The 144,179-nt window shown below is 39.9% G+C and overlaps 2 protein-coding genes, 1 long non-coding RNA gene and 1 other non-coding gene across 6 annotated transcripts; 3 read left to right on the top strand and 1 right to left on the bottom strand.

Moving 5' to 3' along the window:
• Positions 1 to 46,188: 46,188 nt before the first annotated feature.
• Positions 46,189 to 66,543, top strand: ATIC (5-aminoimidazole-4-carboxamide ribonucleotide formyltransferase/IMP cyclohydrolase). The gene is made up of 16 exons (XM_087819604.1): positions 46,189 to 46,287; positions 46,560 to 46,686; positions 49,472 to 49,548; positions 50,498 to 50,564; positions 53,395 to 53,483; positions 53,767 to 53,918; positions 54,253 to 54,409; positions 54,568 to 54,693; positions 55,533 to 55,640; positions 56,478 to 56,563; positions 57,671 to 57,760; positions 59,950 to 60,078; positions 63,939 to 64,031; positions 65,183 to 65,365; positions 65,647 to 65,802; positions 66,121 to 66,543. The coding sequence occupies exons 1-16, from the start codon at positions 46,269 to 46,271 to the stop codon at positions 66,238 to 66,240; spliced, it is 1,779 nt and encodes a 592-aa protein (XP_087675730.1). The 5' UTR covers positions 46,189 to 46,268; the 3' UTR covers positions 66,241 to 66,543.
• Positions 66,544 to 72,737: 6,194 nt separating this feature from the next.
• LOC148092559 (small nucleolar RNA SNORD36) lies at positions 72,738 to 72,808 on the top strand. The gene has a single exon (XR_015714927.1). It is a non-coding gene; the product is annotated as a small nucleolar RNA SNORD36 (small nucleolar RNA).
• Positions 72,809 to 72,890: 82 nt separating this feature from the next.
• FN1 (fibronectin 1) lies at positions 72,891 to 136,855 on the bottom strand. Of its 3 annotated transcripts, XM_016196757.2 has the most exons (47): positions 136,459 to 136,855; positions 135,404 to 135,532; positions 134,347 to 134,484; positions 132,779 to 132,910; positions 131,690 to 131,827; positions 129,364 to 129,522; positions 127,402 to 127,593; positions 126,452 to 126,631; positions 125,656 to 125,832; positions 124,453 to 124,605; positions 123,049 to 123,177; positions 121,621 to 121,764; positions 117,456 to 117,577; positions 115,253 to 115,433; positions 114,903 to 115,079; positions 113,962 to 114,090; positions 113,766 to 113,855; positions 112,870 to 113,064; positions 111,613 to 111,885; positions 109,727 to 109,993; positions 105,770 to 105,864; positions 104,208 to 104,376; positions 103,651 to 103,737; positions 101,156 to 101,347; positions 99,585 to 99,857; positions 97,976 to 98,158; positions 95,885 to 95,974; positions 94,402 to 94,671; positions 93,549 to 93,665; positions 92,725 to 92,889; positions 92,037 to 92,192; positions 91,119 to 91,232; positions 90,056 to 90,325; positions 88,709 to 88,896; positions 87,681 to 87,768; positions 86,650 to 86,826; positions 85,776 to 85,865; positions 85,363 to 85,542; positions 84,125 to 84,214; positions 83,063 to 83,164; positions 82,719 to 82,825; positions 81,642 to 81,780; positions 79,060 to 79,224; positions 77,090 to 77,215; positions 76,486 to 76,592; positions 73,984 to 74,091; positions 72,891 to 73,654 (listed from the first exon to the last, which is right to left on the bottom strand). In XM_016196757.2, the coding sequence occupies exons 1-47, from the start codon at positions 136,607 to 136,609 to the stop codon at positions 73,583 to 73,585; spliced, it is 7,176 nt and encodes a 2,391-aa protein (XP_016052243.1). In that variant the 5' UTR covers positions 136,610 to 136,855; the 3' UTR covers positions 72,891 to 73,582. The 3 variants fall into 3 exon arrangements, with proteins under 3 accessions (XP_016052243.1, XP_016052242.1, XP_016052244.1); XM_016196756.2 differs by having other exon boundaries at positions 82,719 to 83,164; XM_016196758.2 differs by lacking the exon at positions 83,063 to 83,164.
• LOC148092558 (uncharacterized) lies at positions 74,008 to 74,995 on the top strand. Its single transcript, XR_015714911.1, has 3 exons — positions 74,008 to 74,180; positions 74,378 to 74,449; positions 74,740 to 74,995. It is a non-coding gene; the product is annotated as an uncharacterized LOC148092558 (long non-coding RNA).
• Positions 136,856 to 144,179: the final 7,324 nt, after the last annotated feature.

Genomic DNA, 144,179 nt, shown 5'->3' with positions numbered 1-144,179 from the left:
TGTTTCTGTTTTAGACACGTATTTGCTGTGTGATGTTGGATCCTTTGGGCCTCAGCACCTCTGTTGTAAAAGGAAGAAGGATGGTGGCTCTTCAGCTTCTGAAATTCTGTGATTCTCAAGTTCTTAGTAGGGGAAGAGCAAGGCTCCTCCCCTGACTCCAAGGCTCTCTTCAGTTACAATAAGGAAAGTTGAGCCTCCAAGTGGGTGATGGAAAGTGACAAGCCCTGTGCTAAGGACACTTGACTTCTTGATGATTTTTTGAAAGTGCTCTCAAGTGGGAAAAATACAGAAAAAATAGCTTCTGGATATTGGTAGCTAGATATTGTTAACAAGTTACTGCTTATTGTATCTCACAGGATCTAATATAATTGATGCTTGTGAAGTAGTGCCAGGATGAAAGTCTCCCTCATAATCCTGTACTAAAAAGCCAAGACATCAGGAAGTGCAATCTAGAACTGAAAGCCTCTTGTGATACTCGTATGTGTCACCTTAACTAGGCTATAGTAACCACTTATTCCATCAAACGCTAATCTAGGTGCTGCTGTGAAGGTATGCTGCGAATGTGATTAACATCTGTAGTCAGTTGACTTTAAGGAAAGGAGGTTCTTCTTGATAATATGGGTGGGCCTCATCTAATCAGTTGCAAGGCCTGAAGAGTCAAATTGAGTTTTCCCTGAGGAAGAAGAAATCCCACCTGTGGACTGCAGTGTTAGTAGCTGCCCAAGTGTTTCCAGCTTGCTGTCCTGCCTTGTGGACATTGGGCTTGCCTAGCCAGACCCCACAATTGCATAAGCCAATTCCTTGAAATTAATGACTCTCTCTCTCTCTCTTTTTATATGTATGTGCATATGTATATACACACACATAGTATATGTATATGTTACATAATATAGTATGTGTTATATATATATATAGTATGTATGTATGTATCCTATTGGTTCTATTTCTCTGGTAGAATTCTGATTCATATACCAGACACCTCTGCTAAATTATATATATCATATATATGTGTGTGTGTTTGAACATATCAAGAAGTCTATTACTCATGAAAAAAATTTTATCAACCTTGATCCTGTGAGTTAAAACTCTCAATTTAGAACAAAAGTAAACATATATATATATAGTACTTAATATGTGTCAGGCTTATTTTATACAAATTGATTTATTTAATGCTCACTTCAATTCTATGAGGACAGTACACCTGTCATCCTGTTTTATAATTAGGGAACCTTTGGCAGAGAGAAGTCGGGTGACTTGCTCAGGGCTATGTGACTGGTACAGGGTAGAATCATAATTCAAACCTAGGGTGTATGGCTATAGAGCCAGAATTCTTAACCACTTTGCGATGCTGCCTCTTGGAACCAGCCCCGAATGTCTCCCAAAGATTGCAAAATTGCACTATAGCATTAAAACATCTAGAATAGCCACATTCATGTTGTGATGTGGTTGTTAGAACCCAGTTCCAATTAGAATCTGATCTCTCTAGCTGACTCCAAACTCAAACTCATCAAACAGTGATCCACAATCTCTGATAGGAACAGGGATGGGCAGGGCAGATGAGACGACTCCTCGGCCACTATGAGCGGGTTCACTTCAAAAGCCATTGCTGATAAAAGCACATCTCTGTTCATCTACTCATGGTTTTCCTTAATATTAGCTGCTAAACCAGAGGCAGCCAAAGCGCTCACTGGCCTTTGGAAAAATAATAAAATCACTACTATGTTTGAAGATGGTACCATTACTGAATAGGTTTGAAACTTTTTATTTTCCAAAACTTCCTCCATGGAAGTTGAGAGAAGTGGAACTCTTACCTCTCACAATTGAATACCATTTTATGAAAAGTGTAGCCAAGATATCAGCTGTGGTTGTGGTCACCTTGTCAATTAAAATCCAGAGGAGTTGGACTGAGCCCCTGTTTACCTCTCTTGTCCTCTCCCAAGACTTACCAGTCAGTTTTTATCCTTATGACCCCCTTTTTCACTAGTGATTTCCACTATCACACTATTCTGCCCATGCTATTTTTTTTTCCTTCAACACATCAACTCAAACAGGTATTTCAATCTTCTTCCATAATTTTCATACAATTTAGTGGATATCTACTTGTCTTTCTGCCAAGAAAAAAATGTCCATGACTTGGAAATGAGCAAAAGAGATTACTGGGATTACTGTGTGTCCTTTCAGTGAAGGCCTAGGCATGGTCCAGAGGACCCTGTGGGGATTATCTGATTTTATACAGGTGTGTACTTTACTAGTCTCTCAGGGTTGTCAAAAACTGATAGTAACACAAATGATTCTTGTCCAAAGCAAAGGAAATAAAGTTGGCCCAGTAAAGATACAATTCAATTCTGCCTTACAGAAAACATTGGCCCCCAAGCATAAAATGTTACTGCTTTATAAGACATCAACCGCTTTGCATCTATTAGCAAATTCATTTAAGCATTCTTGATTTCATGTTTATTCTCATTTGAACTAGCCTTAATATCATAGTTTCCTGCATTAATTAATGAACTGAATAAAACTTTTCATTTTATATTTGCATGAGAGTCATATTATTAACTTTTGAAAATTACACTGTAACATTCTGACCATTTGGGAAATAGAGGATATTTACATTGAAGAAACACAAAAGATTTTAAATTGAATATTAAGCATCCTCCTTAAAAACCCTTTTAGCAGCCCGGCTGGCGTGGCTCAGTGGTTGAGCATCAACCTATAACCCAGAAGATCTCTGTTCAGTTCCCAGTCAGGGCACATGCCCGGGTTTTGGGCTCTCAGAGATCCCTGCAGGAGGCAGCCAATCAATGGCTCTCTCATCATTGATGCTTCTCTCTCTCTATCTCTCTCTTTCTCTCTCTGAAATCAATAAAGACATATTTAAAAACAAACAAACAAACACAAAAACCCTATTAGCTATTTTAATCAACTCAAGTGCCAGCCTCTACCATGCTGTTAGACCCAGACGCTTTTGTTGTTTTTTGTTCCCCCCATCCCTATGGAAGGCACTTTCCTACGTGTAAGCTGCTCCTCATTAGCAAAGAGGCTTAAAGAATCATTCTCCAAAACAGGTATCGATCCTTCCTAAGAAGCAGCCTAGTGCCAATTTTATTTTGGAAGAGATCTTGGTACGGATTACTGGAGAGTATTGAAAAGGAAAATAAACCAGCACACCGACTGGTTTTTCATAGATGAAAAATCTGAGGCACAGAATTAATTCGCTCACATATATCCAACTATTTAGTTAATTTATTATTAGAGAAATATCCCTTTTTATGCAATATATAATATTATTTTAGACTGAACTAGAAAATTCAAATTAAGTATTAAAATGGAGTTATTTTGGTCTCATTAAAACTTTTATAATAAGAAGGAGGGGAGTTTTAATCAAGTAAAGAATAAATTAAACTTGATCCAATTGTAAGTTGGTTTTTCAGAACTGGAAATCTTCCTAGGGAAGAAATGTAATAGATGTTCACATTAATGAGATGTAAAATTTAAACACTGTGAATTTACCATAAACCACTGTGTAAAACACTACTGTTGCCATTTATTTGGTGAGAAAAATATCTAAACTGGGAGAAAGTTGTCTTGAATGTAGTTTCTTTAAAAAAAATGAATAGGCTTATTTTCAGGTTGATGGAGAAAACAGAAACAGTTATTGTGATTTTGAAAGAACCTTCTAGAAATTCTCAAAGGATGTTCAAAATAAATAAAATAAATATTTAGAATATGTATCTCATAAAAATAATTAGAATAAAATGCAAATATGACAGCTAATTTATTCATTCAGTTTCACAAATAGTTGTACAGCTTTCTCTCTTCAGAAACTGAACCCAAAATGAAAAAGTTGGACATATGGTATGTGTAATAATGATAACTGCTAAGGGGAAAAATAAAGCAGGGAAAGGGTAAGAAGTGCTAGAAGCAAATGTTGATAGTTTGGGTTAAAGGTGGCTTCACTACAACCAAACTTAAACAAGCATGCATTGTACTTAGTGACGAATAGTTATAAAGATTTCCTTTAAGATCAGGAACAAAACAAAGTGCCTGCTGTCATCACTTCTAATCAAAATTGTCCTTGAGTGATATCTACAGGATACTACAACAAAGAAGTGGAGAAAAAAAGACAGAAAAAAAAGAAAGGAAGAAAAGAATGTCATTATTTATAAATGATATGATAGTCTCAGTATAAAACTCAAATAATTTATAAATAGAATATTAGACTGTAAAGAGAAGCTGTATAGCTGTATAGACAAAATAAATATTTAAAAATATGTCAAAGATTTTACACAATAAATGTATAATAGCAGCAAAACATATGACATACTCATAAATAAATTCAACAGGTGGAAAATCTCTATAGAGAAAATTATAAAACATACTAAGAGGCATTAAAGTAAACCTAAATAAAATGGGGAGTTAAGCCATTTTCCTGGGTAGGAAAACTTTCTATTCTAAGGAAGTAATTTCTTCCCAAATTGATCTAGAGATTCAATGCAATTCTGGTCAAAATCTCCAAAGGTTATTTTGGGGCAATTGTCAACCTCATTCTAAAAATGTGTAAAGAAGAGTTAAGACCAAGGTCAAAACATAACTGAAGGAGAAAAGCAAGTTGAAGCAACTTGCCCTACCAGATATGAGGCCTTATTATAAAGCTATAATTAAGACAGTGTGCTATTGGTATCAAGAATCCAGAAACAGACCCACACAGATAATAGAATAAAGTTGGTACTGCAGAAGTGGAGAAAAGGTACTGCAGGAAATAGTTCTGAAATAATTTAGTATATCCATATGGAAGAAATGAAATTTGGCTCCTACTTCATGCCATATAAAAATTCAATTTCAGATTGATTAAAGATTTATAAGGCATACTATACAACTTTTGAAAGATTATATAAAAGAATATCTTCATGACCTTGGGGTAAAAAAGTGATTTCTTAAGCAAGGCCTAAAAATCAATAACCTTAAGGAAGATTAAAAAATTAAGAACTTTTGTTCATCAAATGGCACCATTAAAAGGGTAAAAAAACAGCCTGATCAGCGTGGCTCAGTGGTTGAGTGTTGACCCATGAATCAGGAGGTCATGGTTCGATTCCTGGTCAGGGCACATGCCCGAGTTGTGGGGTCATCCCCAAGAGGGGGTGTGCAAGAGGCAGCCGATCAATGACTCTCTCATCATTGATGTTTCTCTCTCTCTCTCCCTCTCCCTTCCTCTCTCTGAATAAAAATTATATATATTTTTTAAAAGGGTGAACAAATAAGCTACAAATTGAATAAGGTGTTTGCAATATATTTAACTGATGATGGGTGGCATTCAGAATATATACAGTATGAGTCAATAAGAAAAAGACAAACAGACCAACTGAAAAAAAGCCAGAGGAATAAAAGGATGAATGAAGAAAAAGCACAAGAGGCCGCTGGAAAAGAGTTTGGCCTTAGCTAATAAGTTGGGACACGTGCATACACAGTGGCATAATACTTCCACTCTAGGGACACACTACACTCTAACACAGTATGTTTCAAACTGTGGGTTGTAAGCCCCTCATTTAAAATAAAATGGAATTGCATAGAAAAATCAGAACATACTGCAATTAGTAAGGGTAAGCATTGTTTTGTGAAACCATTTTTTCACACATTTTGTATGTGTATGTTAACTGAATTGTGAAGAAAAATATATCTTTTACTGTGTATCTTGGGCAAAAATGTTTGAATACCACTGTTTACAGAAAATCTTACATATGTGCACCAGGAGACAAGTAGAAAATGTTTATTACAGCACTATTATGTTGGTTTATGAAAGCAAAAAGCTGGGAGCAACACAAATATTCATTTCCAGTAACATGGATGGATAAAGGTGGTATGTTTATGTAATGCAATATAGTGCATTAGTGAAAATGAATTATCTGCTACAAATATCAACATGCATGAATCTCAGAAACAGAACAATCAATAACAGCAAGCCCCAAAAGCATGCTGTATGGTAGCACCCATATGTGATTCGAAAGTATGGAAAAGTGGGTGCGGCGTTTAGGAGCACATACCCGGGTGCTACTGTAGCAACGCCGCGTGGTGAACTATAAAGAAAACCACGGGAATTATTCAGACAAAATCCAGATGGTGGTGACCTGGGGTCGGGGCAGGGACAGAGGAGACGCAATCAAAGCGGGGCGCTGGAGGTCTTCCAAGGCGCTTATCAAGTTTATTTCCTAACATGAGTGGTGGGCACATAGGTATTCACTTTATTATGATTCTTAACTTTATAAATATATGATATACACAACTATACATACCAACAACGATGCATACCATACACATATGTGTGATGTATAATATATCACAATTAAAATTTGAAAATTTAGAATTAAGGTTAGCAATTGTTATTTATTTAATTCTATACCTCATCCAATAAAAGTTTAATATTAGAAGAAAACCTAGCACCATGGCCAATGCATATAATGTTGAAATGAGCATATAATTTATTTTCAAACTTAACGAAAAGTTGGAGATGACGGGTAGTGCTAAACTATGAAGCCTCTGTCAGGTCTACCAATGTCTCTCAGAACTCAGCAACAAGATCATGCCAAATTTACTTCAGTCTTTAATTAAGGCCAACCCATTGGTATCCAGGCCCACCACCACTCTAAAATATGCTCTCTAGAGAGATACTTGGAAACTTTAAAATATTTAATTGAATGAATCATTTTAAGAATTAGAAAATAATGGAGCTGGGGAGCAACCTTAATCCCAGGATTGCCTATGTGAATAATTATACCCAGAATATGGAATATTCTGAAACCACCAAAAGGACTAGGTAATGTGGGCTGACATGAGAAGATGTGCCTGATATTTTATTAAAGTCAGATAAGTTGCAGAGCAGTTTATGTGTTATAATACCATTTATATATGTATATCACATATATACATATGTATGTATATACAAGGTGTCCCAAAAGAATGTATACAGTTTAATAGCTGATAGTTCAATTGATGTTTCTTTCTTTTCAGACTTAACCCACTGGAATTAATAATGGCAGCCAAAGTGTGTATACATTTTTTGGGACACAGTGTGTGTGTGTGTGTGTGTGTCTAATACCAACTGTTAAATAAGAATAATAATATGGAGTAATCCATTTTCTAGTATGAAATAAAAAAAAAATCACATGGTGGCAGAGACTTCAGTTTAGTAATAATCATGATCAACTAGCAAATTACTTTCTGATCAATAAAGAGCCGGTTCCAGTCTATGAAGAAATAGTTGCTTGTTTTGCCAGGCCTGTTAACACTGACCCACATATTTTTCAAAAATAACAATAGGGATGCTACTGACCATCCTGGCATTCTTTATCAGTGGGTAATGAAGTGTCCATCCCTCTCGCCCTCACACAGAGTGGATGCTCCTCTTACATTATTATGTTGACACTTGAATGAACTCTGATTTAATGTGTCTGCCCTAATGTACCCCTGGGTAAGTTTACAGTCCTGAAGATATCAATGAAAAAAAGTTTTAACAGCACCCTACTCCATTTGTATTTTCAATTTAGCTCACATATGTTATAATAATTTACTTGAATATAAAATGCAACAAAGTGAAATTGTTAGGACTTGTTCTCACCTTCCTTTATGCATTTAGCTTTAGAAATCAAAGACAACATTTCAGTTAGAGTCAATTCTATGGATTTGCCATAAAGTTGCAGCATTAAAAAAATAAAAAATTAAATTCTTTTAAGATATTTGATGACTAGTTTCAATAAACCATATATAAGCCAAGATTAGATTTGAGAAGGCTGTCTGTCCCAAATTGTCCCCCAAATTTATAGGCCTATGCTTTTTACATTGAGACTATCACCAAGGTTTCCTCCACCCCCTTGCAACTGAGGACAAAAAGTTAAACATTAATCCTAAAGTCTAGTGGCTTGCTTCTAAATCCAAAAACGTCACATCCCAAGGACTCTTATTGAAAAATGTCACCCTGAAAAGTCGCTCTGCTGTAGCTCAAGGAAGGCATGGGCATGAGCTACGGCTGTCCTTAACAGCAGCACTGAGCCTCTCCTACTGTTTTCCTGCTTCACCCTCCACTTTCCAATCGTATTTCTTCTCTAAGGTGCATAAATAAGCGAAGCTCAGAAAATACCTTTGTAATGGATCTAATCTACTCAAATATTTTTTTCTGTTTTTTGTGTGCTATTGATCTTTCCACCACAGCTTTGAGTAACAGCCTTACCAGCCCCTCAAATGTCCCTGCATTCTATTCACACCTTGCGACCCACGTGAGCTGGTTTTTTAGATCAGACATACCATCGAGGAAGGTACTAATTTAGTGCATAACATCTGTGGTGCAACTAGCTCACACCCTGTGTGTGTGTGTGTGTGTGTGTGTGTGTTGGTGGGGAGGGAAATGATCCCAATGAGATGAAGGAACTGAGGCCGAGTACTGATGACTTATCAAGATTGTAAGGTAACAACATGGAGGCATCACTCTTTCACAGTCCCTTCTCCTCTGCCAAGCATCGATAATCGCCAGATCTCGGTAACAATGGCTGGAAACTGTAGTAATACATGCATTCAAGACAGACCGTATTCAATCAGTAAACAAGTCTCTTACTCAATCCCACAGATTGGACTAGACAAGTGGTGCCAAGTCAAAATGTTCTGAGAGTGTTAAGCAATATTTATTTCTGTCTACAAATCCAGTAATAAAATACATTTCTGATTCTAATGGCATCATGATAGAACCGCATTTCAATGATTTGTGACAAGGATATAGTAAGGAAATCTCAGATTGTTCCAGTTTTATATTCCTGTTTATTTTGTCAATTGCGTTCATCTTTATCGGCATTTTTTTAATATATAATAAAGAGAGCAGGGAGCTGGTTTGATTGACAGCCATTCTTGGTGCAGGATTTTCTGTGTCTATTAAACATGCACCTTGCTCTTTACAATGCATCTCAAGGACAAGGCAGTCAGAAAGCAAGAAGACAACTTTCATCATTAGTGACTTGCTGGAAGCTCTAGCAGGATGTTAGAGTGAAAAGGGCATTAATATTGAGCCTAACATCTTAACTGGGAAAGTTTGAAATGTACTTTACTACAGAGGTTACATTAAGTAATTGGCAGGAAGTAAATTAAAAATACAATTCAAAATGTATACGTATTCAAGGTCTGCAAATTTGTTTTAACCATATGTAAATTAATTGCTTTCAAACATGGTATTAATGGAAAAAGGCACAAAGCTACTTTTTTCCTGTTTTACAACAAATTTACTTTACTATCATGCAGCTTTCTTTTTTTTATTAAATGGTAAGTTCACTGAATTCTCCAAAAGATTGAGTTTCACTGTCATATTGAGTGGAAAGCCTGATTTTAAATTTGTCCATTGGAAACATTTACCAATAGTCCAAAATGTTTTTAGTAATCATACAAAAGGTGATTCTGTGAATTGTATTGAATAGGTGTCATATCTATTTCTTTAGCTAAAACTAGGGAGATCTGGAGAGATTAAGTCAAGAGCAGTATTCATAAAGTAACTCAGTATTTCAATCAATTATAAGCATTATTTTTTTTAATTTAGGAGTGTGTATGTATATATAAATATATAAACACATACGTTTTTTCTTAAGTAAGCAACTTTCTTAATAAGCAACTTTAGTTAGCCTCAAACAGGCAAATTTCTTAAATAAGCAATTTTCTTAAATGCTTTTGAAGTTAGCTTTAAGCTTGCAAAACACTATTTAATTGCTTAATTTAATATTTACTGTACTTACCCCAATCATGCATCTGTAGCTCACTGAAGGCCTATAATGTGCTACAGAAAATAACACAGGACTTTTTCCTGTATGTGGGTTACTCACATGCTCTCTTCTTGGCCTACTCAATTCCTATCCATGAAACAGAACTTAGCTTAAATCTCACTTCTTCTCTGAAGCCTCCTTGACCCATGAGACTACATCATATGTTCTCACTACACCAGGTATCTTTATTTATGTGATATTTGAGTATCTAATTTTTACTTTATTTTTTATATTTATTAATTTTAGAGAGGGGGGAAGAGAAACATTGATTTGCTGTTCCACTTATTTATACACTCATTGGTTGATTCTTGTATGTGCCCTGAGTATTTGAGTATCTAATTTTTACTTTATTTTTTATATTTATTAATTTTAGAGAGGGGGGAAGAGAAACATTGATTTGCTGTTCCACTTATTTATACACTCATTGGTTGATTCTTGTATGTGCCCTGACCAGGGATCAAACCCACAAACTTGGCATAGTGGGACAACGCTCTAACCAACTGAGATACCCAGTCAGGGCAAGTGTCTGACTTTTAAACCCTAAGTTCAATGAAGACAAGGATCTTCTCTTTTTGGTTCATCATTCAACCCCGACATTTTGCTCAGTGCCTGCATATGGTAGATGTTCAATAATAAATGTATGCATTTTATTGAATTTATTTTTTATCAAAAACTTATATAATGTTTACTAATAATGCCAGGCACCGTTCTAAGTATTTTTAGAATGTTACTTTATATAATCCATGTGTCCTATTAGCCTCCTTTTCAAGCACTTTTACCTATGTATTTTGGACTGCATTTTAATCAATACTACATCAAATTTTTGACATAAACCACACCTTTTAAATGAACAGCGTATGTTCCTGGGCCCTTATAAAGTTGAACCTTTAGGGGGTTCTCTTGTGAACTCTACATATTATCCTAAAATGTGTCGCTTAATATCCAAATTGTAATGTAGAGGGAGATGACATAATTCTGCAAAGTTAATGGCAATGCATTCACCTTGATGTGGACCTGTTTGTGAAATATCCCTTTTTAAATAATATCTGATAATGCTGAGAGAAGTATGCCTTCAATTACTTTAAACATTCATTAAATGAATAATTCTTAGGTAATTGAGCAGTAAACAAAAAGACCTTTAGTAATTGTTATTAACCCAGAGACCCATGTGGATCATCTTAGAGTATTGAGTTCAACAAAACATAATCTAGCCACCAAAAGGAACTTGGGAAATGTACTAAAATCATTAACTTGAGTGTCTTGAAGAATGCTAAAGTGAATTCAATATCCTTATCTCTCCCTTCTCCATTAAATAAAAATCTCAAGACTGGGACAATTTCCTGAAGAGTCTCACTCCTTAAACCCCATAACATACCCATCCTTTCCTATTCTCAACTCTCTGGTCCATGTCATCTTGTGTCCTGGGATGTGCACTATGCTGGGCACTGTAATTTGCCTCAACTCTCAATGTCTGTGTTTGTTTGTTTGTTTCTTTGTTTTCCAAAAGATTCAGAGATCTTTTCCATAATTCTCCTACTCTCCAATTACTTTTATGGTGGAATGAGGAGGAATTTGAATATTCACATGTTACTATGTTTTTACATTTATTATGATGTATCTCAAACTACAGTGTGCAAAGAATCATCTGGAGAGCTTGTTAGAACCCTGAGCTCCACCAATCAGAGGTTATAATTCAGTAGGTAGGGAGTCAGGTCTATGAAATTGTGTTTCTTTCATGGTTTGTGTGTCCTGTCCTCTTTAAGAACTCTTTGCACAATGATTATTACCCTACGTTTGTTTATCCTGTTTGATTCTAGAAGTCTGACAGTTTTAACTCTCAGTTTTTGGTCCATTTCAAATAAATTTTTGGTATAGTATCAAGTAAGGATAGAGGTTTATTTTTTTCCATACAAAATCCAATTTTTCAGCATCATTGAATTATTCTAGCACGTCTGTGACAATCAACTGGACCACGTATGTGTGGATATATATCTGGTTTCTCTATCTGTTCAAAACTGTGTTGAATATTGTAGCTTTACAGTAATCCTTGAAATCGGGTATTGTTAGTCCTCCAAACCTATTCTTTTTTAAAATTGTTTTGGCTATTTTGGGTTCTTTGAATTTCCATATAGGTTTTAGAATAAGCTTGTCAATTTCTTTTAAATTACCCTGCTAGGATTTTGATTGGTATTGCATTGATTCAATAAGGAAAGAATTGAGAATTGCCATCTTAATCCTGAGACTTGCAATTTATGCTTGAAAAAAATCTCCCTTTGTTTAAGTCTTTTTTAATTTCCTTCAGCAAATTTTATAGCTTTTACTACATAGTTTTACACATCTATTCTCTATTGTTATAGGGCTATTCAAGTTTTCTATCTCTTCTTGGATTCATCTGGAAATTGTTGTCTTTTCTTTTTTAATTGCCCATATGAAAGGGAATTTGCCTTTATAAAAGCTTCCAGATACTGAGACACTACCGTAAAAGGACCACACTGTGACAGCGTTGTGCTATAACACTACCAACTGTCAGGAGTATAGCAGATTTCTGCTAGGTACTTACTATTTTATTTGCTATAATTTACAGAGAAACCTCTCAGCAAATAAGTCTCAGGAAACAGACTGACATCAAGTTCTTAACTATTGCCCCAAATATACATTTTAAGTCACAATTTGTTCAAGTGTTAGAATGGAAGGCGTATTCAACTGTGAGTGACTTTGAACATCTATCCTTGTCCAGCTTACAAAATATATATAAGCAAGATCATATTCTTATCCTCGGAAAATGCTGCCTCAGAGTAGAAATAAAATGACAGGCTGCAACTGGAACTATTTTTGTACTAAATTGCGTAAATGTTGCCCTGTTTTTCCCTATCCCAGAATACTGCCAAGGCAGTGATTTCTAAGAAATGCCAAATTACCACAGACTGACATACATACCACTAAAGAACTTAAGGAATTAAGTCAAAGGTTAACAGGCAATTAATGGCTAAATATTTCTTGCAGGGAGAGATCTGTTCTGAGTCCTTGTTAGTTTACACTTCACAAAAGTCTGATTCTGCTACTATCTTAGCTATTTCCTAAGAGAAAATAAATGGATTTCTAATATCCCAGTATAAAGGCATTAGGTCTGTGGTTTGGACCAAGTAGCTGGATTAGTGACACTGTAAGAGCCATGGCTGGCTCAATGTGAACTTGAAATCCTTAAGGAAGATGTTTCTTCATGGGTACTTATCAAGAATAAGCAGCACCCCAGGCCAGCTGAGCGCATGCTGGTAACAGATGGCCTCTCAAATTCCTCTGTATTCCTCCTCCTGACTTCCTGACACTATGTCAAGGAGGAAGAAAGGACTGGGGAGGGGGGTGCAGTGCAGGGTTGAAGCCACGTTTACACTGCAGAAAGGATAGAACAATTGTTCAGGGAGAGAATGTTGACCTTTTACATTTAACATAGATAAGAAGTTCCTAGAGTTTAGGAATCGGCAGTGAGGCACTCTGTCAGGCCCTGGGCATCAGGACAGGCCACAAACAGTTGTGTGATGACTGAAATAAACTTGAGAGGCCTGTTTTGCTTTGTTCTGGTCAATTAAGGACATGAGGAAATTCAACTCAATTGCAGTAGCCAATGAATAATTAAAGGTGAGTATAAGGAGCTGAAGGGGCAGACTCGTAAACGATCCCTGAGGGAATAAGCTATAAGCCACCACCAGTACATTCAGAAGCAAATACTAAAAAGAAAAACATGGAGATAACAAGGTAAGGTGAATGAGCAGAAAGCGCTTTGTGCATACTTCTCTCAGGACACTTATCACTTTGTTTCACAGTCACTTGTTGACAGGTCAGTTTCCTAAGTAAACTATGAACTCCTTGGGGCTTAAAAATGAATGAGTGACCAAAGACAATACACATAAGACCAACAAGCCTACAAAAGGATGCTCAGAATCAGGAATCATTAGGGAAATGCAAGTGCAAACCACAGTAAAATATTACCTTATACCCAGTAGGATGGTTACTATCACAAAAATAGAAAACAAGAATTGACCAGAATGTAGGGAAATTGGAACTCTTATACATTGTTGGTTGGAATGCAAAATGGTGCAGCTACTATGAAAAATAGTATGGTGGTTCCTCAAAAAATTAAAAATACAATTACCATATGATCCAGCAATTTCACTTGTAGGTATGTGTCCAAAAGAATTGAAAGCAGAATCTTGAAGAGGTATTTGCATAACCATGTCCATAGCAGCATTATCCACAATAGCCAAGAGGTAGAAGCAACCCAAGTCTCCATTGTCAAAGGAATGGATAAACAAAATGTGGAATATGCACAGAGTGGAGTAACTATTCAGCCTTAAAAAGGGAGGAAATTCTGACACAAGCTATGACATGGATGGACCTTGAGGATATTATGCTCAGTGAAATAAGCCAGTCCCCAAAAGGCAAATTGTGTGATTCCACTTATATGAATTATCTATAGTTGAATTCATAGAAACAGAAAGTAGAATGGTGGTTGACAGAAGCTGGGGGAAGGAAAAATGGGGAGTTATTGTTTCATGAGTATAGTTTTAGCTTTGCAAGACAAAAAGGTTCTGGAGATGATTGCATGAGAATGGGAATACATTTAACAAATTTGATGTGTGTATTTTTACTACAATAAAAATATTTTTAGTGAATGAATGGTTTAATGAATAAACAACATAAACATATTTATAACAACAAATAGAAACTTTGGCAATTTCTGATGTATCATGTTTTAATTTAATGGTTTAAAAAAAAAAAAAGCCCAGGGTGCTATCCCATACAGCACTTGCAGATATGGATACGTTGAAATAACATGGATGCCATGTGCACTTGGTATTTGTTAGAATCAGAAGAATACAGCATTCTGTTTGGGACTCTGCAGTTTGAAGAACTGAAAAAAAATACAAAAATGTCCAGGAAAAGAAAAAAAAAAAACACTCAAAGATAAAAAGACAAAAAGTAACAGAAAACATGTAAAGAATTAATTATTTTTAAGAAGAGGAAGCCAGGAGTCTACTGAGTCTTCATACTCAGGCTGGATCATTGCAGGGGACAAGTTTGAACTTCACAGGTGAAATGGGTTTAAATTGCAGTGAGAGAGGTTTAAGAAGACCCACGAAAGACGCCAATGAAAAATTTAGATTTTTCTATTAAAATAGAAGAATAGAATGCAATTTTAAGAGAAACATAACTTTTAGGTGATAAGAAAAGTTATCCAAAATTTAGAAATAAGGCAAAGGATACGGTCTGTTCTAGTACTGTAATAGGAAGCACTGTGTAACAGATCCACCCAAGGATTATTTAAATTTCTAGAAGAATGTATTTTATATTGATAAGTGCCTATTCTCTGTGAAATTAGATGTTAATTTGCAGATTTCTGTTCATAGAAAAGATAATAAATACAAATAGTTACAGTTTTATTGCTATGTAGTGTTATTAACCAGTTGGATATCTAACTGCAATCTTATTTCAGCATTCTATGTTTCATTGACTATAAGTACTCAGACTCTCAAATTCCTCTTTTAATTAGATTTACCATCCTATTGGTCCCTTCACGAAAGAGTAAAATAATGAACAAACACTCACTATGGCTGTGTAGGAGTCATGTTTTTTAACTTTCTGAAAGTTATACTGTTATATAATATTACTATCTGATGATTTCATTAAGAAGGAACTTTTGTGAGATAGAAAGAAAATGAATATAAACAAATAAAACTCTTATGAATCTATGAAACACTGAACAAAAGAAAATGAGACTATAAAAACAAAGTCCCAAAGGCACTCCCAATGACCAATTCAGGGACAATTTGTGCCTCAATTCACATAATAAAGGTAATGGCATATAACCCAAACAATTAAAATAAGAACCTAAGAACACATGCCAATAGAAGTGAATGAATGAATGAGTGAATGAATGAGAGAGAAAGAAAAGCCCTTCACATTATAATGTAGAAGAAATAGAAGATATAGAAAATCACCTTTCAAACAACTGATTAATAATTGATTAATCAATGAATAATTGATTCAGCTAAGAATCATCAATGGATGCTAAGACTAGAGAATGAAGGTTTCATGAGGAACAGGATATTTGTATAATCTCAATTATCTCCCCATAAATTAGTTATAAATCACAGAGTAATACAAATTACAAAGGGACATCTTGATAGGAGAAGTTGTGTGTCCTGAGAAGGGCACAATTTCTCTTCGAAGGTATTCCTTCCCCAAAATGCAAAAGCTAAATTTAATCAGAAGGAAATCTCAAAGTAATACAAACAGGGACATTCTACAGAATAACTACCTGGTATTCTTCAAATATATTCATGGCATATTATGTGGAGAAAAGAGAATCCTTGTGTGCTGTTGGAGGGAATGTAAATTGGTGGAGTCACTGTGAAAAACAATACTATAGAGGTTCATCAAAAAATTAAAAATAGAACTACCATATGATGTAGTAATCCCACATCTGGGTGTAAATTCCAAGGAAATGAAAACAGGAAAGCAAAGAGATATCTAGCCCTGGCCAGTTTTGCTCAGTGGTTAGAGCATCGGCCCTCGGATTGAAGGGTCCCGGGTTCGATTCTGGCCAGGGCATGTACCTCAGTTGCAGGCTCGATCCTGGGCCTGGGCAGGAGGCAACCAATTGATGTGTCTCTTTCACATTGATGTTTCTCTTCCACTCTCTCTGCAAAACAATGGGGGGGGAGGGGGAACAGCAGGGGAAATATCCTCAGGTAAGGATTAAAAAACAAAAAAACCAAGAGATAACTGCACTCCTCTGTTCATTGCAGCTTACTGACAATAGCCAAGGTTTGGAAACAACCCAAGTGTCCATCAATGGCTGAGTAGATAAAGAGTGGTATGTATATACAGCGGAATATCATTCAGCCATAAGAAATAAGGAAATTCTACCGTGTGTAACAACATGGATGAACCTTGAAGCCATTCTGCTATGTGAACTAAGCCAGACAGGAAAAGAAATACTCTGCAATCTCATTTATATGTGGAATTTAGGAAAAACTGAATTCTTAGGAACAAAGAACAGGTTGGTGGTTGCCAGGGGCTAGGAGGTGAGGGAAATAGGGAGAGGGGTTTGTAAAAGGGTATAAACATTTAGCAATTAAGATGAATAAAGTCTGAGTACCTAAGGTATAACATGGTAACTACAGCCAGTAACACTGTATTATATACTTGAAATTTCCTAAGAGTGTAGAACTTAAATTTTCTCACATACACACACACACAAATACTTTAAAAACATTAATGTCATTTTAGACAAGGAAAGGCTAAGGAAGGTACTGTTCCTATCAGGGAATGACAACTGAACGTAATGTGGTTCCTGGGTGGCATCCTGGAGAGGGAGAAAAGTAAATAAAGAACATTAACACAAGTAGTAAAATTGTAACATTTGAAAATGTTTTCTAGATTAGATCTTTTTTTTTTCTTTCTTTTTTTTAAATTTTTTTTTTAAATGATATCTTTTTTTTTTTTAAATATATCTTTATTGATTTCAGAGAGAGGAAAGGAGAAGGAGAGAGAGAGGTAGAAACATCAATGATGAGAGAGTCATTGATTGAGCCCGCATCCCAGGCATGGGCCCTGACAGGGAATCGAACCCTGATCGCCTGGATCCTAGGTCGACGCTCAACCCTGAGCCATGTCCGGCCGGGCTAGATTAGATCTTAATATGGGATCCATGTCAAATATACCGAGTTTGGTCCCTGCACTGTGGTTCTGTAAGGGAAAGTCCTTATTCTCACAAAATGCACACTGAGGTATTTAGGGGTAAAGCATCATGATGTCTGCAACCCACTCTCAAATAGTTCATGAAAAACATTATATCCGTGTTTAAATATCTCTGTCTCTCTATCATCAAGATACATACATATATATATGCATTTATGTGTGTACACACACACAGAGGGAGAGAGGGAGAGAGAGAGAGTGCACTAGCAAATGATAAAGTAAATGCTGCAAAATGTTAAATAGTGAATCGAGGTAAAAGGTATGGAGACCTCATTGTAGCGTTCTTATAAATTTTTAGTGAGATTGAAATAATTTCAAAATCAAACAAAAAATAAAGTTGGCTATCAGTGAATAAGACATCTAAAGAAATAGAAATAATAACTTCCCATGGTGTATAATAAAAGGTAGAAATATACCTTTTAAACCTAGTGGATTAGATATTGAGCACTTACATTCATGGGTAGAAAGGGAGGTTTAAACATTTAAATGGTTGACATGACTGTTATATCCTGAGAATACAAACATAATGACCAACAAGTACTTCATGCAAGGAATCTAATTTCTGGGGGGAAATGAAAGCAAGGATGACCTCAGTGGGACATCTGAGTGTAAATTACCCTCACGTAGTAAATATTATCACCATTGACAATTAGAAAACATCAGAAAGCTAATGTCAGCTCGATAAATTTGGGGAAATAAATGAGCTTTCCAAATATTACATCTCTCTTAAAACACTGCCAGCCTATTGATATATGAAAATTCTCAAACAATTATGGTCTAAGATGAGTAAGAAAAAAACAAAGTGTTCTCATTCCAAAGAAAATAACAATGAACAATTTCAAGGTAAAATAAAAATATTAAAAGCATAGGAGTTTCTATTTGTTTTTGTTTTGTAAGCATGTTAGGGGAAATGCTCATTTTGAATATGTTCTGCCCACACTGGCAGGTCTGACAAGAATCTTAAATTATGAAGGGAATTCGTTAATTAATTCACAGTAGCCTAAATTATTTTCATAAGATCTTGAAGAACTAAAAAGTTGCTAGGGGATGAAAGAAAACAAACCTAATTGTACCTTTTAAAGAGTTGATTGAAGCAATTAACATCAAATAAGTCACAAAAATAGCTTACAAATAGCAGAAAACATTGGAAGAAAACCATATACAAATGGACAATAGATAACATGTCTCTACCAAGGAAAGTTCCTGAGTCATAAAATAGATTAGATTTTCAAGGGAAAGGTCATCAGCTGCCTCACTCAAGAGTGAGCTCCTTGGAGATAAGAGAATGTCTACTCCACTTTGAAAAAAACATTCTAGATGTTTAGCAAATATATGGGGTAAAGAGGAAGGGGGAAAAGGGAAAGCAAGGAGGGAGAATGGGTTAGTGGGGGGACTGGAATACACTAACTGAACATTAATGCACCACAGTTTGACTTACACAAAACACCAACTTAATGCCTGATGATTATCTACAAGCTTTATTTAAACTAAAAATGTAAATAAAGCATAATAGTGTCTAACAATGACTAAGGTATAATATTAAATAAATGCACTAGGTTATTCAATGTTCAATAAACAACCAGGAGAGTTCAGAGAAAAAATATATATGCTATTGTTTTGCTGTTCTCTTTCAAACAGAAAATTCTAACTACTGGAAAACAATCCAATTCATGAAAATGAGATGGCTTTGAAGGTGATAACAGAATGGGTTGCTTACCCTCTCTGATCAATATAAGATGTATATGTTTTTATTCAGTGTAAGAATTGACCCCTACTCAAGAAATACCAACAAGCTGTAGCAAATAGTCTCAATGACATGTTAAGGAATCAGGAATTTAAACATGGGACTTGGTACAAAAAGTGCAAGTCGTGAGAGTTTAATACTCAGACTTCCTGAAACAAGTTCCTTATAAAAAGGAAGGTAAGGATACAAATAGTTTGCCTTCACCCTTCCTCAGAAAAGAAACACATCAGGTCTAAAAGGATGAATGACAACATCTTGATTTAAGAGCTCATTTCTGGCATCATCTTCAAATTATTTTTATAAAGTCACCACATCTATAAGAGAGGTGGTATATTCTAAGCCCCTCCCTCATAGAGATTTACCTAAGATGCTGATAGCACATTTTACACTTCCTATGCAAATATCTGCAAAGAAATGTGTCTTTTTTTAAAAATAGATATATCTTTATTGATCTCAGAGAGTGGAAAGGAGAGGGAGAAAGGGAGAGAGAGAGTAGAAACATCAATGATGTGAGAGTTATTGATCGAGCCCGCAACCCGGGCGTGTGCCCTGACCAGGAATCGAACCCTGATCGCCTGGATCCTAGGTCGACGCTCAACCGCTGAGCCACGCCCAGCCGGGCAGAAATGTGTCTTTAAGTTGTTTGTAGAGTACCAGTTATACTTTGGGGAAAAAATAATAAAGCAAAAAGCAATCCTTAAATCTCAAGGGTAAATAATCAGGATGTCAACACATGCTGTGAGTAAAACAGCCTATAAATCTATTAATAGCCTGACTGAAGATTAATCACATAATCAGACCAACCCCTGTCACGGCCCAAGCAGAGTCATTTTGAATACAGACATAAAATAGGTATCACGAAAACTCACACAAACGTTTCTACTGTTGCCCACTAACCTTTCATAGCAAAACAGGTTTTTAATTCATTTGTTTTTAGAAATTAAAGAAGGGCATCTCTCGATTACAACTTTTAAGGACACAAGAATTTTGATGGGAGCCCTATTTCCACCTAGAGAAGATCCCCAAAACACCCTTCCAACTTAAAAAATTAACACTTTACAGTAATTTTTTCTTACTCGACATTTTTCCACCTAGATTTCTTAAATTTATTGACAAGTTCATGCTTCCTGAATAGTTTCTGCAATTGAAAACTTTGACCAGTGAATGGAGACAGCAGAGAGGAAACATGAGGCTAAGAAATGAGACAGGAAGTGAGTACAGTGCTTGTGTAATTTTACCTGTTCCATCACCGTCGAAGCTCCCACCCTAGATCTGAAACATTGTTCTCACCCTGACAAGGATGAGGGACTTCAGCATGCAAATGCCTGGCTGTGACTTACACCTGCATTTGGGTGTGGTTTGAAATTACTGAATAATTCAGCAATGACTCTCTGGAAGGCTTGGAACTCTTGGCTCTTCAACCTCAACTGACAAAGCAATGACTTTAAATCTATGGACAGTCAGTCCTCATAAAAGAAGAGAGGGATTGATTAGAATCAAAAGGAAAATTTTGCTGAGACACCAAAAAAAAAAAAAAAAAAAAGACAATTTCCCTTGTCAGTTTACTAATCAAACATGAAGGAACTCTCTCTGACCTGGAATTTCCCATCTTTTAGCATAAGCTTCTTTCTTCTAGTTTGAAAATACAATGTTCATTTGATTTTAAAGCATAATCACTATTTACATTAATTCTAAGAAGGGAATTGGCTGCCTAATTATACTATTGATGTTTTCTTTGTCTAATTGGGTAGGTCAAGGCACTAATTTGATTCACAGCTGTGGCATGTTTTTATAGACTTTGGTGAACTTTAATTGCTTATAAATATTGGATTATAAGACCATGAGCCTTCAGTAGAATCCTGTTCAGCCCCATATGCTTTCAAACTTGACAATATGTTGTCCATTTCCTGAGAATCCTTCATTCCGAATGGCCCCAAGGGTGAGAAAGAAAGAAATAACACATATGGCTCATATAGCTAAAGTCCATTAAGATTTTTTGCTGTTGACAGCACCTAATGAATTATTGTCAGGAAAAAGTATTGTCAATAAGCCCATTCTTCCATAATAATAAAATTGAAATACAAAGACACTAGAGCTCAATGCCCTGTAGTCTTATTGTGAAAGTTAGATTATTTTTAAATGATGCTCATGATTCCACAGCCAGCCCTACAGTAAGTGTAAATGGAAACTTTAGACAGGGCGGCAGCTTGGCATGGAGCACACTGCAGAGGATTAAGCTTCCTGAGTTATATGATAAAAGACCAAATTGGCCTCATGCTGAAGCTGGTCACAGCCTGGGACTAAACAACCCCTCCCAGAATCTGTCCTGCCTTCCCAGTGCAGATGGGGGACTGTCACTTGCTTCTTCACTCCTCCAGGGCCATTCCCGGGTTGCAGGGACTGGGTGTGTCAGCCCTTCATGGTCTACTTGAAACTATGAAGGGTAATCAGAGATGTCATTTCAAAGGGCATCATCTGTGATCTCCAGGGTATAGATATTAAATTTATTTTTCTATTAATCTGACCTTGTGTCAATTCTATTATTATTCAGCCATAAGAACTCAAGAAGGGGCAGGGGAAATTTCCTCTTCCCCAACAAAAGCCAAAAGAAGAAAATCAAACCTAGAATTATAGCTCCTAGAGAGAATCACTGTTTGAAATTACAGATCAGGAATCAGCCATAGCCCAGGAACTAAATCCAGCCGTGCCCATTCATTAAATGCTGTGGATGACTATTTTTGCACTACAGCCACTGAACTGAGCAGTTACCACAGAAACCACATGGCCCACAAAACCTAAAATATTTACTATCTGGCCCTTTACAAAAAAAGGTTGCTGACCTCCAGTTTTTTCTCAATATAGAGATAGAATCTGCAATAAAAAGAGAGTGATACCATACATACTCCCAGTACCCTGTTTTTCTCCCACTTACATTAATATAGTGGATGCCTTTCCAAGTCACTGAGTGATACATTGCATTATTTTTTACAGTTGTGTAGCATCCCATTGTCTTGATATAACAAAATTTGTCCTGGTTGTTTCCTATTATGTTTTAGGTAATAAATGTCCTTCAACTAACCCTTTCCTCTTACCTCTAATTATTTCCTTAGGGTAATTTTATAATTGTAGAACCCTTGAATTCAACCTAGACATTCTAAAGTTTTTAAGATTTGAAAAAGTGCCCTATGAAGAGGTTTTCTCTACGTATATCACAACCTTGCTCTGAATTTTAAATGTCAAAGGAATGCATGTATTCCGGGTAAAAATTCCCCAAATGTTCTTCTGGAATATTAAGAACAAAAATTATTTAATATATGTCTTTATAAAGTACCCTTGCGAAAGAAAAGCAGATAAAATTGATATTCTTCTTATAAATATCAAACTTTAGTCACAGATATACATCTTAAAAGTACTGGCTATGCCAGAAAGTAGTCATCTTACATACCAGCTATGTCAGAAAGTGGTTACAGTGAGTGATTTTTCTAAGCCTCCACTTTTGCACATAGAATATAGGATAATAAAATAGATCACTTGAGAGATTACTGTAATAATTGAAATAATCAAATAACATGCATAAGGTGGTATAAAATTCTATAAAGTTAAGTTATTATTTCAGAAGTAAGCCCTGATGGTTTAAATTATTTCAGCAATTTTTTATTCATTGCATTTCATTTTTAGATAGTAAAATTTAATTGATACTAAGATTTTTTTTAAATGAAGCAAATGAGTAACTGAACAGGATAAACTTCCCCTGCCTCTGTTTTCCCCCAGAGGCAAATTTCGATGCTGCAAGGCCACTTGATAATTTCTGTGGAAAATGTCTGAGAGTCACAGGGTTTAGGGGTGGGGTTCAAGGGCCACCACAACCTCTCTAAGTAGGCCCGCCTACTTAGAACTGCAACCCCTCTCCTGACTCCATATTCCTGTATCTTCTGTAAGTTTTCCATAGCACTCAGCATCTCCTAACGAATGATACAACTTATTTATTACGCACATTGCTTATTATGTGCCCCACCCCCACCCCATAGACCTTAAGTTCCATTTGGATGGGGATCTTTGTTTTGTTCAGATTAAATGAATTAGTAAATAGCTACATACTCACTAGATAATTCTGTGACTGTATCAAAATAGTTAAAAGAAAAATTAAAGATTTAGGGAGAAAATGTAGAGTATAATAAAGAAAATAAGTTAAATGACATTTTTTAAAGACTCCAAGCTATAGATTAATTAAATCTTAAAAATAAATTTATCCTAAACAAGTAAGTAAAGGAATGAATAAATAAGTAAAACAGACTCCTAGGTGACTGGAAATCAGGAACCCTTGGAATACAGTATTCCCAAAGAGTGACTATATACAAGGACTGCGTAAATGATGACAAAGCATTTTTAGTAAAGTCTCAGTGAAGAGACCGTTTTTGTCTATGTAAACTCCTAAATCATGCCACTTATTTTTATTAATAAAGATATCAATTAATTGGCCATCAGTTGGTGCCTTAAAAATGCACCAATGACTCGATAAGTAGCCAGAATCTAGCTGTAGTGTACTTCATTTATTTAAGGCCTCCCCTCAGGCCTGCTTTACGTTTTTTTATGAGACTGATAACATTGAACTAATTTGAACATGAAAGTTTTAGAACATATTAGAAGCTCGATGTAGAAATCTGTAAACAGAGATAAATAAATATGTGAAGATCTTGGAAGCAACTCCTCTGGCATTTGTTATTTCTTTACGCCAAGATACCTTCTCTGTTTTTAGTTGTGTTAGTGCCCTCTAGTGGTCAGAGTGGTATATGCCGTTTTATGAAGTCATTCCCTGTCTTCAAAATGTACATCACAGATGACATCCCAAAAGAAGAAATCAGCCTATCAATAGAATCATCAATTTTTTTAAGTGCTGCACTCAGAATAAAAGAATATATAGCAGGAAAAAAGAAAATTAATCATACATCACTATAACAAAAAAGCTTTGTACATTGATGGGATTTCAGAAAAACACACGTGCACATATAATTTCAGGAGTTCATGAAGCACCTGAAATTTGCATCCCAATCTAAAGGCTTGGGGTTTATCTAGCTCTATCCATGTCCCAAGTTTCTCAGGACAAAAATCCTATCTTAAATGTTGAGCTGGAATTTCAGGTTGGAGAAGGATATGTACAGTCAGACAATATGCAAAATAAGACTATATAGTTTCTGTGTGTACACAGTAAAAAATATGCAAACTATGAGAATGATGCACATTGATTTCATGGTAGTGGTTACTTCTCAGAGTAAGGGAGGGTAAAGGGATGGGGGGGAATAAAGATGGCCATTGTTAAATCTGCAATATAACATTTCTTCAGAAACTATTCAAGTGTACAAATGGCATGATATTATTTTAATAAAGCTTGGTAATAGACATTTAGATCATGGATTTCCATCATTTTATTTTCGATTCTTTTCTATATATTTGATGTATTTCCCAATTTTAAAAGCTAATTTAAAAAAGCAAAAATTATTGTATTTTAGTAATAAATTATCTAATTTCCCTGTCATGTAAAAAAGGGTAATTTTTTTAAAAACATGCAAAGTTCAAGTCCTGAGAAACAAATTTAATTCTGCATTGTATAAAATCACCTGCGCTTATTTTAAAATATAAGCTAAATATTAATATTAAAAAGAAGACCGCTGTTCTGTTCACAGAGCCCTTAAGCAGAAAAGCCTTTGTTTTTATGGTTATACTTTTATTTCTTGGTAGAGAAAGAGGGAAGATGGGGAAATTCTTCTGAAACATGTTATACTGGAACAAAACTTATTATCAATCCATATTCATTCTACTATAAAATATATAATGAGGGTTTAGATAAGGCAGCAGTCTCTTTGGGGATTTCATATAAAACAAAGTCAGCGTGGAGCCCACTGTGCCATGGCCCGAGAGCCCGAGCCCGAGCCCGAGCCCGATCGCCGCCTGGCTGACTCAGGCTGCGCGGCGCTGCGCACAGCATCCCAGCGCGTCGGGCGCTGCCACCAGAGGCCTGCCCCGGCTCAGTGCAGCGCAGCAGCCTCATGCCTCCGGGGTGTAAGTGGACAGTGAGGCCGCACAGGCAGCCGGCGGGGCTGGGAGGGGGGCCCCAGCTCGGGTGCACCTCCAAGGCCCGGCTGACAGGCCCGAGGCAGGCCCGGGAGGCAGGTCAGGACCGCGGCCTAACACCTGTGGGACAACACTCACGGTCGGCCCTGGGGCCAGCTCTAGGCTGCAATCCGCCTGCCCTGCGTCCTCAAGGAAAAGCAGCATTAATTTAAGAGGATCTTTCCTGGGCCTCGGTTCTGAGGGGGTTGGGGAGAACGTCCAGCGTAAGGTAAGGAAAGGGCACAAAGCCCGACTCCTCTTTGGCAACGCGTCCGGCTGGGTTTGGTTTCTTAGAGGCCCTGTCCTGTCTGGCTTATCTCATTACAATGACTCCCCACCAGCCGCTGCTCTAGAAAGAGCGCTGGGCCCTGCTTCCACCTCCCAGGGAATTCCTTGGACCCCCCCTTTTCGCCTCCCCCCCAAACCCCACTCCCTGTCGTGGGCAGAGACCTGACAGGGCAGAGATTAGACCACGTCAGTTTAGGTCTTAGGGAGGGACACTATCCCGCTCGCCCCCTTTTTCCTTTGGGTTTATCTTTTTCTTTTTCTTCTTTTTTTCCCACGAGAGTGAGAAGATCTAGAGAAACTTCTTTTAGTTAGGCCTGTGACAAAACACGCACAGGGATGTTTTCACCCCTGCAGTCCAGCACAACGGAATAAATCCAAAGAGCGATCGCCAGCATTCCCGGGCTGGGCCTCCCGCTCGGGATGTGTCCCCCGTGGGGAATGCAGCAGGGCTGGCTGTGATCACAACAGGGGGCTATTTGGACAGTGGGTGATCTGGAGTCTGGCCTAACAGCAGCTCGGGAATGGCTGACATGCACTCTGGGGGAAAAGGGGAATTAAGGAAAAATAAAGATGGGGACATCCTGTACGCTGCCACCAACTTATGGCGTGGACCCATCAATGGCTTCCCCAAATCAATGATATTTATGAAGCATATAAATATTCCTGAATATTTAGACATTTTGAGCTATTTTTTTCACCTTGTTTACATTTAAGCTACCTCCCAAAGCAAGCGCCATTTGTCCTAAATGATTTGTTTTTAAATCAATCCCATCTTTAAAATATTCCTACAGACAATCGGGTGGTGAATATCAATATAATAGGTAAATATTCAGCTTTCGACAAGAAGAATCAGCATATTTCATGGTGCAATTAAGAAAAAGACATGAATAATCGTATCTCACTCGTGGTGAACAAGATTCACTGTAGAATTTCCTTCTCATATGAGGCAAAGCTTGACATTCAACAATTCACACATTTCATTTCAGAGGTCAATGAACATGCTGCAGTTGAATTTGAGAGTTAATTCCTGGTTAGGAAAAAATGGAATAATCTGTGGGAAAATAACTCCTAATTGGAATACACTATCCAGTTACTCGTGGTGCTATACCTACCAAGTAGGTCTTTAGTAGCCAAGTGAGGATACAGGACCAATGTGGCATCAGGGCCTTGACCATATTAATGATCAGTGGCAACATGGATCATGCATTCACTGGATTTCTAGATTTGTCCTTTGATAAATGTATAAGTTTTCAGTGTGTAGCATTTTATTTTGGGTGGATAAAGCTAGGTTAGTGAGAAGAGCTTGGTCTCTTGAATGCAGACAAACCTGAATTTGAACCTTAGCTTTTCTAATCACTGACTATGTAATCTTGCTCCAGGCCTGGCACATAGTAGGTAGTCAACAAATTGTTTTTGCTTCCTCTGAAACAAGTCTGCATTGGTTTCCCATTGTGGCTGTAACAAATTACCGCAAGCTTGGTAGCTTAAAACCACAAAAATGTGTTATCATTCTGGAGTCATGAAATCGAGATGTTAGTGTCAGCAAGAAAGTTTTTTTCCTGGAGTCTCCAGAGGTAAATCTGTTTCATTGCTGGGTCATAACCTAACTACTGTGACATATTAGACACAGGTAATAGAAAGAAAAACCTCCTAAGGTTCTCATGGCCAAATTGTCTCGGCATTTCACTGTTAACACAAATAACCACATTATCCTTCTAATGTGTCCATTTCAAAGTTTTTGGTCTCAGAAACTCAATAAATATTGAAGACCTTGAATAACTGTAGTTTATGGAGGATATATCTATTGGTATTTGTCACATTCAAAATTAAAACTGGGATTACAAAAAATACACTGGAGAATATATAAGCACACACTCCATTAGCTGTCAGAACAACGATGTCATCTCCATGACGTGTGATGACAAAAAGGAAATAAGTCCTGGCCAGGTAGCTCAGTTGGTTAGAGCATCATCCTGATATGCCAAGGTTGTGGGTTCAATTCCCTGTCAAATACAAGAATCAACCAATGAATGCATAAATAAGTGGAATAACAAATTGATGTCTCCCACTCTCTCTTTCCCTCTCCCTCCCTTCTTCTCTCCCTCCCTCTCTTAAGTCAATAGATATGTCAATAAATAAATAAAATATGCAACTAATATCTTAGTGTCATTATGAAAAGAATTTTGACCTTGCGGGCCCCCTAAAAGAGTCTTAGGGAACTCCTGCTGTTCTAGAATATATCACTTGATGAATGCCAAGATCCAGGTTCTGAGAGAGCAAAATGCAGATTTCAGGAGGCATAAGCAGATACAGTCAAAAGTTTGTCCCTGTCACAGATGAAGCAGTGCAGCATACTAAATTCAAAAACGGTGAACCAAAATAGCTAGCAAACTGTAGACATTTCCAGACTGAGTTCAATAACAGTAAAGTAAATAAATGCTCAAAAAATGAACACAACTTTCCCAGAGTCATAGCTTTCTGCCATCTGGGGGATCTTCAGGCCAATGAATGATGGGAGAGAAGCAGCAACAGCTGCAGAAATGCCAGTTCCCCACCTTTTGAAGCAATCGCCATGCTTATCATGCCAAGAATAGAATGGCAGCTAATGTTGCCCGCTTCTGGTAGAAAAGACCAAGCAAGTGGACCCCACCCATCCCCTGCAGACTGTGGGCTGCATCCCTTCCCTGGGGTGCTAGCATCAACCAGTGAGGAAGCAAGCAGCAGCTCTGAAATGCTGAATAAATTCTAAATCCTGAGCTGACCTCAAGAATCACTGTTTTGTCTTTCTCTTCCAGGATTTTTATGTTTTCAAGACTGTGGAATCTAAAGAACATAATAAACTGATGAACAAAATAGATTCGGTGACATAGAAGCACAGAACTGATGATGAAATCTCAGAGGGAAGGTGGGGGTGGGTGGGTGGGGAGAGATTAACCAAAGAATTTATATGCATATGCAAATAACCCATAACCATGGACAGAGACAATAGTGTGGTGAAGGCCTGGGGTGGGGGGTGGGGGGTGGGTGCAGGGTAAAAGGGGTCAATGAGGAAAAAAAGGGTGCATCTGTAATACTTGCAACAATAAAGATAAATTTAAAATTAAAAAAAAAGAATCACTGTTTTGACCTGGGAAAAAAATCAAATGAGTTAGATTAAGTTGGTTGCACAAGCTAGAGCAAGGGACTCGGTGTCAACAATTACATTGGGTTCTAACATATTTTTTAAGCTTCATTGGTGTAACCATGACTGTCATAGACAATACAAGAACTATTAACTGTTTCATCCCCATAAAACACTCAGGAATATTTTATCCTGGCTGAGCAGGGCATGCTGTCCCTGGGATCCCCTGGCATTGGTTGCAGTGATCACGCGAAGCCACAGGCAGCTGAACCTTGGGAACACATGCCTCAGTGTCTGTAAACACAGGAATAACATCAGGACGCTACAGGTGACAGATCTGGGTGCCACACTGATATAATTACAGTCTGCAGCCCTTCTCAAGGGGAGGTGGATGGGAGGATAATGAAGTCAGCCTCATTCCACTTCCTAATCAGAATCCCAGCCCAAGCCAAACAGCAGTGTGGGGCTTGGAGGTAAGCAGAGGAACCCACAGTCGTGCTCAAGTGTGGTCTGTACACCACTGCAGGTCTGAGAATTGTTACCGGTCCACGGCAAGATAAGCACAGAAATTGAGAGTAAGGATTTAAAACTTTTAGAAAAATTAGACTATTGCATGTTGGTTGAAACTATTAAAAATCTGTGATTCTATTTTGTGCCTTTATTTTCACTTTTCCATTATTCTAGTACTTTAATTTTATTGTATTTTATAAAAGTATTGGTCTGCAACAAATTGGTGGCAGGAGTGGGATAGGGGTCTGGTCTATCATCAAATATAATTTGTAAAATGTGAATCCAGATGTTAAGTTCTGTTGATTGAAATCTAATAAGTAAACTCTTTATGCCAAAGTACTGATTCTATATAGATATGGTCATTTAAAATTTTTTCTCCAGTTTGATTAATCTCAGTAAAGCACTTAAGTTCAAATTTAATGTCATGATGTAGCTTTGACAGTTTCAGTGCTAAATAGTAAATTAATTAGAAATCATTACGCTCATCAGATACATCTATTTAATATCATTTCTTCCGCCTGGCTCCATGGTTTATAGGCTCCCATGAAGCAATACTATTTAATTAAATACCAACAACATACCTGTTTCATGTGAGGCTACATTCCATAAGCAATAACAAAATTGCTACCAAAAGTCAAGAGAAATGACTCATCTAGATGAATGAAACACGATTTAATTGAGAATACAGATCAGAAGACTTAATTTTTTAAAAAACACATTTTTCCTTTGAGCTTTTGCTATCATTATGGTCCTATGCAAATTTTTACCATCTAATACAGATCTCAGAGTGTTATTATTGAAGCTCACAGTTGAAAACGCTTGTTTACAAGTGTTTATCTTGCCAAACAGATAAACACTAAGGTGCCCTGTAATGGGCTTTTGTTTAGAGTTTATCCATTGATTTGTAAAACTCAGAGTGAGCAGGTCCCCTGTGTTAGGTTTTTAAATTTGCAAGCACTGGAGTTCAATCAATTCCAATTGTTGGAGTGGGACCAACATCCTTAGATGAAAGAAAACATTACTTGATAGCTCCTTTTATCTTTTTTAAGCTGAGAAAAGCAGCCATCTCATTCACATGCCAAGCTCCCAATGAGAAGCACACACTTCCTGCTTTATCTCCAACGCGAGGCAGAAAGAAAATGAGAGACTACAGCAGCAGGAGAATATTACACTGTGTCTGGACATCTGAGAGCCATGCACATCCGACACAGATCGCAAACTGAATGGTTTGCGCCTTTTAATGGGCTTATTCCTTTAATCAGAGAAACCAAGTCTTTATATTTCTTCTCCCATCTTGTAAGTATTAAAGATTTTATTACCTTTTTCCTGATTATAAAAGAAATACACATTCATTCTAGGAATATGTAATAAGAAAGCAAAAGCCATCCATAGTCTTACCACATGTACAGATAAACATCATTAATACTTGTTTATACTGCTTTTGTTTCTCTCCCTGTGGATAGTCACACATTTTCTATACAGCTGAGGTCATTATATGTGTATCATATCATATAGTGTGTATCTTATTTTTTTGTTTACTATTAAAACATTAACATTTTCCAAAGTCAATACAAATTATTTGGGTACGTGATTTCCAATGGCTGCATAATATTATGTTGTGTTGACTTTATAATGCATATGAGCATTCTCCTGTCATTGAACACTCAGTTTTTTACAGAGGTTAAGAAGATGGTTTCAAACTTGGTCAAATTCCTGGGTGGCTCAGCCATTTATTAGCTACGTGGCCTTAATCAAGTTACTTAATCTCTCTAAAGAGCAGTCTTCTCATCTACACAAATTAGGGTAATAATACAAGCTACTTTATAGGGTCGCAGTAGTAAACAAGACGATGTATGTGAAAGAGACAACCACAATGCTTGGCTTTTCTCAGTAAGTGTTCATTATTTTGATATTGTGATGAACATCTTATACAGCTTTGCTCTAATATTTTTTATTTAATTTAGACATATGCCAAGAATACTAAAGATAGAATAGAAGAATATATTTTAAAGAGTACTTTTCAGTTTTGAATGCAACCAAGAGAAACAATTGAACAGTGACTAGACTTTATCATAGTATGTTAGATAACTGTAAGCAGCCTGGTGAGACAACATGGTAAAGTTAATGGATTTAAGTGCTGCAGGAATGAGAATGTTTTGTGGATGCCTACTTCACTTGTCATTACTCACATGTTCCTCAGGTAAGAGTTAAAAATGGAAAGATGACTATTTGGTTCACTCAGTAAAAGATATTAAAGATATATAGATAACAGATATATAATAGATAGATAGATGATAGATAGATGATAGATAGATAGATAGATAGATAGATAGATAGATAGATAGATAGATAGATAGATAGATGATAGATAGATAGATAGATGATAGATAGATAGATAGATAGATAGATAGATAGATAGATAGATAGATAGATAGATGATAGATGATAGATAGATGATAGATAGATAGATAGATAGATAGATAGATAGATAGATAGATAGATAGATAGATAGATAGATAGATGATAGATGATAGATAGATGATAGATGATGATAGATAGATAGATAGATAGATAGATAGATAGAGATAGATAGATAGATAGATAGATAGATAGATAGATAGATAGATAGATAGATAGATATAGATAGATAGATGATTGATAGAGCAGGCATACAACACTTTTACCATATATTCCAAGGAATATAACTTTTAACATGTAATAGCTCTGACCTGCCCAGACTTGCTATCTGCCTTAACCATTCCTCTTCTCCTTGGTTCATCCCTTATCTCACAACTAACATACAGAAGTAGCGGCTGACTGCTGATCTGTAGAGATGTGGACTTTATAGCAAAAAAAAAAAAGGTCTGTAAGTATATGAAGAGGTAGTCAACCTCAGTAAGTTACCAGGGTAATTGAAATTAAAACCACAGTGAAATACAGCTATATAGCACTAAGAGTTAAGTGAAGCAACGGGAACTCCCATACACTGATTAAGAGTGGCAACCACTTTAATGAACTATTTGGCAGTACAGTATATACCAAAACTGAACTTAAGCATACTCCATGCGCTAACTATTCCACTCCCAATAGTAAACCCAATAGAAATGTAAACATATGTGCACCAAAATATAGATATGGATATAGATGTCTATCTATGTATCTATATCCATCTATCCAAAGAGAAAGCCAACGTGAGGCAAATATGGTTTAAAAAAGTTAACTGAGGAGTCGGGGTGAGGGGTATGTGAAATCATTCGTGTGATTCTTGTAATTCTTTTTATGAATTTAAAATTACTTCAAAATAAAAAGTTAAAAAACATATTTAAAACATATCCAACAGTTCCACTTACTAACTGCATTTCCATGGGTAAATGATGAATTTTTCTATGCCTCAGAAGGCTCTTCTTTCATATAGGAATTAATATCTATTTTTCAAGACTATTATAATGATTTGAGAAGATAACAGAAATAATAGGTAATAGTTATATAATTTGCCTTAGGTAACAAACCTAAGTGAGTCAGAATTCGACTCCAGAACTTACATTCTATCTAGCACACTAATCAATCAAGCAAACAACACAGCAACTGTCACATAGCAGATGATGATGACAATGATGTTTGCATTAGTTTGCAGGGGCTACAGTAACAAAGTACCACAAATTGAGAGGCTTTACCCAACATGAATTTATTCTCCCATAGATCTGGAGACTAGAAGTCCGAAACTAAGGTGTTGGCAGGGCCATGCTCCCTCAGATACAGGGAAGAATCCTTTTTTGGTTCTTCCACCTTATGGCTGCCCTAGGTGTTGCTTGGCTTGTGATATCAAACTCCATTCTCTGTTTCCATCTCCTTATGGCCATCTCTCCACTGTGTGTGTGTGTGTCTGTCTCTTCTCTTCTCTTCTTATTATAAGGACAATATTCATATTGGATGAAGGCCCTCCCTAATTTAGTATGATCTCATCTTAACTTGATTACATCTGCAAAGACCTGATTTCAGAACAAGGTCACATTCACAGGTACTGGGGGTTAGGACCTCAACATGTATTTTGAGGGGACACAATCTGGCCCATAACAATGCTTAAGAACTTTCTGCATATTCTTACCAAACAGAGTAAGTTAACTGGAAGAAATCTCCTGCTGATTCCTGGGAAGACAGTAGATGCTACTTGGGTTTGAGGAAGAGCCTCTTCTGACTCTTCCTTCTGCTTAAAAAAAATGAAATGGACCAACTCCATTTTACTCTCAGAAATGTAGGTGTTTCAAAGTTTATCCAGGTCCTTCTGTATTAAAGGGTGCGGAACAAGGGCAGATGGTTCAAGAATACTTGATACCAATTACCACTCAGGGTAATAAATGTAAAGTCTTATGCCTATGTTAGCAGGGACCCTGGCAAACTATTATATTTAGCTGAAGGTTTTTCTGCTTCTTTTAAAAGTACTGTTGTCTTTGGGAAATATGTGTGTATGTGCATGTATTAAATTTGATAATTAGAGTCTTCCAACAGGAGAGTATATCTCTAATTAACATTGGAGGAAGGGTGGGAAAGAGGAAAGGGTGAAGGAGGTTTGACTTGGGGTACAGTGCCCACCTTAGATTTTCATGGTGAAACCCCCAGGAATGATATTCCAGCTTAAATAACTGATATTCAGAAATAGAAAGCTATGGATTATGATGTCTAGAGACCACATGGGAGAGGAAGCTCAGACACACCCCAGTGAATAGAAAAGGGGTTTCCCAGAAGAGAATTAGAGGTTCAGACAGTGCAAGCATGAGTAAGAAACAACTGCTGAGAAATGTGGGATTAAGGGCAGGAGACTGAGGACAGAACCTGAGTTGTACACACAAAGGAAATCCTTTACCAAGGTTCTAGCCTTGGGGAACTTTTCTCTTGGGCAATAGGAATAATGACATCTAGCATACAGTTTAAGATTTTTCTCTCTGTCGCCATTCTCTTTACTTCCAACACAACAGGTGAGTTAGATACATCTGTACAGCCTAGTGTGGCAAGGTAAGGAACTGAGGGATGGAGTAATAGAGGGAAGTACAGCAAGTTCTCGTCTATCCTTCTGCACCCAATCACGGGAGGCCTATTTTCCCAAATATGTAACCACTGTTAGTATCAAAAAGGCTAGTGGTCAGTCCCGAAGCAGAACAACACAACATGAGGAAGAACAGAAAGCCAAGAAAAGCAAGAGTCACGAAAATTACCCAAGAGTTGGAGTAAGATAAACAAAATGTCCTAAATAATCTAAGGAGTAGTGATTTGGGGAGATCCACGGAAAGGAAAAGGTAGTGTGACGTCACATAATCATTGTAAAAGCTTGCCCCAAACTACTCTCCACTTCATCATTTATTATTTGTATCACATGCTCACATTTTTATAAGTTGTATTAAGAAAAATTATTAGAAATTTGGAGAAAAAAATGATTGTTACCTTTTTGTATCACTACTGATTAGGGGCTAAGGTCTGTGAAGTTAAATGTTTAACTTGGAGAAACTTGATCACCTACAAATGATTTCTGTCCTAACAGGAAGCTAACCCTGAAGGTTATGGTTTATTGGCATGTAGCACATGGGCCAGATTTACTTATAATCTAGCAATCTAATTTCAGGATTCCTTTTTCTCTTTTTCACTTGTCCTATATATCAGTCTCATATTCTTGTTTGCCCTGCTTTTTGTTAACCTACTGGTTAAATAAAAGTTTAATCCATGTTATCTACTTGTATACAAATTATATTAATATTGTAAGCTATACCTGCATACGTTTATAGAAAATCATATCCAAGGACATATGCTTTCAATTTTGAGCCTGGTTGGTCAGAGAAAAAATGGGCAGAAGGTGGAAGAACAAGAAAGGACACATCAAACATTTCAGGAAGTACATTTGTGGTTTGTAAAAGCAAACAACATTATAATATTTTACATTTGACTGTGCTGAGTAAAGCTTCATAACATTACTTTGGCTGGTGAGACTATGTAGACTATGGCAATGATTTTTAATCAAAGCATGAGAATGTTAAGTCCATGAAAAAGGGGGTTATGGGTTCAAAAAGACTGTAAAACATTCCTTCAAGAAAGTGTTCAGTACCGTAAGCCTCATGTCTGGAAGTATGCTATACTATTCTTTTTATTATTTCTCTTACTTTAAAATTTTGTAAACAAACCAAATGTTGTGCATGTCACACACATGTTTTAAGACTTTGTATCTAGTGTGCCACATTGTAAGTTTACTTTGATTTGTGACCAATTAGCTACGCTTGTTAGTTACCATACCAGTGAGGCCAAGGCCTCAGATCCAGTCCCCAAATGGTGCCGCTAGACTCACAAACTGATGTTGTATCATTCGTCACAAGAGATATCTACTGATTAGTAAGAATCTGGATGAATCAGCATAAATCCATCAGTCTCAAAATAATTCCAGTGGTACACCCCCCAGATTTCATAGGCGGATAGCATACTTTATCATGGTGTGGGGACTACAGAAACATGTCAGATCTGGAACTAACTATAGCCAATGACTTTTTTTTGTAACTAATGAAAGATAAAAAGAATGTTGATCATAAAATTTCACAGAATGCTTTAGTTTTAATAAACCATTCACCAAAATATGAATAGGTAGGGCTTCTCCTGCATAGAAAAATTAACTTTGTTCTAACAATTGTTATAAATTGGAGTTCTATCTGATGCTAAGCTACCCAGGGCTTATTTTTAACTCACTCTGACTTATTTGGCTTACCCAGGGACTGTCAATTCTCTTTCACCAAAAGAGTTCTAAGAGTGTTAACACCCTTGCAGCCCTTCTTCTTTGCCATGGGCTTTCAATGGCTTTAAGAAAACATACTCCCTTTTTTAATTCTTTTGAGATAATTCCATACTGCTTTCCAGACCCAGGGATTCCACTTCCAGGGATTTACCCAAAGAAACCCGAAATGCTAATTCAAAAGAATATATGTGCCCCTATGTCACTGCAGCCTTATTTATAGTAGCCAAGATTTGGAAGCAGCCCAAGTGTCCATCAGGAGATGAGTGGATAAAAAAGCTGTGGGACATTTACACCATGGAATACTACGCAGCTACAAAAAGGAAGAAACTCTTACCCTTTGCAACAGCATAGACGGACCTGGAGAACATTATGCTAAGTGAAATAAGCCAGTCAGAGAAAGACAAGTTCCATTTTTACTCATATGTGGAATCTAATGAACAAACTGAACTACCAAGCAAAATAGAGACAGACTCATAGAAAGCAGGCTGACAGCTCTGGTGGGGGAAGGGGTATTGGGCGGAAGCGGGGAGGGATTGAGAAAAAAAAGAGAGAGAGAAAACTCATGGACATGGACAACAGTGTGGTGATGGGGGGGGTGGAGGAGGAAGGGGGCATAGGGGGGATAAATGGTGATGGGGGGAAAATTAAAAGAAACATATTCCCCTCTCAGTATTTAAGGAGTCAGGCTTCCTGCTTCATTTGACCAAGGCAGAGAGGGACAGGGAGACAGACAGACAGACAGAGAAAAAGTGAGAGGGAGAGAGAGAAATCATTTGTTGAATGTCACAAAATATTATTACCTCCTATCAGGTATTTTTATTGATTGATTTCCTATACCAAATCCAACAGTATTCCATATCAAAAGCAGCCGGTTCTCTAAAGTCTATTCGGTACTTAATTTTTGCCAAAGTCTAGAGATTTTTTTTTTCTTTCAAGCAATATTTTTTAAAGAGATTTTGTTTTTTCTTTCAAGAAATATTTTACATGCATTCAAATAAGAAAGGCTTCTCTCAGAGGCTTCAAGGCTATTTATCCCACTACTTCATTATGGGAGATAAAGTAAACTAATAAAATCATTCATTTATAAATAAAATTTACAGTACATTAGATAGCAATAAGGCTATATAGAAAGGCAATTGTGAAAAAAAAGGGGGGGACAGAAAGTATGAGAGGATGCGAAGGGGATCTGTAAACAGCTGGCTCCCTCTCCCTCAAGTCTTCCCTTAAATGTCATCCTCTAAGTGAGGCTGCCCTGATCACTGAAATGATCCTCTCTCTCGTGATCTATTTTTTCCATAAGATTTAAGGTCACATGTATGTCTTTATTGTATGTATTGCTTATTATCTGCCTCCCCTTACTCCACGAGGTAGAGATTTTTGCCTGTTTAATCCATGATTATCCCCCAAGGTTCTAAAGTAGAGTGTGGCACAGGGCGAGTGCTGAATGAACGGAGAGTGCAGTCACGGAGGGCCCCTCTGAAAGCTACTGCGAGATGTGAGGCAGGAGGGGGTAGGGCTGGAGGGGGCTAAGGCTGGAAGGTGGATGTGCCTGGGGCGCAGTGAAACGAGCAGGGGGTAGTGGAAGAGGGCAGGGAAGAAGGGGTGCAGGGCCTGTGGGTCATCCTAAGTACTTGGCTTTCATGCAGAGTGAGAGGGGATGCCCCTGGAGGCCTTAGAGCACAGTCGAGTCACAGTCCTATATGCTTTTAAAAGGCTTTTCTGTCTGGCTACTCTGTTGAGAATAGATTGCAGGGGGCAAGTGCCAGGACAAGAAAAAGCAGTCAGAGAGCTGTTATAATAACCAAGGAGGGGGTGGCATCTACTTGGCCAGGGTGGTGGTCATGAAATGTGGTTAGATTCTTGGGGGGATGGAAAAATGTGTTGATTCCCACTTTGATTTTCATGGTCAAAACAATTCAAATTTCTTGTCTTCATTTATTTTCCCAAATTCCCAGTAGTTTATGCTGCAGACTTTGTGAATCTCCTAACAGCTGCCACCCATTACACACTCCCAATATAACTACCCTGGAACCTTTCTAGGGCCCCAGAACCTTTCTCAAAACTATACACACACACACATATATATCCTATTATCCTGGCAGCTCAGGGTTCAATATATGTGTGATATATACACTATTATACATACATCATATATACATATTATATATTACATATGTAATTTTTTTTAGATAAAGTTCGTTTGTCTCAGAGAGCTACATGTATGGGAGCAGAGCTCAAATCCGAGAGTGACTTACCCGGTAACCATGACTGGAAGACGGGGACTCCAAGGGCTCAGCTGGAGCCTCACGTCGGCCTAGTTTGTCCACTCTTAGCAGTCAGCTTCAAGTTCTATTCCTCGTCCGCAGAAGCTGTTAAAAAACTATTTAAAAAGATAAGGTAGATGATACATACCGACTTCAACACTTCATGAAGCTGACAGTCTCCTTTTAGAGAAATGCAAAGCAGGGAGGAAGGCAGGGCGCTTTTATAAATAAAGGGGGGGAAAAAACAAGGAAAAGACAAATAGAAACTACGCGATTGGCCGAGGCCTCAGAGTCAAGTGTTTGGAGCGGAGAAAGAACGAGAAGTCCTCGCTTAACGTGGTCCGTTGGTTTCTGGAAACGGGGACATCAAGAGGACTGATGTATAAGGAAACCAGTTTGACCACAGGCTAACTGATGTGAGCTACAGTTAAGGTCCCAGGTGTATTTCTGGCCACAGGAACATCAGCAAGTTTGTAAGTAAAGACCCTAAACACTTCGAATATTAAACATTTAGGTAAATGTGAGTTCTACGTACATTTAAGAAAGATTAATTAAAGCAAATCAGATCATTCTATTCCAGCACATTTATTCCAATTCAGGGTTTCGGTGGCGGCCACTCAGGGTGCAGGGGACACCCCACCCACCTCACAGGACTCCTATTGTCATAGGCTGCACACACATTCTCAAACACACTCTCACACAATCACACATACTCACACAGCACAATCACACACACACACACACACACACACACCCTCTCAGACCAGGACAATGCAGACACGCCATCACCTCACAGGATGCCGGATCATCCCTCAGAGGTCATTCTCTCTCTCTCTCTCTCTCTCTCTCTCTCTCTGCCCCGCCCCCCCCCCCCCCCCCCCCCCCGGAACAATGCAGACACGCCACTCACCTCACAGGCGCGTCTCTGGGCCCTGGAGGAGCCCGGAGGCTGGGGAGAGAGCCCGCGCCCACGCGAGGAGAGCATGCAGACTCCACGGACGGTGACCCCACCGGAAAGCGATTTGCTCTTCTCATCAGTGCTGTAAAGCATAACAGGATGCCAGGTGCCCAGCATCGACAGCGCTGGGGGACTGGCTGGCTGGAAGCGCTGCATTTCTGGCAGAGTGGAGCCTTTACGGGGACACATCATGAGTGGCAGTGTCCCGGCCCGGCATAGGGCCAGGAGCGGCCCACCTCGGGCCTAGAAGCTGTTTTCACACAGTGTAACACGCTAGTCCCCGAGCCGCAGCTCAGAACAAGCACGGGTTACCTCGTCCTTTCTCCGCAGCAGGGCACCTGGGGGCTGGCTCAGGGTCCCTGTGCAGCTGTAGTCAGGCTGGCAGCTGAGGCTGCTGCCCGCGGCTGGAGGAGGAGACCCTGCTTCGGTTCCCGGCACTGAGGCCTCGCCCTAGGATTGTGCCTGTGTGGGCAGTTAGACAGACGCGAGCAGAGCAAGGACGATGGGCCAGGCACAGGTCACCAGGGTGGGAAGTCCTGGATGCCTAGCCAAGGACGACTGTAGGGGGGACCTGGCCCCCACGGTGACCTTTCCTTCCCTAGCATCTCACTGGGCATGTGGTTTGGACCCCCTGACCTTTCCTCCCTAGAGAGGCCGCAGTTGTATTTCAGCTCCAGGCCCAGAAGAGCAGCAAAACCAGACAAGTGATCCCACAGCCGACCTCAGGACCAGCTGCACTAGATAATGACCCCTGTCCTGGCACCAACCAATCAATCAGTAGAGACCTAGACCCTGAAAGGACACACCTGAAAGGCTGCTGAATATTCTATTAAGGTCTTCCCCTGGGACTGCCCCTAAAATCTCCACCCTTAAAACCCTTAGGATGGAGGGCCCAGTGGCTCTTCCTCCCGGGAGCACACCTGAGCCTTTCCCAACCTCCAAGGGCACTTCCTTTGCCTATATAACTTATTTCCTAAGCCCATTTCTTCTACCAACTATTTCTTTTATCTCTGTAATTTCCTAAATAAATATTCTCTTATAATTGGAGTCTTGGTTCTAAATTCTTTCCTAGCTAGAACTCAAGTACCGAGGTTACTGAACCCAGGTCCTGTCTGACCCCACCAGTCTCACACCTGGTGCCATTCCTGCCACCCACAACACTCCCAGCATGGCTGCTGACCTCCAGAGCTAGCGACCAGGAGAAAGGAAAAGCAAGAGTCCGAGGCGGAAGCTGTCCCGTCACTTCTGTAGTGTGTGTATGTCACAGAAACCAACCCAGTGTGAGATGGGACCACTAAAAGGCGAGAAGAACAGAAGGGAGGCATCATTGGGGACTATTTTGGAGGCTGACTACCACAAACCTGTTTGTCAATTTCCATGACTTTCTGCACAATAACTTCCTGTGTACCATTAAGAGAATCAATTTTTGAAACGGTATTTCACTCCTATTTCCTTACATAAGGAAGCCAGGAGGAAGGGTTTTCTGCCAAGTTAGTGACACATTTTGCATTTAATGTTGGCACTGTCTCGATTTTACCATGTGTCGTTGAAAAGTTATTTTTGTCTGAAAACTATTTCCTTATCTTAATGTTCCCAGTGCCAATCCAGTGCAAGTTACACAGCAGGTATTCTATAAAAGTTGAATGAGGAAATCTTTCCAATGATCTACTCCAGTTCCTCCATTCTGATATTAGCTCATGGTTTCTCAGCCATGGGCCAATATCAAAATCCCTACAAAATTCCTGGTGCCAAAGCAATTGCATTTCCTGCGTGTGGAACATGATCTGGTCATCACTGGCAGGTGGAAAAACATTAAGACAGGAAAGAGGTGGTCCTTCTTAAGGATGCAGCATAAGGGTGGAGAGTGCATGCACTTTCAGTGTTACTGCGCAATGCTGCAAAGTCCATCTCCAGCAAAATATCTTCTCCTTTGACACCAAACACCATTACTACCTGACCTGAAATTGGGTATTGGTTTTTTTTAAAGAAAAACAAATGGTTTTGAGGAGAGAAGGACACCATAGGATCCTTCCTTAATTTTGGTAATGAATCAGGAATCATCTAGTAAACATCACTTTGACAAGATAAATGCACATTAATATGAAACAGGAGGAGGGAGAATTAGGAAGACAAGACCAAGAGTAAGAAGACTACAAACCATTGCACCACTTTTTTTTTTTTATCTTCACCCCAGAAGTGAGGATATTATATTTTTTCCATTGATTTGAGAGAGAGTGAAAGGGAAGGGGGAGGGAGAGAGAAACATCAGTGAGAGAGAGACACATCAATTGGTTGTCTCCTGCAGGCACCCCTACTGGGAGGGGGGATAGAGCCTATTACATCGCCTTGACAGGGAATCAAACCTGCGACTCTGTGGTACACAGGCCAATGCTCTAACCACTGAGCAACGACAGCCAGGTCTGTACCGCTTTCTTTAAAAGATTATCAACACACACATAAATATGAACACATGCCCATATATAAACTTGAATTATTTATATAATTTCCTGAAGTTTACAACACATTTTCTTTTCTTATATTTTCATTTCCTAAAATAGGAATGCAACTTAAAATTAATGTGGGGCATTATACCTCTCCTACTCAACAATAAAAAGCTTATTATAAAACCAATGGTACACCTTAGAATTGAAAAATTCAGTGATTGCTCCTTTTAGGCTGAAATTCATGCTTCCAGAAGAATGTTTTCTATTCTTAGCTTTCTCAATACCTATTAGGCTGAGCACAGACTTTAGAGTGGGGAAATGCAATTTCAACTCTACCACTTCCTACCACTGTGACCTTGAGCTTCGACAGGTCTTCACATTCTGCATCTGAAGAATGGGGGTAAGACTAGAATTTCCCTCATTGTATTATAATGGAAATAAGTGATAAGAGCAATTCATTAACTGGAAAGCATAGTAGTTGGTTATCTACAAATGTAGGTGGTTATCCAACCGAAATTCTGAGTTGATGCTTAATGACCCACGGATCAACCTTTGCTGCTCCCTAGTGGTGGTATCTTCTCCTGGGAGCACTGTCTAGAAATAAATATGTGCTTTCCTTACACCTTGAGGAGATCATTTTCCTTTGATCGGCTTAATGTTTTGCATGGAACAACTGCATGAACTCATTGAATAAAGAATATTTATAGAGGATAATCTAAACAGAAAATGGTTTAAGTATTCTTTCTCTGCCATTATTAAGCTTGAATGTTACAAGTGCCTTCCCTTTATTCATTCCTGTCCCCTTGCCTTTCACACCCTAGCAAGCATGAATTTGGGGTGGGGAGATGCAAGCACATAAATGAATTTGTGCCATGAGCACTTTGTTCACTCACACTTATGTTCTGTGGCACGTAAACCCTCTAACCCTTTTCTAGTTTGCATTATCCTTAAAAATGAAAACTAATAATTTTATTTAAACATAGCTTTTCTAGATTCCTTTCACTTTTAGACAAGTTAAAAGTATTTCTTGAGAACAAAAATCATGCTTACCTTTTATGTTATTTCAAAGACCTATCCTTGCCCTATACTCTCTTGCTATTATGTCCATGTTGAATCAATGATATGTCCAAAAAAAAAAAACCAACAAACAAATAAAGGAGATGTTCTTAGATACTTATTGAAAATCCAGCATCAAAGAGCCCAAATAAATTATGGTTTGGGTTTCACAAAACTTAAACTTAAAAATTATATTTATTTATAGTTGACATCCCTTAACATTTAATGACAAAAAAGTGACAATAAATTATACTGATGCTTTTCGGAAATAATTCTGCTGCTTGGAAATCTTTTGTCATACAGATTCAATAATACATACATGAAGAGTAAGGTCTCTTGGGTCTGATATTTAATCTTAATCCTAAACTAGATTTTTTGGGGGGAAGGAGACATATGACAGATGACAATGGTGCTTCATCTTCTAACTGAGCATATGGAGTCTTTTCCTACTCTTTAAGGGCTACACGTTTTTTGCTCCAAGAAAAACTTTGAAGTATTTCATTACGCTCTTATTGTTCCAAGTGATCCAAAATATTTTTCTTTCGCTATTGATTTTTATATGGAACTCTTCCCAGTGTTACTGAAGATTTTAGTTTAACCTTGTACAATGACCTTTTTCTCTTCAAACACTTATTTGGTCTCAAGTTCTGAAAATACTGTTATATAGTATTAAAGTTTTGATTTTTTATGAATAATTTCTGAGAAAGTACACCTAATTAAATGAGTTAATGTTCATAAAGTGTAGAGAACAGTGTACAGCCTGTAGTGATATATAATTGTTAGCTATATATTTATAATTGCACATGGACATTGCTATAGCTCTACATTTGTAATGAGCATTACACATTGCTAGAAATCAATAAAATATATTTTGTTGAAAGAAGTTATAAAAGTAAATATAAATCCACACAAGTTATTTTCTTTAAAAATTAATTCAGATTAAGATTTTTGTGACAATCGTAATATATGAAATTTTACTTTTCCAGATATTAAGCCAAAATGTGCGCTTTAAAATCTATGCATATATTCAACTATTTTATTTCTAAATTTTAAAATGGACATATTGGCAAGCAACCCTGAAATAAAACAACACCTCCAGATAGCGGTCACTTTTCTGCTATTGAGCATGAGGGAAAGAGCAAAGTTCACCCACTTCCTCAGAGTCCTCTATAGGAACATAGGGAAAGTCTATATCAGCTGTGTTCCCTTTCTGTTTTTAAAAATGGTAATTTTATTTTAAAAATCAAGTTTTAATTTAGCCTTTCCTGCTTTTAGAAACATATATCATAGAACTCAAAATCAAGGATTTTAGAGTCTGAAGAATTTAGATTTCTTATCTAGGAAATTGAGATAACACAACATCTTTTGTCCCTGTATATTACTCAATATCTTAGAGACAGGGGGAAGATCTGAAGAATATATCTGTAGGGTCAGGTACCAAAATTGTGAATTTATGTAAACTACATTCTTTTTAAAAATATATCTTTATTGATTTCAGAGAGAGGAAGGGAGAGGGAGGGTGAGAGAGAAACGTCAATGATGAGTCACTGATCAGCTGCCTCCTGCACGCCCCCGACTGGGGATGGAGCCCGCAACCCGGGCATGTGCCCTGACGGGAATCTAACCTCGATCTCCTGGATCCTAGGTCCATGCTCGAACCCTGAGCCACCCCCGGCAGGGCTGTAAACTACATTCTTGTAATCAACCCTAAGTCTCTGGAACTTTTAAGAATCCTGGCAAAACCAAATATCCAAATTACTAATTTTAGATAATTCCTAAAATTTGCAATTTATACTTGAATCTTGTTCTATAAATAGCCTTTGAAAAGTGTAAAGTATAAAGCATTTTAAGGAATTCTGTACTGTACCTCAGTTGGCAAATGATATAACAACTCTTGGATTCTGTCTAGATCAGTGCTGTCAAGTAGAAATATAATGGGAACCACAGATGTAATTTTAAATTTTCTAATAGTCATTTTAAAAACGGTAAAAAAGTGAAATTAATAATATATTTTTATTTAAACCCATGTGTCCTAAATATTGTCATTTCAACATGTAAGTAATTAAGATTATTAGAAATATTTTGTTTACTTTTTGTTATTTTGGTTTCCCAGTTGCGCAGGCCAATAAATCTTGCAGCCATCCTTGCTTCCTTGCTTCCTCTCACATTTTGCATCTAATTGTCAGCAAATCTTGTTTGCTGTCCCTGCAAAATCTACCTGGAATTTGAGTAATTTTCACAATACCCACTGATGCCACCCTGGACTATGCCACTGTGAGGGAGGAAGAAACTTTCCTTTACGCTTCTAGGTTCTTCTGGCTGGGCTAATAATCAAATAGACATGAGACAAATTAATGAAAGAAAACAGCCACATTAAATTACATACATATGTATGAAAACCCCACATACATGAGAGAGTCGGAGAGAGACCCCCACATGCTTGAGAGGTTCAAAGGCAGGAAGGTGAAATTCGGTGTCAATGGCTTTCTGAGCTAAGGATGAGGTCAGGCTCCTTGGGGCTTCAGACAGGAGAAAGGTCATTCTCAGGACGATGCTCAGTAATGAGGCGTCTGCCCTTTCCTATGGATGGACATAAAAAGTCATCTCTGGTAATAACTCTTACGGAAAAGGCTCTAAATTAAAATTCTTTAAGGGAGAGGAAAAAGCCCCTCTTGAGCCCGAGGGTCTGGATTGCCAAGGTCTGCTCCGCCCCCGCCCAGGCCCTGGGCCTCGCGCCGGCCCCGCAGGGCGCTCCCCGCTTTCACATTTGCTCTCGCGCATCTGGAAGGAGCGCGTCACAGCCCCACGCGGCCGCCACCGCCGCGCCACACTCCCCTCGGGCTCCCTTTCCCGCGCGCGTGAGGGCCGACACCCTCGCCACGCCGGCTGCGGGCCGCCCGGGGCTCCGCGCCCTCAGCCTGGCCGCCGCATCGCAGCCACACCGCCCGCCGCGCTGTGCCTCCCAAAGGACAGGCCCGCGGCCCGCGCCGGCCCGCGCGAGCCCTTCCCGCCGCCTGGAGCGTCCCGTCCACACGCGCCGCGGGCCCCGCCCGGCCTCCTCCGCGGCTCCTCGCTCGGACGCGCCTTCTGGGCGCGAGGTTCTGGGACACGCCTACTCGACCTCCCGTTTCCCTCCGCCCGCCCTGCCCTCGGCTTTGTATTTTCCACAGGGAGAAAGGAGCTCCGGGCCCGGCGCACCGCAGACGTCACGCATTCCTGCGGTTTCCATTCTCCTCGGAGGGCGCCGCGCCCGCCGCAGCCGCGCCCGCCCCGCCCCCAGCCGGGGACTCCCAGTTCCCTCCGACGTCGGGCGGGGCGGGGCGGGGATCACGTGGCCCACCCGGTGCCCGCGGGGCCGCCCAGCTTCCGGATCGCGACCCTGCTGGCCGCTCCGCCCCCCGCCGCACGTGGCGTGTGCCCCGCTGTGCGGCGCGCCCCGGACCGGGACCCCCGGCGCGCAGCCATGGCCCCCGGCCAGCTCGGTGAGCTCCTCGCGCGTCCTCGGGCGCGGGCGCGGCGGAGCGGGTGCCCCGGGGGAGGGACCGGCCGCTCCGCAGGCCCGGAGGCCCCGGCCCGCCGTCGCGCGGCCTCCGGGGGTCGGAGTGAGGCCGGGCGTCCCGCCGGGGAAGTGTGGGCGGAGGCGGTGGTGGCCCGCGATCCGGGACTGTCCTTCCCAAAGCGCACCCCCTCCCGGGGCCTTGACCGACCACCTGTCACGCACAGCGACTGAGGAGGAAGATGTCTTCTCTTTCAGCCTTATTTAGTGTGTCGGACAAAACCGGCCTTGTGGAGTTTGCCAGGAACCTGACTTCTGTCGGTCTGAACCTGATCGCCTCTGGAGGGACTGCAAGAGCTCTCCGCGACGCGGGGCTGGCAGTCAGGTAAGGCGCAGCTGTTTTCAGGAAAAGTCCCGTCCGAAAGGAGCAGGATCGCGTTAACCCGAGAGGAGTGTGTGCCAGGCACTGGGGGTAAAACACCTGGTTTCCTCCTGCGGGCATCGCTGGGAGGCAGGTACACTGCTTACCCCCTTCTTAGAAGAGGAAGGTGAGGCTCAGAGATGTAGGAGCTTCTGCTCAGGCCTACGGAGTTCACTAAGCGAGGGAGCTAAGGGTTAGAACGAGCCCCCATCCTCAGTGACAGCCCCCCTTCCCAGCCACTTCTCACAACCCATTAATGCAGGCGGGCTATTTGTTTTGCAAGACACACTGAGTGTATAATTCCCACGATCTGTTTTGAATGGCTCTTTAGTAAACTGTTGACGTCATTAAGATTCAAGTCTGCCTCTCTTCCCCTTAGCATCTCTGGTAACCATAGGAAGTCACAAGTCTATCATTCGTTCATCATCCACCCCCATGCTATTCATTACCTGGCCTGAGTGATGGGCAGGGGGAGTAAGCAAAAGATAAATCAGCCTGCAGTTCTTGACATCAAGGAGCTGGCATTCTGGTGGGAGACGGAGTAACCACCGAAAATGTAGAAAGTGAAAAAAGCAGCCATAGGACGGCTGTAATAAACTGATGTGAGAATTCAGAGGAAGGACATCCCCACCCCTGAAGTATATCTTAGAAAGGAGTGAAAGATCCTTCTTTTTTTTTTTAAATAGTTTTATTATGCTAACTTTTTAAAAATATGTCTGTTGATTTCAGAGAGGAAGATGAGGGAGAGAGAGAAACATCAATGAGGAGAGAGTCATTGATGGGCTGCTTCCTGCACGCCCCCCACTGGGGGTCCAGCCTGGGCCTCAGGCATGTGCCCTGACCTGGAATCAAACCTCATCTCCTGGATCCTAGGTCGATGCTCAACCGCTGAGCCACGCAGGCCAGACTCCTTCTGCTTTTTTTGTCATGTGGAAAATTTTGCTACTTGCCCTCTAGATCCATGCAGAGATAGATTATTACCTTTTTCATCTTATAATCCTGCCCTATGTGCACAGTACACACCTTCCCTAAATTGGATAGGTTCACATGGCAAGAATGCCTTACTGTATTCCATAAAGGATGTGTATGTTCCAGAGTCTTTTTGCAGCACCTCTCTGATGTGGTTTGCACAACAACCCCTAAGAATCATATAAAGTGACGAGGGAGGGGAATCCAAAGTCTGAACTGTTCTTTCCATTGTCCCCATGTTGGGTTGTTTTGTAGTTGGGCCCTTCAAATTAATCGAGGTCCCCTCTGTAGCCTCTTTTTTCCCCTCCACCAAACTTTGTATTATGGAAACATTTCAGACATAAACACAGAGAGAAAAGTATAATGAGCCCTCATATTGCATATCTATTCTCCAGTTTAAATATTTATCAGCTCTTTAGTCTTGTTTGATCTGCACCTCTACCTACTCCTCACTTAGCCCCATTATGGTGATGCCTGTTTTAAATATTGGGAATGTAAATGTGTTTCCTATTAAAGTGAGATTATTCACACTTTTAAAAATGGATTAACTCATGTAATCCTTATACCAACTTTTTGGTGTAGGTAATATTATCCACATTTGATAAATAAGGAAACTGAGGCTCAAAGGTGTCAAGTAACCTGCCCAAGATCATACAACTAACAACTGTAAGAGGAGGAGCCAAGATTTTATGTGCTAGGAAGTTAAACTTGGGGTGTGAGGTAAACTCATGAGATTTTAATTGGTGGATATCAGTGGGCATTCTATTCCCAAGAGGGCAGCTCTTAAATAGAAATTCTTAAAGGAGCTTTTTAAGTACTCCAAATTATGGTTAATTCTAAGTATAGATCTGCCTTTGCCTTTTCTCTTTTTAGCAGTTATCCTCAGTAGGAGAAACTGGATTTTATTTTTTAAATTCCAGGAAAGGGAATTTTAAAAAAATTTTTTATTGATTTTTAGAGAGAGAGGGAAGAAAAGAGAGACCGCCTCCCTCATGGCCCCTACCAGGAATCAAGCCCACATCCCCGGCATGTGCCCTGACCAGGAGTCAAACTGGCAACCTTTCCGTGCACAGGACAATGCTCAGCCAACTGAGCCGCACCAGCTATGGCAGAAAGGGAATTATTTTATCTGTTGATTTGAGAGAGAGAGAGAAACATCAGTTTTTTGTTCTGCTTATTTATGCATTTATTGGTTGCTTCTTGCATGTGCCCTGACCGAGGATCAAACCCACAACCTTAGCTTATCAGGACAACCCTCTAACCAACAACTGAGCTAAATGTTCATTATTTTTTTACTATAAAGGCGATATATGTTCACTGTAGAAAATTTGAAAAATGTGGAGAGCTGTAGAGAAGGTAGTAAAATTTTTGCTTATAATTCTTTTAACATGTTGTGTTTCCTCCAGGATAAATCATATCCTTTATTTCATAGATCGTTTTGCTTCTTGCTTTTGTTCATTTAACATACAGGGTGAGGCAAAAGTATGGAAAATAATACAATAATAAATAATAATACAAGAATAAATTGTTTTGCATACTCAAAACTGTAAACCTACTTTTGCCCCACCCTGTATTGTGGACATAGGGGGTTCATGTCAGCTTGGTGATATAGATTGATATTTAATTTCTTTTTTTTCTAATTGACCCTTTGTCATATTTTGTGGTTATTTTTCCAGCTTACTTTTTGTTTTCTTGTAAAGTTTTTAACATTTATGTAGACAGATCTATTAATCTTTTTTTTAGTACTTTGAATGTATTCCTCATTTATATCTATTTTCAGAGATGTCTCTGAGCTGACAGGCTTTCCGGAAATGCTAGGGGGACGTGTGAAAACCTTGCATCCAGCAGTCCATGCCGGTACGTGGTGGATATTTTCAATTTAAAATCATCATTGGTTTTCAGGATTAATTTAGTTGGTTACTTTGTAGAATAAACAAAGAAAAAGGCAGGTCAATAAGCTCAAAAAGAAATCTGTGGGTTTATATCGATTTTTGTCAACATTTGCTGCTAAAGTTCATCATATGTTAGAACTTGCTTAAAATCTAGTTTGCTTTATATGTGATGAATTCAGATTGCTCTCCTCTGCTTGCTATTAGTACTGACCTGAGAATTAATTTAGTGACAGTTCCTGCTGGAGTTAATAAAAATATTTAGATTATATGTGTGAAAGAGTGTATCATGATTCAAACTTAGCATAAAGCTTGACCATATAACTGACTTACAAAAGAATTCTTTTTCAAAGTGCTCATTCATCTGAGATGAGTTTCATATCAATCAAAAATGGTGAGAAATAGTATATTGCTAACCTTACCAGTTACAGTAAAATTTGGCAGAATCAAAGGCTGTAAGGCCAAGAACTAGATAAGCCATTTACTTATGGGAGCACATAGATTAATAAGGTCACAACAGTTATGTGAAAATTCCTTTTATATTTTGTTGATTAAGAAAAGGGGAATCAAAGGGGGGGATAAATGGTGATAGAAGGAGACTTGACTTGGGGTGGTAAACACACAATACAATATATAGATAATGTATTGTAGAATTGTACACCTGAAACCTGTATAATTTTACTAACCAATGTCACTCCCATAAAGTCAGTAAAATTCAAAAGAAATAAAACAGAAAAGAGGAATCAGGAACTGATAAAAAAGGTTTTTAAATATATCCGCTAATCTTAATTTTAACTGTATGTTTGGTATTAATTAGCTACATTAGAGACTTCAGCTTTATTGATGGAACTGTATTGAAAGGAAGTACCTTATTTTGACTTGCATTTTGAGCTAATATTTTAACTTTGTTAAATTAGGGATCTTGGCTCGTAATATCCCAGAAGATAATGCTGACATGGCCAGACTCGATTTCAATCTTATAAGGTAAAAATTCAAAGTTGAATTTTTCACACAGGAACAAAGATGAAGAGTATGCCAAACCTGGTGCCCCTTTTTATCGAGGAGAACACTTAAAGTTTATGATTGTCTAATGACTAAGCTGTGTACCCTAAACCAATATAAAATAACATTTTTTTTAAAAAGTTACCATTAGGTTTAATTTTATGATTGTTGACTGTGAACATTTATTGAGTACCTTCTGTGTCACATTGTATATATGTTAGCATTTTGGTTTTGCCGAGTACATATTACCAAAATGTGCACTTAAACTAAAAACAACCTTTGCTTTTTTAGGAAATTATGATCTAAATTTTCATACAAGCAACTTAATTATTTGCATAAAGTTACTGTTTCTTTTGAATATACAGAACAGTGTTATTCAGGAACAATTCTCATACTATACTGTTTTCCAATTTAAAATATAAACTCAGTAGTAGTTAGTATATTCAGAGTTGTACAGCCATCATCATGGTTAATATTAGAACATTTATCACCTTCCTCAAAAAAAGACCAAAACAGCCATTAGCATTCATTCTTCATTTCCCCCAACATCTCTAGTCCTAGGCAACCGCCAGTATATTTCTGTCTGTATGGATTTACCTATACCAGGCATGTCATATCAGTGGAATCCTACAGTATGTGGTCCTTTGTGATTGACTTCTCACATGTTTTCAAGGTCCATCCGTGTTATAACATCAGTACTTCAGGTTTGTGTGTGTGTGTTTTTTAAGAGGCAACAAGCACTTATTTGAGATAAAAAAAAGAATAGCTATTCCAAAAGCACTGATTCAGGCAGAAACCTAAAAAGTGTTCTGATTAGGAGACAAAGACAAAGGCTATTTAGGAGAAAGAGAAGGGGAACAACTACATCAAGAGAAGGAAGGCATTTCGGTTGGTACAAATACGCTCACGTACTGACTAATTCTAAACAATGTTTTTAATTTTCAGGTGGAAGTTATCAGTCCAGTAGTCATAATATAAGGTGTCCCAAGAAAGTGTATACACATACATTTTTTTGATAGTTCAATTGATGTTTCTTTCTTTTCAGATTTTACCCATTTGAATTAATAATTATTGAAAGTGTGTATATATTTTTAAGGGGACACCCTGTATTTGCTTTCTTGTTTTCTTTGCAAACAGTTCTTTGAGACGCAATGTTGCTTTAGGCCCAGTCCTAAGTCCTAAGGTTATTTTCCCTGTTCTTACATTCCAAAGGTTTGAGGACTAAGCCATGAAAGGTGGCTCATGAAAGGTGGCTCCTGTGGTGCTGTATCATTGTACACACCCTGCAGCAATGTACAGGGGCCCTAATTTCCCCACATCCTTACCAGTATGTGTTATGTATTATTTTGAGCTGGCCATCCTAGTGGGTGTGATGTATTTAGTTATAAGAGTTTGTTTTATCCCATTCCATGGGCTGTTTTCACTTTGTGGTGTCCTTTGATCCTCATTAAAGTTTTACATTTTGATGATTCCAATTTATCTGTTTTTCTTCTTGTTGCTTGTGCTTTTGATGTTCTCTCTAAGTGGACATCCTCGTCTTGTTCCTGATCTTAGGGGAAAGCATTCTCTTTCACCTTTATGTATGATGTTAGCAATGGATGTCTCTTAAATGCCATTTATCATGTTGAGCAAGTTGTCTTCTTAATTTGTTGAGTGTTTTTATTGTGGATGAGTGTTCAGTTTTGACAAGTGCTCTTTGTGCATCTATTTAAATGATCAGGTGGTTTTTGTCCTTTACGTTATTAACATGGTCTGTTACATTAGCTGATTTTTAGATGTTAAACCAACCTTTCATTCCTGGGATAAACCATACTTGGCTATGGTATATACCTCTTTTTATATTTTGCTGGATTCAGTTTACTGGTATATTGAGGGTTTTTGTGTCAGTATTTGTAAGAGATACTGGTCTTTTTCTTGTGACGTTTTGTCTGGTTTTGGTATTAGTGTAATGGGCATTAGGAAGTGTTCCCCTCTTCTCTCTTTCTTATTAGTTTTTCCAGTTGAACTTATTTCACTGGGGAACCTGTCACAGAGCTCCTCACTTTGCAGTCCTAGGATTGACACTGCTTCACTGGCTGTTAATTTTAGATCAGTTCTGTATTTTAAATTGTTCTTTTGGCCTTCCATTTTTTTTTTTTTAATTTAAATTTAATACAATATTATATTAGTTTCAGGTGTACACCGCAGTGATTAGACATGATATAATTCACTAAATGATCATTCTGCTAATCTTGTATTCATCTGACACTATACACAGTTATTAGAATATCATCGATATATTCCCTTTTACATCCCCATGACGATTTTGTGACTCCCAGTTTGTACTTCTTAATCCTCTCACCTTTTACCACCATTGTATCTGACCTCTCTAAAGACAAAACAAACAAATATTTTACCCTTAGAATGATCCATCATTTTTCATCCTCGTACATAATTCATTGGAAATAGAACCTAAAATTGAATGGTTACCTTCCAAAATGAGGATATTCTCTGTGGCCTTGTATTTTACATTTCTGTTAAAAGTTTTTTGATGGCCTGATGGTGTAATGGGCAGCTAGGTTTACCCCAGCAGCCCCAATATGTATTGAGAGCACCTGCCCCCTTAAGCCTGAGCACGTTTACCTGTGCTTTGCCATATGGGAGGTTTTGACTTCTCAACATAACTTTGGAGAATTCTGAACTGTCAGGCTCACAGTTTACATTTTCAGTCTTTATGGGTTTCAGTCGTTATTAATAGCAACTGACTTACTTTTCCTACATAGCTGTAAACCACGTTAGCGGAGCTGTAATGACAGGTACATTCTTCTTTCAGAGTTGTGGTTTGTAATCTGTATCCTTTTGTGAAGACAGTGGCTTCTCCAGATGTAACTGTTGAAGAGGCTGTTGAGCAAATTGATATTGGTAAGTTGGAAAAACCATTTTTTGAAGACTGACAGAGAGGATTATTTAAAATTTAAATGAGATTTTGTTATTGAGGAAGTAGGAAATAATGACTACTCCCAGATTGTATTCTGGGATGACTAATTCATCTGCATTTTCGCAGCTACTTCTTTGGGTAGGGATTCATCTGGGTTGTTTTTTTCTTATTGTTTAAGTCAAGAATTAAAGAAGTATGTGTACAGTGACTGTATTTGAAAGAGGTTAAACTGATATGAAACTACAAATCATCTTTTGTTTTTCAAAGGTGGAGTAACCCTACTAAGAGCAGCAGCCAAAAACCACGCTCGAGTGACTGTGGTGTGTGAGCCCGAGGACTATGCCGCTGTGTCCACAGAGATGCAGAGCTCCAGCAGTAAAGACACCTCCTTGGAGACCAGACGCCAGTTGGCCTTGAAGGTGGGGGCGCACTTTTATCTACTGCCATGTTTGCAAAACCAAATGGTGCTCAGTACTCACTAGATTGTATCATCCACCAAGGCTCTGCTTGGAGTTGCTGTCCTTTTGTTATAAATGAGGAGACCAAATATTTAGAGAAGTATTCCCTTAAAAAGATCAAAACAGAATTGGAAAGGGAATAATTCACTGTGCTATTTAGCATTATTTGGTGTCTTTCCTGCATGGGCGTGTGTGCAGGGTGAGGGGGTGTAGTTGGGTATATGCTAAATAAAACCATTGTATTCCCACTTTGGGAAATTCTGCTTGTGGTTCACAGAAGTTCCACTTTTTGTAGGCTTTCACTCATACGGCACAATATGATGAAGCAATTTCAGATTACTTCAGGAAACAGTATAGTAAAGGAATATCTCAGATGCCCTTGAGATACGGAATGAACCCTCATCAAACTCCAGCCCAGTTATACACACTGAAGCCCAAGCTTCCCCTCACAGGTAAAGGCGGATGACTGTGGCACAGCTTGCTGTGTTTGGGTGCGTGTGGGTCTTGGTCTGTACTGTATCTGATGTGGTTCGTGTTTAGAAGATAAAGTAAATTACATTATACCTTACTGACCCTAGTTGGTAACGTTGGTTTGTTTTTCTATATGTAGTTCTAAATGGAGCCCCTGGGTTTATAAACTTGTGCGATGCTTTGAATGCCTGGCAGTTGGTGAAGGAACTCAAAGAAGCTTTAGGCATCCCCGCTGCTGCCTCTTTCAAGCATGTCAGCCCAGCAGGTAAAGCACTTGCACTCTGCAACTGTTTGAAATGCACTTCTTTCTGATATTAAAAAGGATCGATGAGTTCCTATGTGAATATAGACATTCTATGAAGTCTGAAACCATTATTTCTCAAGTCTGCTAACACTTTCAATATAGAAACATGATCAAATCTGACATTGAAATAACACGCACGTAAATATTATTGACATACATATATATCATTGTGTGTGACATGGTGAGATGGGAAGATTAGGAGATAGTCTTTTTGTAGTAGAAACATGAAGTTTTAGAAAATAAAAGAGCAAAATGGCATAATGCAGTTTGACTAAGTAGTTTTCCACATGTTTGAAGATGGAACAGAGTGGACCTAAAGAAGCTGTTCTTAGGACACTATCTGTAGCTTTTTATAGCCGTTGTATGAGATGCCTTTTTGTTTCTTACGTTCAAGTCACTATCACCAGATCTTTTGACAGTCCAACATATAATTCGTTCTCAGGTATATGATGCAGTGTTAAAACAGTGTGAGCAGGGAAGAAATAAGTGTCATGTGGTGTGAAGCAGCATCGAGGGTTAGTAAAGAAGTAAACTAGCTTCATTCATGTGCCTGGTGCCGGCCAACTTTAGACATATGGCTCTGTTTTCAGTGGCCAGAGAGGGGAGATAGCCCCTCCTCACCCTCTCCTACAACTTTATTCTATGTTTAATTATCTGGCCAAACAGATTTTTGTTTAATTTGGCACAGCTGCTTTAAATTATGCTGTATAGACAATGTTGAGGAAACTGTGGCCTTGATTTAAGAGTTGACACACAACAATGTGAGGGTTTTGGTTTGTTTTGTGATTTTTCTCTGTCAGGCGCTGCTGTTGGAATTCCGCTTAGTGAAGATGAGGCCAGAGTGTGCATGGTCCATGACATGTATAAAACCCTCACACCCCTGTCGACTGCATATGCACGAGCGAGAGGTCAGAAAAAGAACAGGGTTGTTTGCTTGTTTAACAGAAAAAGCAGTATTTTATCCTAAATAGAATAAAACAGTAAGAACTTTGTTTCATTTTAAGATTTCAAATCATCTTTGTTTTTGTTTATACTTCTGAACGATTGTGTGAGTGCCTTGGAATAAATTTGTTTGTAAAAGTGTGTGAGTATTTTAATGTAATAAATGGAAACATAATTGGAATCTGATGCATGTAATTTCAGATTAGGCTGTTGAATGCATTTGAATTGCTTAATATCTGACTGAAACTGCACGGTTATTCTGGCTATACTGAATTTGGTTAGAATTATATGTTTCACAGATATCTAATTTGTGAGTTTAATAGCCTGTGAATGTTATTATAACATTTATGGAAGATTGTTGAGAAACCTGATGTTATAGTTTACCTTCTGTAACAGGGGTTAGCAAACTATGGTTCATGGCCAGGATCCAGCCCGCCACCTTTTTTTTGTAAGTGGTGTGATTGGAACAGGGCCATGTACGTCCCTTTGTCAGTGTGGTGTCAGTGGCTGTTTCAGAACCACAGCCAGAGCTCAGTGGTCGCACCAGAGGCCATGGGCCACAAAGCTTTAAAAGTATGTACATCAGACTGGTCACAGAAAAAGTTTGCCAAGTACTGCTCAAGAAGGTAAAATTAAAGGATTTCTCTCTGATTATTTCAGTTAAATGACTTATTAATCTATTATTTAAATCTTATGTAAACAATAACAGATCTAGAAATTTTGGATTTTATATGACCATGGGGTTTTTAAACACTATCTTTTTCTAATTTGTGATTAGATACCTCTTTAATTTTTATTTTCAGGGGCTGATAGGATGTCTTCATTTGGTGACTTTGTTGCCTTATCTGATATATGTGATGTCCCCACTGCTAAAATCATCTCCAGAGAGGTTAGAGGGCATTTATGTATCCCGATCCATGCATTACTGAGTAGAGCTTCATTGGTTCAGAGTTTACTGAAACTGTAACCTATAATATTTATATTTATATTATGTGTGAATTAGTTTATCATTTAGAATGTTCATATTTTATGTAGAATGTGAATCCTTGACTGAATTGTAGTTTTTAGATTTAGTGAATTAATATTTCAAGTGCATATTTGGCTAAGATTAAAGTTTTAATTTATAGATTTAATTTTTTAAAATTTTCCAGTAGTTGCTATCTTAATGCCAGTTATTTTTTCTGAAGAACAGAAGATGCCATCTTGGATGGTGATATAATAATGAACTTTACTATAAACATTTATAAGTCTGTAATGAAAGAGATTTTATAATGGGGGAAATTATAAACTACTCTGAAAAACTAACCTCCATCAGCTGAGTACCAACAAGCATTCCAGAAAAGTGGGGGTGGTGCTGGGAATGGGGAGACAGAAAAAAAAAAAGGTAGCTCAAATAGCTTAAAGAGACTAAAAAAAAAAGGGGGGGGGGTAAAAAAAACAGGTAGAAGTAAAGGCTAAAGGGGCGTATGGCTTGACAATACTTAGTTGCTTTAGAGATTCTTCCCATGACCACTATCATCCCTAGCCAGAACATGCTCTTTTTAGTGCAAAACACCACCCGTGAACAGAGTAATAAGAAATCCTTTTTCTTCCTAAGGGTATTAGAGCACATCATTCATATATTAGTTAAAGTGGACATGAACAACCAAAAGCTTTGAAAGAACAGCACATGAAATGATCTCAGCTCTAGAAGTTCGTATTCTAACAGGCTTGTCTTTCCCAATATAGTACAGCAAGTCCTCACTTAAGATCGTAGATAGGTTCTGTTACATTAAGCAAAACGATGCATACCGAAACCAATTAATTGATATAAACAAGATGAGTTCCTCTGACATCTCATCAACAAAAATGATGTCATTTGAGGACCTGCTATATTAGCATTATATGTTGGAGGTGGAAACCAGAAAAGACGGCTGCATTACTTGAGATAAATAATCGTTTCTAGATTTTTAAAGGGGTATTCTGTGATTTCTTAAGACAAAATATTTATTTATAGGTATCTGATGGTATTGTTGCCCCAGGATATGAAGAAGAAGCTTTGAAAATACTTTCTAAAAAGAAAAATGGGAACTACTGTGTTCTTCAGGTTCGTGAATTTCATGCCTGAAGCAGTAACTTGCTCTTTTATTTTGTGTCTCTTTCCCCCCCACATTTAATATTTTCTGTATGCTGACACACTTTACTGCAGTTTCTTAATCCTACAATTTTAGTTATTTATTTACTATTGTTGGATTTACGATGAGAGTACCTTCTTTACTCTTAATAATAAATTTCTAAGGTTTTTAAATAATTAATGTATTGACATGGTTTTCTATTCAAAAGGTATTAGAGGCCATTTGAAGAAAAGTCTTTCCATCCTTCCCTTCTGCCATGGTTACCTTTTTTAGAAGTACCTAGCATTTAAAATGTCTTGCTTATTTTTCCTGAAATACATGTTTAGCAAATATGTGCATTTTTTCCTTTTTTTTTTTTTTCTCACTGACACAAATACACAGTGCTTCACCATCTTGGAATTCTGCCCCATGTCTGTGTGTCTTATCTAGACAGTCATCAATCTTTAGCTAGTACACAATCTCTGCAGTTAATAACGCAGGGGAAAGAGCCCTCGGAGAGAAATTACGACAGGGTTGTCATTTGGATACTTCTCCTCTTAGTAATTGTACAACAAATTTTGTCTTAATGAGCATGTGTAAGGTTCCCCATTTCTTAATGCCATGCCCAGCATTGTGTTCTTAAACTTTTTCTTCTCAGCAGTGAGATAGATGAAAATGGCATCTCATTGCAGTTTTAATTTCTCGCTGTGTGTGGGGTAAACATCTTGTTCACATTTAAGAGTACTTTTACTTTCTTATTATGAACTGGCTGCCCATACTCTGTTTATGGTTGAGGTGTTTTTTTTTCTTACTGATTTTTGCAAGCTCTTAGGGATTAGGGAAACTAGCCCATAGTCTAAGATTTTACAATGATAAAGCAAAGAGTTAATTAAATTGAAAGCAACAATTCATAATGCTGTTTTTCAGAAAGTATTGATGTCAGAAAATCTGTTGAATCCCAACTCCATATAGTGGAAGTTGTTAAGTACTTATCCTTCATTGTAACGTACCAGTAATTGGTTCACCATAGATTCCATGTCAGTTTTCTAAGGAAAAAAGAAAAAATACCACTAAGTACACATTTTTTTCTAAGCTACTTGACAGTAAATTCAACCATTTAGCTAGCTGCCACTGTATTCTTCAGTTTCTTAATCCTGTCTTCTGTTAAGTACATGTGGCTATTAGCAGTTATATGTAGCAACATGGAGAATGTTTTCCAACCCTGAGCTCATCAGCATGACCTCTTCAACACCTGACAGTTTCATATTCAAAGGTGTGAAAAGGCTACTGGAGCTTTCTCAGTACTTTGAGAACTCACCAAGTTTGCACGTGGACACATAATAACAACTATGGAACAAGGTAATTCCTCTACCTGACTAATGACAAGTTTCTTTTGACATCAGCTAATAGGAGGGCACATCCCAATGTTGGAAATTGTATAATACAAAGGAAAAAGGAACGTTTTAGAAGCCTGGAAAATGTAAATTGCCCAAAATTAACATGAGGATTTGCTTGTAAGTTATAGATATTAGTGCTTTTTAAGTTAAAGATCATCCAAAGAATAAATGAAGAAATACTGTCAAGTTTAGAAAAATATCTAGGGAGAGACTGGCCTTACTCAGATTATTCCCATGTCTTAATATCTTTTCAGTTCAATAGTTAGGAGAGAAAGAGCAGTAAATGACATATGCCCTTTCAGGAAGCAAAGACAACAGACCCTATTTTCCCCTTTTAACTTCTTTTTAACTTGTAATTCAAGTGTTAGTTATTTTATAGTAGATTTTCGGGGGAAAAAGGAAAATTAGAATTTAATTTTCATGTCACTGCCTGTTTATTAGCAATTTTTGTTTTATTTGCTAATCTTTCAAAAGGAATATATGCATAGTGCTTTTAATTCATGCAACTAAAAATGCACTCATTGGAATCATTGGTTTTAATGTTATATAAAAAATATAAAACCCATAATTCCCTATAGAGTGGTAAACCTATAAAATTTTTTGGTGCAAATTATTGGTGCCCAGACTTTCTTTCATACCTATACTGAAATGATGTTATGTAAGCTTAAATTAGAAAAAAAGGGCATATAACCTTGCTTACAAACACATCCTTTGGATATAAATTAAATGAAAATTTTGGGGGGGTGTAGGTATATTACTTTTAACTCTTTATATTTGTATTTTAGATGGACCAGTCTTACAATGCAGATGAAAATGAAGTTCGAACTCTTTTCGGTCTTCATTTAAGCCAGAAGAGAAATAATGGTGTCATCGACAGGTCATTATTTAGCAATATTGTTACCAAGAATAAAGATGTAAGTTTGAAAATATCTGAACTGAATGTTAGTAATTCTGTAGGTCAGTATTTAATACTTATAAACTTATGCATTCTTTAAGGCCCATATTTAAAACTAGTTGGTTGATATGCAGATGGCTAGTGCATCTTTGAGTCATCAAGTACACTTGAGAGCTTACAAAATGAGTAAAAGACCGTGTTAGAAGTTTCTGTGAATATGAATAGACATAGATTTATCTTCGTTCATACATAAATGGGATCATGTCTTTTATAATTCTGTTCTCTAACTTGCCTTTTTTAATGCACTAAGCTACAAATGTGTTTCTGTGTGAATGAACACATATCCACATCTTCATCTGAAAGTCCACAGAGCAGTTCGTACATAGATGTGCTATGGTGGATATGCAGGTGGTTTTCATTGTCAGCGCTGTGATCACTGTTTTTGTGTAGACGAGTTTTTGCTCTTGTGCTTTTTGTCATCTTTTAGGAAGGACATATTCCTAGGATAAAAATGGTGGTTTGTTTTTTGTTTTGTTCTTTAATTACGTATTACATCATATAATATGATAGCACTCCATGGAGGGGAGAGGGGACTACTATCATCTCTGTTGTAAAGGTCACAAAATTGTGACATAGGAGACAGTTAAGAAGTTTGCCCAAGGTTACACAATAAGCAAACAGATGAACTGGTAAATGTTTCCTGAAGTCTCTTAATTGGGCCTCCAGTTTTCAAGGATATTTTTGCTGGGTCTAATGTTGGCTGTACTTTTTTTCAGCACTTCAGATGTGTCACTCTTGTTTTCTGGTCTTGTCTGCCCATGTGTCTGATATTTTTGGTTGACTGCTGGTCATTGCTTGTGATAAAACTGTAGAGATATTTTGAGGTTCTAGGTGGCATTTTTTTTCTTCAGAGAAAGTAGACTTATTCTTCTGGCAGGCCAATCTCATGGAGACAGATAATCTTTATTCAGGCAGGAATGGAGCTGATTTGAATTTGATTCAGTCTTTGTAAGGATTGGTTTGTTGCTGGTTCACGCCTGTTCTGCTGAAAGCCATGGGTGTCTGCTAGTAACCCTCTTCTCTGGTGTACACTGAACTCCATTTTTGCCTATTAGTCCTACAAGACTCCAAAGCTTGCTCGGCTCATTCCTCTCTGAGTTTGTTGCCTGCATCTTGGAAAATGCCTGGAGGGGAAGAGCATAGATGGTCACACTCTTGTCTCTCTGTCTCTGAGATCTTGCCTGTCAGTACTTGCTATTTTATTAGCTTTGTGTTTAGCTTTTCTCTTTGTTCTTAGAAGGGGATTAGTCTCTGAACAAGTCATTCACTATAACAGGAATGCAGGGCTACAATCTGTTCCCAGGTCTGACTCCCAAGACTTGAAGGAGAATTGCTGAAAATGAACTGTGAAATCTGTATCAGGGTAGTTCTATTGGTATGTGGTGATTAAGACATGATCTTTGTTGGCTGACTTATTGGGTATTCTTCCCTTTTTAACTTTGAAAATCAGTGGTGTTCCGAAGTAAAGGAACTTGCAGGCATTATATGTAGAAATCTTTCTGCCCTTCGAATTCATTCCTTGGCCAAGGCTGTGAGGCACTGCGATTTCCACATAGAAGCAGCTTACAGTAAAGTGAAGCTCTTTTATTAGTTTAATAGCCTGTTTGGTTAATGTATCTTTAGAAATGCAGAAAGGGTATTGACCTAGATTCCATGGTACCCATGTTGACAATTGTGCCTAACTACTGAGACACTGACTTTGTAAAGTTTTCCTTGTAAGTTTATTGGACTGATTAATAATTTAACGGTATTTGATAGGTTTTGTGCTTCTGGTTATGCTAGGTTGGATTTTATTTTATTTATTTATTTTTTTACAAAGATTGAGGGTATGATTTTAATTACTCTTATCTAAATTGTTCTCTACTTGTGTCATATCTTTAGTAGAAATTTGGGAACTTAAGGATGAGAACAATAGTTTTATCCCCCTTTATATTTCCCTCCCTTCTTTTAAAGCAGGTTTTTGTTAACATTCCAGCCTCAAAATCATCAGATTGCACTGTTAGGTCTAGAACGGTTTCAGTCCCGAGAGAGCGGGAGAAGTGTAAGGAGTGGGTCTTAAGCATTAATGAACATGCCTGAATTATTTCCTCTTCCATTTCTTTAATGCTGCTTTAATTTGCCTTAACCATTCGAGCCATGTCTGTAAGCCTGGGTCCCCTCACTGTCACCTCCACCCCTTCATTGACCTCTCATGTTCCTTTGTCCTAACCCAGAGCACCAGGTTATACTTGAAGGTAGATACCCAGAAGGCCGGCATGGTTATGCATCTTTTTTAGAAGCAATAGAATAGATATATAGTCAGTGACTCAAACAGCAGGTACAGATAGGAAAGGATACATTAAATTTTTAAAAAATCCTAAAAGTGTTTTTTAATTAAGTAAAAAAAAACAAAAATTGTAGATTGTCATGCAGTTTTACAAGCGTCTTGCAAAACCATAGGACAGGGTCACAGCTGTGGTATTGACTTCGACACAGTCAAGGTGCTGTGTTTCCATCACAGAGCACCCCTCTAATTGCCCTTTTATAGCCACACTCACTCCCTCCTGACCCCACCCCCTCCTTGACCTTGTCAACAACTTATCCGTTCTCTTTTCTATCGTTTTTGTTCATTGTAGATTCATGAACAGGCTTTTGTGTTAACACAAGTTTTTATTTTTGTTATAAATGCCCTGGAGTGTAATTGCTGGGTGCTGGAAGGTATCATAGTTACATGTTTAGTCTTTTAAGAAGCTTCCACATTGTTTTCCTGGGGGTCTGTACCATTTTGCACTTTATGCCCACAGTGTGTAAGTGGTGCAGTTTCTCTGCATTCTTATCAACTCTTTTAGGTCGGTGTGCAGCAGTGTCTCATTTTAATCAGCATTTCCTAATAGCAGATGATGGACATTCATTCACGTGTTTATTTGCCATCTGTGTATCCTTTTCTGGTGAAAAATCTCTTCACATCTTCTGTCAACATTTCCTAATTAGATTGTTTTTGCGGGTGGGTTTTGAGAGTTGTTTGTATGTTTTAGATACTAGTTCTTTGTTGGTAGGCAGTTTGCAAATATTTTCTCCTAGTCTGTAGCTTGTCTTTTTATCTTCTCCATACAGGGCCTTTGCAGAGCAGGAGTTTTGAATTTTGAGGAAGTCTGGTTTATCAGTTTTCAGTTAGCCAATTTATCCATTAGCTGTTGCTAGGTCCTTTGTCCACTTAGCAGACCAACTTAGATCATTGGCCTTTTCAGTTTGTATTTCCCCTTTATATTAAAGATAGTGACTTTGAGACTATAATGTTTGTTGTTTTATATTGGAACTGGTGGTTCACAATGCATTTTTGAATAGTTTCTACTTAGAATATTCTTGATAAAGCAGAAAATGATCCTAATGACTTTCTCTGAACAGCCTTGGCGGTGTGTGGGCATCATAGTTGTTTGTAATACCTGTGAAAATTATTCCATGTTTTTCCTGAACATAAATGTTATCACTCCTCCAGGTATTTGTTGGTACTATGGTAGAAGAAATATTATTTGTTAGTGTTGGAGTGGATATGGTATTTCTTATCTTTTGTGATATGTAAACAGGTTTAAGCCAGAGGTGTCACAAAGTGGCATCGGTCTGAATCCGTGATGCAGGCCTTGTGCTAAGTTTCGTGACAAATATGTTCAATATTGATCCTCTCAGTAAAACAGCTAGTGCTTAGCATGAATAGTTAATTTCACGCCGTCGTCCGAGAGAGAACTACATTGTAAGTGTATTACAATAAATGCCATATAAGATGCTTAAAGATAAATGAAGTTTGAAGAGCCTGGTGCCATTTACCACCCTGTGTTTGTTCAGTTGCCAGAATGTGCTCTCAGAGACCTCATCGTGGCCACCATTGCTGTGAAGTACACCCAGTCCAACTCCGTGTGCTATGCCAAGAACGGTCAGGTAACCGGCCACTGAAACTCACCCGAGGGGGCTGGTGTTTCACAAAACGATGTTCAGAAATCCATCTGCCTCCGTACTAGACCACTTGAAGGGGAAAATTTGCCAATTTTTTCTCTCTTGAGTGTCTCAGTATTTCCTGAGTAGGTCGGTGGACTGTTCAAGCTGATACTATAAAGTATCTTTGGAGCTAAGCATTAAAACCAGTCATATTGCTTCTTGCTTAGGAGTTGGCACATTTCGGATTTTTGGAACTTGAGTGGCTGCTATAAAATTGGTTTATTCACCCCCTCCCACCACAGGTAGCAGAGGGAGTAAAGAATGACAGTGCCACCCACCAGCCCGTATATTTACTGCTTTTAGGGTATTTTTACATATATATTTTAGGTTATTTTAGCAAGAACTCATACACCAGGAGTTAACACGATACTTTAAAATCAGGTTTACTGAGGCATAATTTGTATTCAGAAAAATTCATCCTTTTTAGGTGTAGAGTTTGGCCAGTTTTCAGAAATTATATAGTTGTGTGACCACTGCAGCAATCAAGTCACAGAGCATTTCTTACTATTGGATGTTAAAAGCCAGCTATTTTACTTCTTTCCTGGTGCAGTAAGCCATAGTACACGGGACCAAGCTAGCTCATGCACCTCTGGGGCAAACCTGGTTCTATCATAGCGTCAGCAGCAGGGGACCCGTTCTTTTCAGTGTCTTCAGCTCTTCTCTTGCAAGGCATTTGTTTGTTTGGCCCATAAGTAGGAGGGGGAGGGTGGATGTTCATTAATGTGTATCCTGGAAGACCCTCTCAAATTCAGACTTTTAGTGATTGCCACTGTTAAATGATTGCTAGTCTCTGATAACAGAAACCTGGGAGATTGTGGCTACTGGTCTTTTCCAATTCTAGTAAGTTCCAGTAAGAGCATGCTTCACTACTGATGTCCAGAATATTAAGAGGTACAATGTATAGATAGTAGTCGTAAACCTCTAACTTATGCTCACCTTTTAATGACTTAAAAAGTATTTGCACTTCTCTTATTTTAGCCTGTGTTTTCTTCCACAAAATTAATAGGTGGGTTTGGGGGAATCTGCACAAAAGATCTTTTGAGACAGATGTGCGGTTGGAAGAGGTGGACATTGCAGTGTCCCATGTTCTTCAGGTTATTGGCATTGGAGCAGGACAGCAATCTCGGATCCACTGCACACGCCTTGCTGGGGACAAGGCGAACTTCTGGTGGCTCAGACATCACCCACGAGTGCTCTCCATGAAGTTCAAAACCGGAGTGAAGAGAGCAGAAATCTCCAATGCCATCGATCAGTATGTCACTGGCACCATTGGCGAGGTAAGTCTTGCTGGGCTACGAGTGGAGTGTATTTGTGTGCTCCTCCTTCTCTGTGTGACTTGTACCTCATCACTGCAAGGAAAAATGCGGTTTCTTAAAATTCTGTATTATCTAAATTTGTTCATCTAAACTTGTTACCAGTTCCTCATTGTCTCCTGTCACCTTTCTTCATCCCTTTCTGACATTACAAATTTTCTCTCTCTTTTTAAATTATAACCATTGGTTTAGTTTTGTCCTGAAGACGGTGTCAAAACCTTTCTCCCTCTTCCCCCCACTCACAGGATGAAGATTTGGTGAAGTGGAAGGCACTGTTTGAGGAAGTCCCTGAGTTATTGACTGAGGCAGAGAAGAAGGACTGGGTTGACAAACTTACTGAAGTTTCTGTCAGCTCGGATGCCTTCTTTCCTTTCCGGGACAATGTAGACAGAGCTAGGAGGGTAAGTGTGGAGTGGTGTGTGTATGCAGAGAATTGATCGCTGTAGAACTTTCAGAAGCCCTGCTTCTGACTTTAAGTTCTGTGAGTTATGTATCCAAGTTATCTATGGCAATGTGCTGATAGAGAACTGATAGAAAACTGTTTTGACTTCTCCATTTGATGTATGGATAACTCTGTTCCTGTTATTTTTGCCTTTTGCCTCAATGAATGAGTCTGCAATGTGAATCATTCTTAGCTATGCATTTGATAATGTGAATTTTTATTTTTGTGCATTTAACCTAAAATTGTGTTCTGAAATTCAGTTTCTGTTCTCCCCCAGAGTGGCGTGGCATACATTGCTGCTCCGTCCGGCTCTGCTGCTGATGGAGTTGTGATTGAGGCATGCGATGAACTGGGAATAGTCCTCGCTCACACCAGTCTCCGGCTCTTTCATCACTGACTTCATCCCACTTGCTTTAAGGTTTAACTTACAGCCCCACCGGGCGTGGCTCAGCGGTTGAGTATCGACCTAGGATCCAGGAGATCAGGATTTGATTCCCCGGTCAGGGCACATGCCCGGGTTGCGGGCTGCAGCCGATCAGTGACTCTCTCATTATTGATGTTTCTATCTCTCTCCCCCTCCTTTCCTCTCTCTGAAATCAATAAAGGTACGTTTAAAAAAAAAAAAAAAAAAGGTTTAACTTACATGTAGGTGAAAATCATGTGGGGAATTTTGAAAAAATAATAAAACATTAAATCTGAATATTTAGGTGCTCCTATATTGGGTGCATAAATGTTTATAAGGGTTATTTCCTTCTGCTGGATTGATCCCTTTAGTAATATGTAGTTACCATCTTTGCCTCTTGTTATGGTCTTTATTTTGAAGTCTGTTTTGTCAGAAATAAGAATTGCTACTCCAGCTTTCTTTTCCTTTCCATTTGCATGGAATATTTTACTCCATCCCTTCACTTTTAGCCTGTGTGAGTCTTTTGCTCTCAGGTGGGTCTCTTGTAGACAGCATATATTTGGATCCTGTTTTCTTATCCATTCAGCTACCCTATGTCTTTTGATTGGACCATTTATTCCGTTTACATTTAAGGTTACTATTGATATCAGCTTATTTAATGCCATTTTCCCCCTTTATGCTGATGTACCTTTCTCTCACTATTCTTTCTTTTTCTTAAAGCAGTCCTTTTAGCATTTCTTGCAGTGCTGGTTTGGTGGTACTGAACTCCTTTAGCCTTTTTTTGTCTGGGAAGCTCTTTATTTCACCATCAATTTTGAATGATAGCCTTGCTGGATAAAGCAATCTTGGTTGCATGTTCTTGCTTTTCATTACTTGGCGAACTTCATGCCACTCCCTTCTTGCCTAAAGAGTCTCTGTTGAGAAATCAGCTGTCAGCCTTATGGGTCATTGCTTGTCTCTCTCTTGCAGCCCTTAATATTTTCTCTTTGTCCTTGACATTTGCCATTTTAATTATGATGTGTCTTGGAGTGGGTCTTCTTTGGGTCCCTCTTGTTTGGAAACCCTCTGTGCTTCCTGAAATTGTGTGGCTTTCTCCTTTGCCAGCCTAGGGAAGTTTTCTATCATTATTTCTTCCACCAAGTTCTCTATTCCTTGCTCTCTTTCCTCCCCCACTGGTACTCCTGTAATGTGAATGTTGTTTCACATCCTGTTGTCCCAAAGCTCCCTTAGACTGTCCTCATGCTTTTTAAGTGTTTTTTCTTTTTTCTGCTCTGATTGTGTGATTTTTTTCTACCTTGTCTTCTAAGTCACTTATTCTATCCTCTGCTTCATTGAGCCTGCTTTTAATTCCTTCCAGTGCATTCTTGATTTCTGTCTGAGTTTTGTTTATGGTATGTATCTCTTTTTTCATATTTTCACTAAGGTCATCGATCTTATCATCTAGTGTCTTCTTAAGTTCCATGAACATCTTCATCATCAATACTCTGAACTCCGTTTCTAATAACTTGCTTAACTCTATCTCATCAAAGTCTTTTTCTGGCGATTTTTCTTTTTAATTTGGGGGTTGTTTCTTTGTCTCCCCATTTTGGTAGGTCTTAGTGTTTGTATCTATATATTAGATATATTTGCTGTCCCCCAGTCTTGTGGGATGGGATTTTGTCTTGTGGGTCCAGTGGAGCCCAGAGGTGTGTTTTCCTTATACTTCTGAGCTCTTTGCTCTAGGCGTTTCCCTCTTGTGGGTGTCCCTTTTGTGGTTTCTTTATGTTCTCCTGTTGTGGTTGGGTCTAGATTGTTGTTGATCAGTCCTTGGGAGGACCCTCCTCTCAGGTTGGCTAACTGTGTCTCAGTCCCAACCTCGTCATGTAAGCTGTTGTATGCGTGCTGGCAAGGCAGGACAATACACAACTAAACTTCCAGGAAACAAGAGGTATCTTACGAAATATCTTGACAGTCACAATGAAAACAACCCACATAAAAATAGAACTGGGAGAGTGAAGGGAGAACACACTCACACACAAAAATGCTTAAAAAAAAGAAAGAGAGAAAGAAAAGTAATGCTTAAAGAGAGAGAGATGTATATTGTTGTTAACACTGGTGAAAATTTAGAAAATAATAATAAACTAAAATGTAAAAAATAGAGAAGCTACTGGGAGATAACAGAAGCAGAGAAAAGATTCTGAAAGAAGGGCCAGCAAAAAATTGAGGGAGAGAATAGGAATAGGATAATAGTTGAAAATGAGAAAACAAAAATACAATAAAGAGAATAAGAGAAACTAACAAGCGAACAAAAAGGAAGACAGAAGGGAGGATAACAAAAGAATGAAAGAAAAGTAGAAGAAGAAAAAAAGTTATGCCAATGGATTGAGAGGAGAGAGAGAGATATAGCCCAGGCAGGGAGGGAGTCCGGTAAGAGATTTGGGGGAAACTAGAGGAAAGCTGTAAACTTGGTTATAATGAAAAAGTCCCAGTCGTTGAGCAGGGATATCAAGAAAGTCTTGATAGTAGAAGCAAGGATAAAACAACACAAAGCAAATAACCAAAACAAAATTAAAAACAAGCTAAGCAAGACAAAATTCTTTTATAAAAAGAGAAAAAAAATTAGGTAAAAAATGTTTTTTTAAAAAAATTTTTAAAAATTATAAAATTTAAAAAGAAGAAAAAACAAATTTTCTCTCCTTTCTCTTCTTCCTAAGGAAAAAAGAAAAAATAAGCACACAAAACACAAAACAAAAAAACAGAAGAAAAAAAGGTAGTCAATCAGGTGAGTCTCTTCTGGGCAGCCTATGTTGTCTGAGGGTCACTGTTTTGTGTGCTGATTTCAGTTCTCCTGGGAGGTGCTTGTGCATCAGCCAATGTGAGGAGCTGTCTAGGTTTGGCTCTGGTGTCCTTAGGTAGGTGGTTGATCTGAGGCTCTCCGTGGACCACCTCCTCTTGTCAACTATTTTGCAACCTTGTAGTTGCCTGGTCTTGCTCCAGAGTCTTCTGTAGAGTCTTTAGGGTGCAGGGTGGCTAGTGTAGCTCAGGGTATTACTCCCCTTACTTAGAGGCTTTGCTGTCAGGCACTCACTCTGCGGGAGTTAGTCTTTGATCCACCGCCAGCTCCCCAGTCCCTACCTTGTCCTCTGATTCTAGTTCCTCAGGCTCTGACCTGCTGCAGCTTCAGATTGATTTCAGCCTGTTGCCTTTTCTGTATGGGCCGTTTCAGCAGCCTGGGCTCAGTGGGTTCGGTTAAAGAACATTCCAGTGAGCCCTTTGCCTGCCCAGCCCCCAGTCGGGGTTTTCAGCATTTCCTCCAGCTCCCAAACAACAGTCCCTGAGAGTCTTATTCTTATAATGTCCTCCTGTGAGCTGCTCTCCCTTCCCCCTCAGGACTGTGCCCTGTGGGGTGTCTGGGGCCTCAGTGAGCGGGACCTGCCCCTTTCCTGTTGGGGACGGTGGTCCCGGCTGCAGGAGAGGCCGGCGGACTCCGCCCCTCCCTGCTCAGCTCTGGTTGGCTGGTCGAACCAGGCCTGCCCCTCAGACCGTCCGCTGTGCAGACCCCAATCCCAGCCTCTGCTGGTCTGTCCGCGCAGTGCACCCCGGGAAGGTGGGGGCCAGTTCCGCGATCAGACTCACAAACACACAAAGTAACACACAGGCAGAGAGTCAGCCCTGCAAGGGCCCGCTGCCCTTTCGCCAAGGCACCCAGCGGGAGGGGACCCAAAGTGAGCTCCCCACAGCTCCCCACATCACTGGTCTCAGCAAAGCTGGGGCAGCTTCTGGCGCCACCACGGGGCCCCTCAGGGCTGGTCACAGATCCCAGCCTCCAGGCACCGGGAGCTCAGGGCGGGAGGACACCCTCAGGGCTGGTCACAGATCCCAGCCTCCAGGCACCGGGAGCTCAGGGCAGGAGGGCTCCTCCCCTCCCCCACGCCACACAGATTCAGCGCTTTCTGGGGTTCAACACAGTACCCCACAGGGAGGAAGAGGGTCCCCGTGTGCAGCCGCTCAGCGCAGTCCTCTGGACCCTTACCACTTGGGTGCCACAGACCTTAGGACAGCCTTCCCTATGGTCGGCACCCTGAGCACTAGACGCCGGTTGCAGCCGCCATCAGAGGCCCTGTTTCCTAGGAGGGCGCCGGCCGCCATCAGAGGCTCTGTTTCCTAGGAGGGCGCCGGCCGCCATCAGAGGCTCTGTTTCCTAGGAGGGCGCCGGCCGCCATCAGAGGCTCTGTTTCCTAGGAGGGCGCCGGCCGCCATCAGAGGCCCTGTTTCCTAGGAAGGCTCCGGCCGCCATCAGAGGCTCTGTTTCCTAGGAAGGCGCCGCCCGCCCGCCATCAGAGGCCCCGTTTCCTAGGAGGGCGCCGGCCGCCATCAGAGGCTCTGTTTCCTAGGAAGGCTCCGGCCGCCATCAGAGGCCCTGTTTCCTAGGAAGGCGCCGCCCGCCATCAGAGGCCCTGTTTCCTAGGAGGGCGCCGGCCGCCATCAGAGGCTCTGTTTCCTAGGAAGGCTCTGGCCGCCATCAGAGGCCCTGTTTCCTAGGAAGGCGCCGCCCGCCATCAGAGGCTCTGTTTCCTAGGAAGGCGCCGCCCGCCCGCCATCAGAGGCCCCGTTTCCTAGGGAGGCGCCGGCCGCCATCAGAGGCTCTGTTTCCTAGGGAGGCGCCGTCCCCTCCGGGACTCCCCGCTCCCCGGGGTCCCTCTGCCCTGTGCGCAGGGCACTCCTTCCCCTCTCCTCCGCTCCGGGTGTGGGATCCCCTGCTTTGGATGCCGTCCGCACTCCCGAGGGGAGGGAGCTTTGCAGCCTCCAAGCCTCGGGGCTCAGATCCCAGCACAGGCTTCAGGGGGACTCCCCCTTCCAAAGCCCCCCTCTCTTACCGGGCTCCGTGATGTGTCTTCAGTGCGCCCCACTCGCACCCTGTCCACTCAGGTATGTGTCTCTGGTTTTCCAAGCTGGCTTCGTAGGATTTTAGGGGTAAGTCGAGTCCATGGCTGGGAGCGGGGCCTCCGCTGCTTCTCGCGGGGCCGCCATCTTCCCTCTCCCCTCAAATGGAATTTTTTAATGAGGCTGTGGCGTGGGACCATGTGGCAGCGGTAATAAGTCGCAGCCCAAACATGAGTGCCACGTACTGTCTAAAAGGGACTTTGTCAGCAAAACCTGTGGGAAAAACTGTGGCAGCGCAAGGTCATCGCTGTGCTGCTTCTGCCTTATTAGCCTTTTTGATAATCTTTAAATGTCCCCAAAACTGAGATGTCCCCAGAGTGGTCTTTTTTTTAATTGTTGCAGGGTATCTCCTGAAAATGGGGTTTTTTAAATTGCAGCCTGCCACTTTCCCTACCACGGTAATGGGAATTTACTGACCAGGAAGCAGTTTTGGCACTTGAATGTGTTGATGTGATGTTTCTTAATCAATTTAACGAGTTACGTACAACTAGAAATGGGATAGAATCTCCAATGGAAATATAATTTTAAAAGTCATCTCCTATACATCTAATTTCTACCTGATCATTTCTTTCTTCACCTCCATAGAAAGTGTGCCTTACAGTCTTATAATATTATATAGGCTAATTTGCATAATTCACTTAGGTCAGGAGAGCTGAAAACAATAGAAGTACTTAACGATAAATTTCATTACAAACCAAGTGCAACAAGGCAAGGGATAGCTTCCAAACTATGATTTTTCTTTTTAAAGTGTATTTACTAGTTTTACCTGATTTTTCTTGAATTGGCAAATTGGCAATTTCTTGCCTAAATCCCAGCCTGCCTTTTAATCATGTATTTTCCGTTTGGCCTGCTTAAGACAATTCTGAAGGGAAGCAGTAACATGAGTCAGTAGAAACTATAAGATGTGTGGAAATCTCTCTGTTCTCATGTTTGAGTAAGATTTTGCTGATAGTGAAAAAGAAAGGTTTACCATTCTTGCATTGTGATACCAAAACATAAATGACCATTTAAATGTGTTTAATTTGGGGTCAAGACACATAAAATTAACCATCACTTTTGAATATTAGTGTCCACAGAGCTGGGCCAGGCCGCAGCCAGTGGTCACAAGGCACCATGATACCAGGGCTTGTCACCAGTTAGGGAACGGATGGGGATAGTGCGTTCACCTGACTGTTTGGGCTAGAGAACCATCCATGGGTTCCAGAAGTCACTGGAGAGTCAGTTCTAAAATCATGAGCCCCCACTTAAGATTCTCAGATCTGTTTTCCTGGCTGTGTTATCTTAAGTGAGTCACAATCTTCCTGATCCTCAGTTTACCAAAATTTGAGATGACAGAAATAATCCCTGTTCTATCTTCAATATAACTTAAAAAACGAACTAACACGTCTTTTCTAAATAAAAAAAAAGTTTAATGTTTTGATTATGTAAATGTAGTTACTTACTACTGAAATAGTTTAGTTTGTAAATTTAATGTATTACTTTTGAGAATCCAGCAGGCATTCTGGTAAAGCAGAAAATATAAAACTGTCTCCATTACTGAACAGATGAAATGATAAGGATGTGTGTTTTTGTAGTGATTTTTCAGAAAGTCTTGTACTGAAATCACCAAGAATTAGCTAAACACAGAGCTTTTCACATTTGCTGAATTGAAAAAAAGAACATTCATAAAGATTATTTTCCCCCAAACGTCGTTATATAAAAAAGAAGGCATGACATTCAAGTTGTGGAATGTAAATCTTTTATTAAACAGTTTTCTTTCCACAGTAGTAAAGCTTTGGCATGTACAGTATAAAAAATAATCACCAACCATAATTAAACCAAATTCTTCTTATCAATTGCATACTAAGTGTCTTCAATGCAATTTTTTTTCCATATAAAAATACTGGGAAAAATTGATAAATAACAGGTAAGAGAAAGATATTTCTAGGCAATTACTAGAATCATTTGGAAGAAGTGAGCACTGTGGATATTTTAAATATCACAGCAAAAGGGACATGCCGTTCCTATAATATTGCAGGCCGGACAGGTAGAAGCAGAAGTGTTTGGGTAACTTTCCCACTTAAAGTTTTGGTAATATCATTTCAGTACATTCTGCATCTGGGTCGATGTGTGTGCTTCCCTACTGATCCCAAACCAAATCACAAGTTAGAATCATTTCATTTAAAATACTGAGCGGTGTTGAACACTTCGGAGCAGAACAGGCAATGCACTGCCCCCTTTATGAGAAAAGTCTCAAAACACTCCCAGGGTGATGCTTGGACAAGCTGTGAGTTGAGCTGAAGCTGGAGAAGTTACTCTCCAGGGCAAAGGGCTTAAGAAAGAAACAGACGCTCTAGGATGGGATCTGCTAATGTCGCTCCAGTTTGGATGGGCCTTGGCAGAGATCCATGCTCATTTTGCTGGGTTGGAAATATTACTCCCGGGAATCTTCTCTGTCAGCCTGGACATCTAAAGGCATGAAGCACTCAATTGGGCAGTTGACATTCTGTTAAAATATAAGACGAAGAAAAATTAGCAACAAATACTGCAACGTATACAGAAAAACAGGGGAAGGGGTGCTTCTGACAATTATTTCTAGATAGAACATTTCTAGCTTTAAGAACCTAGCAATAAACTTAAATAAACTGGGTAACAGGTGATGATCAGGAGGTTAATACCTCAGAAACTAAATTATGTTACAGGACCCAGTACTCTTAAGTCATATAAAGGTTTTGTTTTTAAAATAGGTTCATTCAAAAGAAAAGTACCCACGGAAAGTCCCTACTATGTGACCAGTTGCACTTAGGGGAGAAACACTCATGCAAATGCACTCACAGTATTTGAGTTCTGATGGTATCTCGCAGCATGGTGGTAGGAGTGACCAGCAGCACTTTCGTGACTGACTTGGGCCCCTGGTCTGCGGCAGTTGTCACAGCGCCAGCCCTGAGAGCAGAGGCATGAAGTCAGACGGTGTTTACAAGAACATGACAACTGAGTGCTTGCATTAAAGAATTTCAGCTCCTCGGCAAAATGTAAGCAGTTAATCACAAAGGACACTTTGATGATGATTTCATGAATTTATTGGCTGATTACTTATGTCTTATAGCTGCCTCTCTCTATTTCTACTTTTCCTTTCTCCTGAAATGTCCTCTCTCCTTTTCCTGTTCCAACCCCATCCGTCTGCCAAGGCTCACTCCAGCCCCAACCGTTAACAAGCTTTTCACCCTAGATAACAGAAGAGGTTTTCCAAGAATCCTGGAGCTTGTAAAAGGGACTTGAGATCATTACCTTCATTTTCCAGGTAAGGAAATTGAGACCTAGAGGGGTGACTCGCTCAGAGAGCGCGGAAAAGTCAGTGACCTGCTGGTGACATTGGGGCTGTCGCCCAGATGGGTGACTCCTGGCCATGTTCCTGCTATTGCACCACATTGCCACTCCCTCCCTAAATGTCTGTAGCCAGTGACTGTAGCTTTTCACCCGGCTAGTGATGGCATGAGAGAGGGAACGGGGCCAAGCTGGGCCAGGGAGGCTCCCCCTGAGATTCTTGCTAGAAATGTGAGGAAATGTGTTCTCTTTCACTGTTGCTCCTAGGCTGGTAGGAGATAAACCTGGAGCTGATGGAGGTCACCTCTGTCACCATCAGCGGGGAGCCTCCTAGAGAATGAAGCCAATACAAAGAACGAGCATATGAGAGAGAAAGAGACTCCGATGCCATCAATGAAGGGCCCAGGCGCTGGTAGATCCTGGGACTTTTCGGTTATGGGAGCCTTCTGGTGCCTAAATTCACTTGAATTGGGCTTTTCTCTTACAACCAAAATAACCCTAAGTAATAGTCACTTTCTTATAATGGCAGGTAAATATTTCCGACATATTTCTCCATCTAAATGCATATTCCCTATAATGCTGAATACAATTATGGGTAAAGGCCTACTTAGAGAGTCAATGAGTCCTGCTTTCCTATAAAAATGTAACAGTTCCCACTCCCTTCTTAAGTGTTTCATTTAGCACTAAAACAGAGTAGGTGTCACACATGGCTTCAGGTGGGTCAATAATGAGCTGCTGAAGCGAGACCAAAACCTACTTCCCAACAAATTCACTAGCATCTGGTATTGCTTTCTGTACTGAGCACATGACCAGAGATGAGTGAGTCCTGTGATAAGTCTGTAAGTGTTAATGAGAGAGGCAGAAAGAGAGCGACTCCACAGCCTCTTCCTATCAGGATAGCCACCTAACCACTAAGGGTAGAGTGAGATCACAGTTTAGAGTCTGCCCCGGGTCGCTCCTGGAGACCCTTCCCTGCTGCCAGATTCATCTTTCTAAAGACCATTTTCCATTGTGCTCCTTTTCTTCTTGCACCTCTGCAATTGGCTAATGCCAAAGGCATCAACTAGTGAGTCTTACCCTGGAGTAGGGAGCATGCTCTTCACATGTCAGAATTTGAGGGCTGGGGGAGGGGCTGTTCTCATTGGAAACAAAGGACTATTATGTCCCTTTGTTTTTGAGTTACAAAAGTCATTTTATTTTGAAATTTCAAATATTAGAGGAAGGCGCAGCATTTTTTGTTACATAGAAGTAGGACAGATGAGAAATGGTTGTGAAGTACTGACTTCCCAAGGCCCATCTAATTTCTTACCACAAGACACCAGGCAGAGGGGTGGCTCACTGGAGCCGGCACCTGCCAGCCCCTTCCCATCCAGGGGGTATGATTACTCTGCTCTCTCTGCTCCCTTCCCTCCATCAATCAAATTTGAACCATCCTAAATCCCACCTAGTTTACACTTTTTTATGAAACTTCTTGCTGATCTCAGCCTATGTAGGAACTGTATTACTTGGCAGACCCATTCAGAGCCTTATCCGATGAGCTTAGCTTTCAACATATGCTAATTTAATGTCTCTAGCTACTCTATCATTAAGAGCCAGGACCTTTCTCATTCCCTCTATCCGTTGCATATCATTACATCCCATATCGTTAGCCAGACCTATAGCAGGAATCTATTTTTTGAGCGAGGGCAGAAGGAAGGGGCACTGTCTTCGATCTGGGGTGTTATTCAAGACATTTAACAACAATGCCACAGGAGCACCTGTTCTACCAACTTGAACACTTTAGTTGCCGAAGGAGAGAGACAGCCTGAGAATACTGAGTGTGGGAGGGGCAGAGGCTGCCACAAAAGGGGACGACTGGAGAAGGTATTACGTGGGCAGCTACATGCCAACAGGAAATGAGGTGTTTCAACATTTCGTAAGGGGCACTGCCACAGCCATATGTACAGCATACACACAAGGAGCTCAACCCCGAATCAACTTATCTTGACCTAATCTAACTGCAGGGAGCCTTACCCGCTGGCCTCCAAAGCACGTGCAGGAGCAAATAGCACCGAGATATTCCTTCTGCCACTGCTCTCCCACATGGTACGTCTTCCCTTCATCGTAACATGTTGTTTCATCTACACAGAGACACAAGTCAGCGCGCATGAGACAGAACAGACAGACAGGACCCCAGTATGAAGGTGGCTTCTGTTTCTCGCCTGAATTTGCATCATCACAACCAAAACACCACGTTTGTGGGAATCATTCGTAATAGAGAAACTGCTGCACAGACCATAGGGTAGCATTTACAAAAATTACATCTAATAACTGAGAAGATGGAGATCGTATTTTAAAAGTTGAGTCTGAAGACCCATAAAGCTTTCTGATAACATTTCACTGCAGTTTTTGATCAAAACACTCAGGTTGGAAAAGTGCTAAAGTGCCTGTAATAACATTAAATCACGGCTCATTTTTGAAGCTTGTCTGCTTTCCCAAATCAAAAGATTAACAAACCCATTGTTCGCTCTTCAGGGAGACCTAAAACCTCTACTTGTTTCTATGGATAAGAGTTACAGCCCAGTAATGAGTGCAGGAGTGCTTGATAAGGCACTAAAAATGATCTGTGGCAACGTACGAGGATCACACTTGAATTCTCCTTTTCCGTTCCCGAGGCACGTGCAGCTCATCATCTGGCCATTTTCTCCCTGACGATCCCACTTCTCTCCAATCTTGTAGTTTACACCATTGTCATGGCACCACTCTGTGGGGTGGGGGAAATCAGGGGCAAAGAGTTAGTGGTGTGTTCTGGCTCCCAAGACAGTGAACGCACTGGGACGTGTCACACACGAGTTCAAAAGCCAGGCATCTGGAAGGAATGATAGGGAAGGTTAAAAGCCACCATGCCTATGACAAACCATTTTTGGGAGGCTGGATCTTAAAATATTATCTTCACCATTTCACATTTTCTAGGCTATTTTAAGATTCAATTTATTCTACCATAATCCTATCACAGGAATAGTCAGTGACCTTCATTTGAATTCTCACTTTTAAGGTAAAACTAAAGTAGGATTTAGTATTTCAGAAATAGAAAATCACCCTGGATTTGCAGAGATGCTGGATACAAAGTAGGTCAATTAACCAAAAAACCCCCATATGCCACAACCTGTTTCTTGTAAATAAAAAGAGGAAAAGAATGAGCCTGTGTATTAAAACAATAAAAACAAACAAAATGATAAATCAGTGGTTACTATCCCTAAAAATAAGACTGGTTTTAAGGATAGCTAATAGTCACAGTTATATATCTTTACTACTATACATAAAAGATGACTTTTTAATCTCCAAGGTTTATACTGAAACAAAACACACTTCAGAATGTTGTAAAACAATATACTACCATTTTAGCAGTCATTCCTTAAACTTTAAGTTAACTGACAATTATGACAGCTAAGCAAAGAATATGTAATTTGAGCCAAAGAATCACGTAAATCAACTAACTTACAGCTTTGCTCCCAAAATTGCACCTAACTTTTATATAGAAAATAAACATACAAACTTAAAAGTAGTTCCGTTTCATAAATGAAAAACCACCTAATTGATGCCAAATGTTAAAAATGCCAACTGCTAAGCAGCCTGGCACCTCTGCTGCTCCATCTTTCCACTTCCAGACAGTCGGGCACAGTAGTCTGCATTGACAAAATTAGTTGTTTTATGTTTTAGTCTGAATTAAACCATTCCATTTATATAAGAAATTAAGTAAAATACTCTGAAAAAAATCTATTATGTTTTATTTCTCCAAATGTGATTTCTGGATATGTCTATAAAGGCTTGTTTACTATAAGGAATAGGGGTGAACACCTATAAAAATGAACCAGTTGTCAATAATACATCCCCTAAAAAAAAAAAAAAGTCACAAATAAAAGGTTCATACATTCTACTATTAAATCTCTAAACATAGTAATTCCTCGGGTCATTTTAACTGAAAAATAATTCATATATTACAATCTTTTTATAATTTGAAAATTAAAGATATTTTAATTAAAGATTCTTAATTATCTACAGGTTATCTGCACTCCCTACATTATTTAGAAAATTCAAGCTACCTGATGTGTCTGCATATGTGTGATATGAGAGCGTGTGTGTGTGTGTGTGTGTGTGTGTGTGTGTGTACTAGAATAAGGGTATGTTCGGTTTGTGTTGAAAGAGACAGTGTTTCTGAGTGTAATGTTTAACTCTAAGCTCACTCCATACCAAAGATTACAAGAACCTTGGGGTTTCTTATGTCTCTCATTTGACCTGGCTCTAAAGAGTCTGGATTAGTTCATATATCTTAACAGAAATTTTTTAAAAATCATATTACCATCACAAATGTATTTGTAACTGTCGTATTGGCATACCACTCTGGAAATGAAGCAGACTTCCCCAAGTAAAATTTCCCATCATTTTTCTATGATGCAAAATGTTACTTTGAGTCAAGCAGTCTCCCTTTGTTTGCTTCATGTTTGGAAGAGCCAGTGTCTGCCAAACATGATTCTTTGTCACACTGTGCGAATGCACGGGGCTGGAAGAGGTAGACAGACGGGTGGACGGACAAAGCAAGCTACTCACTAGATGAATCACATCTGAAATGACCATTGCCCAAGCCTAAGCACTGGCACAAGAGTTTAAAGCCAGATTCAGACAACCGCTCCCACTCCTCTCCAACGGCATGGTAGGAAGATGTGTAGGGGTCAAAGCAGGCGTCATCCGCAGGCTGGGGTGGGCCTTGGTGAACTACATGAAGAGAAGGAGGGAAAAGCAACAAAAAAGACACTTTATTGCTGGTATTGGACTAAAGGAAAACACTGATTATTCCATATAATGACTTAATCCAAAACAAAAATCCCCACAGTACTAACAAGCATTCCCCTGTTCCATCAACGCAACAGCTGCTCTAATAAACAACACTTCAATGTTGCCAGTGGAAACTTGAAAAGGCATCTTAAAAGGGACCCATCTTTCATTTTTGTCATCAGTTCTAAAAAGATCATTTCTGGTAAATCTAGTCTATAGAACATGGAACAGATCTGGATACAATTTAAGGGAGTTAAGAACTTCAGTGAGATGCAGGCTGGAAACGCCTCTCCATCGGCACCCGAGTGCCCTTTAACTAGTTATTATGTCAGTCATCTGTAAAATGGGGATGATACCAGCATATCTCTACCTGCTCAGGATTTTGTGAAGACTGCATGAGATCATGAATTCAGAGTATTGGCCCATTACCAACACTTCAAACGTGCTCAGCAAATAAAGAATAATCATTAGTGGGCATCTTTTGCTTTCACTGCAAAAGTTTTAGCATTTTTATATCTCATTATAACATGATCTTTACTTTTATTTTTGCATGTTTTGCATAAGAGTATAAAACTTTGAGATCTTGTACATTATTATCATAACTGTAGGACTGCTTTACTTTATCAGTAAAATCAATTGTTCCAGATAAGAGGAAGCAATGGGATATGAATGAATTAGGAACACTTACTGGGCCCTCTTCATGTTGCCCAGGATCTCGGTCTTTGTGTCTTGGGAAAGCTTATTGTAACATAATTTATATGAACAAAGCCTGTTTCAAGTTATTTTAAAAATTAAATAAACGAACTTCTGTGTCTTTGAATCTTACAGTGTATATTTCTGTTTACAGTGCAAAAATCAAGAGCTCAAAAGCTGTAGATATTTGAAGTGCCTAATATTTTAAAAGGAAAACACCCTGGAAAAAAAAATAGAGTTCTGGAGAAGCTAAGACATCTGAGACATTTCACAGCCAGGGGAACCTGGCTAGAGTGCAGAATATCACTGCTGGGGATACGGAGGCGGAAAGAAAAATGGGAAGAACTTACAGTTGCCACGATGGGGTTCAACAAGCCAGAAGTTAAAATTCCACCTGACTCAACCTATGGAGATGGAATCTTTTTCTAAAAAGGATGTGGAAAAATACAAAGACCCTTGTGTTCTTATAAATTCCATGGTATTCTAGTAAAACCACTAAGGCAAACATGTATGTGTTACCATGGATACAGACTACAACTAGCACAAGCCTCTCACCCCCCCCAACCCCCTCCAGGCACTGAACTGCTTAATTCACAGGCATTTATACACGTAAAACAACACAGTCCAATGGGAAAGGAGACTGAGATTAAGGAAACTGGCCCTAGAAATAAAGCCAGTCACTTGGCAGAGAAAGAAGTAGCACTCCCTGCTGCTAGAGAACCCTCCGGTTGGAAGATTCGAGACTCAGGGTTTTGATTATTGCCTATCTAATGTTCCCTGGAAAATCTTCAGCTGCTGCAGGCTGAAAAGCCAAGTGACACACTCCTGGTTTAAAAAGGACTTCCCGGGTGCTGCGGAGAGTCAATGACCACTTAACCTCGATAAGAGGTTTTGGATCTATGTAATCAGAAGAGAAAAAAAAAGAAATAACACTGGAATAAGGGAGCCCTTGGGACAGAAATGGGCTGTGTTGGTAGCATGTGACATCAGGAACAAACACCAGCTGTCCCTAATGTCTGCAAATGGGGAATTTCCTTTTGCAGGTCATCCGTTTCACTAGGTACTTAAAAATCACTCAAGAGGACAGCAGCATGGTGAAGGTGAAGATGAAGACAGTCTGAGCAAACCGGTCAGGAAATTTGTGCCCTCTGTCAACTCAGACCGGCACTCATTGGCAGGGACTCAGGGTGTCAGACTGAATAACTTGAAGCTTGTTCCAGTTCTATCATCATATCACTGTTTGGGACTCTGTCAGACATGTATGCATTTTACAAAGACATCAGAATAGCCTGGCCGGCGTGGCTCAGTGGTTGAGAGTTGACCCGTCAACCAGGAGGTCATGGTGCAATTCCGGTCGGGGCACATGCCTGGGTTGCGGGCTCGATCCCCAGTAGGGGGCGTGCAGGAGGCAGCCCATCAACGACTCTTATCGTTGATGTTTCTCTCTCTCCCTCTCCCTACCTCTCTCCTGGAATCAACTAAAAAAAAAAAATTTTGGAAAAAAAAAATACCAGGATACTATGAAGGGAAAATAATTCAATTTAAAGTTGCTCATTTACTTCATAATGTAACATTATTTCCCAAAGTTAAAGGACCACAGTAACAGTGGAAAAAGCATCCCCCAGAGGGGACCCTGGGCCTGGAGAACACAGGCATTCACATACCCGAGTTGCCCACAGTGACAACCTCCTCTCGAATCTTGTGCCTGATGTGGTCCTTCACTGCTTCCACAATGATGTTGTAGGTGATGCCTCTGGTGAGACCCGTCAGGGTGGCACTAGAAGAAGTTCCAGGAACTCGGAACTACCATTATTGGCACATCCAAAGTAGGGGAGAAGGCATTAGTGAAGGATCCCATGACTTTCCCTATTCTTTTATCAATAACCCTCACTGTGTAAACAATGTAAAAGGAGACATCACTTCTCCCTGCAAGATTTTCCTGCCAAAAATCAGTCCCATGTGCTCCAGTTACCAGGAGCCCTTAGTAATTCTAGAGACAGTCCCCGTTCCACCCTGCTGCAGCCACAGGTCTACACAAGCCCTCTGGGAACCCTGGCCATGCCCCCTTTACATAGGAAGTGAACACTGTAGGGCGATTTATTCATCCCACGCAAGGTGGCACCTGACCCCCTCTAGGGTCCTGAAGACACTTTGGAAAATCCTCCAACGCAAGTTTCGAAGCTCATAAATCTTCCACAGTTGTAGTCAGTTTTTAAAATTCTGCCACTTTCTAAAACTAAGAACACAATAAAATTGATACCAGCAAGACAAATTAAATTTAGAGAATCAATCACTTCTAACAGCTGATACGCACAGCTTCACCTAAGTTCTTCCTCCTTAGACCTGCTGTAGGTAATGGGATTCTCCAAGGACAAACCATAGGATGGCATTTTAGCCCTGATGTGCACAAATTTAAATTCAGGCAGAATATTTCTCTCTCTTTTCTAGGGTCATTTCTTTATCTGTATTACTAAGGAGGCTCAAATAGGTGAGAAGAATAGAAAGGATTTCATTCTTTCTGCTAAATAAAAGCTATTGACACTCTGGTGCATCCCTCCCCCCCACCCCAACCAAGTAGAACCATATTGAGATTAAAAAGAAAAAAATCAGGGCTAAAGTGGGCCACCTTTGAAGAGATTCCAGAAATGTAGCCACTTGACATCGGAGTTTTGCTCACTTTAGTTATGTAGTTTACTCCTTTCCAAACTGCCCAGTCAGAAGTAAAAAGAGAAATTTATTACCTGTAAGGGTTCTTCATCAATGCCAACTGGATGACATGAAATTATATACTCAGAGCTTTCCTGGAATGGGGTCCAAGAGATGGTTGTCTGAGAGAGAGCCTCTTGTCCTGTAGAAGCATTTGGATTGAGTCCCAGAACGTGAGGGTAGAGGTGGTGGTCTACATCTCCCCCGGGGACATGACCAATTTGGATCTCCTCATTTACATTCGGCGGATATGGTCCTGGCCTATGCCTTACAGGGGTAGCCGTTGTGGGCGGTGTGATCCGCCTAAAACCATGCTCCTCAAAGATCATTTGTTGCCCAACACTGGGCTGCTGACCCGAAGTGCCAGGAAGCTGAATACCGTTGGTGATGAAAGGGGTCTTTTGAGCTGTGGAGGGAACATCCAAGATCTCTGGTCCTTGAAGATTGGGGTGTGGAAGGGTTACCAGTTGGGGAAGCTCATCTAGCCAAGAGAGGTTAGAGCCAAAAAAGCAAAGCAAGTTTATAAGCTCCCAGAAGTACCAGCAGTAGTCATTATCAATTCAGGCAACAATGACTATTTATTGATTTGATCAAAGGCCCTGGAAAATAAGCAGTTCTTAGATCACGAAACACTTCTTTCCAGAAAGAAATCTTTATTATTATTTTCCATCAAAGATTTCTTTAGAGTTTAAAAGAAGTGTTAGTATGAATTTATCATACAAAGCTTCAGACTGCTGAGCCCCATAGAAGCTGCCTCTGATCAAATTAAACCCAGCAGAACAGAAATGTGCAACCTTTTTTCCCTTTTTTCATTTGAGAATCTCGTTTTAAGGACTAGAATTCACACTAATTATATCAGCATCTGCAGTATAAGAATTCCAGAGGTTTGGTTCAACGGTTTCTGGTTTGAAATGGTAAAAAAATAGATAAAAATACATACATGTTCATTTTTAAAATTCTATCTGCATAAATACAGTATTTTCTTCAAATTAAACTGAAATTGGATAAAAAAGTAAGACATTCTTCAGTTCCAAGTTTCAGAAACCAAATAATAAAGAAAAATAGGGATTCTTCTCCCAACTTTTTTTTAAAAAAACATTTTTAACCTTCAGTGAAAGGTATAGACAAATAGCAAGAATAGACATTTCACTTATACATTTTCATATCTGTTTTGAAACTTTTAAAGGTGAATAAAAGGCTTTATTTTGATGGGTTAAGGAAAAAATAAAATTGAATTCAAGGAAAAAATGAAACTGAACTAAGAGTTTGTTAGGTCATCCTTGCTCTCAAAGAGCACAACATATACACTGTGCAGTTAGAAAAAAAGGTTCCATGAGAGATGCACCGAAACGCGGAGAACATTTTCACTGCAAAATTAATCATTTGTAATTAGTTTTGTCTTGACCATCTCCCCATTATCCCGAAGGCGCTCGTTCTTTACCTGTCTTTTTCCTCCCGATCAGAGGCTCACTCTTCTGGTTGTTCTTAAGGGCAATGACTTGGATGGTATACTCGGTTCCTGGTTCCAGACCTGAAGGACAGATCACCAGGTTATGTCTGTGGGCTCAGCTAGCCAGGTGGAAACTGCTCTCACAGGGAGACACTCCTGGGGAGCCAGCATCCTCTCCCTCTGGCCGCTGGCCCCTTGAAAGGTAAAACTGACTTCACTTTTCTTCCATAAACACTCAAACACTCTGCATGTGATGACCACTTAGCAAATTAGTGATCTCATGATCAAACCTGACATCTGAATAGCACTTTTATGCTAAATTTTCCTGGGCATTCTTTTAGCATGTGCGCTTTTTTGCCTTTTTGAATTCTAATCTATCAGAATTGTACATGGCCAGTGGAGTCAACACTTGGGAGAGATCATTGCAGATTGTATCCATGAATCTGCTTAGGCCTAATGACCAACTGGCTCTCAGTGACAGGATCAATGAAAAGTTAGAGGACAGGTAAATGTTCTGCAGGAGAGCATGATCAATCTCTGTGGGGTCCCTAGAGGAAGTGTCCAATTCAACTCCTCCCATATCTGATTCTATTTTCCTGTCCCCAAAGTTTCTTAACAAAACTGTCTCTTTCTGGTACTTGTGTGTTCTATAGGATTTTAAAGTCCAGATGATCCCCGATACACAGTTGGAAAATTTAATCTCTTGGAGAAAAGAAATACCAGAGGCCTAAGATCTTTCCTACTGAAACGGACACCTCCTAGTCCCTGTGTCAGGCACTCTCTCCAATATGGTAGTTGGGGATACTCTGCCTCGAGACCTATGCTGTGAAAGTGGGTAACAAGGGGCAATGGCAGGCGGAAATCTCGCAAGTCCTGCAAGAGCGTCAGATCTTTAGGGAGTTCAGTGGGTGGAGAGGCTTAAAGGAGCTAGTTTGCCTCGAACGAGGCATTTTTCTAAGACTGGACTGACAAGTATCTCGCAAGCATCTAGCAAATAAAAATATGTTAGTTATGCCATTAGAACAGTATTGAAATTACTTCATTTGCAAGAATTCATGCCTTTTGGGATGTGCTGAGCTCTACAGCGCCTATTGAGAGAATGCTCTTTGAGGTTATCAGAAATGGGCTTCTCCTTCTCATGGTGTAGCATCAAAAACACAGTGGAGTCTGCTAAGCACTTTGTGTCCTAGGCAGTAAGGAGGAAAATGACAGTATGGAAGCAGCAATACCAGTAATAGTAGCCTCTGTGACACCAGGGCGGGGCCGAGGGACCACTTCTCTGGCAGGGGACCCAGGCTTCTCATACTTGATGATGTAACCAGTAATCTTGGCACTGGGTGGCTGCCATGATATCAGCAAGGAGTTGGGTGTGGTGGCCAGGAAATGCAGGTTGGATGGTGCATCGATGGCTAAAAGAAATCAAAATTAAGTCTCTAAGGAAATAAATACCCAAGAAAATTATACCCACACTCTTTTCCCAGCCCTTATCAACAGACTCGAGAGAATCCAAGAGTTCTGTAAACTGTCAAAATGACTCACTGTGATCTATAATAAAAAAAATCAGCCTCATTTTTGTTTCTCAAGTTCACATGACCAGTCACAGATAAGTCAGTGGCACTTCTTCAGTAGAAAATATAGTTACCTGTGGAGGCATCAATGACGACAGGGGAGCTCCGGGCATTGTCATTCAGGGTGTACAAGTAGATCTTGTAATCAGTGCCGGGTTGTAAACCTGAGATTTGTGAAGAGAAGGCTTTTATCTGACCTTGATTTACTAGGAAGCTCAAAATCATCTGCAATTTATGATTCCTCTACCAACACATATTTATATGGACCACAGAAGTGGTTCACATTTGAACAATACATTTAGAGCATGGTATGGGTATTAACTGTTAATGAGAAACATATCTCAAAAGAAAATCACTGGTGCATTCAAAGACACTGGCTAAAATAAATCTGAGAATACAAGTATGCTACGTCAGCAGTAGCCCTCCTAGAGAATGAGGGGTGAGTACCTATTGAGTGTTTTCTCTTTATCATAATCAGATGGTCTTTGACTGGTAACTGGAATCAGAATTTTGAATCTCAAAGAGACCTGAACTGACCTAGATGTTGAACGTTCTCTGATGACAACTTTGATCTTTATGAAGCAGTGTTGTTTGATTTTTTAAATTTAATTATGCTTTATCATCTATGTTAATGTTAAACCATTTTAGTTTCTTTTGGTTGTAAGCATTATGTTACAATTTTTTAATATAAGAAAGGGTACATTGATTAAAAATCAAAATGATGAATGGAACTTATGCCATTTCTCTGACAAACATCAGATAAAATCAGGCATTCACAGGACAAAACTACGTCTGATCATGGTTTGAAAATAAGTTTTTAAAGAATAGAGCTGGGTTATCCTAGAACACTGAAAATAAATTTATTCAGTGTAAGTGATAGAATAACTAATGAGCTAACTGATGTGAGCGGCAGTGAACAAATGTGGCGGGCACAGTGAGCTCCCCGACCTGTGATGGTGTAGCTTCTGATATCTGGGCTGATGGTTCTCTGAACTGGAATCTGGCCATTTGCTGGCATGGCATCCACTTGGAAGCCGGTGATCGTCTCAGTCTTGGTTCTCCAGCTGATGGTGATGGTGGTCTCGGTAGCATCTGTCACACGGGCCCGTCTTGGAGGGCTGACATCTGCAAGGGATCAAAGCCAGAGATTAGTGCCTTGCTGGCTCATATAGGTAAGGTTTTGATATTTTTAAATGCTTTTTTATTAGACGCCAAAGACATCCATTTCTTCACATGACAATGTATAGCTTTTCACCTGTGGCATCCAGAAACAAAGGTTGACAGTAATTAGAATATAAAAATAGTCACTTTTTTTTTTTTTTAAAGGACTGAAAAGCTTGTTACAGATACTACCAGTGGTTCCCAAGTCTGGTTTTATAGCATCTACAAATCCCTCAATAAATGTTAAAATTATTAATTTATTAAAATGTAAAATATGTGTAGGAGTTAGAATAATATGGCAGACCAGCAATAATATATACATGCATTGCTAGTATTTTGTCATTTTTATAAGGCTTCATATTCTTTCCTCTCCACAGATGAATGCAATCCCTATTTATAGATGAGGAAACTTTGACACTTTATATACGATTTCTGAGAGTTATTGATATGGCAGAAAAATAGAATCTGGGCCCAATTTTGTCCAATACTACTCCCTATTAAGATACAGTAGAAGGCAGCATGTCCTTACCAAACTTAACTCTATAAAAACAAATTCCATAAACTAGGTGTTAGTCCTCAGTCATAACACTAACATTTTAACATTCTGAAGTGATCCCATTTACGTGCCCATGGACCACTTTTGGGGATGCAGGGGGCATAAAAGGTGCCAGTAGTTTAGTCAAAAAGATGGGCAAGCAAATCAATTTCTAGCTTGGGAATCATTCCATTGTTAACTCAGTGATCTAGAAAACTATGTACCATTCTGAAGTTTTTGTTTATACAGAATGTTTTTGACACTAAAACGTGTGATCACTCACTCTCCAGAGTAGTGACAATTCCGTGAGCTGGTCTGCTTGTCAAAGTGTCCTTGAGAGCGTAGATACTCACTTCATATTTGGTGGCCACCTAGAAAGAAGGGCACGGGGAGTTCAGCGATGTGAAGCACAAGGACTTTCACCACAGCATGAGAAAGACGCCATGGTTATAAAAGAAAAAAAATAAAACCTACAGCACTATAAATTCCTAGGTTAATTTCATTCCTACACTGCAGGTTACCAATGACAAATTTAAATTACGTAACTTTAAAAATGCCCGCGGGGCCCAGCAGGCGTGGCTCAGCGGTTGAGCACTGACCTAGGATCCAAGAGATCGAGGTTGGATTCCCGGTCAGGGCACATGCCCGGATTGCAGGCTCCATCCCCAGCAGGGGGCATGCAGGAGGCAGCCGATCAACGACTCTCTCTCATCATTGGTGTTTCTCTCTCTCTCTCCCCCCTTCTCTCTTGCTCTCTCTGAAATCAATAAAGATATAAAAAATTTTAAAAATGAGGAAAATGGCTATTAGCCTCTTTTTGTCCTTTATGGACAGACAGGTATAAATTGTAAATTTTTCTGATCATAGAGACTTCTCTATCTCTCAACCGTCTTTCTATAGTTTCTTCTGGAATTGGGCTTATGTTAACACGTACATCAATTTCCTGAGTTCCTAGCTAGTTTTTTGCATGCACATCCAGGACTAAAACTGTTTTAATGAAGGTAGGGCCAGGATGGGTTAGCACAAACTGGAGAACACTCCTTGCCAAGGTAACAGAGCTCAGAAAATGCATAACTAAAGGACATATAATTGCCCCCCCCTCCCATAGCCCTTTAAAATAAACAGAATATATTTCAAGAGCTGTACAAAATCCAAAGCTATTTATAAAATTGATAAGAAATTACAATAAAGTTATTTGATGGCAGGGGCAAAGAATGCAACTAGACTTATTATTATAATTGTATCTCCACTACCTTAAACCATGTAAGAGATGGCTACTTCTTTACTCCAATGAAACGGGGCACCTCTTACCATGAGTCCTGATACAACCACAGATGAGCTATCAGGAGCAAGATTGATTTCTTTCATTGGTCCTGTCTTCTCCTTGGGGGTCACCCGCACCCGATATCCAGTGAGCTGAACATTGGGTGCTGTCCACTGGGCAGTCAGGCTCGTTGGTGTAACCTGAGTAAACTTCAGGTTGGTTGGTGCAGGAATGGCTGTCAGGATGGTCATTGGTTAGAGGTTATCTTATAGGAAAGGAGGAACACATACGGAACATACAGTGAATTCCAAGTAGAACAGGTTGCGCTTGGTTTGGGTTAGGTGGGTTCCCTGATCAAAGACTCAATACAAAGAAGCACAAGAAGGGATGCAAAAATGGAGAAGATGTTTGCTGAGAAAACGTTTGCTACCCACCAATGCTCAGAATCACTGGAAACAGGTACATGTCAGCATTCTCGAAGACTTTAGGCTTTAGAAGATGTTTTTGCTTACCCTTAAAATTTTTTTAAAAGTCAGACTGACTGATTTAGGCCATTGAGATTGATTTTCCATTTGTATGGAAAGATGAGCACTAGCCCTCTTCCTATATAAACTATTGTTTGGAAAACCGTTTCACAGAGTATCCCATACCACAAAAGTTAGAGTTAAGTTTTGATTCGCTTTATCGGGACCCTGTGGCAGAGATCACTGCTAAATTTAAGTGTTCTCTGTGGTGCAGCATAAGAAAATTGGATCATAACAGAAGCGGCAAAGAAAAGCAAAGAGCAATAACAGATTGTCATCTGCAGGGTTGATGCTGTCACAAGGACACATCTTTAGCATCCCCCTCATGCTTTAGAATCAAAGCACGAGAAGATAAAGTATTGTGGAAAGCATTGGCCCCATGTGCCCAATCCTCAATCCTTTAAGCAAATTATATACCCGGCACACGATTATCTAACCAGAGAAGGAGGGTCTTATCCATGTGTCCTCAGAATCAGGCTGCTATGAAATGGCCCAGTTTGGGTTCCTTTTTTAGAGTAAGCTCTAGGATGCCAAACTTCTTTCCTTTATACACAGTGAGTATAGCCACAGGGAGGCATAGCTTAGGGAAATAATCCACAATTTTAGAATTCTCTTCATATGTCTTGCTTTATGGCCTTGTTTATGAGCCACGTTACTCCAAAACGTCTGCTTATTAGACTTTATCTAAATATCACCTAAACTTCATTGTTTAGTACTATTCCTCTTAAAGAGGGCCTTTCCTAATAGTGAGGCAGCTTTTTTTTTTAACCCCCTTACACGGAAATCAATAGCCTGATAAAGTATAATGCATTCAGCAGGGCATAAAGCCTCTGCTCCCATGAGCACGCAGCGGTGCAATTAACGATATACCTGTGGACTGGGTTCCAATCAGGGGCTGGCTCTCCATATCACCGTGCAAGGCAACCACACTGACTGTGTACTCAGAACCAGGCCTGAGGCCTTTCAGCTCTGCAGTGTCTTCTTCACCATCAGGTGCAGGGAATAGCTCATGGATTCCATCCTCAGGGCTCGAGTAGGTCACCCTGTACCTGGAAACTTGCCCCTGTGGGCTTTCCCAAGAAACTTTGATGGAATCGACATCCACATCAGTGAATGCCAGTCCTTTAGGGCGATCAATGTCTGTTAGGCAAATTAATGGTAAGAGGTTATGTGAAAAGCAAGTTGTGAAATAAGCATTTTTATAACATGCAAAGCAGTTTCGCAGATACCATTTTCTTTGGTGAATTAAATTCCAATTAACCCACTATTACATAAAAAATTACCTGGAATTTATCGAAGCATTTTTGATTTCAGAAATATTTAATGTTTCATCACTTACTAAAACAGGTGTATATGAGATGCATAGACACCCTGCAAAATGTCCTCACAGAGAGGATTCACTTGCGTTAATTTTAAAATAATCTACCAAAATTTATTTTTGTGATGCGATATTAGTCTCACAGACCTGGATTTTCTATACCTTGGAAGTGGTAAAGTTGATTTTCAATGTTAGATTCAGATTGTTATAATCCTTCTTTAACCCTGGTGCAGACACAGTCCTGCAAATGCTCCAAATATAACAGCCTCATGAGAAACACTTCAATCAACTTTACCATCCAGTCATAGAAAAGATGGTCCTGGCAAAATATTTCGTAGATGTGCTATAGGCAAATAAGATTTTGCCGAGGCCATTTGAGCAAAAGAAATTTAAGGCACAGCAACTAACTATGTGGTTCCACAGCTTCTTTCCCTATGTTCATTGCTTGGCACTGAGAAGAGAAAATGTGTCTGTAAAGGGCTCAGCTCAACATACAAACTAACCAACAAGTTGGCTTTCCCCATGTATAACCGCAAACAACATGCAGAAGGGGCATTCAGACGCACAAAAACAAAACCTAACTTTGCAAATGGGAGGTAAGCATGGGGTACGTACTGGTGACTGCGGTCTGGACCAGAGGCTGACTCTCTCCATTTTGACTCTGAGCATAGACACTAACCACATACTCCACTGTGGGCTGCAAGCCTTCGATGGTCATTTCTGTTTGATCTGCAAAAGGAGTGAAAAGAAATGCATCTATGTCACCCACTGTAAGGTCATCCAAGGGGCATTCAGATTTCAGTAGCAAATGTGTGGTGGCCTAGATTTTCATCGGCAGACTTATCAGGAAAATATGGAGGAGTCAGACATGGGTGTCCTCTTGAACAAATATGTTCACTGTTAATCCAGATGATCATACTGGAGTAAAGTCACACTAAAGGGTAAGCTCCAAAATTTAATATGATGCCCCCAACAATGAATGATGGTGATCTTGAAGAAAATAAAAATTGACTTTAAGAAGGCACATACCTTTGCTCTCTCTCTCTCACCTAACCTCTGTGACTTGTTTCCTGAGCCCATGCAGCCCAGCTGGCTCACTTTTCCTACCTCAGTGACGTTCTAAATAAACTTTCATTTGTACGTGAAAAAAACAATATTGCCTTAGGATCCTAATTTCACAAGTATTTTAGATCAAAACAAAAATAAGAACTAAAAGAATTTTTAAAAAATCAGTTAGGCCATCTCTTCTTGCAGTGCACCATAAACAAAACCACAAAGATGGATCTCATAATTTAAGATGTCCACACCATCAAGCAGGACTATGCATATAAAACCAGAAACGCATTTATCTGAAAAATTCTTCTGTGGAGGGACTGAGTCACAATTTTGACACTGAATTCACAAATGGGGAAGATTTGACATAATGATACAGAAATACATAGTACTCACTGCTAGGGGTTATTTATTTAAAAAGCATATTGTGTGGGCCGCCTCTGTTTTTCCTGGTGCATGGGAGATGCTGGCAATTCTTACCTGGACCTGCAGTTTTAGTTTTTGTTGGTCCCAGGCCGTTTTTGGGAACAGTGGTCACTCTGTAGCCAGTAACAGGGGAGCTCGGAGGCAGCCACTTGACACTGATGCTGGTGTCCTGAACATTAGTCACATGCATCTGTGACGGTTTGTCAATTTCTACAAAAAACAAAACAAAACGAGGTAAACCAATTAAGCCGCAGTCCATGGGAGCAAGACTAAATAAGTCCTTGTCTCCAGTTCTGCTACATATAGGATTATCTCTTATGACAATTAATGGCTCCCAAGTGTTTCTTTTGTAGAAACATAGACAGCTTTTGGGAGCTGGGGCAAGGATCTCGATACCATTACCTATGTTCAAGATGCTGCTTTATTCGCAAAAAAACTACATTCTAACTTAGGTGCTTATCTTCTTACCTTATCAGCTCATTCATTCATTCACAAGTATTTACTAAACACCCCCTATGCCTGTCTCTACAGTAGGCATGTGGAATACATCAATGAACAAAAGAGACAAAACTTCCCGCTCTGGGAGGCAATTCCTTGTTTATCTGTCTCAAAACTATTGGCTGTAGGTGTTCTTCATTTTCTTAAAAACGAAAATCAATTTCGCAATGAGGACAATACCTTGGGAGAACATCATAAAAACTATCGGAGTAAGTATGCCTGTGTCACCCCCAGGAGTCGGTACCTGTTCGGTAATCAATGGACACTGGCTTGCTGCTTGCCGGGCTGTCCCCACGGCCAGTGACAGCATACACAGTGATGGTATAGTCTATTCCAGGTTTAAGGCCAGTGATGGTCGCTGTAGACTTGCTCCCAGGCACAGTGAACTCCTGGGCGGGGCTGTTTCCTCCTGTTTGAAGAGGTTAGTCCAAGCGTGAGGGGCTGAGAGATACCTGGGGGTTGCTGAGTAACTGAATTAACGCATTGGGAGCAGCACGTAAGTGACACCTTTGCTCACTCTCTTTAAAAAGGTGCTATTAATAGGGCTTGAACAGAAACGTGTATATATATATTCATGCATGTAGTAAACCTTGACAAGTTTGTAAAAACTGGGAGAAAACTGCAGTTAATGCTACTTTAATATTCCAGCTAAAATAAGTCAAGGTTGTAGACTAACATGAGAAGGGAGAAGGTAAATCCTCAAGCCCAGATTGCATAAACTGTGTTCCTTTTTCAACATTTTAATAGAATACATTCCTGTTAAATAAAATTTTGAAAATACAGAAAAGTAACAAGAAAAACACAAATCACTTATCATTTCACCACTGATAATATGTACGTGAATTTGCAATCCTTTCTTCCTCAGCTCTACTGTCCTCCTCTAGGACTATACAAACAACTTCTTATCTTGATTTTGCCACCAATTATATCAGGCATATTTTCCACATATTCTTGGAAAAGAAAAGGCTCCATTGAATGGACTTGCCAAACTTTCTTTAATTGTGTTCACTGTTGGGCCCAACAGGACCTGACTTGATTAGAGTGTGAAACAGCATTTTACCAACGCACCTTTTTCTCCATAGGTGATCCTGTAGTATCTCACTGTGACGGCGGGAGCTTCCCAGCTGATCAGCAGGCTGGTGGGGGTCGTGGCGATAACTTCCAGGTCCCTTGGAACATCAGAAACTATAAAAAGCAAGGGAGAGTTCTCACATCTGTAACTTTCAAACAATGCCGAGATTCACTCTTTGTTCATGTTTTAAATATAATAATGTAAATACAACACAAAATTAGCAGAATTAAAAATTACGAGCAATTCAAAGTAAGGGGTTAAGGAGTCAATTAGAATTCTAATAAAATGATTATTTCATATTTATTGAACACTCTCCCCCCTCAACTTTTTACTTTGAAAGATTTTAAAGCAACAGAAAAGCTATAAAAATAATATAATGAACATCCATATCCCCTTCCTTTAGCTATTTGCTAATTGGTAACATTTGCCTCTCTCTCTTTCTCTTAATCCATTTGAGACTAGGGTACAGATATCATGATAATACTTCTGCTCTGAGTACTTCAGCATCTAGCTCCTAAGACCTTGACACTATTACATTAAAATAATTATGTTTTTAAGGGAATTTTGAAAGAGTGTTTTCTATATTTTGAATAAAACCGTGGTTATTAAAAATGCATAAATACCTAAATCAGATGAGAAATTTCTTGGAATAAAAATAAAAGTATTTTCTTTAATATACTCTAAGAAGGAGACTGTTCTCCACACAGTCTCTTACTTCCCTCTCCATGTCTCATAACCATGATCCATTTTTTAAGAGAGGATGACTCAGACACACACACCTATTTCACAGAAGATACCACCTGCACAAAAAGTCCTCCGAGTTCCTCTGAAGACCAGAAAACAAGTTACCTGTTGACTGCTGGCCAACCAGCGAGGGGCTTTCCTCTCTGCCATTAAGTGCGACAATGCTGACCACGTATTCTGTGCCCGGGCTGAGGTTGGTGAGGGTGATGGAATTCCGAGAGGGGGGCACTCGGTCTTCTCGAGGTCTTCCGCTGCCGTGTTCAGGATGATGGCGAATCCGGTAGCCAGTGATGGTGGCCCGAGGGGCAATCCAGTGCACCGTGAAAGAGTTGGCAGTGATATCAGAAAAGTCAATGCCAGTTGGGGAATCGAGACCTGTTTTTCCCACCCAGTGGGGGGAGAGGGGGAAAAACACATCACCAGGTTAGGAAGGAAGAAAATAGGGGAAAGTAACATACATCCGATATTTCTGTTTTTTCATTAACGCAATGAACGGCCATAAACCTCACATTAGGATGCACTGATTCTAAGCCACATATAAATTTCAAAGTCATAAACTGACTCAGTTCAAAGTGGCCAACTCAGCATTCTTTTCTTTTTTCTTTTGCTAAGCAATCCAGGTATCATTACAGTAGGTTTCAGCATCATATTTAAAGGAGAGGTGTTTAGGATATTCTGGGAATGGATATTTTTAAATGCATTAGTGTTCAGTAGTCTGTTTCTATCCTACACCTGCATCTCTGAAGGCGAGAAGGTCTTTCCATTCTCAAGCTAAGTGTTTGGCTCTCAAGGAAGCTTTCTACACTCAAAAGGGAACTGATTTGTCAACAGGGTGATGATGATGCCAAACACAAAACTTTCTAAAACTAAAACATTATTCTGGACAAATTACAATGCAAGTAATTCCTCATGAATCGAGAATTTAGTGCAGTGCCGAAAAATCAGCAAGAATTTGGAGTTTATCCCAAATTCAAATCAGGTAACCTCTCTGGGGTTTCAATAAATATCTGTTTCAGTTATAACATTTGTTTATTCTATTTGATAATATACTCAGACCAAACTGAGATATCACAACTCCTTTTTGGAAGCAAGTGGACTACAGTAAATAAATTAATGGGTATACTACACAGCACTTTTATAAAGGGAAAAATCAAAAGAAACACTCATCTTTAAGAAAGGACATTGTACACAATTCTACTTCCTTTTTATAGTAAATGACGATTTCATCAAGTAGAAAAATAGATAGACCCCTACTGAGAAGGAATGTTTACCATCCCTAAATAACAGACATTATGAGATATTCTTCTTGGGAGAATTTTTAAAAGGATAGACAACAAAGTTTCTGGGCTAATTTCAGTCCTTTCTGGAAACAGAGAGAGTAGAATCTTAGAGACTGGAAGTCAGGGCAATAGTTGAATAAGGTGTCTTTTAATTTTCAAGACCAGTGATCCAAAAGTAATGACAAGGCTACGAGCACCACCGTCACCACAACAGATGGAGATGTATTTTTAGAAGCAGCATTCCATTTTTGTTATTTAAAATTAGTAGGTGCAGGCTACTTGATAAGCATATTGCCAACGTGACTCACCTGTCCTCTGTCTTCCTTTGAGGGGCGTGCTCTCGTGTTGTTCATAAACACTGGAGACGCTGACCAGATACTCTGTGCCCGGCAGGAGATCTGCAGAGGCAAGCGGGACTTATTTTAAACGTGTCCTTGCAAGCATCAAAACCCAAAGCACCCCAAGAGTCCAGTCCTACAGCCTACTTATACCTAAGTGAAGAGGAAGGGTCCCCTTGCCCTGTAGCATCTCTAAGTTTTGGCCTCAGTTCCACCTCTGTGAGTGTGACTCAGCTCGATCTGCAGTAAGATGGAGCTGCTGTAGCATGGTCATATTTATATCACGCACTTAATCATGTCTGTTGAGGTCAAGTGATAACGATGACCTTGGACTATGTAGTATCACTTACTCCTCAGAACAGCCGGGTGAGGTGCTTTGCTACTTTTTAAAGCAGCCATGCTGACATACAATAAACTGCATATATTTTAAGTGTACAGTTTGACAGGTTTTGACGTATGTATACACTTGTGAAATCATCAACACATTCAAGAGAATGAACAAATCCATTACCTCCAAAAGATTGGCTGACAATTATCCCACTTTAAAAATGAGAAAACTGAGGCGTAAAGAAGTTACCTTCTTCGACATAGTTTCCCAGGATCATACAGGAGTTGACCCAGGCTACGGCCAATGGTCTTAACAATTAACCTTCACTGGAAGAGTTATACTCCAGAGAAAGTGATTGATTCTGACATATTAAGGTGAGAGCAGAACACTTAAAATATTTAAATATACATTCCTGGATTCCTCTCACTTTGAGGAACCAACAGAGGTACAGAGTAAGGTTTCTAACCATTGACCTCCTACTCGCTAAACCCCCTTCCCTCCAAAGCATCGCCCCTTCAGCCTCTCTGCAGAGGCCCCTGCTGGGTGCTTGGACTCCTCTCTCCTCCTTTCTGCTTGACCAGGGGCAATCTACTCAACCACCGGGCACCTCAGTTACTTCATCTGTGAAACAGGGTAATAATGGGGGGAAATGGCTACCTTGAGATCTAGGATAGGATCTAGAATGAGGTCTTAGAACACATGCTAAGGTGGGCTAAGGTGCGGCTAAGGTGGGGCAGAGGGTGGTCCTGAAGCAGGGGCTTCTGTACTGGGTGATGCTGTAACTGGTCCCAGGGTGCTCCAGACAGAAACAGCTGTCCCATGGATAGGCAGGTATTAGGATGCTCCTGTCCTCGGACACAAAATGAGAAACCAAAACTATGGTCATGCTGAGCTGTCTTTCACTCTCTCAAATATGTCCGAAAGATAGAGAATGTTTTCAGACCATCCTTTGGTAATGGACCTAAATGTGGGCTATTTCTCTCTTACATAGAAACTTTGGCTGTTCTTATGTACCTCCTTTAACTAGTACAGTGAAAATACTGAGAAGCAACACTGACTTGAAACACAGCACCGTGTTGCAGCCCACTTACATTTTCTTTAATAAAAGATATCTATTTCAAAGGAGTAGGAACTAGAAAGAGGCAATTTCCATAAATTGTTGTTGTTTATTTTCATGTCTGTTGTTTTCTAAGCCCTCAGCCTTCAGAGACATCCTGCTAACAGATTCTTTTTAAAGTAAAAATCAAACTGGCTCTTTCTTCAAAGAGCATCCTGATCTGTCCCGAATAACCAGTCCCTGTTCCCATGTTTTCAAATGCTAAATAGATTCCCTGCTGACACTTGAAGGAAAAAAAAAAGAGAATAAAATAGATATGGTGACATTACTCTCAATCCTCATTTTCTCTATAACATTCAAATTTAGTCATATAATTTCTCTTGACATACATTATTTTTATGTGCTTATTTGGAAGCAGAACTTGTTTGAAGTCCTCGGGCCTCAGTGCTGGTGTTTTTCCACTATGATTTTTAAAAAGTGGTAAATATCAAAGAGGTATTAAAATAACAATAAACATGACATCTTTCAAAATGTACACAGCAGCAGGTTAGATCTGGAGTTCAGTTTGCAGTCCTGTTGTGGCCGTCTTGACCTTATTTACTCCTACCTGAGAACTCAGAATTCTTCCCTCACGCCCAGCTTAGTGTTTACTGAACAGATACAGTGGATCTCTTACTTGTTAAGACCACTGCATTGTCTGAAGGAGAAATGGACAACTCCGCAACATCTTCCTCATTTTTCACAGGTGAGTAGCGCACCAGGAAGTTGGTCAATTCAATGGATGGAGGTGGGGCCCAGGTGACACGAATAGTGTCTGGACCAATATTGGTGAAACGCAGGTCAGTGGGAGGAGGGACAGCTGGTTTCAAATAAGAAGGAAGACTCAGTTAATGTAATTTTAAAATGAAAGATGACAGAAATATCTGAAAAGGTAAAAACAATATTTCATGCATGAAAGAATCAAGTCATCATCATGCAAATAGTCTAATCTAAATCTAATCTAAATGAGAGTAAACTATAGTTGACCCTTGAACAAAACAGGTTGGAACTGCGTGGGTCTATGTGGATTCTTTTAAATACTGTATATGTATTTTCTGTTCTTTATAATTTCTTAAACATTTTCTTTTCTCTAGCTTACTTTATTGTGAGAATACAGCATGTAATTTGCATAACATACAGAATATGTGTTAATTGACTGTTTATGTTATCACGCTTCCAGTCAACAGAAGGCTGTTAGAATTAAGTTTGGGGCTGTCAAAAGTTATACATGGATTTTCAACTGAGTGGGTGGTCAGCGCCCCCAATCCCCATGTTGTTTAAGGGTCAATTCTACTGTTAAAAATCAAACACTACACCCAGTACTGTTAGGCCCCTTTAACCTTTCTGCCATCAATAATATATCTTAAACAATAATTTTAATCTTTCAAGTATGTTGCTTTTAGGAACATTATTAATAATACCACTGAAGATTATTTTATCCCAGGCTGAAGAGGCTCAAGTTGCCACACAGCAAAGAGAAACATAGCAGTACTTTCCAAAAAAACACATGCACACAGACAAAGACGCGAGGGTCCTAGATGTCCCCCCGACGTGAGAGGACTAGCGCTACGATTCCAGTCAGTGAGTACTACTTACAAGTGAAGAGGTTCATGCAATTTGGTTCTCAGCATGTTTCTTCCCATGCAGGGCAGAGAACGTCCATAGTGTTGCATGCTCGGCCCCAGACTGAGGTTAAAGAGGAGTTTCCTGACCTCGCCAGAGAAATGGAACTGAGAGTGCTCCAAAGTTTCATTTTGGTTTTTTTCTCTACCTCAAAACAACCCCCTTCCACTCTAAATTTCAGCTACAAAGAAGGAACATGGCAGAGTTTATCCGAGAGTAGAAGGAAGCGCCTACTGGTGCATTTTGGAAGTACATTTCTTCTTATTAACTAGTGCTCCATTATACAATTTGGCATTCGTGTCAGGTCATTTTAAAAAATTACAGGTCTGCAAATGCAATTAATCTCTGCCATTTTGTATTTAATAGATGAGATATCCACATTTCTTTAGCTGTATACATATTTGTGCTTTACATGAAAGTATACTTAAGCCTGCTGGACTAGGTCTTCATCCAGCCAGTTTAGCACCTGCACTTGATTCCTTCCCCTGGCCCCCCCAACTACCCTTTCTTAACCTTTGGCAAACGGCTGGCTTTCCCACTGAAACATCCACATTTAACCAGAGCGACTGGTGGCAGCATGCAACACCATCCGTGTCTCCAACACAGAAGTTTTCAACATTCACCCGTTTGCTGTGTCAGTGTAGTAGGGGCACTCTCTCCGCCATTAATGAGAGTGATAACGCTGATGTCATAGTCAATGCCCGGCTCCAGCCCTGTAACTGTGTAGTATCCTACTGAGGAGTCCACAAAATCTTCAAAAATAGGGATACCTTCTCCTGCCGCAACTACTGTGATGCGGTACCCAATAATGGTGGAAGAGTTTAGCGGGGTCCACCTCAGGCCGATGCTTGAATCGGTTATATCAACAAAGCTTAGGTCAGTGAGCTGGGGCACCTCTATTGAGTTACAAAGCAAAAGGGGGGGGGCAAAAGGAAAACAGAGGCAAACAAGAGGAAAAAATAAAGCAGTGTACATCAGGTTACTAGTAGTAAAATTGACGGAATGTTAAAGCAATGATGGTAATATGCAGTCTGCTCCAGATCGTCTGAAAGACTCCTGGGCATCCTGAATAATTTGCTTCCCTGGCAGAATCAAACAGGTCACACCATCCTTAGGGATTTTCTTGCATTTTGAAAATGTCTCTAAACAGTATAATTGGAACCTTTCAGATTCCTAAAAATTATAGACCCTTTAGGATGTCAAAACCATTATCTAGGATCCAGATAATATCTATAGTATCAGCCATGTTTTTGCTTTTTTTTTTTTTAAGTCCAATGTTTTTTAGTAGGAAAATAAAGCTGGCATAAAGATGTAAAAAATAAAATAAAAATTGGTTGATGAGTTTTTTTTTTTCCCCTCATACAAAAACTCATGACAACATATGGCCATAGTGCTGACGCATTATGAATATATGGTGTGGAACGTGCCATCTAAAAGCGTAGTCAGGTAGAAGACAGGCCTGAGTCCAAGGCCACTGCCAATATTTTAATTCCTAATCAGAGCTATTTAGTCAGCACTACTAAAGGCATTCCACCAAAATGCGCAAAGGGGAACACAATCTATCGGTGTTCGTCCTGTCACAGTCCTATTTTGGACAGACAACGAGCTTATCCCCGGTAGGTCTTTTCAGTGCTGTGTTTCAATCCACAAGAAAGAACGCCCTGAAGGTGTGTCTTTCTTTCCTTTTTTTTTTTTCAACTTTAAAAAAGAAGGATTTGGAACAGCAAGATGAGGAATGGGACGTGTCCATCAAGTGCTGTTTCAGTGCTCACATATAGAGACAGGTACTATTTTACAGACAGCAGCTGAAAATTGGACTGTGAAACCAGGCGCACGCGTGCTGATGGGATGCATTTACCACATTACTTTCAGCCTGTCAGTACTGAGTTCAGACACGTGACATCGTTTTAGTAATATTTCCATGTGAGCAGACAGAGTTAATGCCACGGTTGCCACTCCGTTACATACTCATCGCAACAGACAGCTTCCCAGTGCAGCACAGACAGTGAGCAGTGTTATCAGCAAGCATTTGTCCAAATAGCTGCTCTGCCTTCTCGATTTTGAAGAGTGTAGTTGGGAGGTCAGAATTCAATCCCAACTATATTTGACATCTCAGCCACCTGGGGATTACGATGTTAATCCCCACTCTTACTGCAACTGCCACTCGGAGGATAACAGCTTATTTTTCCATTACCTGGGATGATGGTATCAGAGATAGGGGCACTTTCCTTGTCATCTTTGACAGTGTAAACACTGACATTGTACTCCAAGCCAGGGCTCAGGTTTTCAAAAGTGCAAGAACTCTGATCTGCACGGACCACTTCTTCCAAAGAATATCCCCGCTGGTCATTCGTCGGGGTGGTGGTGATTCTATAATTAGTAATGTCTGCAGAAAACAGAAAGGTTGAAGTTACTGCAGGAAGGATTTGCAACCTGGAGCATTTTAAACCAATGAACCCACAAGGGGAATGGGGAAAGGACTTGGCATTTATTGAGGACTCTACTGTCACTGGTGCTTAAAACAAGCCTATGAGGAACAGATTAATATCCTTGTTTTAAAGAAAATCTTGGAATGGGGAAGTGATTACCAAAGGCTTTCCTGTCTCGAAATTTCATGATCCTACTACCACTGTGCCTTGATTTTCCTTCATGGATCATCTGCACAACACCTGAGGAATATTCCATTTTACCTGCTTAGTATGAAATGGCTCTCAACCTTAGGCATACTGCCCAAAGTGGGCTCTCCTAACATACAAGGTCTGAACCTCTGGGATTTACAGGAAGAGAATAGGAAAGGAGAAAAATTGGGAGCAGGGGTGGGGGAAGGCAGCTGGCGTGGCTCAGTGGTTGACCGTCAATCTATGAACCAGGAGATCACGGTCTGATTCCTGGTTGGAGCACATGCCCAACTTGCAGGCTCAATGCCCAGTCAGGGGCGTGCAGGAGGCAGCTGATCAATGACTCTCATCACTGGTGTTTCTCTCTCTCTCTCCCTCTCCCTTCCTCTTCCTTTCTCTGAGATCAACAAAAACATTCATTTTTTTAAAAGTGGAGGGGAGGGAGCAGCTCTATTTTTTCTCAAGAAAGAATATTAATTGGTGAAGATTTCAGGAATCATAGAAATTAGGCAGTAAGATGGTTGAGAGGGAGGAGAGGTTCAAATTAAACTAGTGATGACTAGAGATCTGCAGAGATAGACTAAAGTAAATGAGGAAACATATCTAAGTTAAACTTACTAAGGGGCAAGGAAGTGATGTTATCTTTTGTCATTACAAATGGTGTAAAAACTAAAGTGGTAGAGACAAGGAAATCCAACTGGAATGGGAAAAGCATGTTGAGGTCATTACATTTGCCAGTGACCATCTATCTAACAGGCCAGCTAGGCGTCCATTAAGATGAAATATTAATGGCCTAGCATTTGGCAAGCATGAAATTTGCCAACTTAATTTCAAATCCAGAGTCATTTGGCTGGAAAAAGTATAACTTTGGCTTAAACAATGTTTCCACAGATAATAAAAACTTCACCAAAATCACTCTACTTCAGAGGAGGATTAAAAAGGATAGTTGAGCTAATTTTATTCCGTGTGATTACACACATTGATCAGATAATTAGAGATAATTCTCTTAGCTGTATGCCTAAGCAAAGGTAAGCACTATTTTTAAAATTACAGTAAAATTAGAATGAGTAAAATAATAAACTGAATATAGCCCTTAAAGTAAGAAGTATAAGTTATGGGTGAAATCAACATGAGTTGGAACTTCCGTTTTTGTTTAATTTAGAATTTTCTCAATTATGAGTAGCTTGATGCCGCAATAGTGATTCTTCCAATATATCCAATATTAAATAATGCAATTATACTTTGGTTAACATTTCTCATTTAAAGAGACTTTCACATGGGCTTGGTAAAGGTCAGGAATATCTAAAATTTCTCTTGCCATGGTCACGGTACATTATGCTACTTGAGTATTGCGATAGCTATCTTTAAACATTTTTGAATTTTATAAAGGAGTTTCAATATGTGTGATCAAGTTTAGACAAAAGCAACATTTAAAGCTTTAAAAATAGTCATGGAGTTCCATTTAAGCAAATTCCTCAGTATTGAGTATAAGTAAACAACACACAACAATTAAGTTCCAAATATGTGATGCTGGGTGTCAGAAGGTGTCTGAAAAACTTTAGTTACAATCCCAATTCAGTAATATTTAAAATTTGTGACTATGGGTAGGTCAGTTTTTTCTGAGTCTCAATTTTTCATTCTGTAAAATGGATCATTTCGACCTTTTATTACCCTTAAATTTGTGTGGTGCAACTCATGACAATATATTTGTGAAACTTAACTGAATAATAAACTTGAATCTGTGATAACTCACAAAAGGAAAATTACATAGATGACTTCAAACATTTGTTGGCAGTTCTGGATGCCCGTAAGCAAAGACCACCTTCCAGAATGCTTTTCCACAGTCCTCACAACTCCCTACAGCTCAATAAGAATCTGTCCTGTTCTCTTTCCCGGGATTTAAATAAACATGCAGTGAAACATCCTGCATATCACTCTACGATGTATACTCATGTCCTCTGTTTTTTACAGAGGGATAAAAAACCTATATTTCTCTGAAAGGAATGGTTTCTAAAACCCTTGTCTTGGAAAGGTAAGGCATACACATGCCCTCTGAGGCAGCGCAGCTTACCTGGGGTGGTGCTCCTTTCCCAGGAGACTGTAAGCACTCCAGTGTCAGGGTTGGCCTCCAGGTGCAAGTTTGTTGGTGGAGACAATGCTGTGTGGAAAGAAAATTGTAAATTAAAAGTTAAAGCTAACACAAAACACTTGACCTATGGAATGCTTACCCTCCCACCCCCACCCCCCATGTTCCCTTCCTTCCTCTCTTTTTTTGAAAGAATCAATAAAAATATAGAAGTTGTACTATGAAACCACGGTGGACACAAATTCTCTGACCAAACTTTTTTCACAATCAATGATTTTGCAATACTACTGAAATCCTTTCTATCTTGCCACTTTATAAATATTCTGCACATGGAAAGAACACTTCTGATGCCACAGAACCTATGACATGAATTGAACTTGCTTTTCAAAATTTACCAATAGCTAATAATATCAGTAGGGGTAGATCTTTCCCCTGTGCCACTATCATATGTAAAAAGTGATACTGATTTCAGCTATTTTTTGAAAGTGGAACAGTTTTAAAAACTTAAAAAAAAAAAAAAAAGAGCAAAGGACTCCTCTTACGTGTCACCACTTTGTTGACAATGGGTGTATCTTTCTCTTGGCCGTCTCTGAGGACCGAGATGGTGTACACGTATTCCACGCCCGGGGTCAGGCCAGACACAACGATGCTTCCCGACTCTGAAGTCACTTCTCGAGGGGCTTCCCCTCCCTCGCTTGGTCGTACCCCCAACTAGAAAAAGGAAATGAAAATAAACAACAAGGACAAATATTTCCAGAGCTGGGCTACTGCCGAGAGGTGGTGGTTATGCTTCACAGAGTGTGAACTCAGGAACGGCACAATGTGCTTTTATTAGGAATGAGTTGAGGCCTCACCTAAGCTCCCCTGGAGACTTTAGCTGGGGGCCTGGGGTGGGGGAGGCATCTTCTAAAACTGCCCAAAGGTGGCTGTACTGAAAGGTTCCAGGAACTGTCATTACCTACTCTTCTGCTAGATAAATCATCTCCTGGTACCAACCGTAAGTACACAGGGGCTTTGGGCCACACGGCAGTTCATTACTATTTTCTTTTCACTGGAAGGAATCCCTTAGCTCTCTCTTCAGCGAGTTATTAACATTCAGTTCACTTCTTAGTTGCCATTCAGGGTACCAGCCTCTGTAACACGTTTTACCGAGAAAACAACCCTTTTGAAGAGGTATGTTCATAGCTTCAACTGCAGGACCATGTTACAAAGGGAGAGTCAAAATGAATGTGTCCATAATTTTAAATCCTTTCAGAATGTCTTTCAAAAACCTAAGTAATATTGTGCCATCGATGTTCAACTCTAGAGACATCCTTTGTGTGTTGTGAGGCTTCTGAAAGTCACAATGACACTATTGAGGGAAACTGATAAGGGAAGCCAGCAATCTTCAAAAAGGGTGTCTCTAAATTTAAGTAGTATAATCACCAATATGACCGTTTGCACACCTCAAAGAAGTGAACTTTGGTGTATTTTTCTAAACAAATAATCATGGGGATTTAGTCTTGATTTTCAATAAATATTTCTCTATATACACACTCTAAATGCCAAAAACAAGAATTCTTTTAAACACATTCATTTGTATTCATCACTCCCTTAATATAATCACTTTAAAGAACATGAATCCATATATCTACAGGGAAGACCTTAATCTTAACTTCTATTAAGCAATTCACCCACAGGGGCTTTGAACAAATTGAGATGAAACTGATTGGATAATAATGTGATTTTTAAGTGACTCTGAGTTTAATTGGTCTCCCTAAATGGGCTTTCGTGAACTTGTTGACACCCATTTAGAGCAACACATCAAATGCAGTTTCCTTTACACTTTTAAATATAGTCCCCTGAGGGAAAGGACAGAGAAAATAAGGTAAGGACAGCTGCTAATGTTTTATCCTTTGCAAAGCACTCCCACTGCGTCCGTCCATCCTTCCAGCCATTCGATGGGGCAGAAGTTATGCCCTGACAATGTGGTCAGAGAGGTGTGAACTGAAGCAGGTAACAAAACCCAGGTCTCCTGAATTATGAACAACTTGTTTCTACCACATGCAGAAACGTTAGGGCACCTCGGCTGTGTCACAAGAGATGAGGAACATCCGCGACTTACCTTAAAGCCAATCCTCGGAGCAGGCGTCCATGTAATGACAATGGTGGTCTCCGTCACCTCCGTGTTGTAAGGCGGGATGGAGCCCCTGGGCTGCACTGTGAAGTGGGATCAAAGCACAGGTCAAAACCTTGTTCTCACACTCGGTTGACTAGAATGCAGATAAGGAGTATTTTTATCAAGAACCTCAGTTTAATCAGCTAGTGGATCCAGAATGCAACACATGTCCCTTCACTGGACGAGGATCTGGTGGTCAGGGCTTCTCAGTCTTTCGTGAGCTGCCCAAATCATCTGAGACCTGGCTAAGAGGCAGGTTAGGTCTTTTCACCAGAGCTGGGATTTAAGTCTGATGACAACAAATTTCCCCATAGTGTTAATATGTAAAACTGACCACTACCAACTATTTATCATTCTGCCTCTTAATCATTAATTTGAGAAAAATGGTTAAATTTTAGATGGCGATCTAAAAATACTTTATGCTGAATTACTCCAATTATTTTTGGTAGCAATAGGGATGAAAGTTAAACAAAACTGGCCACCATGGAGAAACTTACAAATTCTAAAGAGTCCTTTATATGTGAGCATTCAGAATAACAATACTGCAGAAATTTAATATTTTGACACTGGAATTAGGAATTATAACAGAAATTTACTTGCATATTCTAGCATACTGACACCGTTATTTCTTCTAGTAAAAATATTACTTAAAAAATAAACAAACAAAAGGAGGTATACAGAAAGTTAAGACAGACATTCTCAATAGTCCTACAAATCTTATTATAAATTTAGATTTCTAAAATATAATTGGCTGAACAACTGAATCTTGCAATAAGGGGATTATTTCAATAGCTGGTTGCTATGGGACAGGCGAGGCCTCGGAAGCCCAGATGTCTGAGTAGATGAGTCAAATTCAAGGATTTCAAGTGTGTTGATGGTCCTGGTCACATGTTCGGGGCCTTCACGATTGCTTCCTCTTTCCCTTCAGCCAAATTCTGTGCATTGATACTAAATTATGAGTGGCTGGTAAGACAAAGTGTTTCCCTCCAGAGTTCTATAAACGGGGACTGAAAAGTCTGAAGACTCCAGTCTCCACTCAGCTCTAGTGAATTGTATTCGCTTTGCCATGGGAATTCAGACCCAGTATTGCAATTATGTCTTCTTCTTTTTTATCAGTCTAGACTTTAATGTGCAATTTTAAAAAAATGTCTTTTAAAAATATTATGTGGGGAAAAGTACGTGTGTGGGCCACTTTGCAATGACTATTCTAATGGCTCACTACGTACAATGAGCTGTTTCTTAAGTATGTTATTATTTTGATGGCATTTGGGGAAAACGAGGATGGGTGACCCATGCCGCCTTTCCAGCGCCTCTAAAATCTTACACCACTTAGCTGCTGCTGACTTTGCCAAATTGCCAGGGCCAGCACCTTGTGACTAGGTTAATGGCCACAAGAAACAATTCAGTAAGCAGTCAACTTCTTTCACTGAACATCTGTGAAAGGCACAACCTTTTCAAATTACATTCTCCTCAACTGTCTCGGCCTTTAAGATTGGGTAATTTCTACTGCCTGAGCAGCCAGCCAGGATCTTCTCAAGTTGGAGACGGTGGTCTCTGCCTGGGAAGACCATTACAGGAAAATCTCCAAACCACAAACCCACAAACTGATGTCAAACAAAGGATGTGACTGTAAGTATGAGCCATGGTTCTGGCAGGTCTTGCTGGGTGAAGAACAGCCCGGCAGTTAAAGAAATAAAATCTACCTGATTTATAAAGGAGTAAACTGAATTTCCCCCAGAAACACCCACCACCCCTGCAGCTGCTCTTAAGAATTTAGCACAAGCTACAAAACCCAGCAAAGTTATTCCCAGGATTCAGCTTAGTAAGACAGTAAAAAGCTACAGAAACTTAAAGCAATTTCTAAAATTTGCAAGCCCTGCTGCTGTTTAAGCTTGGTTGAGTTGTTTTCATTACCATTCTTTCCTCAGCCAATCATCTATTAAATATTTTTTTTAAATATACTATGTACAAGGCACTATGGTAACCTCTAGCTAGTAAAATTAGTCCTGACTATCAGCACTTTAATTCAGATGTAGTTATATTTTATATAAATATATTGTGCAGAGCATAAACAATATGTCCCATATATCAAAGTCTCCCAAAGGGTTTAAAATAGCCCATGTCGATTCATCCCACTCCACTTAATTACTGTTACTATCATTAAAAATTCTTTTTCTTTTATAGGAACTCTATCCAATTAAAAAAACCTACATAAAATATCTTATGTGTAGAAGTAAAAAGGATAACTATATAATTCTACCTTTATATATTTATCTATATTTTTATATAAAGGTAGAATTATATGTGCTCAGTAAAAGACTACATCTACTGAGACCTCTATTCTAATGCAGTGAAGGACCTCTATAAGAAATCTATATTTACAAGAAATACAAAGACATTGATTTCATGTTAATAGATTTTTAGAGTATCTCAGTAACATGTAACATAGAATAGCAAAATTGTAAGGCAAACTTATAAATAAAAAGCAGATTTTACTTGCTGATGAACAGCAATTTCTTAAGAAGAAGCCTTTGCTAGCCAAACTCCATACACCAAATTTGAATGGAAGTATATTTTTGGTAAATTATAAATCCCTATAGGGAAAAATTTATAGACAACTTCTTTGGGAAATAGATCCCACAGTTGTTTTTGAACTAAGCTTTTATTCACTTTTCCAATGCTTTTTAACAGCTGTATCTTTAGTTGAAGAGTAAGATTTGTTGAAAGCTTTTAGAAAATTGCAAACTAGTTCATAGGTGCACATATATGTGCTAAAAAAAAGTGTTATGTTAGGTGCCCTGTGATTTAAAACGGCAAGTTAAAAATAAATAATGCTCAGCTAGAAATCAGGGTTCTCCTGATTCTTTGCGATCTGGATAAGAATGCATTCAGAAGTCAGTGGATGAAGACAGGCTTTTGCTGTGATATGTAAGAGAGTTAAAGCTCCTTCCCGTAAAAATGTTGAGCAAAAGGACAGACATGGCCAAAAACTGCTGTCAGTATTTTTCCTTCTGTGGAATTTCAGGAGAAATTAAATAAGATTACATGTTTTAAGAAAAGCTATTCTGTTCTACAGAAGTGCTTTAATATGCTGAAGCAACGCTTGTAAGAAATCATTTCCTCACTGTTCTGTTGGTATCTGTCCAGTTGGTAGATGCTTTTAAACTACACTTACTGCTCTCATTTGATTCCCAAGTATTAGCATGTAGATACAGGTGCTGATTTTTTCCTTGCCTGAACTAGTATTTGGTAAATTCATTTAATATAATAGGATTCAATTTTCAAATAACTGGGGGTTTTAAACCATGTTACTCAAAGTGTTAGTCCCAGAGCAAACAAGGAGCCTGGGGACATATGTAATTTAACACACTACTTCTTTTGTCAAGAAAATTTTGCTTCCAAAAATTATCAACTGAACTCAACAGTGTGCTTCCTGATTTACACGCTGGTACAAGCTCCTTACTGGCCAGTAACATACAGTTCATAGACCAGCAGCTGGTCCACAGACCACACTATGAGTAGGACTGCTTTATATCTTAAAAAAAAGTTTTTAAAATTTATTTCTTAAAGTCAGTTAACTTTTTTTTTTTTTAATCCTCACCTGAGGATATTTTTTCCATTGCTCTTTTTCAGAGAGAGTAGAAGAGAAAGAGAGAGAGAAACATCGATGTGAGAGAGACACATTGATCGGTTGCCTCCAACACGAGCCCTGTCCGGAGCCCGGGATCAAGCCTGCAACTGGAATTGAACCTGGGACCCTTCAGCCCACAGGCCGACACTCCCTAACCACTGAGCCAAACCGGCTAGGGCTTCAGTTAACTTTTTAAAGAAATGGAGGAAGAACAGAGAGTGTAATATAGGTGAGAACCCATGACATCACTAAGACATTGAATTTTGGCTTACGAGTAGTAAAGACTCCAGTGGCTGTGGGGCTCTGCTGGTTGCCTTTCACAGCCACGAGGGTAGCAGTGTACTCGGACCCAGGCTTCAGGTTCCTCAGTGGATACTGTGAGGCGGAAGGCCCCACGTTGTACTGCTTGGGCTGGCCTCCCCGGGTCAGGTCCACGGTCAGTCGGTACCCGGATATCCGGGCCCGAGGTGGAGTCCAGGTCACTATGACAGTAGTGTCGGTTTCATTCATAAACTGGAGGTTAGTGGGAGCATCCAATTCTAGAAAAAAAGATAAAACACGTCAAAAATATTTGAACCTCAGTAATTATACTGAAATTCTACAGTTTGACTGAATTTTCTCAAGTTTTCTTACGGTTGAAACAGTATAAGTCAAAACCTTGGAAATACTGAGCCGTTAAGAGATTGAGTGCTACAGAGAACTTTGCAAAAATCCGTGTCAGTCATGAGGAATTGCTGACCTTTTCTGCTTGGCTATGATTCTGTGGAAAGCCTAATTTTCCAGCATGACTTTCTCATTACCCTCCGGAATGATACTAACATTATAGAGACAGCATTAAAAAAAAATTTTTTTTAGGTGTAAACCTCACAATTTACCCTGCAGAGCCAAACAAGTTAGGAAAAGACGAATAAGCCAAGTAAAATGGGGGCAAAAAGAAAGCTCCATATGGAACAAATACAGTATGTTCTGCATTTATTGAATGAACAGTACTTTGATGGAGAAATAAAAGTAATTTTCACAGGATTTTGATTAGACAATAATTATAACGTTTACTCAGAACTTCGGAATCATGGTAGGATACTGGTGAGTTTGCACTAACAGAGAGAAGCACATAAATTGTGAGTTTTTTCTTGAGTATGATAACTAGCAGTTAACCTGCAGTGATTTAAAACACTTTTAAGAAACAGGAAATGTTTACGAAGTAGTTAAGTATAATAATTGGAAGCATGAACTTGGGAGTCAAAAACACATAGGTCAATGTGCATCCAGCTCCATCATTTCCAAGACCTATGACCTCACAAGCTACAGGATTTTTTCACAAGCCTCAGTTTCTTCATGTACTCAGAGGGATAACAATAAGACCTTTCTCATTTGGTCAACACTAGGATTATATATGATAATAACTTATAAAGAACTGAGCAGAGGACCCGGTACCCAAAAAGCACTAAATGTTTTAGCAGTTACTAGATACTTATTTGAAGAAAACCAAAACCCTAAGTCAAGAAGACATATGCAGCATGTGTTCACTGCAGCATTATTTACAACAGCCCAGATATGGAAGCAACCTAAGTGTCCATCAAAAGATGAATGGTGCATATATACAATGGAATACAACTTAGCTATAAAAGAAAGAATGAAATCTTGCCATCTGCAACAACGTGGATGGAACTAGAGGGTACTGTGCTGAGTGAAATAAGTCAGACAGAGAAAGACAAATGCCAGATGATTTCACTAATCTGAAATCTAAAAAAAATAAGTAGAACAGAAATGAATTCATAGCTGTTATTTGTAAATAATTCTACTACAAAAGTGTTAGTAGATTACATCTGAAGTTTGATCTAGATATATTTATTTATACAAAAATTGCACTCAAATTTTCAACCCATGTCTCCATTAGCAAAGAAAATTAGGTCTTCTTAAATTCTGCTCTCGTGGTACCATTTCCCTGGTACACCTATTTGGGAAATGGATTACCATTCAGGGAGTTTTGTTTTCGAGTTGAATGTGCTTTCTGTCCACTATAATGTCCCTTATTGGCTGAGTATTTTCCTCTGTGTAACTGTAGACCTGGGAGTAAACTGTGTGCTGCACCTGCATCCCAGGTTGGCAGTGAGGGCGCAGAATGTGGGGTGGAGGTGAGGTGAGGAGCAGGACTTACTGGTTGTCTGTTGTCCCACCAGAGGCTTGCTCTCCCTCCCGTGGTTCACGGCAAAGACCTTGAAGTAATAAGTGACCCCAGGGGTGAGCCCCATGACTTCTGCAAAGGTGTTCCTGTTGATGGGTAGCTGCTGTCCGTGTTCTCCGGGCAGGTTGACGGGGATCACGTCCACGCGGTATCCGGTCACTGGACTATTAGGGGGTGTCCACATGATGGTGACCTTCACGTCAGTTACTTCCACAAACTGCAGATCCCGGGGAGGGGGGACTTTATCTAACAGACAAGAACCAAATGGTCATTCACAATTCCCGATGAAGATTGTTTTTAAAATGCCAGTTTCCTGAGTTGCATAAGGCAGTTCATAGCACCTCTCATTCCAGAGCAACGCTAAGCTTCACCTCCTAAAACACAGAATATGCCTTTTTGCTTATATTTTCATGGATCAGTCATACTACTTACATATGACATTTGAAGGTTTTATTTAAAATATGTAGGCAAGGAGATGAGGTGCCAACACATGAAGTATCTTACTAAGGCGTTTAAAATGAATATACAAAAAAACCCTCACTGAGACAAAAGAAAAATATGTGGTAATTTTCATTTTACTGAATCATTTTACTATATTTAAGAACAATAGATGAACTGACCCCCTACGTTTCTAGGGAAAAATATGAAGACTCTATGGTGTCAATTTTTCACCAGGATAGCCAATAACCAGCTTTGATATAATTTTATAATGAGGACATTTCAGCCAGATTACATAAATTTAGGGATATAATAATCTATAAGATTAAAACACCCAAACCCCCCCCCCCCCCCGCCCCAGAGACAACTGTTCTTTCTTCTTACACTCCTACTAACAGAATGAACACAATTCAAGGATGGTTTGGTTCCTCTATCTAACACAGTGATTTTCAACCTGTGTGCCACAAAAAATTTTAAAGCATGCAATACCTGACTATTTAGTCCAAGGCACGAAGCTGCTTTTCCCTTAAATTGGCAAATAAAAAAAAAAATGACACCAGCCAACACAACAATCCGGTGTGAATGAATCAAAATTATACCTATTTTTTTTTTTTGGTCAGACTGGCAAAAAAATGTATTTTTTGGCATGCCGCAGAATTTTAGGGATTGCTTTATGTGTGCCGTGAGATGAGAAGTTTGTTGAGAATCACTGCTCTGGCAAAGCCAGGGTTAAAGCGGTTCCCTTGCCAGGCCCTGAGAGGCGAGACCGCATCGGCAGTGTCCCTCCGCTACCTGGGCGAGGGACGCCGGTGGTTTCCTGCTGGATGAAAACGGGGGTGCTTTCCTGATTCTCCTCCACAGCGTAAATAGTGATGTTGTACTGGACCCCGGGCTGCAGGTCACTGAGGGTCACGGAGTCGGCAGTCTCGGGGAGGTTGAGTTCTGTGCTGCTACCTTCTACTGAGGGTGAATACACGATTCTGTATCCTGCAGAGCAGGGGAAGGGAAGCTTGATTAGCTAAGTATCGATTCTTGAAAAGTGGACTCTTTCAATGCTGCCACTTCTTTTAAGGACCATTCAGTACAGAGCAGAGATAAGAGCAGCCCTGCAAACCACTTTACTAATAAGTATCCTTCTTAAAGACCCCAGATCCTTAAGAAATGCCTGTTTAGAGAAGCCATGAGGTGAAAATAAACTGGGTCTTCTCGGTGCGCTCTGGATGATGGAAGCATTAGGAAACCGCCCTGAGCACAGGGTCGTCCTGCACCGTCTGTGCCTTTAGGAGCTTCAGACACCGTGGAGTCACCAAAAGTACAAAAGCAACCCAGCTGCCGCGTTAGGTATAAGCCTTAGAGTGAGATTTCCAGAAAAAGTATCCCCCTTCTACTACGGGAATGCCCAATTTCATGAATCAATGAACTGGCCTTAGAGATTGTGTGTGTGTGTGTTAGGGACTGATAAAGCTGATTTGAGAGGAAATGATCCAGAAGAAAGTAGACCTATAAGACTTGAAAATAATCACATTCTTAATTAATATCACACATACACACACACACATTTCTACCCTAGACTAGCGATTAAGTAGGAGATTAAAGTGATACCCCATCCTCCGATCAGAATCTGCCCCCTCACCTTTCTTATGCCATCAAGATCGACAGGGCAGCCAAGAAGAGAAAGCTAACCTCACCTGTGATGGGTGCCTGGGGTCTGCTCCAGCGAACAACGATTGAGGTGTCATCAACTTGGTCCACCTTAGAATCAGGAGGGGCATCAGGTGCTAACAAAGAAGGAAAGGAAGAAACCAGGAAAAACAGTCAGAAAAGACTGCTGGAGGTCGGTTTTACAAAAAGGGATTATTTTGACACCAGGTGGTACACAGATACCTGTTGTCTGTGAAGTAGACAGGATCAAACTCTGCTCTCCTTCCTCAGATATCTGATAGACATTCACAATGTATTTCCGGCCGGGCAGCAGGTCGGGAATGTTCACAGAAGTGGCCGTGCTGGGAAGATCTTTGAAATGAAAAGAAAAGGTTACTAATCAGGAACACCGGTCCCTCGAATGATTTCGCAACCTATGAGAAATATTTTTAAAACTACACACTCATGGGGGGCAGGGGAAGACCAGAAGGAAATGTCCTCATGGATACTCAATAATTATCAATGCACAATGAGATCATTTTTCTTCCCCCATTTTTTCATTTTTCAGATTTGTTCTATAAAGATGCATAATTTTATAATCCACCCCTAAATTTGTAACCATAGCCTCTTGTAAACATTGTTCTTACATAGTCCATTGTGAACAAAGTAACTGGAAGTCAGAGCAGTGGTTATGGGCAGGGATGGTGGGAGTGGGTAGGAGGGACATTCTTTCTCTTGATCTGGGTGCAGCTGGGTGGGTGTACTCACTTCATAAAAATTCACTGAGCTCTATATTTATGATCTGTGCACTTTCCAGTATGCAGATTACTCTACAACCAAGTTTTTAAAAGGCCCTTAAACATAAGACTTTGAAAAGCACAAAGGAGGCTACTGTGCACCCCCAAAACCTAACATTTTCTATTGCAGGCTTCACACTGGTAATTAGTGCCCCAGGAAACACATAATGCAGCTCACACGAGGCACCAGGAAATTGTGAACTCAGGAAAAGCCCGGTTCAGTCCTAGAAAGGGTCAGTCATTTCCCTTTCTCATACTGGAAGATACTTTGTTCAGACTGAGCTGTCATCTAGTTCCCAAGCTCACAGGCCACCTGCCTGGATGCGTCTCCTAAGCAGGGTCCCCCACCAGCCACTCCGAACCTGCCACGACAACACATCAGCTCACCAAGGTACTGCGGTTCATCTCCCTCTTCGCTCAGCTCATATTCCACCCGGAATCCCGACACAGTGTCTGACGCAGAGACCCACGAGACCACGAAGCTGCTGGCTGTGATTTCAGTGACAGATTCGGAAGTGGACACGACAGGAGAAAAGGGTGTTGTCTCTCCCATCACAGTGTTGCCTAGAGAGTCACAGAAAGGGGAAAGAGAGCCTTCAGCCATGGAGAAAATTTACTATCTTCTGTAGAATACAATTTTAAAAAATGTGGGTGTCATCCACGGACAAATATGAATTCAGAGGCAAAGCTCTTCCCGAGGAGAGAAACTCAGGCAGACAGGAGGGCCAGGTACGTACTGGTGACCGGGGAGCTCGCGCTGGTGGTGGTGAAGTCAAAGCGGGTCACCTCTTTGTGGCCGTATTGCTGGACGCTTATGAGCTGCCCCTCATACACCACGTTTGGTTTCAGGCCTTTAATGGTGTATGAGTTTAAGTGACCTGGAATGATGGCTTCCTTCCAGCGGCCTGGAGAATTTTTCTAAAAATTTAAGTGAAAAAAAAAAAAATCACACAAATATTCACAAAAAAGAATATTTGGAGGCAATACAGCATAACCTTCAAAGAATGAGGGACCTTCGCAGCTCCATTATGGAGGAAAATTATGAAAAATTGCAATCAGGATATGGACTTGTGGCAGAGTTTAATATTAAGGATAATTATTTTTGAGCTAATATTTACTGATAGCTTACTATGTACCAAGTTCTGTGCTGTTTTACTTGCATTCTCCCATTTAATCGTCAACTCTCCCCCATCAAGTTAATGGTGTTATTGTCCACGTTTCACAGGTGCAGAAACAGAGAGTTCTGTGACAGGCCCAAGATTACACAGTCACAGGCACTAAGCACCTTCCTTTTTGCCAGATTAATTACTGAATATCATCAACATAATATGAACTCAAGTTTTCCTCTCTCAACATTTTTTCTACAATTAGCAGATCTATAATCCCCTCTGAAGTGGAGAAAGCCATATATTCTGTTTTTCCCTTGGTGGGATACAATTCACGTTTCTTTCCTTGCAGAAACAGTCAAAGACATAATATTGTCCCGTGAGTCAGTTCCTGGTGCCATCACATACATGGTTCACTTATGTGATGACTCATTCTTGGATATAAACTACCGCATCAAAGTCGTTAGCCAACTTTGGGGGAGACTGCAGAAGAATGTGATTTCGGTTCATTTAACCTTTGCCTCCAGTTTACATTTCACATCCTGTCCAACTTCATTAATATGTCATGGATCACAAAACTCATTGCAATAAAATGTACAGAAGAGAAATACCCTTACTGGGGTGGGTTATATGCGGGGTGGAGGGATCAATGGGAGAAAAAGGGAGACATCTGTAATACTTTCAACAATAAAGATTTAAGAAAAAAGAAAGAAATACCCTTACTTCAGACAAGATGAGATCCTTTTAAGTTGTAAATATTCTGGATTAATGTAAGTCAAAATATATTTTTAATGCCAGTGATTGTTTTAGCATATCCAATCAACTAGTTCCTCAATAATTCAAATATTTAGGTGTCCATTTATATTTTTGGAATAAATGAAAGTGATGCTAGTACTTTTTAAATTTAAATTTTAACTCAAATACACTGTGAAAAAAACTGAAATCAATACAATTAGCTCAGATTTCGTAGTAAATTTTTTTTCAATGTGAACTTTTTTGGTTAGCTATCAGAAGAAAATAAACTCTTAGGTGACACACATTAAAGAAAAACCTGGAAAAAAATTTTTTGAGAGTGGATGAGAATTTGCTACTTGTAAACATTATAAATTGTAGCTATAAGTTGTAAATGACACCATGCCACTGGGAATGGGAGAAGAGACCCAGCTCAGACGTGTCAGCAAACCTGGAATTTTTTAATTGTTAAAAATCTAGAAGACAGTCATTACTGCCACTCTGAAGATTTTCCAATTTAATATACATTTTATACCTACCTGTAAATGTCTCTTATTGTAGTGGTTTCACAAATACTTCAGAGTTAAGTTTAAAGTAAATAAAATTGGTGATGAGGTGAGAAGACGAGAGCCAAGAAGGTATTAGAAAGAAAAATGCACCGACTAACATCATCAGATATAAAGTTTTACAAATGGCTTTTCAATGTAGTACGGACATTACGAAGAGGGTAAAAGAAGGAAAAGAGTGATTACAACCGTTTGAATTTTTTTCCGCTGAGTTTAAATACAGCTGCATGAATTGGTCAAATGGTTTGTTTTATCTCTTTTTTTTTAATTGCTAAAACTCAATAGTCGTGATTGGAAATGGACATTTTTCTCCAGTGTTTAAATAAAATCGTGTTTCTCAAATTGGTCTATTTCTAAAAACCAAAAAAGCTAAGTCTGTAGGTCAGCCAATTGATCACATCTTGTTTGGTCACTAAATAAACATAAATGTTATATGAATAGTGAATCAGAGCTATTGGCTCAAAACCCGAGAGGAACTTTTTCGGGCATCAGTTAACCGCGGGGACTCAGCGTGGAAGCTTCGGGGCCGTACTCACGGGCTTCCACCTGAGGATGTACTTGGAGATGTGGGACGGCTCCGGCGCGTTCCACTGGATGGGGTGAGAGTTGGGGTGGCTGGGGGTCTCCGTGATGATTACTTGGACGGGCCCAGATGCACCTGAAAACGCAAACGTGAGACGTGGTGATCCTGGGTATTGACTCGCTTCAACTTAAAATTCAGCGCACATGGATGTAAGACGCCTCTCTGGAATCAATCTCTCACATATTGACATTGGAAATCAGTACAACAAACCCATTTTGAGCTCATAAGTTATGGTTTATCATGAGAACTGCAAATAGAACTTTTTATAGCAAATAAAATACATTTTTTTTTTAAAAATGCCCTTAGCTTGCTTTCTCTTCCATTTTCAAAGTAAAAATTATAAGAAAATCGTGAAAATATCATAACACAAATAATGTGATACAGACTACAAATTTCATTTACTTATTTATTATATTTAGCTTCCTTGAAGCAAATCCTTGTTTGTGGAAGCTTCAATCAAGAATGAATCTGCCTCCTAAGAAGGACACAGCATTCCAAAGGCCATATGACATATCATAAAACAAACACATTTCTAAACAGGGTAGACTCTTAGACAAATAGACAAAAGGACTAGTGGTTAAAGGCAGTTTTATTTATCACCAGTGTAAGCATCTTATCACTTGGGGGGGAAAATGTTATTTTATTCTTATGCAGTAATTATACTCTAAAATCATACTATTATTTGGTCAAATTATTAAAAGAAATTTTTTTCCTAAAGCAGGTATCAACTGAAATGACATTTTGCAGGATACACTAAATTCAGCATTTCCATATATTGATTTAAAGTATGGTTTTAGTTCTTTTTTTAAAGCAAAATAAGGGAAGTAGAATTAATTTCTTAGTAGTGTAGACTCCATTCAGGGTAATAATGAAATAGAAGAATAATTTATGCTAGCAGAATAGAACACTATCCTTTTATGCTGTCAATCAATGTTCAACTCATTAGAAATAAAAATAAAGTTCACTATAAAACCTTTCCAAGAATTTCTAACAGCACTCTGTCAAACAGAGCAAAATTTGCATGTTTAATAAAACACTTCACCAGATCAACAGATTTAGGTTTTCTGAAAGCTTTTGAAAAACAACATATTGATTCTCAAACTTATCTTTGCTGGTAAATTCTCTTTGAAAATAAAGTTTTCTTTAGCAGAAAAAAATCTATAACTTGCAAAACTATGTAGACACAAAAGTTCTAGAATAATATATTCACTTTCACACGGGGAATAATTAAAAGTTGACTGAAGACTAACAAATATATTTTCGAATCTTAAATTCATTTAATGCAAGTATTTCCAAGCCACATGAATTCCAAAATTCATGTACAAAATTCTCCGTTTTCCTTTCTAAAGTGGTATGTATTTCCCAGAACATGGCAGCATGTTTGTTTTAATCAATTGGCAGAAGCCAATGTCATGACCCTCTTGGAGTCACCCTTTCTGTTCATGAAGATTCTCACAGATGTAAAGAAGTTTTTAAAGATAAACCGTGAAGCAAAAGCAAAACTTTAGAGATGTGATGATTTAAATGACTCCTTCCATATAAATCAGTAACAGTAGGACTATCATGTCCTTACATTATTTAAAATACTTGGCACAAGGTTGTTTAAATATCGGTCCTTTAAAGAAATCCTACAATAATTTCCTCAGATTAAGAGACACCTGATACGTGTTTTAACTTAGCATGGCAACCATGACTCTGACAGGGAAAAGTTTATGATGCCATAGAATATACAACACCAAGAATGATCCCCAAGGTAAACCACGGACTTTGGGTGACAATGACCCACCACTCTTGGGGAGGGGGTAGCAAATATACCACTCTTGGGGGGGAGGGGCTACTGACAACAGGCTATGGGTGTGTGGAGGCAGGGAGCATAAGGGAAGCTTCCTTTCAATTTTGCTGTGAACCTAACACACTATCCTAAATAACAGTCTTTACTTTTAAAAAGTTTACAATGGTTAAGTGCCTGTTAAGGGGAAGTTTGAGAAAGGCACCACAGATGGCCTTTCCTGCCCACCTTTAAGCCCGATCATGCTCCCATGTCCAAGAGGATCATAAAGGAGAGGGGAGGGGAAAGAAAAGGGTGACTCAGTGGTTTTCACCTTGGTGGTGGCGCAAACCTACAGAGGTCTCTTTTCTTTCTAAAACATCAAGCGCTGGTTTGAAATCCTATGTTTTCCATGTCAGGCTCGTGGCACAGCTCACCTTTAAGGGAACTGCAACTAAACAGCAAGGGCAGGTCATGCATTTAGCACATTCTTGTCCAAGAAGTAAAGAGACTGTCCATTATTTGTAAGGTCAATTAAATTCCAATGATCACTATACTCTACCTTATCCTACATAGGATTGGAAAACAGAAAATATGGACATTCTGACATCATTTGCATTATTTAGATTTAAAATTTTGATAACCCTTTTGAAACTGGTTAGTTGGCAAAGCTTTTAAAATGAACCAAAATGAACAATTACCATTGGGAAAACTGTACTCCTGCTCTTACTCAGTATGATCCGGCTAGTCATGCTGAGTAAAGATATGATACAAGCTAAGTAAAGATATGATACAAGTCTATACTTTAAAAACCAGTTTAAAATAAGGTCAAAATGAATAATTTCCAGTTACGGTGACCCTGGAGGAGTTAAACATTTATGGGTTTGCAACTCAGTCCTTTTTTTCTTCTGTTTAGTTTGCTGAGGTCTGTGCCATCCTAGTTATTTATTGACAAGCCAACTACCTCTTATCTTCTGTTAGTTTGTACAACTCAACAAGTCCTGGGTCAGAGGAACAGGCAGGACAAGGCTCAGAGACAGTCTATGGGAACCTACTGCTCCTTTCTTCTTCCTAAGGCGCAAACCACTGAGCCAGGAGACACACAGATAAGCTGTGTCCTGAGGAGAGATGCCAACCCCCTGTCCCCTAAATCTCCTCTATGTTCAACGGGCTGGACCGTTACCCTTTTTAAAAAGGAGGAACAAGGTCAACATGTGAGCCTCCAAGGACTCCTTCCCATCCACGTTTCATCTCTGATATGTCCACCGAAACGCTCCCAGCCAGCAGCTACGTGAACAAACTTATTTCAAAAGATAAAGTTCCCTCAAAATCACTGAGGAGGAAATGACTTTCAACAGATCGCCATACCACGCCAGCAACAGCCATAAACATAGAAACTAGAACGCGCTATCATTTAGACCATTACCCTTGGACTGCATCATTAAAGAAAGGAAAACCCAGTTATACTTCCTGAAGTTATGGAAATTCTGCAACCATATTTTTTAAAATTACTAAATGAAAATTTTTTTTATGATTCTTATATCCAAATTCACCATGAAATACAATTAGAGTATATCTGGGTGCACGGTATTGAGGATCACAGATCATTAGTCTGTTAGTGCTGGAAGGAACCTTAAGGAGGCTTCCCACCATCAGTAGTTGCTCAAATAACTGACGCCTAACAACTAGACTTCCATAATTCAACACATTTTGTTATAATTAATCACTCAGTGGAAACCAAATTCAATTTTTTTTTCTAAAATGAATATTATTAACTCGTTTTAATAATGTCCCGTGACCTAAAAAAAAAACAGCAATAAATACTTGAAAGTATTTGAACTGTGTGGGCAGAGAACTGACCACCTCACTCAACTCTGCCCCAGGATACTTTGTTCCACACTTGATCAAACAAATTGAAAAATTTGACAAAAAGCCTAGATAGAAAGTAGAATGAAAATAAACCCTATATTGGATTTCATGTAATTTCTCTGTACAGCTTCTCTGTTAAGAGCCATGACATAAAGCTCTAACCCCTTACTCTCAGCACAGCTCCCTTTACGGTTCCTCTCCCCACGTATGGGTGTGAGATGAAATCAGTCAGTGTTTTAACCTAACGGAATCGTCTACAGTATTAAGAAACAAATTCCTATCAGGCACATTTTCAAAGCCTTCCACATCTTTTACTTGATTGGGGAGAAAGGAAAATCATTTTGGTTAAAATTCAACTGATTTTAGGCTGCGATATAAGAAAAGGATGGGAAAGGAAGGCGATTTTAACTCAGGCATCAGAGTATGAGTAAATGCTGACGCTGCCCTGCAGTTCTCACTTTGCTATAACAGAGCTACTCACCTGGGTAGGTCTGTAAAGGCTGGCAATGCCACTCCCCAATGCCACGGCCGTAGCAGTAGCACTGGTACCTGACACCGTACACATACTTCTCCCATGAGTCTCCAATTTGATAAAATGTCCGGGTTTCTGAATCTTGGCATTGGTCTAAAATATAGACAAGTAACAGTCAAGCGGCCTTGAAGACTTAACGCTACAAATTTTATTTCAGTGTGCTAGAGCACTCATTCTTAGTTTTAATAGAAACTTGCAACTGTTCTTACAAATATATGTAATTTAAAAAATATTTCTGTGCCCAGCTGGCATGGCTCAGTGGTTGGGCATCACCCTAGGATCCAGGAGATCGCGGCTCGATTCCCGGTCAGGGCACAGGCCCGGGTTGCGGGCTCATTCCCAGTCAGGGGCGCGCAGGAGGCGGCTGATCAATGACTCATCATTGATGTTTCTATCTCTCTCTCTCACTCTCCCTTCCTCTCTCTGAAATCAATAAAGATATATTTAAAAATAAATAAATAATAAATATTTTGTTCATATTTTTTACTCTAAAGAACAATTAGCAGTAAAAAACAAACAAACAAAAAAAGGTACCCACTAGGAGGAATATTAGTTTTCTAAAGAACAACATTTCTGAATAAAAATTTAAAGATTTAAATTTCAAAGATTTAATTTTGATAGGCTGAATATTAATTTGAGAGAATAAATTTCATATATTTTACCCATGTTAATGCAACTGACTTACCATTTGAATAGCCAGGACAATATATCACTTTATATACTTTCTTGATATTCGGAGAATTTAATTTTACATACATGTAAATCGATGAGCTAGATTTTAACTATGAATATTTGCTGAGCAGTTTCTAAGAAAACCTTTCAGGCTTCTCTCTGAGCTTTGGCAACCTCAGGTCAAAAAACTCGAGTATCTGATCGGTTTGTTTTCTTAGTGAGCAACCTGTCTCTTTTAGTAAAGGAGTATTAATGGATTACCTTACTGCTGGTAACACAGATCTTTTAAGGCTCAACCTTCGCTATTTGCTTAGCTCTATTATAAAGGGCGGCCAGGAAAAATAAAGGACTTGGACGCAAGTATTTACTGGCATAATCATTTGCCCATGTTATTGCACAACCAGCAAAGGAAAGCTCTCTTTCATAACATGGACTATCTTCATGATTCAGGACTAAAGAACAAACTTCATTTAATTAAAATAAATCTGTATTTGTCACCAAACTCAGCAGAAGTAGATGATTTCCAATACCAAGATTATATATATGGGTCCATGATTAGAGGGATGACTTTGAAAACCTCTTTGAAACCCACTGGTCCAAGTCTGAATCCAACTTCAGCCACGCAACATCAAGCCACTCTCCTTATCTGAAACTTGCCAACTATTCTCCGTAGCCAAACCCAGCTGGAGAGACCAGGCTCCTTACCGATGGGATCGCACTTCCATCTGCCCCGGCCCTGACCGAAGCAGGTACAGTTCAGCATGTGTCCCTCCTCATGACGCTTGTGGAATGTGTCATTCACGTTATAAGTGATGCCGTCAACAATGCACTGATCTATTTAGGAAACAGTGGGATGAGTGGAATTTATTCTAAGTTTCAATGATGAAATTTTTAAAAGCTACGCTTCACCAAGCACCCAGTTCCCTCCACTAAACTATCAAGATCTCCCATGAAAAAAACTTTCCTACTGGCATAGAATAAACATTTTCCAAAGCTTCGTCAGTAACACAACTTCTGCACACAGAAAAAGTCTCTTTCATATGAACTTGTAAATGATGGCAGTCAGAGTATATACCACTGAAGAATGTGGTGGAATATGCCTTCTGTGGAAAGCCCATTTTTTAACAAATACATGTCCCACTTTCGGAGAAGTTCTTGCTTAGCTGATAATGTCCGTTAGGTCTCTGCTTGTTATGATAAATGGGAGGAAGATTAAAGAAACTTATGTACATCACCCCGTATGGTGTGAGGGTCTTATTTCTGGAATGGCGGGGGTGGGGAGATATTTGGATTTAGAAAATAAAATCACATTTATGGCATTCGTAAGGTTAAAAAAAAAATTATGCGAACTCTAACTCCCTGAGAGATCCTGAGAAAATTACTTTCTCTCTGGGTCTCAGCTCCGTCACCTGTAAAATGAAGAGTTGGTCTGTCTGCCTTCCTACTAGGGTCCCTTTCAGCTCTGCAACATCAGATGTAATTCATATTATTCCTGGATTGTGTTATCCGTTAAACACACAAAAAGAGAACAAGTTCAGGCCAATGTCAACACACCGGCTACATGGACTACTTATTAGCTCAAAGTTCAAACTATATCTTACTTTTTAAATGAAAGAAATAGGAAAACTAAAATAGTTTTAATAAATCAATAACCCTATATTCTATACTGGATCTAAAGGGGAAAGACTGATCTGGACAAAATAAATTGGCTTCTTTCTGTATGTGTCTCCTTACATTTGGATCTGGAAGGACCTGATCTTAGAATAGAAAAGCCTTTTTTCTTTACAGAAATTACTCAAACTTTGCTAGACATGAATCCAATGGCATAACTAAATACTAAGGGATCAAATGATCGTGTTCTAGCCTTTGAAGTCATCTTTTTGGCTCAGTCTAAGAATGTGAATCCTGGAAATGTTTCCGAATCGTGGAATTGCTGTGCCAGCTTTTCTTAGCTGGCTGTCCACATGTGAAACGCATCCAGCACGGTAGACTAATGGGATGGGATTGCATGTTTCCTCCTACTCTTGGTTAAGTACAAATTTTCACATCAAAGCCACCCTCCCCGAAACCTCTGTCCTCTGAAATGTTTTCACTCCTAAGCGAGCATACCTCGGAGCTGGGAGTAGGCGACACAGGTCCATTCCCCACGACCATTCCCCACACATGTGCACCGCATCATGTGTCCCATATCATGCTGTTTATCCCACTGATCTCCAACACGGTACATGACCCCTTCATTGGTTGTACAGATTTCTTCATGGGCTGTTTAGAAACAGATGAGAAACGTACACTTTAGATAAATGGTCACAAGGTCTTATAAGGTCTGCAGTATTATCAGTCCAGTTTGGTTATCCTAAGAGCTCTCACTTGAGAAGCCTTGGGTGCCTCAAAGGAATCCCAGTGCTGCTCTGTAGATGGACAGAGTCTTGCATATCAGAGAGGAAAGCATAGTGCAAAGGTGAGCTGTGTTGTAGAAATAATCACAGGAAGGATTAGGGGATGTTAAACCACAGCGGTCCCTATGCATTCACCCAAAGGGTCTGCATTATTCTAGAAGCCTGGATTTGATATTGCACCAATAACTGCTCCTGGTTCCAGTTTTTCTAACTCAAAGGGAAACTATGTGTATGAGGATAGAATTATAAGCTCCAGCGTGTTTTTCTTCTAAATCCAACATTCTCTTTAGTTGAAATAAAAGCGTAAGTTGTTTTTTTCTTATGTTTTGTTGCTTCATAGTCACACTTGACACTGAAATGCACAGGTTCTTGGTTCTACAACTGGAAAATCAAATGCAATCTACAGGGTTCTTGAAATTTGAAAACAAATAAAAGATATTTGGTTACCCTTTTTCCAATCATACAAACTAGAGCTCCCATCCCTCTTTTAAAAAAAGATCTCTTACTTGTCAGAAAACACAGAGGTTTGGTAATTTTGGTATTTAATGAGTGACGGAGCTTATGCCAATTACGCAAAAATCATGTGTAAATATGTAGGCCTGGAACTGTCACAGTCAGTTACATTTGAAATATTTTAAGCTATTCAGTTGTATGCTTCTTACAAAAGACAAATTTGTGCAAAATTTATATGTCAAGACATTTTAAAGAGAATTTTTATTGTATTTATATATTTTTGGACATTAAATTATATCACTGAGATTTTTTAAATTATTTAATTATATATTTCATATATATATATATATATATATATATAACCTCACAAAGTTTTTGTCGATCTCAAAATTAAGTCTTAATGGGTAAAGACCACTATTCTGTCTTACTCCATAAACGGGTGTCTGCAGGGGCTTCACCTTACCCGCCATGGGGCAGAATCCGAACTTCTGGTCAGCGTCATAGTTCTGTGTGGTTCCACACCATTTCATGTTGTCTCTCCTTCCCTCAGAAGTACAGTCGGTGTAATTGTGGTTGTTGTACAGGAAGGGGAAGTGGCACAAGGCACCGTTGGAATTTCCACCTCGCGTTTGAACCAAAACTGCCCAGAACAATACACAGATAGGAAGGAAACGTTACCACTGAGCTTTCCAAAACACGGCGGGGAATGACTGCGGGCAGGTTCAGAGAGAGCCAGGTTTCTGCAGCTAGTTCACGGGGAGTCTATCTCCGAATAAAAGATGCCTGACAATGTCTCTCTAAGCTTCCTCAGTGTGCTCACCTTCACCTTCGAAAGAGATTTCAGTCCCATTTTCATTCTCATTTCCCCAGGCAAAAAAGGAAAAATTTTAAATGATTGCTTTGAATAAAACATAGAGAAAAGCAGCCAAAACAAACAGTCCTCTATCCTGTGTATGCTTTAGCCCTGTGGGATTACAAACTGGCTTTAACATATAAGTATCTCTAATCACATCATAATCTCGATGTGTCAGAAATAAATGAACCGGTGGCCTTTTCCCTTGGTGTCATTTCCCAAGGGTACTACGGGCCATGGAAGGCTCTTCAACTGCCAAGTTACTCCATGTCCCTTGGGTCTCGACTGCAGAAAAGTGATAGCTCTTGTGCAGCCTCAAGATTAATGGCTACACTGCTGACTAATAGAAACAGGGCATGAGAAATGGGTCTTTCTCACTGCTGGGCTTCCCCCTGGGGACACTCACCAGTATGGTCTGTACAGAAAGAATATTTCTGGTCTTGTTCATAATTGGAAGTCGTGCTGCACCAGAGGTGTCCATCCTGTCGCCCTTCACTGGTGCAGGAGTAGAAAGTCCTCCCGTTGTAGGTGAACGGTAGGACGCATGGCTCCCCGTTTGAATTGCCACCGTAAGTCTGCGCAACAGCTACAGGCATAACCAAGGGGGTCTCGGTAAATAGAGCTGCATTTACCTGCCACCGGTAGCTGCTTATTTATACCTTAAATGAGAGACTGAGCTTGTGCCACAAATATAGATGATCATCTGGTTAGTTTCACCTAAAATGCATTACTCAAGAAGCCAAGTCTTTTGTGGATAGAACAACACCTAAGTTTCTCTGCTGATGTCCTTTGTTACCACCTCTGCTGTTATGCCTCAGTTTCCCAATTTGTAAAGATATGTTAATACAGGTTAATTAAGGATGCTGCTCAAAGGATACTGAAGGGATATGCATGCTTCTGTTGGTGGCATAAGTATTAATAAACAAGGCTATTCTAGGGGAAATGCCAAGTGCACCAATTATCATCGCTATAGTAACTATCACTTTTGTAGCCCAGAAGAGATGCATTAGGTTGTTAAAAGTAGTTTACAAAGCTCCATAAATCTGAGATTTGGAGTGTAAAATATGGATGATTAGTTATCCGGAAAGAAACTCTCTTATAGCAATATTTTAGACAAATAAAGAGAATACAGAGCACTTAATCCTTACTATAAAAAAGAAAATGCACAGATTAAAAAGATTGGAAGAAAATGCATCAATGCCAATCCTGACTGTTATCACTAGTGGTAAGATTATAAGCTTTTTCTTGCTTGTTTTATTGTTTTACATTTTTTTGGCAAATGAATGTATTGCCTTTCAGAAATGAAATAATTTAAAAAAGGTTATCAGTACTGTTTTTTGAAAGGATAATGCAGACCTGTCTCTTGGCAGCTGACTCCATTGCCCAGGCAAGTGCAAAGCATCTGCTTATTTCCTTGTGTCTTCAGCCACTGCATCCCCAGCGAATAGACCACACCACTGTCTGTGATACAGTGACCATACGGAGCAGGCTGGGGGTGAGGCTGAGGCTGGTAAATGGCCATTCGAACATCTGTGACAGTGCCAGATCCTGAGGACATGAGAAAGAAAAGTCACAACATTGGACAAAAGAAAATAACTTTTTCCTGAAGTTGGGATCTTTAGGGTCGAGGTCCCATACAGATCACCCTGAAACCCTTGTTGTTGCTAGAAAGAAAGGCCCCTCCCATTCTGCATTAGTTCACGCATTCAGCCTAGGAAATAATCCACAAAGTCTACCAAGTGGTCTCCACCTTCCGGCTCATATGGTGCTACTAGGATTATATTTCTAAATCGCAGATAATATTTTGCTCCTTGACAGAGCAGATACCTTCAACAACTCCCTCCTCAGCCGGGAAGCTCACAGTCCATGCCTTCACTGCCCTTCAAACCTACCTTCCTTCCAGCTCACTTCTTTTTTTTTTTTTTTTTAATACTCACTCGAGGACATTTTTTCCCCATTGCTTTTCAGAGAGAGTGGAAGGGAAAGAGAGAGAAAGAGAGACTGACGCTAGAACAACTGGCAGACTGAAGTCAGCATCTCCCTAGGTAGACACCAAAGATACTGCACAGACAATTTTTCCCAAGGTCACACACCCTGGGGAACAAGGCATCTGTGTTCACACACCCCGCCTAGGAGTCGCAGAGAGATAAACATGAAGGTCCATTCTGTTTAACCCAGTGTTTCTCAGGCCTTCTTGAATACTGGGACCTTTTCAGTATAATATTAATAATATTAATAAAATGGGTAACATTTATTGAATACCTGCCCCATATAACCCTACTACCCTTTTATTTTTCTATTTTTTTTAATCCTTACCCGAGGATATTTTTTACATTGCTTTTCAGAGAGTGGAAGGGAGAGAGGGAGAGAGAGAAACATCAATGTGAATGGGACACATCAATTGGTTGCCTCCTGCACATGCCCTGACCAGGACTGGGGACTGAGCCTACAACTTATCCTTGGCCACAATCGAACCCGGGACCCTTCAGTCCGCAGGCCGACACTCTAACCACTGAGCCAAACTGGCTAGGGCCCTACCTACGCTTGTAAGTTAAATTCTTTCAGTAGATCGATATTTGGAATTGCTTCTTTTGGGGGTTAATGGCAACTTTACTGATAAATAACTCAAAGATAATATCAAGTCTAATCTTGTTCACCTTCATAAGTGCTCAGAGCAACATGACAATTCATCAAAAGGAAGCAAATAATATTTCTAGTTAAATGACTGATGACTAAGAGGCTAAGCAATAAGGCTAGCACATTACATAGTGAAAACTTAATCAAACACATTAAGAATAATAACAGAAGTACACACCACTGATTGCTACATTTTTTTCTTCCGATTCTTATGAGAGGCTACAATGCAAAGATCTCTTTCTTATACCAGAAATAACTAAACCTTCTTTTTAAAAGAATACTTAGATACCATGTCATTCATTCACATCTCTGTGCCCTATGAATTTCCCAAATTGTGATTAGCAACACATGAAGAAAATGTGCATTATTTTATGGAACACAACTAAGTTTGCTGGAGCATGGAAACCATGCATATAAATTGTGTAGATTTTACAATATTAGCATTTTTTAAACATCAGTTTAACCTCTTGGGGCTAAAACTGTTTTTCCCCCCCCTAAGATCCATTTTTTATTTCATTTCCATATACACTTAAAACTTAACATTAAATAAAGTTTTAATAGCTAACAATCTGTAAATGAGCTCAGCTCACGAGCCCATGCACTGCAATTCATCCTTAGACAGCATGTTAGGGGAAAGGTGGATTTGCAGAAGTATTTCTGGCGGCTCCCCCCTCTCCTCACCGGTGGACGTGGTCTGCAGGGACGCGTGCCTCTCACACTTCCACTCCCCCCTGCCGTTGCCGGTGCAGATGCACTGGAGCAGGTTCCCCCGATTATCCTTCTTGCTCCAGGTATCTCCGATTCTGTACGATGTCCTGGTGTCCTGATCGTTGCATCTGTCTGTGTGAGAAAGAAAGCACTCAAATATGTAAATCAGGTCGACTTGGCACACGCTCAGCTGAAACTTAAAAACACATACAGTAGTTTAAAGCTTGGTATGTTATGTTATTTTTTTATGATGTTTCTATCAGCTGTGGCGCTACAAGGGTGAAACTTCCAAAGGGCTGCATTTGTTCCAGCAGATAGAGAGCTATATGATGTAACCTGGTTCCACTTCTCTGTTTGCCAAAGTATTTTTCATCATCATTCATTATTATTAAAGTTTTAGAGTTTTCACATTGTTCTTTTGACAAAATTCACTCTCTGGCTTTCTATCACCCTTGTCTTTCTTTCTCAGGCTCTCCCAGTAACTACTGTATATGACCTGCCTTGCAACAGGGGACTTGCTTTAGAAAAGTAGGAACAGTAGGGAGGCAGGTAGGTTTCAGAGAGTCTCGGGGAGAAGCCCCAAAGAAGCTAGAAAGACAGCAGAATCTCTTTCTTCATTTGTTATGTAAAATATTCAGGGGACTACCAATGTCTCTAATACGTTCTCTTCTTTCCCCCACATGCCTATTTAAAATCACTCATAGAATGGCCTCTTTTGAATTGCTCAGTGTTTAATCTACAATGGAAAAGTGAGATTATTATTGTAAAATGATGTTTTACAACTAAATTACTACTAGCCTGTGTTCAATTATCTGGCAAATAGATTGTTTCAATTATAATCTGGCCTCGCCCAGATGCCACAGTGTGAGTACAGAGGATTTGATTTGTTTGTGAGTCAGAAAATTACTGCACTAGGTGAGAGAAAAATAACTGGACAGTTGGTGTAAATTCATACAAATACACACCCACATGGATCAACGACCAGAACAGAGGTCTGAATGAAGATACTATGGCTAGTTACAGCATCTCCCAAATCCCCAGGTCAAAGGATTGTCTTCCCTTGAACCTCCAAGCACTATTTTCAGCACTCATCTTGAAGCCCTAATACTGAGCTTTGTAGATGACTATATGGGCCTCTCTCATCTCCTTGATCTACTTACTGAGAGCTCTTTGAAAGTTGAGCTAATTGTCCAATCCATTTTTGCATCCCTACACCATCTTATACAAAGTAGGGACTTAAAAATTTTCATAAAATAAATGAGTTTTCTTTGAGAAACTTCCCAGCTTGCTATTAGAAGAGTTTTAAATAACAGATAAGAGTTTAAGTCAGATATTTAATTTGTCTTAAGCTAAAAACATTACCACCAAGGTCTTGGAAGTCTGATGATCATAACAACATTTTAAATGCAAAAGATCTAATGAACCATCAAGTTTCTGGGAAAGATTTGGTCAGAATCATTACTACTTTCCATGACAGATTTATTTTTTTGTTGGCAAAGAATTTAAATTTTGATGATGGACATTTTAAGATGGTTAAACATTTTAAGCTAGATAAAGAAAAGATTCCAAATATTTATATTTGATTTTAAATTTATTTATAACACCAACAGTTAATGGCTATTTTGCTTCTATAAACTCTATAGTTGCTATTAGTTTGAAGTTTCAAAAAAAAGTCTTGAACCCTAAGGCAGTAAGTAAGGTCTCAAGCCAGTCTTAGAAGGAGCAGTAAAGTCAGAGATCAGCTTCTTTTTAGCACTACTAAGCTTACTTAGGACTTTCAGTAAAAGACACTGTCCTTTACCCCATAACAGATACAGAAGCACTTTTTATTTTCATCAGTTTTGCTTATGAATATGACTTATTTAAATGTGAAACGTAAAAAGAAACCTAAAAGTTTAGAGCTTTCCTCCATTCTAAGTCAATAATACCCACAGGCCCAAGATGCATTTGCATGTTATTTTAATGATTTCTTTGCTCTTAATACTTTGAAAATATCTCAGTGATGATTTAGATTAAACATCAGCAACTAATCTTCATGTCCACAATACATTTGGCACTTAAATGAATATTAAGGTTCTTAGTAGCTGATAGGCCCTATTGAACTAAGAGTTTGTTTTTTTAATTCAGTCTTCTTTGAAGAAGCAGAATAAGTTTAGTATAAAATTTTTCTTGACATTCAAAAGCTACCAAAGCACACCAGTGTATTGGGTGTGTTTTAAGTGACATCACATTACACTTCTCTCTGGGAATCCAGAAAATAATACCTGGAATCATCTGAACATAAAAATCCAAAACGTACTTCTAGAGGTACAGGTGATGCGTCCACTGCCTTCTCCCAGACAAGTACAATCCACCATCATCCAGCCTTGATAGGGCTTTTCCCAGGTCTCCCCGACAACATAGGAAGTCCCAGCAGCGTGGTCAAAACACTTCTCAGCTGTAGGAAAATGTGGAGAAAAAGAGGGAAAAAAGTTATTTCGAATTGTGCAGTCTCCCTGTAATTTAAAGTGTATTGTGTAAGCAAAAATCCAGCCACATGTTTTAAGTGGCACTCTGTTCAAAAAGAAAGGCATGCCCTGTAACTAAGCACATGGTAACCAAAGCAAAAGAAAGCTGAAATTGAGTTGGCAGGCAGAAATTCCGTTCCCCTAATAAGTCCATGGCCTGTATGTTTTCAGCTGGTACTATTCGTCACACCAGTATTTTAGGTAAAAAGGATCTATGTTATGTATCCCATCTGTAGAACGCTAAATATGCAAAATGTCAATCTCATTATAAATGACCAATTATGAATGCCTTAAAAAAATGACAAGAAAGCCTGAAAAAATTGGATTTTTGTAAAAACAGACATGATGCAAAGGGAAATAAAAGTCTCTGAATCAGACAACAATAACTAGAGTAAAATATGTAGACCGAAACTTTCAGATTTGTCTCTAAAGAGTTCAACTGAGGATTGAGACAAAAGAAACTCAACTATTTCTAGTTTGAAAGCAACATTTACTAAGGTTTAACAGAGCACACACACATTTTGTGTTTCAGTCTAGAGTGTTCCAATAAAAATGTCAAAGGTATCATTTTTTCTTCTAAATAGCTTCTATTTTGACCAAGGAAAACCAGAGATTATATATTAGACAAAAGAAATGACTTCTTTCTAACTCTTCCAACCCTATCTTGTGCTTCTGAAACAAAATTAAGACATATACAGGTGAGCAGTTTTTGATCTGATTCTTTAAAACTATGGATTATAAAACATTTCATTATTTAAAATAAAATTGCCATTTTATTATTTTTGAATTGGAATTCAGATCTCTTGTTCATGTAGAGTTTGGTTCAACTCAACATTTTGACTGGTCCGTTCTCACCCCTTTCATCCCTAATAGTCACACACCTATGGGTTTGCAGGTCCATTCTCCTTTCCCATTACCAAGACACACGCACTCTAACATGTAACCACCGGTCTCATGTGGTCTCCTCCAGGTGTCACCGATCTTGTAGGACTGACCCCCTTCATGGCAGCGGTCTAGTCAAGATTAAAAAAAAATGTTAAAGACAGTGGGAGAGAAAACATTAAAAAAAAGAAAAAAAAAGAATAAGTCTCATGTTCTACCCAGAATAGGTACTTAGGTTAGCCAAAGTCAGGACACAGAGGACGGCTTTCCCATCAGAGACAGGGGAAAAGTTAACAGGTCTGGTTGCTTGGGGGTCATTCAATTAAAAGTTTTATTTAAGCACAATGGGAAAACCACAGAGAAAACTGAATGGCAAAGAAAGAGGCCATAAATCCTGGTTCCCCAGAGGATCACAGGAAATTGGGTCCTAAAGGAGAAAAGAAAGGCTGGCAGGCATGAACTCCACACACACACACAGACACACACACACACAGACACACAGACACACACACACAGACACACACACACAGACACACACACACACACACACACACACACACACACACGGCTGAGCCTGAGACTAATTCAATGACAAGCCATATTGGGTATAGTATTTCAGCTTTCTGGAGTATGCAGAGTCTGTGTTTTATCCTGGGTTAAAGCAGAAAGCAAATAGATGTGTACATATCAAGTGTGAAAATCCAGATACTTGTCTAGGCTGTTAAACACTATGGCACCCAAAGGCTGAACTATCCACTAGATTGTAAACACTATGGACCACTGTCTCTTAACATTTGCCAACAAATTTGGATAAACCCTAACATTAAGTATGAAGAAAGTGGATTGGGCCCATTCATGAGGGACTGACTTGTTCATTTGGACAAAAGTCTTTAAAGTGACTTATACTTAAAGGATGAATTAAAAAAAAGTAAATGCTCTGTTAATAGAATCTATTTTTTACACAGTGAATCAGACTGAAAAGAGCTCCTGGGCTAAACCACAATCGATGAGAACCCAACTCAGTCCACAAAGTATCTTGGAAACACTATTAAGCTAATCATTCCACATTATCCCTGGGAATAGAGGGGTCCACTTCCTGGGTATAAACCATTGGTTGCAAAGAAACCAGAGAGTGTGGGATGCAAGAGGGCTCTGCACTGCAAACAAGAAGAGCAGTCCACACAACGGGGGGTTCACTCTTCATGACCATCTTCCCAATCACCAGATAATCACATGATCATTCTGGCTTGAAGAAGCCCAGGTATGTAAAATGTGCAACTCCTCTAAGAATGTCTTGCTGGAGTAGAACCTGGGAGATCCACTTGGTCACACTACGTGCACACACACACGCTGAAATCCACACACACTAAACACTGATTCTATCTGTGCTTAGAGACATCTTCCAGAAGCACAGGAACCAGTTGGGTGACCACATAAGAGTACCTAGTTACCTGGGGTAAACCCCCAAATTAGGAATAGCTACTCAATAACAGAAAGTGACAGTGACAGTAGTAAAGTATTCATATTTATGGTATTTTAGCACCATTTTACAGAAGGTCTTTCTTACTTGCAATGGTACAGCTTATTCTTCTTCGCCCAGCGCCGATGCAGGTACAGTCCCAGATCATAGAGTCTTTAGGGCGCTCATAAGTTTCCCCCACCCGGTAAGTGTTCCCCGTGTACTTGTCAAAGCAAGTCTCTTCAGCTGAGGGGAGAAGGAAAGTCCATGTGAGCCTCATGTATGTAAAAGCTTTTCTATTCCACTACCCTCATGCAAAGGAGAACTCACTTTTCCATTCTATGAGTAGCAGGGTACCACAAACAGAAAAAATTGAAGTGGGAGGCCTAGATTTTACCTTAGGCTCTACTAAAGTCTCGACTTGACCTTTGGCAAGTTGCCTAATTTTCTGTAAATTAATTTCTATTGTAAAGGATTCTCAGGCCCTGGGAGAAAGCCATATGAAGTACTACATTAGGAACGGCTAAATGGTGAAGAAAGGACTTCAGATCCATATCTCTGACTCAGAAAGTCAAACCAAGGTCCACACAAAAAGCAAACAATTTGAAGAGCCCAACCCCACCAGGCACAGTCACTCATTAATCCTGCTATTTCCATTTTAGCTTCATCCCAGCTTCCCCGTACAATTTGCCATAATTTACAAGAAACATATCAATGATCATAAAGGATGGGAACTTTGAAGTGGTTAGTAGTTTTGTGTAAAAAAAAAATCACTTTACAATATAATGCCCAAAGTGTTTTCTGGCCCATAATCTTACTGTTTAAGATTTAAAATTACTTTCTAAGAAATTAAAATTTTATAAGTAAGTGTTTTGGGAGGAAGAATACACAGAATCTTTTATTTTCTCATCAAAACCTTTGGGAGAAAAAAAAAAGAAAGAAGGAATGACTTGGGGGACACATTTGTTCTTTTGTTTTAAAGGTAAAAAGTAACATGTAAAAAGCAAATATGAGCAGTTATTAAATGTTTTTAAAGAGGAAATGGCAGATCCTTCTATTGAAAAACCGGTGTACGTATTTTTAACTACCAATGCTAAATTTAATTAACAAGCACCACTTCTCCATCCATCACAAGATACTAACTACCAGGCTCCCTGCCACTTACCTTCAGGTTTACTCTCGCAGTTAAAGCCTCGACTCCCTCCATAACAGGTACAAACCAAGGTATTGCCCAGGTAGGTACGTTCCCATTGTTGGTTTATCTGATAGTGATTCCCATTGTCAAAACAACCAGCTGTAAATAATTGAACAAAAAAGTTATTATACTTGCATCCCCCCTTTCTTCAGGTTATGGAATTTTCTTGCACAATTAAACTGATGAGCCTAAGTAGCAAACATAGAGAAATAAATTAACCTTCGGAGCACGAGAATTCAAAGCAACATCGCGCTAAAATGTAGATGTAGGAACTAGCTATTTAAAGAGTTAAGCACAATTTGCACGCGTAGATATTTAGTTATTCCTTTTTTCCCCTTTCTTTTAACTTAGCTAAACGTTATACAATGATGTCATTTCCATCTGGCCAGGGGTCGACATCAAAGAAGGGGAAACATTTTGAAAAGCAGATAACTGCAATTATATTTTAAAACATGCAAGGAACTTTCATGATCTTCTTGGGTAGTTAAATCCAGAGGGAAACTTGAAGCAGTTTCCTTTAGCCAAGGCAAAGGAAGGGTGTGTCTTTGGAAAACTGGAATAGAAATTCCGATCTCTGTTCTAGGAGACGTGTCCTGAGGGGCGCCCGAGGCAATGTGAACTAAACCTCTCTTTCTAAGTTAGTTAGGACCCACACAGCCATGTAGCTCCCTTCTTCCCACCCCATTTTGAAAATATTTAACGGGTTATTTAGTAACGCAGAAAAGAAGAAAGAGCACCCCAAGCCCAAATGACAATGTAAGGCCTGCACTATCTTTCTCTGTAAAGGCAAGTCCCGACGAATTCCCAGGACCGTGCAGAGTTGATAAGCGCACAGCAGGACGCCCCAGAGCCCCGGGCTCCCATGAGCTGTCTTCTCGAGGCGATGCCTTTTGTGTCCAAGCCCGCTCCTCGCCTTAGGGCGAGCACACCTCCGCGCGCGCGCGCGCAAAACTTCAGCCGCAACTTTGGTGAGCTTCGCGGTCCCGTCCCGGCGACAGCCCGCTCGGCCCACCGTCAGTACTCACGCTTGCTTTGGCTGACAGCCACCGGGGACTGGGGCAGGACCATCTGCTGAGACTGCCTCCTGCGTCTCGAGGCGCCGGTGGAGGGCACCGCTGTCCCCAGGGAGCAGACGGCCAGCAGCAGCAGCAGCGCGGGCCCCGGACCCCCGAGCATCTTGAGACGGCGCGGGGAGCACGCCCTCACCACGAGGCGAGCGGCCGCCGAGCTCAGCTCCCTTCTCAGCCGGCGGGAGGAGCCCCTTCCAGCGGCTCCCGGGGGTGACGCCTTCAGGAAGGTAGGGGTCGGAGGATGGGGAAGGGGACGGGTGGAGGGACGGAGGGGAAGGAGAGGACGGGCGAGAAGTTGTGGCCGCTGGTCCCGGCTCGCGCCTGGGGCTCCCTTTCCTCCCGTGCACAGAGCTGCGGGCGCGGGCGGCCGAGCCGGGACGGCCGAGGCTTATATGGGACGGTCCCCCCCGCCCCCCGCGAGGCCCCGGGCGTCGGGGAGGAGGGACCCGCCAGGCGCCCCCCGCCCCTCCTGCGGCCGCCGCCGCCGCCGGCCGCGCGCCCATTGGCCCGGGCGCCGGGTGACGTCAGGGGGGCTGTGGGTCCGCCGCGAACAAAAGAGATGCTGATCCCCCGCCGGGACTGGCGCTGCAGAACTTTTTTTCGGTTTCCTTCGCGGCCGTCCAACTTTTGGGGGGCTGAGAGGGGAGGGATGGGAAGCGACTGGAAAAGGGTAGACGGGGAGGAAAGGGAGGGGCTGGAGCTCTGCAGGCGAGGGGGTTGCAAGTCCTCCCTCCCCGCCCCTCCCTCCCTCCGCTTCCCTTTTCTTTATTAGGGTGGGGGGTGAGGGCATTTCGTCATCTCTGGGGGGAAAAAACTTTCTGCTCCCTGGAGTATATTTTGGGGGGACGACTAAAGCATAAAGTGGCCGCCACCTTGCAGCTGTAGGAACGCAGACTCCGCAGTCCCGGGCGGGCTGGCCTGCGTCCCGGGCCCGTTCGGTGCCCGGAGCGCACGGACCTGGGACTCCCCCGACTTCGCCTCCGCAGCTCCGCGTTGGGGTCCGTCCCCCCCGCAGGCGCGGGCCCGCCCCGTCGGGCTCTCGGGGGGCGGAGCCGGGGCCGCGGACGGGGGCCGCTGCGGGCTCCGCGCCGCGCGGGCGGACCTGCGGGGGACGGGCGCCGGCGTTTCTTTCCAAGGACAGAGCAGCAGTTTGCTTTAAAAAACAAAACACAAAACACGCAGGGCTGTTGTGTTTTATTTTGTTGTTGCTGCCGTGTGTTTCCCTGGGGGCGGGATGTCTGTGTCCACCGAGGGCGGAACCTGGGAAGCTGGACGGCTGCGGGGAACCCTCCCCACGCCTTTCGCGCGCGTTCCCCGCGCCCGTGACGCACGGAGCAGAAATCCTGGTGGAAGCCCTGGAAGCCTAAGGAAAGGCCGCTCGGGGACTCGCCCTCCCACACGGTTCCTTCCTTGCTATTATTTGGCATTTTCTCCGTGTAGACCTCAGGGGAGGCACAGAATTCCCCTCCCCCAGCCCGGCCGCCAGGTTTGTTAAATCTCAATTATTACCCACTCCCAAGAACGTGGGAGGTTCCCGCGTGAGATTTCCCCCCGAGGCTTTCCCTCTAAACTCGGGGTGCACGCGGAACCAGAGAAGCCCCGGCGTTTAGCAGATCGTCACATCAGCCCCTTTTCAGACGGCACGGGCCGCACTGGCTTTTGAAGCTCTTCAGGAGGAGGCGTCCACAACCTTCAGTAAATCCCAAGGCCCAAATCTTTGCCTCCAGGTTATGTGAGCGGCGCAGGCTTCCCGTTTGCTTTGAAAGCCTCGCATAGCTCCTGGCAATATGTTTATTTCTGTAAGTGCTTGTTTTTTCCAAAGGTTCCACCTTCAGTTAGCTGCCCTGGGGTAATTCCAACTCGAGGGCCTAGAAAATGCCTAACACATCAAAGACACAAAACTAACACTTGTTTTTAGAAACATAGGGAATTTAAAAAAAAAAAAAAAGCAAATATTCACTTTCCTACCCGGGTGAAAAAACTTCTTGAGTTTTTGTGACCAACATTTCAAGTTGAAAGAGTGCCACAGATCTCCCCAAATTGAGAGTCCCGGCTAGGTTGGAGGGTTGTTGTTTGTTGGTTTGTTTGTTTAATTTCTCTTTCAAATATAAAAGGGCCTCCTGTAAATTCTTAATAAGTTTCTGGGAAGTCAATGTTCCTCCCAGAGGTAAGGATACCTGGAAATCAGGATGTCAGCAAGCTAGACCTGAGGCTAAAGCTTTCTTAACACACATAGATTCCGGAGGAAGGAAATAGGTGGTTAGAAAAGTATGTTGTCAACCAAAAGCATGAGAGTTTGGTATATTTACTGTACTCAAAATACATTAGAATAATATACACATGAGAACTTGGAAGAAAAAAGCCCACCTTACATTTCAGAAGAAATTTTTATATTTCAATCTGATTGAAATATAATTTGTTTAAGGAAATGGTATATCTCTAATGTTCCTAAGCAACAACTTAATGATATTTAATTGAATTTTATAGGAATGCTTGGGAGTTTACTCTCTTACTTGAAAGTTTTTGCTTTTACTTTAAACTTTGGACATAGAGACGTTTTCTTAGTTAAGATAACAAGGTGTGAGTCAGTATTCTTTCATTATCAAAATCCCTTGTAACTGTAAGTCTGTTAGCTCTAACTAGAAAGATAATTAAATCCTAAAGAACAGACTGTCGTCGTTTTAACTCAGTATATAGGCCTCGTGTCCAAGATTCCTTGTATTCCCTTTAAAATCTTTTTTTTTTTTTTAATATGTCTATTGATTTCAGAGAGAGGAAAGGAGAGGGGGAGAGAGAGACAGAAACATCAATGATGAGAGAGTCATTGATTGGCTGCCTCCTGCACACCCCCAACTGGGGACCAAGCCCACAACCGGGGCCTGTGCCCTGACAGAGAATCGAACCCTGATCACCTGGATCCTAGGTCGACGACGCTCAACGGCTGAGCCATGCCTGGCCGGGCTCCCTTTAAAATCTTAAAGACTATTTTGACAGGGTGGGTTCTTCAGTAAATAGCATGCTTCTGCTTGTGTAAAATATCCTTAGATTTCTTTTTCTTATCGCAACTGGATAGAGAAATGTAACCAAACACGCAGAAAGTAGATGCATACATGCCTGGGGCTAGGGCTGGGAACAGGAATTAATTGTAAACTGGCACCAGGAATCTTACTGGGGTAATGGAAATAAATATTCTAAAACTGGGTTGTGGTAGTGACTGCACAACTTGGTAGAGTTAAGAAAAATCACTAAGTTGTACACTTAACGTGTATGAATTTTATGGTATGTAAATTATACCTCAATAAAGTTGTTTTTCAATGTTTGATTAAAAAGTAGTATTTATTCTTTTTTACTTATACTGTCCCCTGAATTTGTGTCAAGGACACACTCCCTGGTGGCAGCAGCACATACAAGGTGTCCTAATTTCTTAATTTTTCTAAGCGGAAGTTTGCCTTGAATACAGCAGTGGATTGTTTCCTCTACTCCAGTGCCTCCTTACAAAACCTAGTATTTGTGTGATGGTGTGTATTCGATAGAGACAGAACAAATGTTCCTTTAGGACTGTGTGTTGTTTCTTCTCGAAATTGCCATGGCAATAGAATTTTCCCACAACTTAAGTCAACTTAAATTTTCAGTACCAGAAAAAGAGCGCATATATCTGTGGGTGGTGCGGGAGTGTTATTTGGATGTTTTGTTATTGGAGAAGGTTACTGAGGAGCATGAGCAATTATCGAAATCTAAACTGAACTCACTTCATTTGAGTTGAAGATTATGGTTAAGCACAAAAAAATGTACCAGGCCTAAGCCATTTTTAAAGGATTGGAATTAGAACAACTTAAGGGATAAGTTTTAAAAAGCAATTATTTCCATGTAAAAAAAAGCGGGGGGGGGGTGTCTTTTAGAATAATTAAACATTATAGACAATATTCCTCCCAGCCAAATCCCTTCACTATTGGGGAAAAAAAAAAAAATCTTGTCCCAGATTAGAAATAACTTCTTGACACCAAGGGTTAGTTATATTTCCAGGCAGGTGAGCTGTTTTTCCTGAAAATCTTTGGTTTTTATCTTGTTCTTAATCTTTTAGTCCAGTGACTAGGTGACGTTTGGAACTTTCTGAGTTAAGAACCCAGAATATCTTTTCCTAATTCAGGGCCTCCTATAGGTTGGATAGAGATAAATGACAGTAGTATTATTTATCTTGATTTTTTTTTTTTTTTTGGCATGAACTCCTTTCCATCTTTCTCCCTTGAAAACAGCCAAGTTTGCAAAACTGATACTGATTAAGCACAGGTGCAAGAATGAAAAATAAACGCCTCATGGGCAGCCCCCAGGGGTAGAGTGTCTGAGCAGTTTGTCTGAACTGACAGGGCAACTGCCATCAGGGAGAAAATACTTGATAAGGGCTTTAAATTATGCCTTGAAAGCCAGCCAGTTTTTACTTACTAAGCATTTTGTTTATATTTTAAGATACTTTATTATTTAATCAGCACTTTAAAAAGCCTTCATCTATGCCCTCTGTTTCTTAGCAGGAGGTCTCTTTTCTCATTAAAGAATAGTAACTCTCAAAAGATTTTGCAAAGGTGTCTAATTCATCCAGTAAAATGGAACTAAGTACTGTGTAGCTGGAACACTTAACCAAAACAATGTTATAGAACATTTCAGCTTTCCAAGATAAGTAGCAGTTTCTTGGAAAATTTTAATTTTTCAGTGTTGTTGCTCCTTTTTCCAATTTTGCTTTTTTTTTTTTTTTTTTTTATGTTGGTGGCTTTAAAGGCTTGTTTTGAAAGAATGAAATTTTTACCAAAACAAACAAAAAAAAAACTTAAAAGATTTCCTTCCATTATTTAAATTATTTTCCTTTTTCACATAATTTCAGGATTTTCCTATGCAGCTAATCATGAAGGTTGTGTCATATGCTTTAAAATAGCCATCAATATTATCTCTTAATTTTTACACCCTATCTTATATAAACTTTTATCTGAAAATAGACTACTGTGATATATAGGTGGGCAGTGGACACCTTTTCTATTGATGCTATTGATTAATTGTAATAAACCAAAGACAAAATCACCTGAATTATAAAATTAAAGTTTAAAAATAGCTATTAGATTAATGCTGAACTCTTTTCTAGATTAAATTGGTATGTCTTTTCATTAGCTATGAAAATTTTACTGAGATGAAATGGACGTTTAAAATAATTTCAAACATGAAAAACTAAGGCAAGCTGAAGTATTTGCACAAGGTCATAAAGATTTCAGTACCTGAAGAAAAATACACTTAAGTAGCTAGATTTTATTAAGCATTTACTCTGAGCCAGACATGGTACTAAGTGCTTTATATGCTTTTTTTTTTTTTTAAATTCAACTGTGGTAGGCAGTTAGACATGAGCAGAGCAAGGACGATGGGCTAGGTACAGAAGGTCACCAGGGCAGAAAGCCCCAGGTGCCTAGCAAAGGACAATTGGAGGGTGGGATCTCAACCCCAGGGTGACCTTTCGTTCCCTAACATATCACTGGTCATTCGATTTGGACCCCCTGACCTTTCCTTCCTAGAGATAACATCTAGGCCTCAGTGTATTTCAGCTCCAGGCCCAGAAAAGCATCAAAACCAGACAAGTGACCCCAGGGCAGACCTCAGGGCCAGCTGCTTTGGATAATGGCCCCCTGTCCTGGTACTGGCCAATCAGTGGAGACCTAGACCTGAAAGGACACACCTGGAAAGCTGCTGAATATTCTACTGAGACCTTCCCCTGGGACCGCCCCTAAAATCTCCACCCTTAAACCCTTAGGACAATTATTTTAAAAAATAAAAATTAAAAACAAAAAACAAAAAAACCCCCTTAGGACAGAGGACCCAGTGTGCTCTCCCTCCTGGGTTCTCGTCTGTGCCTTTCCCTTCCCACCCCCCACCCCCCGCCACTCCCCCTAGGTGCCTTCTCATCACCTTCCTCACTCCCAAGCTCCAAGGGCCCTTCCTTTGCTTCTATAACTTATTTCCTAAGCCCATTTCTTCTACAAATTACTTGTTTTACCTCTGTGATTTTCTAAATAAATGTTCTCTTGTAGCTTGAGTCTTGGCTCTGAATCCTTTCCTAGCCAGGACTCAAGTACCAAAGTTGCTGAACCCAGGATTGGTCTCACCCCACAAATCTAACACCTGGTGCCATTCCTGCTGCCCACAACATTATGGTGCTGTGACTTGGAATGTGACCTCAGATTGTGTGGCAGGATTCCCACCCAGGACCACTTTGCAGACCCAGACCAGTGCTAGGTACCAGCAGGGACCCACTGTGCCCCACCAGCTCCTCACTTTGCATCCAGTAGACTTGGATGAGTTTCTTGGAATTTGGACTTCTTTAAGGTAAGAGAACGACTTTCTTTGAGCTGTTTTTTGAAATCCTTGAGTTTTTGCGATCATAGAGGCAGGAAAAGTAATTTGTAGAAGAAATGGGCTGAGGAAACAAGTTTTAGAGGCAAAAGAAGGGCCCTAGGAGCTTGGGGTGAGAAAGGTAATGGTAATGTGCCTGGAGGAGGGGGAAGGGAAAGGCTCAGGCTTGCCCCTAGAAGGTAGAGTACACTGGGTCCTCTGTCCTAAGGGTTTTAACGGTGGAGATTTTAGGGGAGATCCCAGGGGAAGATCTCAGAATATTCAGCAGTTTTCCAGGTGTGTCCTTTCAGGGTCTAGGTCTCCACTGATTGGCTGGCATCAGGGCAGGGGTCATTATCCAATGCAGCTGGTCGTGAGGACAACTGTGGGGTCACTTGTCTGGTTTTGCTGCTTTTCCTAGATGTTATCTCTAGGGAGGAAAGGTCAGGGGGGGTTGCCAAACCTCATGACCAGTGATATGCTAGGAGAGGAAAGGTCACCTTGGAGGGGAGGTCCCAGCTTCCAATTGTTCTTCTCTAGGCACCCAGGACTTTTTGCCCTGGTGACCTTCTGTACCTGGCCTATCGTCCTTGCTCTGCTTATGTCTGTCTAACTGCCCACCACACAACCATCAACAGCCCTCCAAGGTAAGTACTATCATTTTCTCACTCTTGCCTATGATGAGGGTACAAGGCTTGCAAGACTAACTGGGATAAAGTTTTCTGAACCACCAGCTTTATAGAAATTGTAGTAACATTTAATGATCGCCACAAGGAACAAAGGTATGAGGAAAGCAAGCGCCTAAAGGATTTTGGAGATGACTTCTTGGACATGCGGCTAATTTATTCAGAAGATGTCACACAAAACCTTACTAACCGATATGCTACCAGCTTTCACCTGTGATATCCAGGGCTATTCTTTTGTAGACCAATTTCCTTCAAACTATCTGACTGTATTTTGGCATCTTCAGTCACATGTGGAAGATTGTTACCTCTGACTCTGCTAGACCGAAAGCTTGGGGGGCAGAGGCTCAATCTCGTTTAGTCTGTATGCTCAGCACTGGGCACGATGAATGAAAGGATAGAAGGGCAGAAGATAAATGCTCTCACATTCACGTTTAGTGATTATTTATCCAGCCAGGCACATTACTGAGTACTCTGCAAATGTTATTTTAGTTTATTTTCAAAGCAACTGCCAGAAGTAGATATTAATAGCCCCATTTACTCTCTGAGGGTCAGAGTTTAAAGATGGTTCTTATGTTTATGCAGTGAGAGAGGGCCAAAGCTGGAATTTAAATCAAGGTCTTCCTGCCA

The sequence above is a fragment of the Miniopterus natalensis genome, chromosome 8 (assembly GCF_054644295.1).
Source record: "Miniopterus natalensis isolate mMinNat1 chromosome 8, mMinNat1.hap1, whole genome shotgun sequence".
NCBI classification, from domain to species: Eukaryota; Metazoa; Chordata; class Mammalia; order Chiroptera; family Miniopteridae; genus Miniopterus; species Miniopterus natalensis.
The sequence above is the reverse complement of the archived record's forward strand: the minus strand, read 5'-3'. Positions and strand labels throughout refer to the sequence as shown.

Excerpts from the sequence above, each read along its gene's own strand:
- ATIC (XM_087819604.1), top strand. Across the intron at positions 53,919-54,252 it reads GACGCCAGTTGGCCTTGAAG|GCTTTCACTCATACGGCACA; the intron begins GTGGGGGCGCAC and ends CACTTTTTGTAG. Across the intron at positions 54,694-55,532 it reads CAAGCATGTCAGCCCAGCAG|GCGCTGCTGTTGGAATTCCG; the intron begins GTAAAGCACTTG and ends TTTCTCTGTCAG.
- FN1 (XM_016196756.2), bottom strand. The coding sequence starts at position 136,609 with ATGCTCGGGGGTCCGGGGCCCGCGCTGCTGCTGCTGCTGGCCGTCTGC. Across the intron at positions 115,080-115,252 it reads CGCGAGCTCCCCGGTCACCA|GCAACACTGTGATGGGAGAG; the intron begins GTACGTACCTGG and ends GTGACTCTCTAG. Across the intron at positions 91,233-92,036 it reads AACTAAAACTGCAGGTCCAG|ATCAAACAGAAATGACCATC; the intron begins GTAAGAATTGCC and ends CTCCTTTTGCAG.